General features: G+C 34.9%; 4 protein-coding genes across 5 annotated transcripts; 3 read left to right on the top strand and 1 right to left on the bottom strand.

The window, feature by feature from the left end:
- Positions 1 to 7,666: 7,666 nt before the first annotated feature.
- Positions 7,667 to 26,281, top strand: LOC123566482 (sugar transporter SWEET1-like). 2 transcript variants are annotated; one of them, XM_045360622.2, is made up of 7 exons: positions 7,667 to 7,826; positions 11,624 to 11,812; positions 12,071 to 12,148; positions 16,439 to 16,562; positions 17,056 to 17,214; positions 17,999 to 18,118; positions 25,798 to 26,281. In XM_045360622.2, exons 2-7 carry the CDS (start codon positions 11,745 to 11,747, stop codon positions 25,891 to 25,893), a joined length of 645 nt encoding a protein of 214 aa, XP_045216557.2. In that variant the 5' UTR covers positions 7,667 to 7,826; positions 11,624 to 11,744; the 3' UTR covers positions 25,894 to 26,281. The 2 variants fall into 2 exon arrangements, with proteins under 2 accessions (XP_045216557.2, XP_045216558.2); XM_045360623.2 differs by lacking the exon at positions 7,667 to 7,826 and adding an exon at positions 8,087 to 8,226.
- A 25,960-nt stretch (positions 26,282 to 52,241) lies between these two features.
- Positions 52,242 to 53,432, bottom strand: LOC123565389 (uncharacterized). The gene has a single exon (XM_045359257.2). It carries the CDS (start codon positions 53,430 to 53,432, stop codon positions 52,242 to 52,244), a length of 1,191 nt encoding a protein of 396 aa, XP_045215192.2.
- A 7,392-nt stretch (positions 53,433 to 60,824) lies between these two features.
- Positions 60,825 to 64,900, top strand: LOC123536607 (uncharacterized). The gene is made up of 5 exons (XM_053550381.1): positions 60,825 to 61,368; positions 62,567 to 62,798; positions 63,176 to 63,288; positions 63,734 to 63,834; positions 64,179 to 64,900. Exons 1-5 carry the CDS (start codon positions 60,865 to 60,867, stop codon positions 64,384 to 64,386), a joined length of 1,158 nt encoding a protein of 385 aa, XP_053406356.1. The 5' UTR covers positions 60,825 to 60,864; the 3' UTR covers positions 64,387 to 64,900.
- A 31,889-nt stretch (positions 64,901 to 96,789) lies between these two features.
- Positions 96,790 to 109,469, top strand: LOC123566483 (filaggrin-2-like). The gene is made up of 2 exons (XM_045360624.2): positions 96,790 to 97,551; positions 103,798 to 109,469. Exons 1-2 carry the CDS (start codon positions 97,494 to 97,496, stop codon positions 107,427 to 107,429), a joined length of 3,690 nt encoding a protein of 1,229 aa, XP_045216559.2. The 5' UTR covers positions 96,790 to 97,493; the 3' UTR covers positions 107,430 to 109,469.
- The last annotated feature ends 12,427 nt before the right edge of the window (positions 109,470 to 121,896 follow it).

The following is a 121,896-nucleotide window of genomic DNA, read 5'->3' as shown; positions in this document are numbered from 1 at the left end:
GTCAAAAACTAGGTCATTAAATCAAATCAAAGAAAAACCTTGTGTATGCGATAGAGGCTGTATTTTTCAACTAATCTTCATGAATTTTGGTCAGAATGATTACCTTGATAAAATCTAGGCCAAGTTCGAAAATGGGTCATCTGGGGTCAAAAACTAGGTCAATAGGTCAAATCAAAGAAAAACCTTGTGTATGCGATAGAGGCTGTATTTTTCAATTAATCTTCATGAATTTTGGTCAGAATGATTACCTTGATAAAATCTAGGCAAAATTCGAAAATGGGTCATCTGGGGTCAAAAACTAGGTTACTAGGTCAAATCAAAGAAAAACCTTGTGTATGCGATAGAGGCTGTATTTTTCAATTGATCTTCCTGAAATTATGTCAAAATGATTACCGTAATGAAATCTAGGCCAAATTTGAAAATGGGTCATCTTGGGTCAAAAAGTAGGTCACTAGGTCAAATCAAAGAAAAACCTTGTGTATGCGATAGAGGCTGTATTTTTCAATTGATCTTCATGAAATTTTGTCAGAATGATAGCCTTGATGAAATCTAGGTCAAGTTCGAATATGGGTCATCTTGAATCAAAAACTAGGTCACTAGGTCAAATCGAAGAAAATATTTACTTATACTCAATATTTTTGCTCCAATTTTAATGATAATTGGTCAGAATATTTTTTTCCATGAAATCACTGGGTCAAACATGTTTACTCTGTTTAATATGCTGTGTTATGGTGTGTTTCTCAGGTGAGCGACCTAGGGCCATCTTGGCCCTCTTGTTTTTATTTGGCAGATTCCTTTTTAGCTCGCATGTCACAAAGTGACAAGGTGAGCTTTCGTGATCGCACAGCATCCGTCGTCCGTCCATCCGTAAACTTTCGCTTGTGACCACTATAGAGGTCACATTTTTCATGGGATCTTTATGAAAGTTGGTCAGAATGTTCATCTTGATGATATCTAGGTCAAGTTTGAAACTGGGTCACGTGCCTTGAAAAACTAGGTCAGTAGGTCAAATAATAAGAAAACATTGTGACCTCTCTAGAGGCCATATTTTTCATGGGATCTGTATGAAAGTTGGTCTGAATTTTCATCTTGATGATACCTAGGTCAGGTTTGAAACTAGGCCAACTGCGGTCCAAAGCTAGGTCAGTAGGTCTAAAAATGGAAAAAACCTTGCGACCTCTCTAGAGGCCATACTTAAGAATGGATCTTCATGAAAATTGGTGAGAATGTTCACCTTGATGATATCTAGGTCAGATTTGAAACTGGGTCACGTGCCTTCAATAACTAGGTCAATAATAGGTCAAATAATAAAAAAAACCTTGTGACCTCTCTAGAGGCCATATTTTTCATGGGATCTGTATGAAAGTTGGTCTGAATGTTCATCTTGATGATATTTAGGTCATGAACGAAACTGGGTCAACTGCGATCAAAAACTAGGTCGGTAGGTCTAAAAAAAGAAAAACCTTTTGACCTCTCTAGAGACCATATTTTTCAATGGATCTTCATGAAAATTGGTCTGAATGTTCATATTGATGATATCTAGGTCAAATTCGAAACTGGATCACGTGCGGTCAAAAACTAGGTCAGTAGGTATAAAAATAGAAAAACCTTGTGACCTCTCTAGAGGCCATATTCTATACGAGATCTTCATGAAAATTGGTGAGAATGTTCACCTTGATGAAATCTAGGTCAGGTTCAAAACTGGGTCACGTGCCTTCAAAAACTAGGTCAGGTCAAATATTAGAAAAACCTTGTGACCTCTCTAGAGGCCATATTTTTTGATGGATCGTCATGAAAATTGGTCAGAATTTTTATCTTGATTATATCTAGGTCAAGTTCACAACTGGGATATATGAGCTCAAAAACTAGGTCACTATGTCAAATAATAACAAGAGCTCGTTGAACACGAAATGCCCCCCTTGATGCATTCAGTAATTGCACAAGGAACAGAAATTATATGCTCACTGTAAACAAAAGTTCTACCATTCTGGTTTAATCTGACCTTGACCTTTAACCTAATAAGAGATTACAGAGTGATCTTGGCGCCATCCACTGAGCCATTTTTGAATGTTCCAAATTTCAAGACTAGCTCAAGGTCAAAATCAATGTCAAATTTCATTTCGGTACAAAACAATATGTTTGTGGTCCAAATTTGAAAGCTGTGGCTTGAGAAATGTAAAAGCAGGTACTAGATCAATTTCTAGGTCAAAGTTCATTTCGGTAGACAGAACTATGCATGTGCTTCAAATTTGAAGGCTGTAGCTTGAAAAATGTGAAAGTAGGTAATAGGTAAAAATCAATGTCAAATTTCAATTCAGAACACAAAAATATGCAAGCGGTCCAAATTTGAAGCCTGTAGCTTCAGAAATGTGAAATTAGGTCACTATGTCAATCTCAAGATCAAAGTTCATTTCGGTACACAAAACTATGCTTGTGGTTCAAATTTGAAGGCTGTAGCTTGAGAAATGTGAAAGTAGGTCACTAGGTCAAAAGCAAGGTCAAATTTTATTTTGGAACAAAAAATTATGCATGTGGTCCAAATTTAAAGCCTTACCTTAAAAAATGTGAAAGTAGGTCACTAGGTCAATAACGAGGTCAAAGTTTTTTTCAGAACACAAACCTATGTATGTGGTCCAAATTTGAAGGCTGTAGCTACAGAAATGTGAAAGTAGGTCACTAGGTCAAGATCAAGGTCAACTCATGTCAAGGTTCATCTTGGCACTCTAAAAACTATACATGTGGTCCAAATTTGAATGATGTAAGTTATGGACATGAAGGTTCCAAGTTTTTCCCTATATAAGTCTATATGAACCATATGACCGCTGGGGCAGTGCCGTGTTTGACCCTAGAGGGATAATTTGAACAAACTTTGTAGAGAACCACTAAATGATGCTACATTACAAAATATCAAAGCCATAGTCTTCGTGGTTTGGACAAGAAGATTTTCAAAGTTTTTCCCTATATAAGTCTATGTAAACCATGTGACCCCAGGGCGGAGCCGTATTTGATCCTAGGGGTATAATTTGAACAATCTTAGTAGAGGACCACTAGATGATGTCATATACAAAATATGAAAGCCCTAGGCCCTGTGGTTTTGGACAAGAGGTTTTTCAAAGTTTTTTCCTATATAAGTCTATATAAACCATGTGACCCCCGGGGTGGCGCCATATTTGACCCCAGGGAAATAATCAGAACAATCTTGGTAGAGGACCACTAGATTTTGCTACATACCAAATATCAAAGCCCTAGGCCCTATGGTTTTGGACAAGAAGATCAGAAACTGTTTTAACTGTTCCTGGCCAATGTTACCTTGACCTTTGACCTAATGATCAAAATCAATAGGGGTCATTTGCTGGTCATGGCCAACCTAACTATCAATTTTCCTGACACTAGGCCCAAGCGTTCTAGAGTTATTGCCTGGAAACCATTTTACTGTTCCTGGTCACTGTGACCTTGACCTTTGACATACTGACCTCAAAATCAATAGGGGTCATCTGCTGGTCATGACCAACCTCCCTATCAACTTTCGTGACCCTAGGCCTAAGCGTTCTTGAGTTATCATTCGGAAACCGTTTTACTGTTCAGGGTCACTGTGACCTTGATCTTTAACATACTGACCTGATCCTAGGCCTAAGCGTTCTTGAGTTATCATCCGGAAACGGATTGGTCTACATTCCGACCGACCGACATCTGCAAAACAATATACCCCTCCTTCGAAGGGGGCATAAAAAACGACATCATACTCAGTTCAAAACTGGGTCATGTTGGGACAGGTGAGCGATTCAGGACCATCATGGTCCTCTTGTTGTTCTCTTACAGTAATTTTTTATTGAATTACTTCCCTTTTTTGTTACTATAAATAGCTTATTTTGAAACTTTTTTATGCCCCCACTTTGAAGAAGGAGGGATATATTGTTTTGCAGATAACTCAAGAAAGCTTGGGCCTAGAATCATGAATGTTGATAGGGAGGTTGGTCATCACCAGCAGATGACCCCTATTGATTTTGAGATCTGTATGTCAAAGGTCAAGGTCACAGTGACCCTGATTAGTAAAACGGTTTCCGGATGATAACTGAAGAACGCTTCGGCCTAGGATCATGAATGTTGATAGGGAGGTTGGTCATGACCAGCAGATGACCCCTATTGTTTTTGACCTCAGTATGTCAAAGGTCAAGGTCACAGTGACCCTGAACAGTAAAACGGTTTCCGGATGATAACTGAAGAACGCTTCGGCCTAGGATCATGAATGTTGATAGGGAGGTTGGTCATGACCAGCAGATGACCCCTATTGATTTTGAGGTCAGTGTGTCAAAGTTCAAGGTCACAGTGACCAGGAACAATAAAATGGTTTCCAGGCAATAACTCAAGAACGCTCAGGCCTGTTGTCAAGAAAATTGATAGTGAGGTAGGTCATGACCAGTAGATGACCCCTATTGATTTTAAGGTCATTAGGTCAAAGGTCAAGGTCACATTTGCCAGAAACAGTTAAACGGTTTCTGATCTTCTGGTCTAAAACAACAGGGCCTAGGGCTTTGATATTTGGTATATAGCAAAATCTAGTGGTTCTCTACCAAGTTTGTTCAAATTATCCCGCCAGGATCAAATATGTCCCAACCTCGGGGGTCACATGGTTCATATAGACTTATATAGGGAAAAGCTTAGAATCCTCATGTCTACAACCTACATCATTAAAATTTGGATCACATGTATTGTTTTTAGTGGCAAGATGAACCTTGATGTGAGTTGACCTTGATCTTGACCTAGTGACCTACTTTCACATTTCTGTAGCTACAGCCTTCAAATTTGGACCACATGCATAGTTTTGTGTTCTGAAATAAAATTTGACCTTCATTTTGACCTAGTGACCTACTTTCACATTTCTCAAGCTACAGCCTTCAAATTTGGATCACATGCATAGCTTTGTATACTGAAACAAAGTTTGACCTTGTTATTGACCTAGTGACCTTCTTCCACATTTTTGAAGGTACAGGCTTCAAATTTGAACCACATGCATAGTTTTGTGTTTCGAAATAAAATTTGACCTTGATATTGACCTAGTGACCTACTTTCACATTTCTCAAGCTACAGCCTTCAAATTTGGACTGCATGCATAGATTTGTGTACCAAAATGAACTTTGATCTTGAGATTGACCTATTGACCTACTTTGACATTTCTGAAGCTACAGACTTCAAATTTGGGCTGCATACATATTTTTGTGTTCTGAACTGAAATTTGACATTGATTTTTACCTAGTATCTACTTCCACATTTCTCAAGCTACAGCCTCCAAATTTGAAGCACATGCATAGTTCTGTCTACCGAAATGAACTTTGACCTTGAAAATGATCTAGTCGCCTACTTTCACACTTATCAAGCCACAGTTTTCATATTTGGACCACATGCACAGTGTTTTGTACCGAAATGAAATTTAACCTTGATTTTGATCTTGAGCTAGTCTTAAAATTTGGAACATAAAATATGGCTCAATGGTCAGAAACCAAGGTCACTCTGTGATCTCTTGTTAGGTAAATAGGTTAAAGGTCAAGGTCAGATTGGACCAGAACAGTAGAACTTTTGTTTACAGTGAGCTTATAATTTCTGTTCCTTGTGCAATTACTGAATGCATCAAGGGGGGGCATTTCGTGTTCGACGAGCTCTTGTTATTATTGGCAGTAGGGAAAAACCGAGACCACTTTTCTGTGGTACAACATCCAATTTTTAGATGTATTCTGACAACTTTACCAGGTAAGGATTTTTTTGTGGACTTTGAATTTTTTTTTAAATTTCTTCTCTTTCTTCTTCCTGTCCTTTGGGCTTCAACAGGCAAGTTCTTTAAATTTTGCTCCATCCTCTAATGTAACCCTTCGGGCGTATATTGCCCCGCTTGGCGGCCCTCTTGATGTTCAAACTGGGTTATGTGGGGTCAAAAACTAGGTCACCCGCTCAAATCAATGGAAAAGGTTGTTAACACACTAGAGGCCATATTTGTGACCCTATCTTCATGAAACTTGGTAAAAATGTTTATCTTGATGATTGCTAGGCAATGTTCGAAACTTGGTCATGTGGGGTCAAAAACTAGGTCACCACTCAAATCTAAGGAAAAGCTTTTTCATGAAACTTGGTCAGAATGTTTATCTTGATGATTCCAAGGCAAGGTTTAACAGGTGCGTATAGGGTCATCATGATCATCTTGTTTTACAAAGTGACTAGTCATTATCAAAAAGGAAGTGCAGCATACAGGAACCCTTTCAGCGGTACATTTTCACTTTTTATTTGATGCAGAGTAGGTGGATATGTCCTATTTTTCAGGCAGTATCACATCATACGGCAGAGAATTGCGTAATGCTGAAAATGTACCTTTCCGTCAGGCTGTCCTGGTGTCGGGGAACCGGTAGTTACTGTATAAAAAGCAGTTTAACAAAATATTTGTCATAAACATATGCTGACTAGGAAAAAAAGTTACGTTTCGCGTGAGAAACTCGAAACATTTGCAATGAATGGGTAGACGCATTTATTAAATTTCTGTTAAAATGTTTTTGCAGAAGTCATGCATTAAGTTACACTAACGAAAATTACCCCCACCCCAACCCCCAAAATGACGTTCCATTCACGCCCTATGCAATCACATTTTAGAGAATCTTCAAATAAAGTGCTGGGTCCCTTTCTCGTTTCATGTGCAATTAAATGTATCCTAGAATGACCCAGTGTTATTTTGAACATAACTATATATCTACTGTTACTGTTGATGGCTACTGTACGAACACCTAACTGTGATTCTTCAACGTTCTGAGTCTCTGAAATACAAGTGGCATTCAGACTTGGCTTCGAGCACCAGCTCCTCCAAGAGTCCCGTTTATGGGAGCTTTACACCTAGCTGATACTAACTGTATCATTAAAAATTACTAACAGTCTTCTAGAGGAGTCGCTCATATGGGCTACCGTTGGCAGCTATATACAAATTAAATCTAATATTCACACACACACACTTATTCATGTGACAAAGAAAATATATCATCTCTAGCCGAATACTTTCCAACATTTTCCAGGGGCGTACCTGGACGATTTTGAACTTTAGGCCTACGCCAGATAGACGAGCAGCGTAACTATAAGCCAAACAGCGATGCTGCGAGTATGGGGCAGATAAGAGAGAGAGAGGGAGGGAGAGAGAGAGAGAGAGAAAGTCTCGATTGGATTGTGTAAGGGTATTGAAAGAGAGAGAGAGAGAGAGAGAGAGAGAGAGAGAGAGAGAGTCGATTGGATTGTGTAAGGGTATTCTAGTTTTGTAGTTATCGTTTTTGAAATCATCGTAATGTTTAAATATCATGCATGACTCCTACATCCGCATTTTGGCAAGTTTTTGATAAATGCGTCTACCCATACATGTAGTATACATTGCGGATGTATCGGGTTTTATCAAAAAATCACTGATATATATTTCCCATACGAAAGTAAATATTTTCTAGAAAACGTATATTTGAAATTTCAAGGGGAGGCGCCACAATCCTAACGCCGGGTGAAAGAGACCCCCTCTCGGCTATGCTGCTCATATTCAAATTCATCCAGGTAGGCCGTATATGATACGTCCTTGGGTTTCTATTCTATCATATACAATAACCTTCCATATAGATTATGCTTTATCATGCCGATTATACATTTTTTTCAAAATCGGTAGATATAGCAGGCCGGGGTTACGGGGTAAAAGCACACTGTCTTGTGCCGCTCATGTATATAGATCTATTTTTAGCCCAGCAAAAAGTACAAGTGTAGGTCATACATGTATATAAAACATCGGTTTACACGGATATATACAACTACTAAATTCTAAGGTATGGTTTTATTCTGTCAGCTTTGTAAATGATCTTTATCATTTGTTAAATTTCCAAATATAATAATTGTTTATACTAATTGGCACACAGAAGGGACGTAGCTGGTGTTTGGTTTTGAATCATTTTAGATCTAATATAATTGTGGCAAGTTGCAGCATAAACATAAACATTACTCAGTAGACAGTTCCCTTTTCTAGATCTACTCGTTAAAAGTTCTATACTCTGGGAAAAGTTTAATGCCAGTTCTTGTTTTCATTATGATTATGTAATGGTTTCGTGTTAGCCTTGAGAACGCAACGCATGTTTTGTAGTAGGAGCTACCTTAGTGTTTTATTTGTAACTAACAGACTTTTGGACCCGACTTTTGTACTTACGTAGGCCGTATACATGATGCTCACGTGTAAGTACTCCACATTTCTTCTACACGTTACTGCTCTTTTGTTCTACGCGGGTTAGTAACCCAGATTAATACCTACATACCATACCTGCGCACGTCAGGTATCATACCATACCTGAGCACGTGCATAAGTATCATACCATACCTTAGCACGTGAAAATATTTGTTATGTTTATTTAAGGCCATGTTAGACTTATTTATATATATTTTATATTTTGACCTATGAGTTACGATCGTCATGTTTTCATCTACAATAAGCTTGAGGTATTAACAAAACGCGATAACTGTGGCCTTTATTTACTAATACCGGATTAACCCATAACAATGAAATATCGAATCAGGTGGACACATTATATGACAAATATCTTATATCGCAAAACCAATGCAAGCTGCGGCGTGGTCTAGTGGTTAACACGTATGCTTTGTAAGCTTACGGTGCTGGTTCGAATACAGGACGAGCTCCTTTTGTTTTTTTTTTATTTTTCCAGCATGTTTTTATCTGGAGAAGGAATTCATCACGGTAAAACTATTTATATCATGATTTTCTCGTGCACTTATACTGAGTACTTATTGACATTTTTCAGAGGATCTCTTATTAGAATAGACATTGAATCTATATACATTGCAATAATAATTAAACAAATACATAAGTAAAAAGAATGAAAGAAAAAATACAAAATACGATATAAACAAAAACCTGCAAAATAGAATAAGTAAAAATCATTTAAAAAAAGAAGGGCTTAAAAAAAGAAGGGCTCGAGCCTACACCATACAAACATAAAAAGAATAGATGTCCGACACACTATCCACTAGACTATAAATCTGTTTTGGAATAAAGGATCGTATTTAGAGTTAAGAATACTACAATATACAAATTAACACCACTTATCGGATAACACACCTGCTTTACCTATTTTTGGATTTTACCGAGTACCGTTAAAATTAAATTATCGCGATCCATTAATACTACTCTCGCACGGTATTTGTAACAAAAACATGTTAAATGTTACGAATCGATTAGTGAAACCATTATCCGTGACAAAAAAGTTGTACTACTTTTGATAAAGAAAACCCTAGTTTACCAGTTTACCATAAAGTTAACCCTGAATTACCAATATAGACATAATCGACTTTTCCGATAATTTTGTTATCGTTTTCTATTTGTATACTGGAAATGAGACTAAACAGGAAGTACACATAGCATACATATACTTATTTATAAACATTTGTCATCGTGTGCAAAGCTTAACACATGTATCTAATATACAAAATACAATGTGGCATCAAATAATAATAATAAATAATAATTATTATTATTGTAATCAGGAGGAGAAGAAGATGAAAAATGTTTAATAAACACGCAACCAAAGTGTGAAGGTTTGCATTAAAAGATAAAAAAAAAAAAAAACAACTATGAAACAAATTTGCGGACTTTTCATTCAGGTAAACAGATAATTTCGGATGCATATTTGTTAAATCACTTCATTATGAATGTGAATTTTCCAGAATGTGAAATATTGAAGTTAGGGAGAGCGGGACAGAGGCCATACTGGTGCGTTGTTTGTTTTTCTGTAAAATCAAACAGAGAAAAACTCCCAACAAATAATCGGCTAACATAAATGCATTTACATTCAATTTGGCTTAATAAGCAGAACTTTCATAAACTATTTATTATCATTTTACGTATTACAGTTTACCTCCTGAAGTTAAAGAAATTCCCACAATCTTTTTTTTCCTGACTGGGGAAAGGAAGGAAAGACTTATTAATAAATAAATTGATTAAAACTACAAATAAATATGATGAACGTTGTCAGTTGCTAACCTCCTAGATCGATGGATTTAAAATACCCGCGGTCGTGCGGTAACAACTCGGACGCTACGCGCTCACGGTGTCACGATTCGCACGAGCGCGGGTATTTTCAACGGCAGGCAGTTAACCTAACCAGTGTTCCTGGATTCTGTACCAGTACAAACCTGTTCTCCGCAAGTAACTGCCAACTTCTCCACATGAATCAGAGGTGGAGGACGAATGATATCAGACACAATGTCGTTTATCAAATCGTCACGGAGAAAATACACCCCGCCCGGGGATCGAACTCGCGACCCCGCGATCCGTAGATCTGCGCTCTCAATGAGCTAAGCGGGCCGTGATTTATACACTTAGGGTAGTGAGTTGTAGTAACGGTAACTCTGATAAATGGTCACTTATTTTTATGCCCCCGAAGGTGGGCATATTAAAATCGCACTGTCCGTGCGTGCGTGCGTGAGCCTGTGCTTCCGGTGAATTATTGTCCGGGCTGTAACTCTTCCATCCATAAAGGGATTTTGAAATAACTTGGCATAAATGTTCACCATAATGAGACGACGTATCATGTACAAGACCAAGACCCCTAGCTCCAAGGTCAAGGTCTTACTTAGAGGTCAAAGGTTAACACGGTCTGTTTCGTCTCCGGTCCATAACTCTGCCATCCATGAAGGGATTTTGAAACAACTTGGCATAAATGTTTACCATAATGAGACGACCTGTCATGCGCAAGACCCAGACCCCTAGCTCCAAGGTCAAGGTCACACTTATAAGTCAAAGGTTAACAGGGTATGTTTCGTGTCCGGTCCATAACTCTGCCAATGATGAAGGGATTTTGAAATTACTTGGCCTAAATATTCCCTATAATGAGATGAAATGTCGTGTGCAAGATCCAGACCCCTAGCTCCAAGGTCAATGTCACACTTAGAAGTCAAAGGTGTTTCTTGTCTGGTCCATAACTCTGCCATTTATTAAGGGATTTGGAAATAATTTGATACAAATGTTAACCATATAGAGAAGATGTGTCACACTTGTGACCGAGGCCTCTTAGGTCAAGGTCACAAAACGATATGTGATTTTTGCGCATACAACTGTAGCATTCTTGGACCTACTTCGGGGGCATTTGTCACCAATAGTGACAGCTCTTGTTTCTTGCATGTTCTCGCTATAGTAGCGTGTACATTTGCACATAAATCACAGTCAGTTTGAAAACAACTTTGTAATCTCTACTAGTATTTGTTAGGTGTAAAATTTCAAAATATCCCGAGGAGGACACTCGACCACCCCTGCATGTACTCGAATAATCCAGACAGGTAGTGTGTACTTTTCATCTTTTCGACCAACGTCCCAAAGTGATCAGTAATATACCCTGTTTTGTCTTGAAGCATTTTAAAATTTCTCGTGCAGAACCTCCAACCATCACCTCTACCTTTGCTCGAATTATCCACGTTAGTATACTTAGTGAATACTGTTCAACTGTTTGGATCTAAATGCAGCATTTCGTCTTTCAGAATTTGAAAATGTCTCGGGGAGAGCCCACCACACCTACATGTCCTCCAGTTATACAGTTGAGTATTTTTTCTTCTTTTATTTCAGTGTACAGACATACAACACTACTGTGCTTGTCCATGGTGCCCTAGTTTCGATACCGACAAACAGCAATCCTAGTTCCCAAACAGGCATATTATTACCCTAGTTTCGAACAGCTATCACCATAATGGACCTGTTTACAGCAGTGGAGGCGTTCACTCAGATCATCACATATGTTATGATAGTAGCTGGCATGTAAGTACAATGTGTGCAAAGCTCAACCGGCCAGTCTTATGGTCGACAGTTCAAAACATTGTTCATTGTAAGTGCGTGTCTAACTTCTGTAGATATACTGAAGAGTGCCCAACACTCACAAACTGTACAGAATGTGATGTTTTCATCTTTACAAATACTATAGCAGCGATTTTTTACTCAGAATCATAATTATATTTCTAGAAAGGTGAATTGGTAATACATGTATTGGCTTTTAACGTAATGTTCTTGTCTTTTCAGTCCATCGTGTATAAGGATGCTACGGACCAAGGTTACCACGGGTGTTCCCTACCCATTCTTTCTCGCAGGTTGTGTCAAGTAAGCGGACACTTTTTTCATACACCGTCTTCTCAAGTAAGTTAATACCTATCTGTGTGTTCATGGCCTAGTAAGTATGATTATGTACTAAATTACAGAGACAGAATTGTAGAAAACTGTCGTATGTAAAAAAAGCCATCTAAAATAAAAGATGAAAATGTGTTTAACACGTAAAAACGGATAATTGTCTCTGCTCCCTCTCTTTCCCACTCGAACCGCCACCTCTGACATTTATCGATATCAGTTAATTTACTTGAAAACTGCAGTCTGCTGCTTGCCAAACAAACTCTAGCATCTTTAATATAAAGAGACGGGCTTGGAGGCCTTTACCTCCGATATCGCCGATGCCTTTTTGCGGCGGGGCGCTTGCGGCCTCTGCCGCTTAGTTAACATTCGCTGTTTCAAGGTGTGTTCTCACGCGGAAGATCGAAAATTGGAGACAATCCGAATAACACATCAAATTGAAGCGTAATAATACTTGTAAAACAAATAGTTTAATGAGAAGAAGGGTTAGTGTTAACTGCGTGATGATTTTTAAAGTATTTATATCTTGTAAGGTAAACCTGTTTTATACAGTAATAAAGCCGTCAAACCAGTTCAAGAACAGAACTATTTGACTTCGCGGAATGACATTGGACAAAACCAAACAACACACTGTGACAAAATAGTCCACATATTCATTGTTATTACACGTAAAAATGCATTTGATGAAGTTTGTATATTATCCCACCTTCTTGCATTTTACTAAGAATAAAAAGCAAAATCTAGGTGAATGATATTTTTTGTTTTAATAGGTAATACCGGAATTCTTTAATTATTGTTGTTTGTGACGCCATCTTGTGTTTGTGATAGACTATTCCAAGCGTTAAATACTACATATTAACGACTGTTACAACCCAAGAACTAGGACGATCCAGGTATGAAATTAGTGAAAGATAGCAATCGCTGATTGGCTGTGTGTATATATCGATGCAAACGTCACACAGAGCTTCCTTTTGTTTTGGATCCTTTTTTGTCGGCTGCCAGATGGAATTTACAAAAGCATTAGATATTTCTGTAAAAAAATCAAAGTAATACACAATTCAGTATCCTTAAACCCAAAAAGTTGAATGTGTTAGAAAAAATAAATGATGGAGATACATTAGTAATTTGACCCTCTGGATATGGAAAGTCATTAATTTATGATGCTTTGCAGAAGATTTCAATTACTATTATCAATACTAGATACCTTGTAGAAAGAGAATGATTTATAGTAAGTTACCAGTAGATCTAGATTTCTATAGCTATTCTACAACATGGACAATATTGTTGACTGGAAGCGCTTATCAGTTTTGTTATTGTTTAAACCTTTAACTTGTTATGTTAGGTGACTGAACGATCATTTCAGGATTAAGTAGACAATGCATTCAATAAGCCTGGGAAGCCATTGATAATATTTGTGCTTTATCAGAGGAAATCATACCTAAAGATGCCACTTAATCTTCGCTAATTAGTGTTAATTGGCATCCATTAAGTTTCTGATATTATCAACGGGAAATCTGAAGGAGTTTCCAAATTTCGTAGATTACTAGGTCTGAATTAATATAACATCTTGGCAGCTATGACGCAAATTTAGGTTTAAACTGACATAATTTAAAGAACAACTTGCTGGAAAAAACTATGGCAGGTACAAACTGAAATTTGTCTATGGCCCGGAAATGTCCGGAAACTTTCGGAAGTACACGATTCCGATCTGTCTTTTCCGTGAGAATTCCGTTTCTATTTGTAGCCATGGATTATTACTTTTCGAGGTTATCGTTCTTTATCAAACATCCGCATATTTCGAGTGTAATACAGGTGGCGCTGCAGTCTGAAAACAGGTTTCCTCAGGCTGTCAATTTGCAGGTAGAAAAATGTTAGAAATTGTCAGGCTGGATTCCCAGGCTAGTTTCCGTACCAAAAAGCAGTAAAAACAAATGTGTGTCCATGACATAAAGTTTGGCAGTAATTAAGTTTTTAAAGAATTCACTAGGAATCACTACAAAAATTAGAAAACACGATAAGCTGATAGCGTTATTCCATAAAGCTACTGATGCTTATTGATAAGTGGGTGCTAAGATGATGCCATCGCGTTATCACCATCGTACCACCGCCTCCCGACGGTCATGCGCATTGGTACAGTATATGTGCCAGTAAAATACAGCCATTTTTCATCAACTAAAAAGTTTTGTTTCTTTAATTCTCTTGTTAAATGATATTATCTTCGTATTCTGATCGGATGATTTTTCAAAGTTATTGTCCTGTGATTACATAACATAGTATACAAAAATTCCATTACCTAGAATTCATCAATATTTTATCAGATTTTCTCCCTAGAGGAAATGTACATATTTCTTCATGTTCCAGTCAGATGATTTTTCACCGACTTACTGCCCTTTGGTTATTCAGCTTAGTTTACTATAATACCATTTCTTGTCTAGGATAAACCTCAGCAACCACAGGCTGGAATTTATAGTAACTTCATACAGGAAGCTTCACTGCCAAGAGGAATTGTGCGTTCCAGTCAGATGATTTACTGAGTTATTGCCCTTTGATTATTCAACTTTAGTACACTATAGTACCTTTTTTTTGTCCTGAGTTGCTGGATACCATAGAAACTTCATCAGAAGTTGCATATTATCTTCATGTTCCGGTCTGATGATTATCACTGAGTTACTGCCCTTTGATAGTTCAACTTTAATGAACTATAGCGCCATTCTAGTCAGGATATTTCTTGGCAACAAGAAGTGGTGCGCATTTTATCTCCATGTTATGGGGTTTTAATATTTCATTATTCAACATGAGTATTTTTTAAAACTATATGTGCCCAGTCAGTGAATTCCACTTTTTAACTCACCAGAGCACGAAGTGCTCAAGGTAAGCTATTGTGACCAGTCATTGTCCGGCGGCGTCCGTCGTGCGACATGCGTCATCCGTCAACATTTGCCTTTTTAACACTCTAGAGGCCACATTTGTTACCCGATCTTTATGAAACTTTGTCAGAATGTTTGTCTTGAAGATTTCTTGGTCAAGTTCGAAACTGGATCATGTATGGTCAAAGACTAGGTCAGAAGGCCAGATCAAAGGAAAATCTTGTAAACACTCTAGAGTCCACAGTTTAAGTTGGAAATTCATGAGAATTGGTTAAAGTGTTTGTCTTGATGTCCTCTAGGTCAAGTTTGAATCTGGGTCATGTGGGATTAAAAACTAGGTCACACGGTCAAATCAAAGGAAAAGCTTGTTAACACTCTAGAGGCCACAGTTGTAACCCAATCTTTATGAATCTTTGTCAGAATGTATGTATAGATGGTCTCTAGGTCACGTTTGAAACTGGATCAGTTAGAATAAAAAACTAGGTCATTAGACACAATCAAAATAAAATCTTGTTAACCCCCACAGTTTAAGTTTGAAACTCATAAGAATTGGTCAGCATGTTTGTCTTGATGACTTATAGGTCAAGTTCTAATCTGGGTAATGTGGGGTCAAAAACTAGGTCAACCGGTCAAATCAAAAGAAAAGCTAGAGGCCACAGTTGTAACCCAATCCTTTTGAAACTTAGTCAGAATGTTTGTCTTGATAATCTCTAGGTCAAGTTTGAAAATGGGTCATGTGTGATCACGTGAGGTCAAAAACTAGGTCAGTAGGTCAGATTAACTCTGATGAGTGATATAGGGCCATCATGGCCCTCTTGTTTCTTTTAATATGCAATAATCTTATTTTGGTGAGCATCCATTGGCCATTATTTTCTTGTTATTCTATGCGTTTTATTCTCGGTAAAAAAGACAATCAAACGGTCATGAACCGATGTATGTAACATTGCATGAAGCTGATATTCATGCGGATACTTTCATCGGTCAATGGCTTTTATCGTTTTGCTAACATGTAGATTAGAATAAAATTTTTGTCTAGTCAAATACGGAATATATAATGGATATATTGAACAGGCACGTGGTACAAATGTGATTCGCTGAGAAAAATATGTATTGAATGATATGTGTATATTCTAGATGCAAATTATAATTAAAATTCAAAATCTCACTGTTTTGAGAAAGCGGAATTTTAAAATATAATCTTCCATTATATTTCAGTTCTCCACTAGCTTGTCTTCTATTTAAGCCCGCCGCATTCAGCACTTTTAGTGCTTTGATTTTTCACTGGGACACTTCTTCCGTCAAATCTACCCATTTAGAAATATGCATATCTGGTGGGTATTTGTTATACAGTAATCGAAAATTTTCAATCATGACTGTTAACTATTTTTTTCGGGTACAGCTCCGTAATGGCGATAGGGTATGGTATATTGGTGGATAACAAGACGGTGATAGAAATCAACCTGTTTGCCACATTCTGCAACGTTTTCTACATAGGTGCTTTCATATATTCTTCACAAAGCAAGGTTAGTGTGAAGTTTTCATGTTACTTTGTAAACTTACAGTCTTCCTGGACGTTTATGGACGTGTGGCAGCAGTATGAATCTTAAAATGGGAGTCATACCTCATGCATTTAAATTTTATACAATCTATTAAGATATATGATACACCTTTATTTACTGAGAAAAAAAAACCATGAAATTTGTTTATAAGATAAAACAAACAAAAAAAGACCAGTTTTAAGGCCGTTTCATTTGACAAATCATCTTGTAGGTACCTTACTGATCGACGGCAAAGAATCGTTTCAGATTTATATAGAATATAGCTTGATAGTAAAGAAATCTCGTTAAGTAGTAAGCGAGTCCGATCTGTATTTTTCAAGGTGGAATTGTTGTTGATCATGAGCGGCCGACGCCTTATCTGTTTCAACAGCGAATTTTTAATTATTTAGCTTTTCAGATCTCACGACTTTCAGGTTATGTATGAAGAAAAACTTAACATTATTTTTTGTATTTTCAGAGTCTTCCAGTGTCACAGTTGCTAGGATGTTCGTTTTTTGTATTTGGAACATATTTCTATGTTACCAGACTTGCGAATCAAGACTATGTAATGGATACTATAGGAATGATTTTGTTATTCTGTTCATCAGTACTGCTTCTTACACCATTATTACAAGTTGTAAGTACTTCTTACACCATTATTACAAGTTTTGTAAGTTCTTCTTACACCATTATTGCAAGTTGTAAGTTCTTCTTACATTATTACAAGTTGTAAGTTCTTCTTACATCATTATTACAAGTTGTAAGTTCTTCTTACATTATTACCTGTCGTAAGTTCTTCTTACACCATTATTACAAGTTGTAAGTTCTTCTTACACCATTATTACAATTTGTAAGTTCTTCTTACATTATTACAAGTGTAAGGTCTTTGATCTTACCATTTTTTGCTTTGAAGATAGGGAAAACTGCTATTCGTGTCAAGGTTTTCAGTCTTTCAACAATAAGCTTGATATGACCTGACACGAAACTGAGGTCGAGGACAGTTGGCTTAGAGTCTGCTGCCTGGAACTAAAACAGTGCTGGTACCACCTGACAGGGTACTGGCAGGGTACTTCAGTAATCCTAGAGGGGCTTGAACCCATGACGTACGGGAAGAGCGATCAAAATGTTAACCTCTATAGCACCAGTTCCCGGCACTGTAAAGAGAGGTGAACGGAATGCGACCATCGGGTTATAATTATATTCGAAATTTCGGTTCTTGAAGACTCCTCGAGTATAGTGTATGTTGATTAATTATAAATGTGATGATTATTCTCAAGTAAAACAAGGGACATTCTATGCATGTAATAAATCAGCGATTTATAATTCTTCACAACGTGTTGTTGATTTGTCATATTTTACATGATGACACACATTATATTTTCATAGAGTGTGTTAAAATTACGAATGCTTGTATTTTACAGAAGGAATGTATAGAGAAAAAGAACACCGATAGTCTTACCCTGACGATGATGATACCGGGTTCTTTGTGTTGTGGTGCGTGGGCAACGTATGGGGTCCTTCTCAAAGACTTCTATATATACGTAAGTTACGTGCACAGCAAGGGCTATTAACCCAATACGAAAACATGTATCCCGATAATGATTGCTTCCCCTGTATTTAATATTTAGCTTCAGTCAATAATATAGATATAGATTCTATGTGAATTGCATAAAATAGCATCAGTGTTGTGTTTGTGACTTTTACGTTCACAAAAAAGTGCAGAACATATCAAAATTTGATAATTTAAGACACTGGTATTGGTTGCTCTTACTGGGATTCAAGCAAGACGGGGCAGTTTTAGAAATTCGGAATAGTCTTGTTTTTAAAACGGAAATAATTATTTTCATTTAAAGTGTTTTTCATGCCTTGGTTTTGATTTGCAAGATCACATATTAAATGAATATGAGCCGTGCCATGAGAAAACCAACATAGTGGGTTTGCGACCAGCATGGATCCAGACCAGCCTGCGCATCCGCGCAGTCTGGTCAGGATCCATGCTGTTCGCTAACAGTTTCTCCAATTCCAATAGGATTTAAAAGCGAACAGCATGGAGCCTGACCAGACTGCGCGGATGCGCAGGCTGGTCTGGATCCATGCTGGTCGCAAACCCACTATGTTGGTTTTCTCATGGCACGGCTCATATACTCTTAACGTCAACCGCCTGATAGTTCTCTATTTCCATAAGGATGTTCGTATTTCCGGGTTATCCATTATTAAGCTGAGTTGCTGTCGAAACCACAGCAATAGAATTCGTCATTTTTCTTTTTGTGTACCTGTTCTGAGATACCACCTATCAGCTATACGTACTGAGTACAGGTTGGCTATGCACGTGCACCTTTTCATGAAATGACGCACACCGGTATATATAGATGAACGATCGATGTTTGTGGGGGCCACAATAATGTATTGAGACTATGATGAAAGAGATGTTGCTTTTTTAGGCTGACTTATAATTTTTATTGCGTCAAAGTCCTATAAATATGCGTATAATTACGCAACAAACATTGAGCACTTTGGATGAGCTAAAAGGTCTTACGTCAGAACGTAACTTTTATTCACCAGATATTACTATAATTGGATATGTGCACCCCCACAAATAACCTAAAATAACCTCATCTATCTCAATCAAAGACATTTCCTTATAAAACGTCTTGGAAGTCATGCAAAAACCTTTAGATTTCCGTCACAGATAAAATAGATGCATCATTTTATATGATTTTAACAACTGTTGTCGCTCAAACGAACGTATTAACACCTACAGTTATTATTATTTCAGTGTAATGACTATTTAAAAACCATTTACGGTGCATATTTCAAATGAGGAATGCAGTGAGCGTGGGTCTTTGTTTTTAATCAATCACAATTCTGGCAGTTCCTGCGAATCCGAAAAGGTTTGTGGTGAGATGAACAATAAGAAAAATGAGAGGGAAAATACTCTTTAAATGCCATGTCTTTACTTTTTCAGACGGTTGATAACTGAATTTATACTAAATGCTAACGAAGAAAAAATGGGAACTGAAGAGTAAAGTTAGTAGAATTCATCATGCGATTTTGATACTACTTGTATTTGACCTGGGCGATTTGTAAAGCTCTTTTCTGTTTCATTATCACACATGACCATGTTCACACCGTATATATTTTGGACTTGCTGACATGTGCGCCATTTAGCCGCTGGTTTTGTACTAAACGTCTTTGTAATTGATACATTGTCCGAAAACTGGTACCACGGGAACAAAAAACATCCTTGTAACTTACACACAGTCCGAAAACTGGTACCACGGAAACACAGACATCCTTGTAATTCACACAATGTCCGAAATGAACAGGAAACAGAAAGCTGTGTTATACTCATACTTGAACAGCGCCACAAGGTGCAATCATTCAAATACCCCATGTTGTAAACAAGTCATTTATAGCTTTTTATCTCATTCTTTTTGTGTAGATTTAGCTGTCAAACGGATGCACGTGTTCAATTTTACACATGCGATTGAAATATTCAATCATTTCCTTATAAGTTCAAAATAAAGTGATCTATCAATTGAAATAATTACAATTTTGACGGCTGTGATCTAGCGGAACTTACGAATAGCTCCCACTTTGGACAAAAAAGGCATGAAACATATTGATTATACAACTGTATGTTTATTTTTATAAGCTATAGATGGGTACATTGTAATTAAAGCTCTCAGTTCGGGGATTTGGAATTACAGCGCATGTGGTAGGCTAAAATAACTTGCATAATTCCAGCGCCGATTAGTTTTGACTTTTATATCACCGATGACTAAAAATCCACGCCATTTTTTCCCTCGCGAACGGAGGATGGATTTTGTGAAAATGCTCATGTCTGTAGATATGCTTGGTTCTAAATTTCGTTCTTTATATAGGGTACTGGGTTAAATGCTTTAGCAAAAATTCTTATCATCGTTAATATGATGGGTTTAAGTATCTTTATTTTCCTTATTTACATTCATTATGACATAAATATGATTGAAAATGACGTTTTGATGCAATGAAAAAGATTACAAAAGCGATATGTATGATTTATATAACCAAAGTGTCATTTGATATTAGATATTTTAATATGTAAATGATACGACAATTAAAGTATACATATATTTGACAAATGTCTAACGTTAAGGCGTCAACATAAGCTGACATGAAATATGTTGAATTATTTCATTGATATTCTATATAACATAACTTCGACAGATGCACTCACATACACACATATAATGTGACAATTTGTGAGTTTGATGCCAGTAACATTGTTCGAAGTGTATGTACTTTTCCTTGTATAAAGTATTTGCTTTAAGGAGGCTGAAACCCCAGAAATGACAGATTGACAATGTTAAAGTGTTCAGAAGTGGTCTTTACACTAGATTTCTCGGATTTGTGTTCTTATTAGGGAATAGCCGAGTGGATCTTTTTTCAGGCGTTTGTCGCCATCAAAATATATATATAAAATCGAATGTAAAAACAGGCAAAGAATACTAACACCACTTTTGAGTTGCCTGTACATGCTCGAATGTAAAAAACTGGCAAAGAATTCTAACGCCACTTTTAAATTGCCTGTACATGCTCGAATGTAAAAACAGGCAAAGAATACTAACGACATGCTCTTTTGAATTGCCTGTACATGCTCGAATGTAAAAACTGGCAAAGAATACTAACGCCACTTACAAATTGCCGTACATGCTCGAATGTAAAAACAGGCAAAGAATACTAACACCACTTTTGAATTGCCTTTACATGCTCTAATGTAAAAACTGGCAAATAATACTAACGCCACTTATAAATTGCCTGTACATGCTCGAATGTAAAAACTGGCAATGAATACTAACGACATGCTCTTTTGAATTGCCTGTACATGCTCGAATGTAAAAACTGGCAAATAATACTAACGCCACTTACAAATTGCCGTACATGCTCGAATGTAAAAACAGGCAAAGAATACTAACACCACTTTTCAATTGCCTGTACATGCTCGAATGTAAAAACAGGCAAAGAATACTAACGCCACTTTTCAATTGCCTGTACATGCTCGAATGTAAAAACTGGCAAAGAATACTAACGCCATGCTCTTTTGAATTGCCTGTTACATGCTCGAATGTAAAAACTGGCAAAAATACTAACGCCACTTATAAATTGCCGTACATGCTCGAATGTAAAAACAGGCAAAGAATACTAACACCACTTTTCAATTGCCTGTACATGCTCGAATGTAAAAACAGGCAAAGAATACTAACACCACTTACAAATTGCCGTACATGCTCGAATGTAAAAACAGGCAAAGAATACTAACACCACTTTTGAATTGCCTTTACATACTCTAATGTAAAAACTGGCAAATAATACTAACGCCACTTTAAATTGCCTGTACATGCTCGAATGTAAAAACAGGCAAAGAATACTAACACACTTTTAATTGCCTGTACATGCTCGAAGTAAAACTGCAAAGAATGTACTTAACAGACCACTTTTCAATTGCTGTACATGCTCGAATCTAAAATGCAATATACATAATGAACATGCTCTATTTGAATTCCTGTACATGCTCGAATTTTAAATGGCAAAGAATACTAACGCCACTTTTCAATTGCCTGTACATGCTCGAATGTAAAAACAGGCAAAGAATTCTAACGCCACTTTTGAATTGCCTGTACATGCTCGAATGTAAAAACTGGCAAAGAATTCTAACGCCACTTTTCAATTGCCTGTACATGCTCGAATGTAAAAACTGGCAAAGAATACTAACGACATGCTCTTTTGAATTGCCTGTACATGCTCGAATGTAAAAACTGGCAAAGAATACTAACGCCACTTTTCAATTGCCTGTACATGCTCGAATGTAAAAACAGGCAAAGAATACTAACACCACTTTTGAATTGCCTTTACATGCTCTAATGTGAAAACTGGCAAATAATACTAACGCCACTTGTAAATTGCCGTACATGCTCGAGTGTGAAAACTGGTAAAGAATACTAACACCATGCTCTTTTGAATTGCCTGTACATGCTCGAATGTAAAAACTTGCAAATAATACTAACGCCACTTTTAAATTGCCTGTGCATGCTTAAACGTAAAACTGACAGTTGTATATGCTTATATGTGATCTTTGTACTCAGTGAATACTGACACCAGTTTGAATGTTGTTGAAATGTCAAAATGTAATATTGACCATACATGCTAACATGACTCTCACATAAACTATTCGTATGTGCTAGAAAGATGTTAGGTGGCATCACGACTCTTACATAATATGGGCGTACAGGGTAAAATGTAATTTTGGCCATTCCATGCATTGTAGCATCTTAACTTCGACACAAAATAGCCGTACATGCTAACGAAATTATTGTAGTATTGGTTGTCACCTTGACTTTTAAAAGATAGCACTCTAATAATTATTTTTCCAGTTTAAGCAATTCATGTGTCGTTCCTTCTTTTTCTTCATAATTTATGAATGATTCATTTATATTTCTTAATTATAGCTTGTGCTAAAAGATATGGATTTCATATGGCATCGATTTTATTTTAACCTTTGGCCTGCTGGCGGCAATTGATTCTGCCTTTGCGACCAGTGCAGACCAAGATCATTCTGCATTTCCGTGCAGGCTGATCATGGTCAGCACTGTTCGCTATTCAGTCAGTAAAATTTCAGTGAACACCCCTTTGATAAACAAGCGGTACCGCCAGAATTGAATGATGGACCAATCCATTTTAGAAATTTAGTAGGGTGCAGATTATGTCATTATCTAGCTTTAAGACAAAAAGTTACCCTGTACCATTCATATTAACTTATATGCTTTCAGTAACATTGTTTTCACTAGCTTTCATACAGGTACATCGTTCACAGAAGCGTGCATGGTAACACTAACATCGTTCAGAGAAGCTTACACGCTTCCAGTTATACATCTTCTTTACTAGCTTACATCGTTTATACTAGCTTACATGCTTACAGTAACATCGTCCATATAAGCTTACATGGACAATGAACACGATCATGCTAGCGTACATGCTGACAATAACTTCAGTCATACTAGCTGATACGCTGACAGGTACATCTTTTAATCCTGAGCGTCAAGAAAGGGAGTTACTGGTACCATTTGTCACGTCCTTTGATATGACGCGGCCGGAGATCATACCCACGACCTCCCTTACTCGAAGTGGGTATTTATCTATTCTAACGTACGTGCTAACAGTAATCTGGCGCATTTTACTAGAATAATTTAGACAGTTAATCACATGCTAATTGAAACACGACTTAACTAACTTAGTTATTTCATTATTGACATGCATGCATTAACTTCAATAGAATGAAATACATGCATTGATAAAAACAACGATCAAATCGTTCGAATTAACACCACAATGGCAGTTTAATGCGAGTTCTGACAAATGTAGAAGACGAGTCATGAATCATCATGAAACTATTCCAATGGTTCATAAAAACGACGATATATCACGTCCACTTTCCAATTGGTATTCAGGATGCCGGTTGTACGAATTCGGGACTTCCTTTAACTTGATAGAATTAATTAACGCGTTCCCCTTTCACAACCTCCGGTTCTTAACGTTGCTTTATTTGGCTGCATTTTGACGTAAATGTTGATGTAACGTATTAATTGCGCACATTATTCGTAAACTAATGCAAATGAATGTAAAATAATGATAATTGTCAGCGATAAAATGCACAACTATAATACTTTCCTTGTTTTAGATTTGTAAAGTACTAATTACATTGAAGGTTAGTACTGTACACCGTGGTCATTTTGTTTGCAATAGAATTTTCGCGATTGATGCCAGCTGTCAAATTAAAGTTCAAAAATCGTTTTATTCGCATGAGGGACAACCCTGTTCACTGGCACCAGACCAGAAATATAACAAAATACACTGTACATGTTAAACCCCACCCCTAGGTAACTATGGTCATGAACGGGAAAATGTACTAACCCATTTCAACCTAAAACGTGCAGTTTGATTCAACCTCTGAGCTACAGTTTCTATGTAATTGAGATGAAACTTGCTATGCATCATTAGCATGAAGTGAAACATACATATTACCTTTTTTGACCTGAAGACCCGTTACATTTTCTATTCAATTCAGATGAAACATGGTTTACAACTGCAATATGTTAGCAGTTTCATGCTTGACGTTTTTTCTCATGCTTATTTTATTATTCAACCCCTGTCAGTTGGGGGTGGGGTGCAAACAATGTTGACACCTGTGGGGAGGTGGGTGAGGGGGGGGGGTAAACAATGTTGACACCGGGGAATGGGGGCAAACAGTGTTGACACCTTGGGGTGCAAACAACATTGACCCCTGGGGGAGGAGGGCAAACGGTGTTGACAGTTTGGGGCTGGAGAGGCAAACAATGGTGACACTGACACCTTTGGGGGAGGGGGGCAAACAGTGTTGACACCATTCTAGTTTCTTTGCATGTTAAGAAAGTTAAAGATTTTTGACGTCTATCTACCATTTAGTTTTGCTTGCATTTATCATTGTTCTTGTAGGTTTCCAAGGCACTGAATCCATTTAAACATACTTTCCCAGCGGAAGTACATGACACAAAATTTTACCGTGGTGTCTTGTGTAAAACTATAAGAATATGTATTTTCGTGGGTTATCCTGTTGGCATTATTGTGACATTAATTTACTGTTTCACAAGGAATTGCGCGAAATTACCATCAATATGCTATAATTATATAAACAAGAGTTAGTCGTTATCTGTCCGTGAGAGATAATGATATGTACATGTAAATTCTCACGTCACCAAAAATAGCTGTAACAGCATTTGTTTGGTAAATATAAATTTTTTGTATCCAAATAAAAATGAGCCGCACCATGAGAAAACCAACATAATGCATTTGCGACCAGCATGGATCCAGACCAGACTGCGCATCGCATTCGCGCAGTCTGGTCAGGGTCTATGCTGTTCGCTTTCAGAGCCTATTGCAATTAGAGAAACCGTTAGCGAACAGCATGGATCCTGACCAGACAGCGTGGATGCACAGGCTGGTCTGGATCCATGCTGGTCGCAGATGCATTATGTTGGTTTTCTCATCGTGCGGCTCAAATGTCATCTAGATAAATCCAATGGAGGAAATATTAACGTTTACAGAAAAATATGAACCTGTTATAAAACGCCGATTATTTAGTGTATTTTGACCACGTGACTGTTGATGTTTAGTTAATTACTGAGTATCTGTCTGTATATTTCAGGGTCCAAATATCCTTGGTCTGACGTCATACATTTGTCAAGCTATTGCCATGTTAGTGTATGGCGGCGGTCGACAGAAATCCGAACATACAGATTAAAGGGATAAATCATACATGGTTACTATGGTAACTAGTTGTCTTGTGAGCAACCTGTTCAAAAACATTTGTTAGTTACAAATACACCGATATACAACTATTGCTTTGTATTTTTCTGCTTATTCAAAAAGACTTTCAGCCCTTTAAAATTGATAACAATTGTGTAGAAAAGCTTTTGAAATCTTCTTTGCGTACATTACAAGATACGTGTTTGTAGCATTTTCTTGTGGTCCCCTATCAAGAATGTACTAGTCGGGTTTTTTTCCGTCTGCCACAATGCAGCATTTATGTACGGAAAACTTTTAAAGATCTGACATGGCATTAGTTTTCTTTAAAGAAATCTTACGTTGTCAATAATATATTAATACATTGTGGTTTTCTGCTCCTGTGAGTGACTTGTTATTATTTATTTACCTGAGGGGACTTACGGGTCGCCTCCGTCTGTCCACCCATCAGTTTGAAAAATGCTGCGATAATTCATAAGTTAAAAGGTTTATTTAGATCTACCTGACACAACGAAGGTCTTTTAATAGAAAAGACAGATTGTTACACAGTGCTTCTATCTTTGCTTCTAAGTAGATCTCGTACGCATAGTTAGCTAACACAACCAAAGTGTTTATTAAGTGCTGTATTGTGGCTTTAATAGTCGCCCTATGCTGGACTTTGTCATGTTGGGACCGTGAGGTCTGAGAGGGTATGCACGGTGGCAATATATTTCGAGCAAAGGCTTAATAACCGTTACATTATCTTATGTCCCCAACAAAAATAAGTCGTACGAAATAACTGATTCTATGTGGTTTTAGTTCAGGGGGTATATCACTAAAAATAAAATATTGTGTTGTCATTTAGCTATTTATAGCAACAAAAATATCAATATTCCGGCTCCACGGTATGTTACAGGATGATGAATGGATAGCTGCTAGTAGTAGTTCACAGCTTGAAATAGATTTTGTTATATTGCACTCAGTACATACATGTACATGTTTTGTAGGTGTAGTAATCAAAATGTATACACATAAAGGTAAGGGAATTGTGGAAAAGCATTTAATGGAGAATTTTAAATCACTAAAATGTAAGGCTAAAGGAGTCTTAAAAGGGAACCATGTATTCCCTTTACCAAGCTAGAATTTCAGGCCACCAGCTTCAGGCCGATTGGGCACCATCTTCAAGCCGCTAGGTCGCCAACTTCACTTCAACAAGATGATAGAGGAATGTGTTGTCACTGTCACGTTTTAACAATGACTTTACAATATTTTCTAACACAAATTGAATTCAAACCAATCAATCACCAAGAACGTAAATTGCTGAGTTGTCACTGGAATTAATATTATCATATTAATTGCTTCTCCGTATTATTAGTCGCCGCTAAACCTCATTCAACGTAGAATAATCTCTAAGCAAGGAATATATCACTTTGCAGGAAAACGCACTACTAAACATATTACAAAATTATATTTCGTAGTATAACTGAATAATCGCTAAAACAAGGAATATATCACTTTGCAGGAAAACGCATTACTAAACGCATTACAAAATTATATTTCGTAGTATAACTGAATAATCGCTAAAACAAGGAATATATCACTTTGCAGGAAAACGCATCCCTAAACGCATTACAAGATTATATTTCATAGTATAACTGAATAATCGCTAAAAACAAGGAATATATCACTTTGCAGGGAAACGCATTATTAAACGCATTACAAAATTATATTTCGTAGTATAACTGACAAGGAATATATCACTTTGCAGGAAAACGCATTACTAAACGCATTACAAGATTATATTTCATAGTATAACTGTTTGGACAAAACAAACTTCTTTTATATGGAAAGTAAATAAAATAAGGTAAACATGGCAGCCACATTCATACAGAGAACTGATTGCAAGACTTTATCAGATATACCACAGGTAAATATCGCAGAGCAATACTGATAATACTGATGAATTCTTGACGGCTTTGTCACGGTGGACTTAACATTGCATCATTGAAATTCTTAAATCGATGTTTATTTGAACATGCAATCAAAATAATACTAAGAAATTATGTCTTGGACAAAATTAAAAAAAGAAAGAAAAAAAAATAACGAAAAAAAAAAAACAACAACAAGTTTAGATAGAAAAAGTTCTTAAATGAAACATTCACTGAAAATATTGTCTTGAATAACATAAAATTTCTACAACTTATTTTTAATTTATGAAAATATTAAGTATAATCAGTTTTTACTAATTTATGCATAATACAGTTCTCTTAACTTGAATTACCTGACGAAAAAAATCAACTTAAGGTATTCGATCCACAGATAGATAATATTTCTATGCCTGGTGACCCCATGATTTTTTGTTTGTTTTTGGTATCACTTGAAAGGGTTGTGTCTGCTGAACAAGAATTAGTGAATAAGATGACCATAATAACGAATCACTACAGTCATGATTTTTGACTGCGAAATGATAAATCTTACATTGTAGTAACTGGATTTCTGTTGAAGTATCACTGAAAACTATAAAGTAACAAAAATATAATTCTGTAACATATTTTTGACATGTAATTTATATCTTCTTTTTCAGTAGGCAATACACTTTCAAATGATAGAATCTACCAATATTGTATGAGCTTACCAGGCATCAATATTTGATACATTTTAATAGCTCTTGTTATATAGAACTTGCTTATTTGTGGACCGGATACCTTAATATAATTCCATCAAAATAACTAGAAGAAAAGCATTACAACAGAATTTGCAGTACCGACGAATCACTACAGATAAATTCTGAATGAAATGTAGAAGATAATGATGTTTGTACTGCTACTTTAGAAGAAAGTACATAGCGTTTCTCAGCTTTTGGAGCTAATGGAAAAAACAACAACAACAAAAAAAAAACTGCGTATCATATAACTTTTACCAGACTATGAAATACTCGTCTTGGACTTGGCCGGTGATATTTTCTGGTCCTGGGATCATAGTCATTTCAAAGATTAAGCCGGTGCTTGGATGGGACAGGGTGACCTCACAGTTCATTAACCTAGTCTGTCGTTATTTTGCTTATTTGCATTGTATGCTTGCTTAGGATTCTTTTGTAGATTTTATTTATTATACACGTCTTCGTTGTAAATAGAAATACTTTCATTATTAGTAATGACCCTTTTATACCATGTCACTCGTGTCACTCGTGTTTTATTGTGCAATTTTGTTTCACTTAATTGAAAAACATGTCGCTGTTCTTCACTTTTGTTAACTTATACTGGCTACATATTATTATTAATAGCATTTTTCAGGATATTTATTAAGCTTTGAACATTTCTTTTATGTTCATCAAAAATGCACTCAAAGAATTAGAAGGAACGCTGACAGTTTTAAATATGAAATTGCCAAAATAGCGCCCAAAATAACTTTGACATTTTGCCGGTATGTACGGAAGTGAGGTTTTGTGAATTAATGCCTTTGTTGTCGGGTTTTAGGTGAAACGGCACTTTAAGATTATTAATATTGTCTTGTCTACAAAAAGGGGGCTATAAAGTACATTGACGCGTATATTTTATATTTTCCAAGCTATTATACTGTACATTTAGAAGGTATATAGTCCAAAGTCGTAGAAACGAGAATGTGAAGTAATAAAAAAAACGTTGCAGCAATGTCGGCATGTAATAAACAGACACTTTAAAAACAGCTGACACTTTATTATTATTATTATTATTATTATTATCATAAGTAAATTCATATTTAAAACTTATTATAATGATACTGTTTCGGTAGAAGAAAACTATGAATTGTTCAATTACAATTTTATACAATTGTGCAATTGATCAGTTTTGGCATCGAGTTTTATTGGTGATAGTAAATCGTTAGGATGGAACTAAATTTAAACATTTCTAAATTAATGAGTGTCTATTTTGAAGTTTTTCAGTAACGCTTAGTATTGGGCGATTTGGATGGAAGTGCAAGGTAAAGAATACGCGCCAATTTCAGATACAATCCTTTTTCGTTAGCAAGACAGCCATTGGACGGTGTAAAACACTTAGATACCGGACTCATTTATTAGACTTCCACGCGTTTATACTAAATATTAACTGTATTGCTAGACGGATCAGTGTAACAGACTAACTCATTTATCCGACTATTAGTAAGTTAAGTTGGAGGAGCCGTGGCTCGAATTTACGACATCGGCATATAACTTCAAGCACTTTATTTTCATGACTAAACTTCGAAAAGACATAAAACTGAAGACATGCCATATTAGGAACGAAGGGACGCCATATGATTTTAGCAGTCAGTTTGAATTTTAAAATTGAATAAAAAGGTCAACGGGAAAAGTAGCATTCAAGGAAGGCAGCTGTGCATACAACACTGCGTCATTGGTATGTGTAAATGTCTGTACATATAGCTGCTGAACACATGCACTGTAACACAAATTGTAATATACATCTCCATAATAATCAGGTTGTTAAAAAATGCAAAAGTGTCTTTAGGTTACTTTTGAATTTGATCATTCATTCCGGATTTTAGTATAGACCTTATGATTATTCGTGCCCTTTAGTAATAATCAAATTCTTCAACACAGCTACAGGCTCTGACAAGTCTTATTAGTTGTAAAATATAAACCCCATAAGGTGCGGCATGAGGTACATTTCCATCAAGGTGAGGGAAATTGACAAGTAATTTTTGTTATACAGTACCATTAAAAACAGTATTTTCAATAAATACACTAAAAAGTGGCAAGGACAAAATAATGCGATTAATAGCAATTTAACAAAATGTATTTACATGGCCATAGAATCGTTTCTTTTGAGAATTTATAAACTTATACTAGAAAGATTTACTTTTTTGACGTTAATACGTCTGTAGATAAAAAAGAGTCAGGCATTTTATACCAGGACGTTAAAAATATTTATTATGCATTTCCTGTGATCCTGGTCCCCAGTCTGGTATAAAGCCTGCATATCTGAGTTGATTTGCATAACTGAATGCTTTTTATGGTAAGTGAATCCAAAGAAGTATTTTTTATAACTGTTTGGTGAATCCATTTAAATAGTTTATACTAAAACATGCTTTGAACGATTACATTTTAATTGTGAAATGAACGTTATGATCGATTTGTTGTCGGTATTTATAAATAAGAATAAATTTTTTCGTCACTTGTCAACATAGGATACACATGTCTCATTATATAACATTGAATTTAGTCAATGATGACATTGTTATCTCCTTACTTTTATTGTTTGTATAAGTGGCTGATAAATATACATACACAGCCAATATTAATAAAACATCATGCATTTCTATTAGCATTGTACTATAGTGCTTTGTCACCAATGTCACACAAATTGTTATATCACGTATTGAATAGTTTGCCGTTGAATAGTCAAAACTACTTGCAAAAGTCCGAAGACCGTGCAATAAGTGATTTCGTGGAGTCCATTCAATAGATGTGTAATAGAGTTCCCCTTAAGCCGGTGCTAGGGGCAGTGAGAGGCGTTGCATATTTCACTGCCTCTCATGAACAGACTCAATCAAACCGAGTCTGCTATAATTCTGCTTGGTTGCAGTCTTTGCTTCCAAAGGATCTTGTAACAGATTTTATTATTACATTGTACAGTAATTTATTTTCGTAGTTTTATATTTTAATTATTAGCCTAGTAAATATGTACTGAATATATACCGGTCAGGTAGCACAAACTGTGGACCGACGATTTATAAAAGAATCATGTATATATAGTCATTCTTGTTAAACAATACTGAGAAGCAGCTGAGTGATTATGATGCTGAATTGAAAACAAACGTACAAGTGTACTAATCAAGAAATAATCATTAAATTATACACCTACAACGACCGGGCCGTGTGTATTATATATACTAAAAGAACATTACTGACCTCCCTTGCTGAATGGGAAAAATATTTACAGAATAAAGATGAGCATCAGATCAACTATGTACTGTAATTTACAATCAGTTGCACGTGAATTTCGCAAAAAAAAATGAATAATAATAATAATAATGAACAAACAGAATACTTTTTTATTTGATTTTTCTGAGAATTTTTAGCCCGACTATTCGAAGAATAGGGGAGCTATCCTACTCGTCCCGGCGTCGGCATGAGTGCGAGCGTCACACAAGTGTTAAAGTTTGCATACCACCCCAAATATTTTCAAAGTCCATTGAGATATTGCTTTCATATTTTGCATACTTGTTTACCATCATGACCCCAGTCTGTAAAAAGGAGGAGGCAACTCTATCAAGCATTTTGACAGAATTATGGCCCCTTTTCGACTTAGAATAAATGTTAAAGTTTGCGTACCACCCCAAATATTTTCAAAGTCCATTGAGATATTGCTTTCATATTTTGCATACTTGTTTACCATCATGACCCCAGTCTGTAATAAGGAAGAGGCAACTCTATCAAGCATTTTGACTGAATTATGGCCCCTTTTCGACTTGGAATAAATGTTAAAGTTTACGTACCACCCCAAATATTTTCAAAGTCCATTGAGATATTGCTTTCATATTTTGCATTCTTGTTTACCATCATGACCCCAATCTGTAAAAAGGAAGAGGCAACTCTATCAAGCATTTTGACTGAAGTATGGCCCCTTTTCGACTTAGAATAAATGTTAAAGTTTACGTACCACCCCAAATATTTTCAAAGTCCATTGAGATATTGCTTTCATATATTGCATACTTGTTTACCATCATGACTCCAGTCTGTAAAAAGGAAGAGGCAACTCTATCAAGCATTTTGATTGAATTATGGCCCCTTTTCGACTTAGAATAAATGTTAAAAGTTTGCATACCACCCCAAATATTTTCAAAGTCCCTTGAGATATTGCTTTCATATTTTGCATACTTGTTTACCATCATGACCCCTGTCTGTAATAAGGAAGAGGCAACTCTATCAAGCATTTTGACAGAATTATGGCCCCTTTTCGACTTAGAATAAATGTTAAAAGTTTGCGTACCACCCCAAATATTTTCAAAGTCCATTGAGATATTGCTTTCATATTTTGCATACTTGTTTACCATCATGACCCCAGTCTGTAAAAGGAGGAGGCAACTCTATCAAACATTTTGACTGAATTATGGCCCCTTTTCGACTTAGAATATGCTTATTGTAATGTTAAAGTTTTACTCATTGCTTATATTATACTATCAAGCACTGAGAATAGTCGAGCGCGCTGTCCACTGACAGCTCTTGTTATCAACAAGTTCAGGGTAAAATGTGATCAAGTGTAGAGTAATGCTTTCTAAAACCTGCTTGATTTTCCTTAATTACTTTATTATCTTCCAAAAAGATATTTAACCTATTGTTAAGAGTAGAAGTAAATAGTTCACTAACACAGTTAAGTAGGGTTATAGGCCTATGATTCTCCGGTAATGAAGAATCCCCTTCATTTTAAAAAATTGGTAGTATAATACCTCTAGACCATTGCGTAGGATATACACCAGTTTCAAGTACAAGATTAAACAATGTAATATACACAGGTAATAATTTATCGGCAGAAGATTTAATATATTCATTAATTATATCATCTATTCCAGCAGCTTTACCATTTCCGGGCTTTAACGCACTTTTTAATTTCTTCACTAATTATATTAGAGTTATAGAACTATCATTTGTTAAGTCTATGTTACGAATCGCATCTAGGTCATCATCATCGTGATTATCGTTTTCACTTGCTTGTTTAAAGTAGTCGTGCAAAGCATCTAATGATGGCGTTTCTACTTATTTATTAATTCGAACATTATTCAAATACTCCAATAATCTTTTGGAGACCTACTTTGTAATTTTCTTAGTTTTAATTCTTTATTTTTATTATATATATTTATGTATTTGTTCATTATTTTCTTATAATTTTTACATGCATTATTAAGTATTAAACTATTTTCCTCTGAAGGATTTTTGCTATACTTTTTACGAAGTTTATTGTAGTATTTTCTCGCTCCTTTGCACTCTGAACCATACCAAGGTTTCCCCTTTTCGTTAACAGGATTATTACTTTGTCTTGTTGATTTAAACGAAACTTTTGCACTCTTCAAGTAAATCTTATTTAACTGCTCTGTTATGCTATCTAATTGTCCTTGAATATTAGCTTGATCAGTACATGTATTTTCAATCTGCCCCAGTAATTCATTTATACTAGTATATGATATATTACATACAAAATCATCTGCTAGCCTACTGTCCCACTTTGGTACACAAACATTATTTTTGTCATTTTTAATCTTTACTTTATGCTTAATGTTTAATACACAATGCAATAATGAATGGCCATCAGAATGTAAAGTATCTAGGTCAACAATGCTGAATTCATTTAATAACTTGTATCCCTTTTAAAGTACATGTAATCAAAACATAATCTATAACCGATCTATTTCTGAATGTCATTTTGCCAACATTTCTGCCAGCGGCACATCTACCATTACATTAAACCCATGGTTATTTGTTCTCTTATCCCTTGATTTTCTGTAAATTGGGATTTTTTGAAAAAGCATTTGCGTCCTTTGGTGAATAAACTGGGCTGCATCATTACCAATTCCAAAAAGGTCAATCAAATAGTTATCAATTGCTGTAAAATCATGCATTTATGCAGTCTGTGCATTATAATCTCCGAGTACATAAACATATTCAAATCGGTTACACATCTCAAAAAATATCATTTTCAAATATCTCAAATTCTTCGTTACTGTATAGGTGGCACATAAACTGTACCAGATATCAAGTCGTTTATTTAGTGTTTAATCTTAACCAAAATAAGTAGTCGGACTGAGAGTTAATGAGTAATGACCTCTATAAATGGAAATATATCATTTTTTATAAATGCCCCGAGTCCACCAGATTTTCGTATTGCCTTTTGTTTACTTGGGATATTTACAAAAGAATAGCCATTTAAGTAAATATGGTCAAAAATATCAAGTTTTGTTTTTGTTATCAAAAGTAAGTCTGTTTAACAGTTTCAGATTCAAAGAACCGATTTTAATGTTTTTCACTTCATCGTTAACACGAAAACTGTTCAGGGTATCTCCCATAGAGCCCTAAGTATTGTTTTTTGACGTAAAATCAACTGCTGCACTATTAATTAAATCCGCACTTAAAACATCATGGGTTGGTGGTACTTGCATTGTCGAAACAAAGTTATATATTTCTTGCTGTGAGACATACTCGCGCATAGACTGGCTGTTCGGGTCATCAGTTTCCGATGATGAGTTAATATATTAGAATTTATGATCATCTTCAAGGAAGAAAGTGTCTGATAATGATGTATTTCCGGTCGCCCAGAGGGCATACTTTAGTGATGACAGTATCATCCGCTTTTATGTTCTTAATCTGAATATTTAACATTTAGAAAAATTATGATAAATGTTAAAGTTAAGGACATGATATACATTACATACTAATGAAATAATTATTTTGTTATTACTGATAATGATCATTTTATTGTATCGTTGACACAATGTGAGTGTTTTATATTGCAACTGCCATGGCTTTGACATTAATCTTGGTGTTTCCTTAAAAAGTTGTTAAATTCACACGTTTTCATATTTTGATATGCCCGCCATATGATATATAACAAAAATTAAAGGAAAAGATTTTACCCTTTGACTTTTCACGCTTTTCAGCTATAAAAATAGGAGACATAATCAACTTATGTGTTTAAATGTGTTTCTACACGAGTAATAAAAGTGATATTATTTATGAAAATGCATTGCCTCATGTGCGATGGATTTGGATTTAAAGAGAAACGAAGAAAAAATTTCACCTTTTAAAATATACAACCTTCAAATCTTGATTTATGTCATTTCTCAACTAAACATGGAATGGGGCTATGGTTCAATTATTTAAAAAAAAAGCACATGTAACATTTCGCCTGCTGCCGACAAGTGATTCTGCCTTTGCGACCAGCGCAGACCAAGATCAGCGTGCACTCCGTTGCAGGCTGATTTCACTAGTCAGTCAGTATATTTTTAGTGAACATCCTTCAATTAAATAGTAAATGGTACTGCCCAAATTAAATGATGGACCAATCTATTTTAGAAATTTAGCAGAGTAAAGGGTAAAGAGAAAGTGACGTTCATTTCTCTTTGCGCATTTCCCTTATGAAACCTTTGTTAATGGAATTGACAGATAAATGAACAAAAATCAATTCTAAGTTTAGCGGTTACACATCTCATGAATAATTTAACAAATCACTGAATGGAGGTTCGGTGTACCTCTCCCAAGAGAGAAAAGTCACAGTCAATTGAAATGTCGACGCCATACACATTTCTATTGTCTTTTTCGTGAAGCCGAAACAAAATTTGATTAAAAGTTAAATGTATTTCAGCAGTTTAGGCACAACTCGTGTACACATAATGTTGCTACTACCATCTGTTTTCTTTTCAGACTGTTTATGATTGTGGACCAATCTATGAACTATTTTGAAATAAGATAAGTATCTTACCAGTAATGTGTCCAAGTATCTTGTGTATTGCCTGGTTATCTCACGATTATACTCGTAGGTACCTTTAGAAGGCAATGTTAAGTGGTATTCCGACAGACTGCAAAATGGCCATAACATAGCAAAGTGCAGGTCAGAGACCACCAATTCAAAAAAGTACAGGGAAATTACTGGGAATGAGGTAAGTGTATACCTGGGAATAAGGTAGCATCTGTGCGTTCTGATTGGTCAGTCATGTAAACAAACCCGAGAAGTGATTATTTTTTTCAAAATGGAATATTTTTACTGCATTTACAGTATTTCATTATACATTTTGACAAAATTTGCTACATTTTATGTGTATTGAAAAAAAGTTTCATCAAATGAATTTCTCCAGCCATGACAACGATGTAAACAGGGGGTCATCTCATTCACACGAAAATTACTTAAATAAAGTATCACTATTCATATGTTTTTCGTCCGATATTTTGGTGGAACTAAGATAGTTCTTGAAAAAAATGTGATTGGTTATACACGTTTCGATATATGGAAGGCCGTACACGCCATAATGTTATAATGGAAGTCTATGGGAAAACAATTGGTGTTCTCTACCCTGCAGTGTAATTAGGACATCCTGCAAGCGTCATATTATCATGATCTAAATCATGATCTTCGCCTGCATTGCTCTACGCGATAATGTCTTAGCCTATATTGGGGAGAAGATATAAGTTTACAGCCTTCTAATTTAAATATACTAGTGTACTAAATACAAAACTTAGGTATTAATTAGAATGTTCATTTATTTACACTGTCCTGTGACTCTGAAACATGGCAGTGGTATGATGGAGATTAGGTGTACACCATAATCCTGTTTAAGCTTCTCAGTGTTGTAATTGATATCTACCGTTCCAAGGCTGTATCCCATTGTGTTTCTTTATTTGTTCATTTTGTCCTCTTGCGTTTGCTCTGTCTTTGTGCGTATATATTTGCCTGTGTTTGTCTATGTGTTGTCGTCATGGGTTATGCTTTGGGGAATGCTGCCTTTTTGGAACGTGGCTTTACATTTTGGATATTCGTCCTTGTTTCTTTTTTGCACAATTACTGTTTAACACATCGTATATAAATATTTACTTAGGTTAGCGGCATGGGCAATGTCTAGTGCTAAATATCATTTCCTAAATAAAACTTTAGAGTCTCTCTACAGACTTGAGCAGATTATTGCAACATTCTAGGAAATTTTTCCTTAGAAATGAAGAGTAAAATAGAATGAGTTCCATTGTTCAGACAGAATAGAGGGCGGAATAACTAGTTCAGCCAAGTCAAGTGTTATACTCACAATTTTCAAATGACTTAATAGCATGTGTGAAATCATTGTAATAAAAACCTTGACTGCTAAATTGTTTCTTCTCTTAGTTGCAAAGTACCATGGACTGTAAGTTGTACAAAGTCGAAGTATAATCGCTATGTTATTGAGAAACATTCTTGACAAGAGCATAAACATAAAAGTACTATGTAATTTATCGTACATTTTCATTCTCTTTCTACAGCTCTTGGTAAATCTATAAAATCACATAATCTTTCTTTAATGATCCTGATTCATTTGTGAAATATGATGATGTCTTGAAGCATTTCAGGTATTGCACTTAGTCATTCTGAAAGTTTGTAACGTCTCATTATTCATATTACTTTCTGCTACGTTTAGAAAGCTTTAAACAGTGCTATCCCAGTATTTTGGACAGCTAATGTATTTTTACCATACTTTTATAGAGTCAATAACAGCTATAAAAATTGAAATAAAACGCTTTGTGATAAATATCTCGAATAAAATTGCGTAAAATTATAGCGTCATTAACGGGGTTTGCACAGGCATTTAGTGTAAACAGAAAAACAATTATGGTATTAGGCATGACACGAGATCAAAGTAATATACTTCTATATTAATGGAGTTCGATTAAATTGCGAGCGCAAACTTTATAATTAATACGGTGGAAAATTTGATCTAGTAAATCTCATGTAGTTGTTTGAAACTATGGAGACTCTCTGTGTATATTAATTCAACGCAAACGAACATAAGACTGCTGTATGTAACCTCCCATCAACCTCCCATCGTTTTAACACATTTAATATCAACCCTCTAAACAGTTCTGAAAAAAACATTCTTTTTATAAACATTTCTACCTGCTTGAGGACCTAGTCAATACTTCAGGAAACATGTTAATGATTTGTTTTTTTTTATATTGAAGCTTATACCAAACTACTGCACTGGGTTCTAGTAGTTTACCTGCAAGACCATTATATCTACATACGTTATTGTTTTAAATGATTGTCGTATTACCATTTTTTGACAGGAATACGAACAGAATTATGTGCAAAAATTGGGGTTTTCCGACTGAAAGTCATAGTTGCCTCTGAGGAAATGTTCAGTCTCCAACTTTTAGATATTTTTATATTATTTCATTTATTGTTTATCAAATGCGTTAAATGCGGCACCGATACCTCCATTAACTTATAATCTTTAACCCTTACCATGCTAAATTTCTATAATGGACTGGTCCATCTTCCAATTTGGGCAGTACCATTTATCATTTGAAGGGGTGTTTACTAAAAATTTACTGACTGAACAGCGAACAGTGCAGACCATGATCAGACTGCACGGATGTGCAGGCTGATCTTGGTCTGCACTGGTCGCAAAGGCAGAATCACTTGCCGCCAGCAAGCTAAGGGTTAAAGGTTACAATGCAATAGTGGGATGACTGCACAGATAAAAAACAGACAGCTGCTTACTGCCACAGTTAATATTTTATTCTTGATAATGCCAACATAGCGTTATTTTGGTCATTTTTGGCTTTTGGATGATAGTGTGGTCTAATTCATGAAGTTTCTATTGTGTGTTTTGGGTGTCGTTTGTGGAAAAACCGTACTCGAACGTCAGCTTTGTGTCTCCTTTTGCCGGATGAAGTCTCAATAGTTTATAACCTAAGTATATTTCGTATACTTTGTGTCACATGTTAAAGCTGAAGCAATAATGTTAGATTTGGACAGGCAACTGAGGAGATTTTTTTACTGTTTTTACTTACACATTTCAAATTATTACGGAAACTTTGGTGACCTATACAAGGTGTTAAAAAGAATTGTTTCAGCATCCTTCCTTTAACGTAAAGAGTTCATAGCATCTTGTCTAGAATGACATCTGTACACATTTTCACATAAAACGTCCTTTACTCAGGTAAAACTAGTTTTAAAAGTAATCGTATAACATATTTTCATTTATGTTCAAGTGTGAGTTTCCGGACTGTTACTCTTCTAAACATACTGTTCTTTCGTATCTCTAACAAAACTTTTAAACAGTTTATAACACCAAAACACACCATGTTCATCTGCGTATGAGAGAATTCAAAGTGGGATGGTGCGGCTGGTTGAACCTAGAAATCTAGAAAAGCAATTGATGACTAAAACGAAAACCAAAATTAAAAAATATATACAAAGTAAAATATTTATATGAGAATAAAACTCTTATATTGATCTCGTTTTGATAAAGAAATCAGTACTACTACATCAAATGCTCTTTTTAATAAGTCTTTTCAGCTTTCATTTGGAAACACGGATTTTATTGGTTTTTGTTTTGTGGCCATTTTTTGCTAGAGAGGAGTATGTGTTGTGCGTGCGCACGCGTGCGTATATGTCTGCGTGCGTTTGTGTGTGTGTGTGTGTGGGGGGGGGGGGGATGTGGGGCTCAAGGAATTAGCTTCCCCCTGGTTCGAAGTTATAGACGTGAAGTTGGGCCGATCCCTAATTAAGCCCCCTTGCTTACGGCTATGATATAATAGCAATATATTGTTGTGTAGTTAATATCTATGATATATTTTAGAAATCTTTTGAATACTAGTAGATGATGAGTTTACTAAAAATTATCATTTGATTATTCACTTCACTCTCTCCATTGTACAAACCCTGGACATTGCGGCTTTCAACTGTCTTCTTTCCTATGGATTATTTCAAAAGATACTTCAACGCGCTCAGCCGTAATATTTAGTATGTCGGTCAAACTATGCGATCTTTTGATACTTCGTTTACGCAAACATTCGTACAAAATGCATAGTCGAAAGACAGACGTTTTCTTAAGATATTTTTCATTAATATACGTAGTGGCTTCATCGATATACTCCGTATTTTTTCGTGATAGTCGTGTCATTGATTCTGTGCCCTTAGAAAATCTGAAGTTCCGATTCTTGAAGAATAAAACACCTATTAGAAACGCTATATTTAAATGCAATAGAGTTGTTTCGGACCTGGATGTACAATAAAATATTTCTCTACTTGCTGTGAATGCAAAACTCAAATATTGATATTCAGATGTAGGTCATGTCATCACTGGTCGTTTTAATATAATTGAAGACGAGTGTATCGTAATTATTCTTTAAAGGAACAAAGCACAAATTTTCTTGAATTATTGGCATTGATGCTTGTCGTGATCAGATTGTGGAATCAGTCGAAAGAAACCTTCTGTGTTAAGTGATGCCGTCGTGAGAATGCTGAGCCCACTGCGTAAGCGTCCTGCGAACGTAATATTTCATTATTACCAGATCTCGTATAAAATCTTATCAAACAAATTAATACCTACTTCCTCCTAAATCCAAGCTTACTTTAAGACATATGAAATAGGAAATCAAAGAATTTCATTTTAGGTATGTTTTACTTCTAGCAGATAAGGCGACCAACTATATTATTATCATCTGACACCAACACCTGCATATTGATGTTTTACGAAACGAACTCATTAATACTAAAGCTGAAACACATGAGTCCTTCTGTTGAACAACATTTGGTCACTTATCACATCAGTGAACATTAATAATTAGGTTTCTTAAGAACATAACATTTTTTTACTTTGTATACCACTTAACCATAGAAATTAGATAAGTAACAAACTAACTGACCTAGTTAAAACACTTTTGCCAGAAAGAATGATATACATGTATTTCTCGCATCCAATTTCGGTAAAACTTTTCTACTAGTTGCATTTTTTTAAATTATGCTGTGTGGGTTTGTGAGAAAGTTTGTAAAACATTGACCTTTTTATTGAACAACACTTACATCAGGTTTAGAAATGCAATTTTTCGACAAGTCATTTGTATTCAAATGGGAACGAATTGCGCACCCCTTGTTGCAGATTAGTTTTTGTATTGCTATGGTACAAAGGCAGACATTATAACTGCATCTTACAATACATCATGATATCTATCTTGATATTTTTAACATAGATAATCCGCTATTTGCCCAATTGGTGGTTGTTTTTAGTATTATTATAGATCCAGTTAAATAAAATAAACAATTTGGATACTTCTGCTTCATTTTTCGATTTACATCACTCAATTATGTATATAATATTATATTTATACAAAATTTATGACAAGAGGGTTAAGTTATATTTTGTAATTTTAAATTTTCCCCATATATATGGTAATGTACCCCGGGCAACATATTATTGGATATATATTGCTCAGCCGATTCGGTTTGTCCGTGCGTGTGTTCATGTAGAGGTTTTCAACGAACGTAATCAATTTATTACAAATAAAATGCTTCAGGATTAGCTACATAAACAGTTTCCTAAATTTTACTTTTTATTCAAGTTCGGTTATAAAATTTAATAGTATTTTAAAAGACACTTATGCGAGAAGGAAGTTATTTATATACATGTACTTCGTCAGGTTTTGGGTGATGGTAATTTCCCAACTGTATTTGTTAAAGTAACAAAGAGGTAATGGCCCAATTGTTTTGAGACACGCCGAAAAAATACACTTTACTCCTCTTGAAGTCTTACGTTAGTTTAGTTTATATTAATTTACTTTTAGCTCGATAGTGACGAAAGCTTCAACCTCATTAAAACCACACTCGACTGCGCTTCTCGAAAAAAAAACAACAGTATTGGTGTCTAATGAGAAAGCGTGCTTGGGAACACACTAGGGCTCTAACCAACGACCATACAGCTGAACGGCCGACACCTTAACTACTAGACCACCGTTCAGATAACATCTCAATTTTAAAGTTAAGGGCGGTAAATGTACATACTATTGACAAACACACGGCAATTTGTTGTAAAACTTGATTGTTTTTAATTTTAAAAGAAAAGGAATGAGAGCGGCAAGTGTAATGAAACAAACAGAGCTGAACGAGTTCTTAATTTCTTCAAAATATTCACGTTTTATCCTATCCAAAACATTTATTTTGTGTCATGTCCAAAATGTTTACTTTGTATCATCTCGTCAATATTTACTTTGTATCAGCTCCAAGTTAATCTTTCGTGTATGTCTGATGCACTTGAAAATAGATTTGAACAAATGTTTGCAATCTTCTCGGAACTTTTCTCCTGAACTGAAGTATAAAATAAAATTCGTTCCATTGTTCAGACAAAAGAGTGATCTCGCAATTATTTTTAAAATGTCTACCTCAAGCACGTCCAATGCTCTTCGCACACGTTCCAAATGTCTTAGCACATATAATGCCATAGGTGAAGTTGACAAGGTGAAAACTATTCCAATAGCTAATACAAGTCTTGTTAAAACTGCTAAACTGCTTTTGTTAGTCCTAGTAGCAGAGTTCCGAGGCCTACGCTTATAGCAAAGTCTATATAGAATCGCTACGTTGCAAAGAATAATGATTGACAAGGGCATAACACATATCATTACTACATAATTAACAGTCTATGCGACCCGTTCTATTGTTCTGGGTAAATTCACAAAATCACATACTCTCTCTTCAACTAATTCTGTTTCATTTGTCAAATTTGCTGATGTCCTATTCTGAAAATCTGTAAAGGTTTCATTTTGTTGCCTTGTTCCTGCCAAGTTCTGAAATCCTACAATAGCCTTTTTATTTTTATAATTGCATGATTCGTTCAGAATATCCAAATCTACGCTCTCTTTTTCACTTTCTGAATCGTTGCTGAATGTGTAGAAATTCACAAGCTGCCGTTTCTGGTCAAATCTAATTTCCATTCCATAGAAAAATAATAAATTGAAGAAACAGGCGAAAGCAGGTATGATAAGGGCAACTATGTACGCCCGTTTCTTTGAACTGCCAAGGTTTTAATTCAATGGGAATAATATACCCGACATTCTCTCTATTGTGACGGCAACAACAAGCCATGTAGATATCTGTGTCGTGAAAAGTCTTCCAAATGTAACACTCTTGCAGAGAAAATCATTGAATTCAGTCAGTACGTACCTCACAGGATAAAGTCTGAGAAGTTCATATATGCCTGCGAAAAGAAGAACACATATGCCACTCACTGACATAAGCTTAAAGTATGTAGAACACACCAACAATTTACTGTTACTTCCCCGGCTCCAAACTACAAGAGAAACAATATTTCCAACAATTCCAAAAACAATAAGTAAAGTAAGAAAAACGAAGCAAATAACTTCTACGTATTCCTGTAAATCGGCCGTCATGCTAAGCGATTGATTAGACATTACTGCTGTATCGCTGAAATAATTTGAAAACACGTAAAGAATTGAAACTATTCAATAAACTGTTTTTGATTATTAGAAATTAAATAATTAAATTTTTACGATGATCAATATACTTAGGTATTATTGCAGTTTTACTTTATTTTTCATGCACAAGTAAATTTCATTTCAGTGTACATGTAGTTTCTTAAGATATGTCAGCGGTTCTGGAGTTCCGGTTTCAGTGGAAAGTACAAAGTTTAACCAGCATAATATAAGTATTATTCAATCGTTATGATTTTTCAAATTTAATAATATTGAAAATAAGTATATTGCACTTCCCACAGACTCATTTATTGTTTCATATCTCGTAAGATATACGAATAAACACCTATGTAAGATAATTTATGAAAAGAATACTAAAACAAGTGACGCGGTTGGACATTGAACTTACACCCACAAAATATAAATATTATATGCTTATATACTTACTTGTACTATCAAGGCAATTAATTCGATCCAATTTGTGTTGCTAAAATTATTCATTATCCGATATAAATTGTATTATCATTATTTTACCGATTATCTAATATACAGACCATTCCCTTATTTAAAGTACAAAAACCTGAACTATATTGAGACACAATGTGTCACAACGATTATTTTAAACAGGTAAAAGGTAAGAGAACTCATATAATTGACGTCTTATCATCTTATGGACAGCACGGTTCAACGCTGTTTCAATTACGAATATGACAAATTTCGATAAAGCAAGATGGAATATGATCAATAAACGTGACGTCATTGGCTCTCGGCCACTTGGAAGAAATCTTTTTACCAATTTAAGGGATTTTAGTCTCATAAGAATTTTGTCTGATAAGTATAATTAATTTCTTATCAGTGCTTCACTACGAAGTACAGTGTCGAACAACAACAACAACAACAACAACTAAACGGTGTTTAAGACAAAGTATTCACAGGTCCAACGGTATATAGACTTTAGTTTGACTTATACACGTTATACATTAGCTATAAAAGGGAAATCCGAAGCAATGACATAAGGACAAAGCAAACATATTCCGGAGATCATCGTATTGAAATGATGCGAAGAAAATCAGACTAGAGCGTAACAACGTAATAATTACTCCTTTACGTTTTGTTAGAATCGAAATAATGTATTTTCTCTTGAATAAAGTCATTGTTTGTCGTTTACTAGATAGATTTTCCTACTATAATTGTGTGTTATTATGCAAGAAAACCAGTATTTGTTCGTCACAATCATTTAGTCCTAGTGCCAAAGGTAACAGAGGCCCGCTGGGAAACTGGGAAAACCACACAAAAACGCAAACGGTCAAGTAATTTTCTCTTGAATTATATCATTCGGGCTGTGCCCACGTGATATACTTCCTTCGCATCTGAATCCCATACAATGTTGTTGTTTTTTTTCAACGACAAATAACAATGCTTGAGATTATTATAAGTAAATATTTCAAAACAGAAAACATACAAAAAAACCCCCCCCCCCCCCCAAAAAAAAAAAAAAAAACATAAAAAATCAAACAAATAAAAATATATAGTAGAACAAGATGAAAAGTTTCGTCTCAGCATTGTGAATCTGAACACATTTAATCTCAACCCTTTGAACAGTTCTGAAAAAAACAATCATTCTTTGACAATGAAATCAGTGTTAAAACATTTCTGCCTGCTTGAGGACATACATGTAGTCAGTTCTTATGGTAAAAAGTTTGTGATATTGAAGCTTTACCAAACTATTGCATTAGGTTCTAGTAGTTTAAATGCAAGACCATTAAATCTACATACATTATTGTTTTAAATGATTGTCGTATTAGCATTTTGACAGGAACACGAACAGAATTATGTGCCAGAAATTTTTTATCCGACTGACAGTCATAGTTGTCTCTGAGGAGTGGTTCAGTCTCCAACCTTTAGATTTTTGCATATGAGCCGCGCCATGAGAAAACCAACATAGTGGGTGTGCGACCAGCATGGATCCAGACCAGCCTGCGCATCCGCGCAGTCTGGTCAGGATCCATGCTGTTCGCTTTTAAAGCCTACTGCAATTAGAGAAACCATTAGCGAACAGCATGGATCCTGACCAGACTGCGCATGACCAGACTGCGCGGATGCGCAGGCTGGTCTGGATCCATGCTGGTCGCAAACCCACTATGTTGATTTTCTCATGGCACGGCTCATATTATTTCATTTATTATTTATCAAATATGTTAACAGAGGTTAACAAGCTGAGGCACCGATATATCCATTAACTGTTATAATCATTAAATGTTACAATGCAATAGTGGGATTACCACACAGACAAAAATGTACAGACGGATGCTTACTGCCACAGTTAATATTTTGTTCTTGACAATGCAAACATAACGTTATTTTGGTCATCTTTTTGGCTTTGGATGATATAGAAGGGGTCTAATTCATGAAGTTTCTATTGTGTGCTTTGGGTGTCGTTCGTAAAACAACCGTACTCGGACGTCGGCTTTGTGTCTCATCTCATTTAGCCGGGTGTTCGGAGAAAAGAAGTCTCATCAATGTATATACAATGTACTAAAAATATTTTGTACTTTATGTGACATGTTAAAGCTGAAGCAAGAATATTAGACTTGACAGGAAACTGAAAGGTTCCGTTAGGACCAGCGCCTGCTCCCTGCGAACGCAAAACACGAAGGCACGACGGTACGATGGCGAAGCGCGACCGTACGATGGTGATAACACGACAGTACGATGGCGAAGCGCGACAGTACGATGATGACATTCCATCGTACTGTCGCGCTTCGACATCGTGCTGTCGCGCTTCACCATCGTACTGTCGCGCTTCGCTATCGCACTGCCGAGCTTCACCATCGTACTGTCACGCTTCGCCACCGTACTGTCGCGCTTCACCATCTTTTCTCTGTTTACATAAGGACCGACTTTAATTAAACTCTGTATTGTATAGTATTGTCAACTAAAATGAAAATCTTCCGGAAGAGTGTTACTCAAATAAATATCATCTGGCATGATGGTATTAAAAAATATCATACCTAAATATTGTTTGACATGTACTATTAAAAATAGTCTCCGTTGGTCTATGGCTACTTTAGATTGTTTACTTGAGGGATAATAAAAATGAATATCAACCGATAGGGGGTTGTTTAAACGAATATCACCGAGTGTCATTTATGAACAAAATATCATTGTATTCAAAAGTAACCTCTCTGTGGAAAAATAATACTGTTTTTTCATTTAATTAATTGTTTTGTAAGAAAATGTTGTTTAATTAGCTCTTATATTTTGAGCCATAAAACGTTTAAAGTATCTATTGTCAGTTTGAAATAATAAAAAAAATACACTTTTGTTTAAATTTTGCTTTAAATTTTATACAAAAGTGTTAATTAGGTCTAGAATACAGTTGTTTGTTTCCGCTTACTCGACCGACCCAATCGTTTTACCACTGACCCAAGTTTTAATTGAAGAAAAATATTGGAAACAAGAAATATCTTTAAAAATGATGGTCGGCGAATTGTAATAAGGAAAGAAGTTTACGAATTTTTCATCTAACATTCATCTTTCATCTAACATTTTTCAAATTGCGAAACTAAACACCGCACTTTAACAATTTAAACGGTTCTCTTTTAATTTTTCGCAAAGGTTTCGTAAAGTTGCAATTTTGTTTCGTTTATCCTTAGACGAATAATTACAGCAGTAGTTTGATGAAGATTCATGAAGCGGTTCATGAGAAGAGGTCATTAAACGTGTTTATATTTTTAGCTGAATTGGTCCCTATCCCCATTTGTAACAAAATAGCAGGAGACCTTACGATATTGTTACACATCGAGTTTGATAAAAATCCATTACGTTTTAGTGGTTAATGCGAAGAAAGGCATATCTACTTTTAGCTATAGTGGTCCCTAATAGGGCCCAAGTTTCTATATAAATAAATTTGGAAGAGGACCTTATAATGATGCTCCAGACCAAGTATGACAAAGATCCACCAAGCTGTTCATGAGACGCTGTATAAAGGCAATTCTAGTTTTAGCTCTAGCAGCCCCTAAAAAGGGTCAAATGTCCCAGCTGAACAAAGTTGGCTGCGGGCCTATTAAGATGCTACAAATCAAGTTTGATTAGAATACATGAGAAAAAACCAATTGAAGGATTTTTTTATTTATTATTTTTATTTATTTCTAAAATAGGCCAACTGATCCCGCTATAACAAATAGCATATTCGCTATTCATGAATCTTTGGACAATGACGTCACACCTATAAAAAAGTGAAGGTCAAGCAAAACATACATTTGTAATTATTTCAATATTTCTGTTTTATAAGCAAAGTTTGACCATAGTCATATCACATAGATAAACTGTATGCAGCGTACCTTCATTTCAGTGTAACGAGATTCAGTCATTATATAGCATATATATAATAAAACAGATTTCAACCGAGTTCAATATTTGCATATCATACTAAAGAAAAATATTCATATATAATAAATCAGTTAAATAATTTATAACAAATATATCAAAGCAAACAAGTAGTCATTTTAATATGCAACCTGAATAAGTCACAAAAGCAAGAAACCTTTTCATATACAGACGACAATTGTAACTAGGAAAATCTTTTAAAAAGCACTCCTCTACATAAAAGACTCTTATCACACCCTTATTCATGTGATACGCAGACCGTATTCAGCTCTTTCTTTAATTTGATATATGTTGGTATTGAGGTTTTTATCAAATTTATTAAACTTACTTATCATTTTGAGATATATCAATATTCTTGCTAAATATACTGAGCCAAAGTTAGCTTTAAAACTGTGAACAGCGTCGTTTAGGATAAACGTTTTGTCTACATTTCACTCAGCGTAGCACAACCAACAGAGTAATAGAAATTGACACTCTCGTCCAATCAGGCAGAGTGTTGCATAAATCTTCCATTTTGATAAATTATCTATAATGCGTTATCAAGTAGTTTCATTTGCAAACTGAAGTCACGTGGCATAGGTAACGAAAACGAATTAAGACGGCGTCGCCGAAAAATATAAATCTATGTTAAACAAAATTATGGTAAGTAAAGCCAAAGCACAGCTTACGTCTGACATCATGCAGACTAAGTGAATTCTTTTGCGCATGCGACAGTACACGATGGCGAAGCGAGACAGTACGATGGTGAAGCGCGACAATTCGATGGCGAAGCGCGACATGACTATCACCGTCATACTGTCGTGCTTCGCCATCGTACTGTCGAGTTAACGCCATCCTACTGTGGTACCTACGCGCTTCCGTTCACAGGGAGCAGGCGCTGACCCTAACTGAACACCGTAGAAAAGAGTTTAATTGTGTTACTGTTTTTACTTACAAGTTTCAAATGATCACGGAAACTTCTGTGACCCATACAAGGTGTTAAAAAGATTTTTTCAGCATCCTTCATATAACGTAAAGAGTTCATAACATCTTGTCTAGAAGGGACATCTGCACACGTTTTAACATGAAACGTCCTTTACCCAGGTGAAACTAGTCTTAAAAGTAATTATTATAACACCAGAACACACCATGTGCATCTACAAAGGAGCGGGATGTTGCTGCTGGTCAAATCTAGAAATGGAATTGATGACTAAAATTAAAACAATCAAACAAAAAATACAATTAAATATTTATATGATAATAAAACTCTTATGATCTCGTTTTGATATACAATCATTACTACTACATCAGATGCTCTCTTTAAAAAGCATTTTCAGCTTTACGCTTCACATGTTTTCTTTTCCTGTAGAAACACATTTTTTATTGGAGTTTTTGTGGCCACTTTTGCTGGACGTGTATGTGTGTGAGTGTGCGTGCGAGCGTGCGTGCATGCGTGCATGCGTGTGTGTGGCGGGGAGCGGGTGGGTGGCGGGGGGGGGGGGGGGGGGGAGAGAGTTCAAGGCATTTGATTCCCCACGCTCGCAGTTAGAGAAGTGGAGTTAGGACGATCCCCAAGCCCCCTACGGCTATGGTATATTGTTGTGACATCTTCGCAGCCAGTAAATATTTATGATATATTTAGTAATCTTTTGAATACTAGTATACTAGTAGATGAAGAGCTTACTAAAAATTATGATTTGATTATTCACTTCTCTCTCTCCATTGTACAGACCCTAGACAAGGTTTTCAACTGTCTTCTTCCTATTGGTTAGAAGATACTCTAACGCGCTCAACTGTGATACTCAGTATGTCGGTCAAACTATGCGATCTTCTGAAAATTCGTTTACGCGAACATTCGTACAAAATTCGTAGTCGGAAGACAGACGTTTTCTTAAAATATGTTTCATTAATATACGTAGTGACTTCATCGATATACCCCATATTTTTTCAGGATAGTCGTGTCATTGATTCTGTGCCTTAACATTACAGAAAAGCCAAAGTTCCAGTTATCTAAGAATAAAATACCTGTATGAAATGTTATATTTAAATGTAATAAAGTTGTTTCAGACCTAGATGTACAATCAAATATCTCTAGTTGCTGTGAATGCAAAACTCAAATTTTAATATTCAGATGTAGGTCATGTCATCACTGGTAATTTTGATACAATTAAAAACAAATGCTTTCGTAGTTATTCTTTAAATGACCAACGGAATTCCTTCAAATATTGGCTTCGATGTTTGTCGTGATCGGATTGCGGAACCAGTCGAAACCTTTTGTGTTAAATGATGCCGTCGTGATAATGCTGAGCTTAGTGCGTAAGCGTCTTGAAAATGCAATATTTTTAACATTACCGATTCTCGTACAAAATTTTGTAAAACAAATTAACACCTACTTTCCCCTCCCTAGTCTGGATTACCTACCCCTTAACTGCTACGCAGTGGACTATTAGTACCCGCCGGGAACCAGGCTACCTAAACCCAAGCTTACTTTAAGACATATGAAATAGGAAATCCAAGGATTTCATTCTAGGTATGTTTTATTTCTAGCATATAAGGCGACCAACAATATTATCATCATTTGACGCCAACACCATATAGATGTTTTACGAAACGAACTAATTAATACTAAAACTAAAACAATGAATCCTTTTTTTAAGAACATTTGGTCACTAATCACACTAATCACATCAGTGAACATTATTAAACACAAGTTTTCTTTAGTACATAACATTTTTCTTCTTTGTATACCACTGTATCAAATAATTAAATAAATAACAAACTAACTAATTAAAAGAATTTTGCCAGAAAGAATGATACATTTCTCGCATCCAATTTCGGTAAAACTAGTTGCTGCATTTTTTAGAATTATACTGTGTGTGTTTATGAGAAGGTTTGTAAAACATTGACCTTTTTATTGAACAACATTTACATTAGGTTTGACAATGCAATCTTTCGACAAGTCATTTGTATTCCAATGGGAACGAATGGCGCAACCCTTGTTGCAGATTAGTTCTTGTATTGCTATGATACACAGGCAGACATTATTACTGCATCTAACAATACATCATGATATCTATCTTGATATTCTTAATATGGATAATCCGCGTTTTGCCAAAATGGTGGTTGTTTTTGTATCATTACAGATCCAGTTAAATAAAATTAACAATTTGGATACTTCTGCTTCATTTTCGATTTACATCTCTCAGTTATGTATATAATATTATACTTATACAAAATTTATGACAAGAGGGTTAATTTGTTATTGTAAATTTTCCCCATTTTGATGGTGTTGTACCCCAGGCAACATATTATTGGATATATTTTGCTCAGCTGATTCGGTTTGCCAGTGCGTGTAGTCATGTAGAGGTTTTCAACGAACGTAATCAATTTATTACAAATAAAATTCTTCAGCATAAGCTACACAAACAGTTTGCTAAATATAACTTTTATTCAAGTTCGGTTATAAAATTTAATAGTATTTTGAAAGACACTTATGCGAGAAGGATGTTATTTATATACTTCGTAAGATTTTGGGTGATGGTAATTTCCAAATTGTATTTGTTAAAGTAACAAAGAGGTAATGACCCGATTGTTTTGAGACACACCGAAACAATACATTTCCCTCCTCTTTAAGTCTTACGTTAGTTTAGTTTATACTAATTTATTTTAGCTCGATAGTGACGAAAGCTTCAAGCTGATTTAAACCACTCTCGACTGCGCTTCTCGAAAAAACAAACAAACAGTACTGGTATCATGAGAAAACGTGATTGGGAACCCAGAAGGACTCGAACCAACGACCCTACGGTTGAACATCTGACTACTTAACTTCTAGACCATCGTTGAGAGCACATCTCAATTTTAAAGGTAAGGGCGGTAAATGTACATACTATTGACAAACACACGGCATTTTGCTGTAAAACTTGATTGTTTTCAATTTTAAAGGAAAAGGAATAAGAGCGGCAAGTGAAATGAAACAAACAGAGCTGAACGAGTTCTTAATTTCCTCCAAAATATTCACGATTTATCCTATCCAAAACGTTTATTTTGTATGATCTCCAATACGTTTATTTTGTATCATCTCGTCAATATTTAATTTGTATCAGCTCCAAGTTAATCTTTCGTGTATGTCTGCAGCACTTGAAAACAGATTTAAACAAATGTTTGCAATCTTCTCGGAACTTTTCTCCTGAACTGAAGTATAAGATAAAATTCGTTCCATTGTTCAGACAAAAGAGTGATCTCGCAACTGTTGGTAAAATGTCTATCTCAAGCACGTCCAATGTTCTTCCCACACGTTCCAAATGTCTTAGCACATATAATGCCATAGGTAAAGTTGACAAGGTGAAAACTATTCCAATAGCTAATACAAGTCTTGTTAAAACTGCTAAACTGCTTTTGTTGCTCTTAGTAGCAGAGTTCAGAGGCCTATGCGTAAAGGAAAGTCTAAATAGAATCGCTATGTTGCAAAGAATAATGATTGACAAGGGCATAACACATATCATTACAACATAATTAACAGTCCATGCAACCCGTTCTACTGTTCTGGGTAAATTCACAAAATCACATACTCTCTCTTCAACTAAGTCTGTTTCATTTGTCGAACTTGCTGTTGTCCTATTCAGAAAATCTGTAAAGGTTTCACTTTGTTGCCTTGTTCCTGCCAAGTTCTGAAATCCTACAATAGCATTTTTATCTTCATAATTGCACGATCCGTTCAGAATATCCAAATCAATTCCATGCATCTGAGCAAATACGCTCTCTTTTTGTCTTTCTGAATAGAAAGACCCAAGCTGCCCTTTCTGGTCAAACTTAATGTCCATTCCAAAGAAAAATAATGAATTGACTAAACAGGAGAAAATAGATATGATCAGGCCGACCATGTATGCCCGTTTCCTTGCACCGGCAAGGTTGTATTTCAGTGGGAATAATATACTTGACACTCTCTCTATTGTGACGGCAACAACAAGCCATGTAGATATCTGTGTCATGAAAAGTCTTCCAAATGTAACACTCTTGCAGAGAAAATCATTGTATTCAGTCAGTACGTACCTCACAGGATAAAGTCTGAGAAGTTCATATATGCCTGGGAGAAGAAGAACACATATGTCACTCACTGACACAAGCTTAAAATATGTAGAACACACCAACAATTTACTGTTACTTCCCCGGCTCCAAATTACAAGAGAAACAATATTTCCAACAGTTCCAAAAACAATAAGTAAAGTAAGAAAAATGAAGCAAATAACTTCTACGTATTCCTGTAAATCGCCCATCATGCTTAGCGCTCGAATAGACACTAGTCTCTCTCGTTGTATCGCTGAAACAACAAATAGTCAGTCCAATAATTTGAAAACACGTAAAGAATTGAAACTATGAAATCAGCTGTTTTTAATTATTGGAAATTAACTAATTAAACTGTTACGATGGCCAATATGCTTAGGTATTATTGCAACTGAATAGACACTTGTCTCTCTCGTTGTATCGCTGAAACAACAAATAGTCAGTCCAATCATTTGAAAACACATGAAGAGCCTGAAACTATTAAATTAACTGCTTTTAATTATTGGAAATTAACTAATTAATTTGTTAGGATAATCAATAAGCTTAGGTATTATTGCAAGTATGCTGTTTTCATGTACAAGTAAATTTCATTTCTGTGTTCCAGCAGAAATATATGTAGTTTCGCAAGCTGTGCCAGTGGTTCTGGAGTCAGAGCCCAAGTTACAACGGCAAGTTCAAAGTTTTGAAGCCGAGCATAAGTATAACGTATTTTGTTTGCATATGTGTATACATTGTTTATGCATTCTTTTAAATATTTCATTATAATAAAAATAAAGATATATTGCACTACCTATCAGACTTTCATTTTATTTCGTTTTACCTATATCTCTCATAAGAATATATGAATAAACATATCGCTATGCTAAAGATGAAGATTTATAGAATAGAATACGAAAAATGCGACGCGGTTGGGCATCAAACCGAAACCCACAAAATGTACATATTTGTAAATATTATATTCTTATACTTACACGTCCAATCAAGACAATTAATTCAATACAATTTGTGTTGCTAAAATTAATCATTATCCCATATAAACTGTAGACCGGTTCATTATTCCTGAACTATATTGAGACACAATGTGTCACAACGATCATCTAAAACAGGTATATGTAAGAGGTCTCATATAATTTGCGTCTTATCTTATTGACTGCACGGTCCAATGGCAGTTTCCATTACGAAAATGATAAATTACGATAAAGCAAGGTGAAATATGAACCAAATCATTCCATCAATAAACGTGACGTTATTGGCTCTCGGCCTCTTGGAAGAAATCAATTTACCAATTTAACGGAAGGTAGTATTGTAAGATTTTTGTGATAAGCATAATTAATTTCTTATTGCGAAGTACAGTGTCGAAGAACACTTACATTAGTTATAAAAGGGAAACCTAATAATGACAAACGCCAAAATATTCTGGAGATTACTGTAGCGGAATGATGCAAAGAAAATCAGACTATGGCGCAACAACGTAATAACGTCAAAGCGGCGACCAAACAAAACCGTTAAATATAAGGCAACTATGGTAAAGGATGAAGACAATAATTCTTGACGTTTTGCTAGAACTGAAATAATATATCATAGCTAGTCGTTTTCTCTTGAATAAAGTCATCGTTTGTCGTTTATTTATTAAAGTATCCTGAAAGTAAAACATAATCACGAGGCATATAATTGTTGTTAGATTCTAACACTATTGAAACTTATTATGCAACAAAGCCAGTATGTTCGTCACAATTATTTTGTCGTAATGCCAATTGTAACAGAGGCTCGCTGGAAAAGGAAAACAACACAAAAAAAGCAAATGTTTGCTGGATGTTGTCAACAATGTACACAGCTATCCATGATACCGTGTTAGAATCGAAATGATATAATCTCAGACAGTAATTTCCTTTTGAACAAAGTCACTTTTGTAGTTCATGTACGTATTATATTATCAGTCGGGCTGTGCCTACGTGATACAATTCCTTCGCATCTGAACCCCATATAATGTTGTTGTTTTTTCAACGACAAATAACAATGTTTGAGATTATTATAGGTAAACATTTCAAACACAATACATACAAAAATAAAAGAAAGAGATAAAAACATGCAAAATGAAAATATAAAGGAGAACAAGATGAAAAGTTTCGTCTTAGCATTATTAATATGAAAAAAAAAATGTTCTTCAATGCTTACATTTACGATCGAAATAGAATCAAGAATCTTCTAGTATAAATGTTTAATGAAGCTGCTAAAGGTGAGAGAACATTTATTTTAGTTGCGTTCATCTAAATGTTAATTTGCTGAAATTAGATTACATAACACATTTACAAAGATATTATTAATTTTGATGCAGCGAAACAGTTTAAATAGATCGCATTTGTTTTGATCAGTTAGAAATCGAGTTTGTGAATGAATGTGTTTATTTTTAAATCATCATTGGAACCAAACGATTCTCAAGTTATGAAAGTAGACCATGATAATGCTCACTTCCTTTTATGTCAGATCCTTTTATGTCTGATCCTTTTATGTCTGATATTTATACCGAAAAGGTGTGAAGTATCAGAAAGTTAAATTGTCTTATACATATTAGTGACATGCAAAATTATGTAAACGTATGAATATATGCTTAATTTTTGGAGAAAACGCCCAGACGACTTGTCAGGACTATGGCATACGCGTTATAAAATCATTCAAAAATGTCCAATAAATCATTAACTAACGTGATATGTAAAAATTTGAAGTGCGTTATTATTAGATTCTATTTCGCCATTTCTTTTTTCAAAGTGATCAGTCTTGTCGATGTGAACTAGAACATCGAACTAGATAACTCTATCAAGTTGGTCATAATAAGGGAGGAAAATTAACTTTACAATTGATATTAGACCAACTTCAACACAGTATTCTTTTTCAATATATTGATATGTGACAAGCTTATAAACAGCATGTAAATTGTCTGATATGTATTGAGCAGAAAGCGAAAGAAGATTCTGTCACTAAAACTGTTGCTGATATTCATTTTAGCATTTAAGTTAGTAGAGAAAAGATGTTTCCTTTTGTGAAACGTTGTATATTACTATTTTGAAGTATGCTGAATCCAAAAAAAATATATAATTATATAATTATACTTGACATAATATTATTTAGTTACATTTATACACATTAAATATATAAGATACAGACAAATGACATAGATGAGGCCCTAAAAGGGGAAAATTGTTTAAAAATCTCATTTATAGGATGACTTTAGTTTTTAAGTATGTATATCATACATGTATCATTTAATATGTAAACAAAACTAATTTTAGTATTTAATGATATCAAAGCATTATTTAAACATCCTTTACATTTTGAGGTTCATTAAGGGCATTTCATAAAAAACAAGTTCACATATACAGTGAAACACCGCTCGCTCGAGCATCGATGACTCGAGCACCCGGGCTCGCTCGAGCAATTCATGTGGTCCCGGCCGATTTCCTTCTATTTTCTATGTGAAATTACCATGGCTGGGTCGAGCATCGATAACTCGATCGCTCGAGCATGACACCTGGTCCCTGTGTATTAATTTACTCTTTGTTGCTTATGGCAAACTCGAGCAGAGGTGTCAAAATTTTTCACACCTTCGGCGGTCAGAATGTATCGGTTAATTTAAAACTTTCCCACGTCGTGAGAATTGCATGGTCTATTCTCCGACTATCTTAAATGTTTGTTTGTCGGTATATTTGATCTGATAATGAATTTAATTATTGATGAAAGGTGGAAGAAAAATTTTATTGATCAAAATTGTTATTAATTATTACTTTTTTTCTGCGGGATCGAGAAGATAATTATGAGATCTTAATATTTTAATCAACAGTTGTTTGCATGCAAATACAGGAAATAAGATAGCCTTTTTATAAAATTGAGACGATAAAATGAGATCTTAATTTGGAGAAGAAAATTGCGAATTCGATTACAGTATTTCAAATAAAAAAATGTCTTAGCTGTTTCTTACGATCTATCATAAATAACGTTTGTAATACGTTTTTTTTAGATGTCACGAGTGTGTTATTATTACGCATCACCGTTTCCTCTGCAAATGGTCTCGATGACAATTCGTAAAACAAACTTCAACTTTCTTCGTATGTTGGTAAATGTTTGGGTCGCTCGAAACCATGGATAACTCGAGCATTTTGCTCATCCCCTTGCGACCTCGAGCGAGCGGTGTTTCACTGTAGTACGTACTGTAATTCATATAATTATTAGGTCTACCTGTGAATATGATTATTAGGCAAACATATTTACACTCAAACCAGAGGCAAAATCAAGTGGTTTCTTTTGTGTTTCTTGTATTGCAACATCTAATTTAAATCCCTGTAAAATATATTATATAAAACATAATGTATATGTTTTTGAAGACAATTAATGACTTCAAGCTAAAGCATACCATCATCCTAACGCTTTCTTTATTACAAAAGAAAATGGAATGTGTACTAAATATATTAATGTATTCATGTATTTGTTGTTGCTAGTTCATACCATATTTAATAATACAAAGTTATTTAAATTTGAGTCAGATTTCAAGTTTTAGAATAAGTCTAAATGCTGTTTTCTTGAAAGGAGCACTGGTATTGTATGATAGATTGACTTCTTTACGGTTTGAACCAACTACCCTCGTATTGATCCGGCAACAGCTTTACTAATACGCTGCCTCTCTACTGAACCCCTCCACTGAGCCCTAGGTTTATATTTATAATTATACATGTTCTAAAGTGCAGTGCTTTACTGCAGACACCCCAAGAACGCAAATAGTTACATATAAATAATTGCTACAATACAGACATAAAACGTCATTCCAAATAGATTTAGATGTAAATCTTCGAAAGTACAATGTAATGATTACGATAATCGATTAGTTTACAAAACAAATAACGAAACAAGAGTATTTTCATCTTACGTTCCAAATCGGCCTGTGTACTAATGTCATGTCTCTAATAAAGAAATACAAAGCATTGTACGTGTGGGTCAGAGTTGATTTAAATACTCTACATCTCTGTATAGCCGGTGGAGCTCACGGGTTAAATGACTATTGCAGGCGGCCCTAGTTATAACCATAGCTGATATGTGCTGTTTGTCGAATATAGTGTGAGGAATACCACCAAGAAGCGCAATTATAAGGCCTGGAATAATTACGTGTTATGGTCGCCCACAAATTAGTTGGGAAGGCTTTCTTCTATTTTTATAGAACAATCAGACAAAATCATCAGAAATTAATTTTTTGAAAATATAAGTTATGTATCGTGTATAAGCCATGTGACAGTGCTCTTGTCCATTTCCAGTCGACAGGATTAGCAATGTCAAGGTTTGCTATAAATGCCTGCTTCCAAAAGCAACCTGCTTGATACAATGCTCTATGCTGCATAAGTGGACATTTCTTAGGGGATTGCTTTCAATATGTCTAATTGCTTAACCTTTAGCCCGCTAAATTTCTAAAATAGACTGGTTCATTATTCAATTAATACCACCTATTATTCGAAGGGGTGTTCAATGTAAACGTACTGTCTGAATAACAAACAGTGCAGAGATGAGCTTGCATGGATGTGAAGGCTCATCTTGATCGTCACTGGTCGCAAAGGCAAAATCACTTGCTGCCAGAAGGCTAAAAGTTAAGAAAATTTATTCTCTGGCTTCTTTGTTATAGTTTGTTGCAAGATAGAACAATCTATCCTCCCAGCTGTCATGTACGCTTGTCAAACTTTTAAACGAGACATAGCCTTAAGTTACGATATATTATGCCTGTAAACGTGATGAGACAGAATCACAACCAGATAATGCATAAACTTTTTTAGCTTTAAGTGTTATATAGGTGCTTGCTTTCTTTGATGTGTCTTTTCCTGTTGGATTTTTGTCCTTGTTTTAAGCCAAGTATTAGTCAGCATGTACAGAACTGTCTGTAACGGCCAAATGAAGCTACAGCTAAGTACAGCAAACTATTTTACTATAGAAAACACCAGTGTGTCTTAGTGTTTGTTGCACCTAACATTATCCCTTTGTGGTTTTGTTTTAATGCATCTGCTGTAAGCAAATGCATGTCATGTACAGCTTTGTCATGGGTGCATATAAAGTGGGGCATTATGTTCTTTCATGTATTATTTGCGTTTGCGGGAATTAGCATGAGGACAGCTTTTTTTTTGCACTGCTTCATCGAATACCAGTTAAGGCACCACATGTTGTATAATACTTTCTCTTTGGAACAATGCACTGTCATGTTATAAACAAAGGCATCAAGCTGTACACGTTCACAGAACGATTTATTAATGAGGTCGTGTATGGGGTGAGGCATTAAGACATGAACTAAATATAGCCGGCCTTCTTTATTCTATATAAATTTGACAAATTTAAAATGGATGCAGCACACAGCACAACCCCTTTTACTTACATTTTCTTGAAGAATATTGTCAGTGCTGAAAAAATCAAAAGAAAAGATGGGGTCATGTTGTTTTGTTTTGTTTTTTCAGTCAAACGCACAAACTGCAAAATCTGCTAACTATGATACCCTAAATTGTAGTGGTGTATGATCTAACTTTCCATGATAAATTCTGTCATGCTATCATTTCATTATATTAGCTTCCTAAATGCCAAGGATAGATCTGTTATGGTTATGTGAGTGCAGCTAAAAGTGCATAGAAAGAAAGGAAAATAGCTCTACAGAGCAAAACAATTTAAATAAGCCATTCTGCCATTTTCTTCGCGCCAGTTTCCTATTTAGTGTCCTATTTAATTCTAACCCCTGTATTGCTTAATCCTGTTGACTCTGGGTGGACCAGTAATGACTCTTGAGTTCCATAATGGTGTACACTTCATAGGCCCGATTAGATACCAGTGCAATAACACAGTCATGTACAGGGAAAGTAATTGTCAAACAAATGAATTAGAGAAATACTGGAAAAGCTATTACAGTTCTTAGATATCTGTTTAATTAAAGGGTGCAAATATCAGTTTTATTGTTTTGTTGTATGGGTCTTTGGATGAGTCATTTGATTTGAAAACATGATTATGTCATATACTGTTATATAAAAGACAAAAGATTAAGGGAGTTAATTTTGATGTTCCCTACAAAACATACAAAAATGGTCCGTTGAGGGGCTTCACTTTTTAATATAAATCTATTGCCCTAGTAATTGCATGTATAACAGTTAATATTTACTTCAGATCAAACGAAATACAGCGTTACTACTTTTAAATGGATGTTAGAATGATCGGCGGGAAGTTAACAGTGGAGCAGTAACAGCAGCAGTATTACTTCTATTACTGCTATTACCTTGTAGCAGTAACAGCAGTAATACTGTTGTTACTGCTATAAATATACAACAGTAATAGCAGTAATACTGCTGCTCTACTGCTAACTTCATGTCGGTGTTTTCAGATATTTAATATTTTCTTTAGTTAAAGAACACAAAACGATTGCGAAAACTTCAGATTATGAAGAGATTTCCAAACTGAAATTAACCATGATTAAAAACAGAATTCGCCTCTGATTGACGTAAATGTAAACTTTCCCATAATGCATTTTGACGTTAATGACGTAACTATTGATGTCACAGTACGTTAACTTCACTTAGCGACAACAGTAACAGAGCGGAGGCGACGCAGCCATAACGGCACGGGTATTTTACACTAGCTGGAATGGCCGAAAAAGGTCCTCCTGGTGTACAATTGATAGAAGTCAAGCCTGTCGCAGATGACGGGAAAAAACTTCCTCCAATCAAAAGTAAAAACGACAACGCTGTGGAAAAGAAAACCGAAACAGACCGTATTAAATCCAGAATGTTTACCCTCAAGCCACTAGAAATACCAGAGCATGAGAGACAACTTGTGGAAATTGACAGTTCATTTCGGGAGGTTGAACTGACATATGCGCAGCATGATAAAGATCTGCCAATCGCGAAAGAGAAAAAAGTCCAAGACACTAAGGAAGAAACAGATGAAGATGAGAAAGTAAAACAGCCAAGAAATGAAATAACAAAGAAAAGGAAAAGAATAAAAAAGAACTCAGTTTTACCGGTAGATGTTACGTCATTGGATTACTTAGAAGGAAATAAAGATGAGCCCAAGGATATCGGAGAACCGGACAGCAGGCATGGCAAGAAGAAGAAAGCGACAAAGAAGGACAAGAAAAAGAAGGTACATGTAAGTTGTAATAACATGTAGGTAGAAATGTTGTTGTGTCTTCTGTGGTAGCAGAAGTACACTTTCAAATACTTAAATCATAATCTTGATTGACTGTTGGTAACCTTCATTTGTATCTTGATTCCAACATTACTTTTATTTAAAAAGACGCATTCAACAACAAAACAAATAAAAGTAATATTAATAATATGTTATATTTTATTGCATGACTATGTTACTTATATAATATATCTAAAAATATCTTAATGCATTTGACAGTAGAGGAAATTGCTTGGATCGCAAGAGCTTAAATCACCCCTTCCCAGTGCCATACAGTTTAAATAGATACACAAGTAGCATGTCTTTGAAAGAGAATGTTAGCGATAATGTTGTCTCGTGAAGTTGTGCTTCCAATATCAACCCCCGTTTTTTCTTCAATTTTCATCCAAGCTCATGAAACTACTAAACAGTTCCGAACTGTTTTATTTCAATTTGAATAGAACTTAAGAAAATGTTCATCCGTTAGTCATTACCTTTCTCTGGGCAATACTGACTAAATATTATGTTCACTTACTTGTGCTGTTTTTATTTTAAAATATAGGACATTAAAAAGAATACATAGTAAAACAGACAGGTAATACGGAACCATTTTCTGAAGAAAAAAAATCCCTAGGCATGAAACAGCATTGAATTAGGGAGAGACTGAAATGAGTTCTTCGAGAAAATTTTGAGCCGCGCCATGAGAAAACCAACATAGTGGGTTTGCGACCAGCATGGATCCAGACCAGCCTGCGCATCCGCGCATTCTGGTCAGGATCCATGCTGTTCGTTTTCAAAGCCTATTGTAATTAAAGAAACCGATTGCGAACAGCATGGATCCTGACCAGACTGCGCGGATGCGCAGGCTGGTCTGGATCCATGCTGGTCGCACACCCACTATGTTGGTTTTCTCATGGCACGGCTCATTAATAATGATCAAAATTAACTTTGACACATGATATGTTTGTGTTGTATTGTCTTTAGGTATGTTCTATTTTCAAAATGAAGAGCTGTTAAGAAAAACAAAACCTGCTGTTTTTTAAGGAAAGACGATTTAATAATTTACGTAGACACAAGATAACAGTTAAGTATAAACATATTTCGTTAAGAAATACTTATTCAAAGCGTCTCTCGAAAATCATTACCAAATTTCATTTTATTTCTCCTCATTTTTCATTAGAAGAAAGAAAAGAAGGAAACAGCTGCACAGGCCATTGAAACAACAAGGGAACCAGAGCAGGGAATAGTTGTAGCCCCACCTCAGAATGACGAACAAGCAGACAATAAAAAGAAAACGAGAAAGCTTCCGTGTTGTTTCGGTTTCGTTTCCACCTGGCTCGCCAAAAGGAAGCAGAAAAGACGAGACAAGAAGAAGAAAGCCATTGCCGACAGATACAGCCTGCCCAAACTTGGTAAATTATTGTTTACTGTCGTCTGCTGAGAAATTCAATTCAAATTTACCCATACTGTTTCCAGGCCTTTCATAAATTGTTCGCAGTCCTACATGTATTTTCTCGCTCACAACTGGTAACATTCAACTGAATTTTCATGCCCGGTTTTCAAATAACTGGACTGATATTTAAGTAAAAGTATTTCTTTAAAAATACCTAATGTTGTGAAAGTTGTATTGATTAAAATCTTGGCTGGAAAATAAGGTCTGCTGCACAGCGGTAAAACAGAAACCAGATCTTAAAATCTATTTTGAAAAATAAAATATCTGGACAAACGTTTTCCAGTTAAATACTGGCAAGACCTGGGAATATTTAAGATTGTGATAATTATATTGTAGTCCAATATGAACACAAGAAGGCAAAAGGAGGCGAAGCTTTCACCATTGAGGTTGATTGTAAACCGATAATACAGAAACCACTTCTGCCACCCATAAAACAGACTGCCGGACCGGTAAGTAAAATCACAGGGACCAGTATCAAACTGTTTTGGAGTGGAGTTGGGAGACTGGGTGGAAACGGCCTCTGTATACTATATTACAATACATGTAGACTAGGTCTATCCCCATAAAAAGAGTTTGATACTTGCCCTCTTTGGCTTGACTGACGAAGCATGATGTGACCAATGTTTTAATATACATGTTGAATTTGACAGGTTGAAAATAGTTCCGCGAAAATTGAACATACAATAACATGTTGAAAATGTCTGTTTATATGAAAGATCAAAGGGGCGTGTTTAATTAATTGTACTTCAGTTGATTTCAGATGATAATATTAAAAAGAAACAATAGTAATGTATGTCAAATTTGAAAAATAAAATATAGCTTTAAAAAGTAAATAAAATATTTCAAGTATAGAAGCATGTTACTTATGTAAAACAAATATTGCAATCCATTTAGATACGCCGAGGAATAGATTTGCGTCTTCAGACAGCCGAGGCAAGAAGAGAGAATGAATTAGCCAAGAGACGTGATGCTGTAAGAAAGTATGAAAAGAAAAAGTAAGTCAACTTCTCTTCTTTCGATGATTTCGGTATAGAATTGAGCCATCAATCATTAACTTTTATGAACATGATTTTTTTTTAAAAAGCAATATTTTCTTTATTTTTACTTTGTAAGGCTCTCACCTATTTTGACCTAATTGTGCACGAATATGGAACTTGTGACAATATTAAGCTGAATCCCTTTTAGTTTCAATGACCAAGACATTTTAGTGAATACTATATGTAAGCATAGGTGCATGCCAATGAACTTGTTTTGGAATCATAAATAATTCTACATAGAGAAAGTTGAAACTAACACTTTACCTGAAAGACTATTTTCCTAAAAACATTTTATTTTCTAGGATCGAGTGTAAAGAAAGAAAGTCAGACGCTGACTATCACTTCCGGAAAAAGGCAGGCCTTACCATAAGGTACAAGCAGGCCGACGCTGAAAGGAACCGCAATAATCTTAGCCGTTTCGCAACAACGACCAGAACTGCATCTATCCAATCATCATCCAGCGAATCTGTGATCATCGAAAGTGACCCAGACGCTTTCAAAGTCGAATAAAATGATCCAGACGCCTGGAAAGTCGACGATGTCGACTGTTTCTCCTACTGAATTTTTATGCCGACCGACTGCCTGCTATATATGGTAAACCTATACAATAAGCTGGTCACGTGGACAGGGAGTAATATAATTCTAGATGAATAAAACAAAATATATGCATATTTGCAATCTCTTTCGTGTTGAAAAAGCTAGTTAATTTGTAATTTACTTGTAGATTTTTTTTTTGAGATTTAATATCATGTTTTTATGTAAATCTGACTAAGAAAATAGCCATGCTTTGAACAATTAAACAAATATCTAAAATAATCATTGAAAATCGAAACAAATTAACCATTTCCGATCTACCTGTGTTGTCATGATTATCATGGTAAGGTATGATTAATCAACAAAATATTTGGGAAAAAATGAATAAAAAATAATAAGAAAACCCACAAAAAAACCCATAAAAAAACAAACACTTTCATCTACCTACATGTTACTTAGCAAAGGTATGATAAATACGAATTAATACCATTTACATAACGAAATAAGTCACCGGTCAATTAAGCTGCTTCAAACTAACACATTTTTATTATTACACATATAAACATGTTTTTGTGCGCTCAAAACAACAAAACGTTGATAATTACTTTTTTACCACTTATTCAAGTTCGGCCACTTGTACCAATATTTCTTATTTCATTATATCTTTTTACAGTTTTATTCGTTAAACAACTGATATATTTTGATTATCTTTTATATTAAATCTATCAATTTTATTTTTGAAGTTGCTCCTGTTCACGTGACACAGCTCAATAATTACAAGGCACTTTTCACGCCTTGGTCTACTGTTGTAGGGTGGTAGTCGGTTGTCTTTAGGTAATAGTACTGTTTTTGAAATCTGAATAAACTTTATTCTGTATATAACATCTTTTTACCGCAACAGATGTAAAGAACTTGTTAAACAATTAAATCAGGTGAAAGCTTAATAAAACTATTATTTGACATTTTAATTTTATTCAGTTATTACTTGGTTCAAACTCACAGCTACAACTAAGGCAAGACTTTGGTGAATGGACACCAAAATGTTTGGTGCCTCTTGGACCATTGTTAAAATACTGGCCTTTAGAAGGCAAGATGACTTCTTCTGAATCGATTGAAACATGTTCTACTAACGTTCATATTGTCCATGTAAAACTGAATTAATAGCTATTTTTCCAAAATAGACAATTTAAAAAGCAGCTCTTCCGTGCCTGCCTTACAACGGAAAACATCTGGAACGGGAAAATAATGGCTGCTTTTTCGTACACATTAATCTTACACCTGGAAACCTGGGAAAGGCATGCTAATAGCGAAAAAGCTATGTTAATGCAAGTGCTCCTGATTTTTGGGCTACGCACCTGTACTACAGAGTGCACGCTCATAGCATGTCAATCTCTCGTTTGAAATATACCGAATTTTCCCCGTTTACATTAAAATAAAAAACAATTAAATGTAAACGGGAGAAAATTTGATATTTTTGAAATGAGATGCAGGTGCGTAGCAAACCCGTCCAACGCCTACGTATTCGTATACTATCTGACTATAGAAACACAATAAATAAACAAAAAGGTATTCCATGCATATAAACTGAGAAAAATGGCCAGCGGGAAGTTAGCAGAGCAGTAACAGCAGTAACAGTAGACTGGCTCCCGTCCCTATGTTTGTCCTTATTTACATATATACAAGTCATTAAGAGGGAAGTAACTCTGTTGACAGTTTTAGCAACAACAGCAATATTACTGCTGCTACTGTTGGAAGTTATAGCAGTAAAAACAGTAGTAACAACAGACCAAATCGTGGCTCATGTGCATCGTTTCGGCGCAGAATACAGCAGTACTCAAGCACCAAACTTCTTTCAATTTCGTGATGAGGTCTTCTTTGGACGTATTCCGTCGGCATCCTGAAAATCCGCCGGCAATGTAGTTTGTACTTTTATTGGGACATACATACCAGTAATATATTCACATGGTTTGATTCATCCTCAAGTCCTCCTGGACGCTGTGAATAACAGCAGTAACAAGGATTCGAGCCCATTTCCGTACACCTAGAAAATGCTTAAAATTCCGATTTTCCGCACATTTCATCGTTCTTTGTCGGAACATTATGCATAAAGTGCTAAAACTAATTTCATTTCGCATGTTATAAAGACCCTAACGAAGACCTACGATGAACAAATATTGGCTTAAGGGTATCGTTTCGGCGCAGAATATAGCAGTAACTGAGTACGAAAACATGTTCTAATTCCACGATGAGACCTTCTTTGGACGTATGCCGTCGGCATCATGAATATCCGTCGGCTATGTTATATGTACTATTATTTTGACACACATACCAGCAATAGATCCACATGGTTTATTTCATCATAAATTCCCCCTTCCCGGACGCTGTGAATTACAGAAGTAACAAGGATTCGAGCCCATTTCGGACATGTAAAAAATCTATAAAAAAAATTGGATGTCATCGGTATCCTGAATATCCGCCGACAATGTAGCCTCTTTTGAACAAATATACCAACAATATATCGATATCGTGAAATACATCCTAAAGCCTACATGAAAGTTGTGAATAACAGCAGTAAGAGGGGCTGAAGCCCGTTTCCTGAGACATAAAAAGACAAAAAAAATTCTTAAAAAAACAGCTTGAAAATTTTTCGATGCCTAATAATGCATAAATTGATAAAATTGATAAAATTGATTTCATATTGTATTTCGCGCAGCTTCCAACTACTGTTGTTACTGCTATAACTTCCAACAGTAGCAGCAGTAATACTGCTGTTGTTGCTAAAACTGTCAACAGTAATAGCAGTATTACTGTTGTTACTGCTATAACTTTACAACAGTAATAGCAGTAATACTGCAGCTACCGCTATAACTTCCAGCAGTAGTAGCAGTAACACTGCTATTACTGCTATAACGTTCTAGCAGTAACAGAAGTATTACTTCTATTACTGCTACAACGTTATAGCAGTAATTAATACTCTAGTAATGCTCTACTGCTAACTTCCCGCTGGTGTTAGAATGAAACTAGTACAGAACAGGAATGATAATTGAATATTCAAGAATTGTGAGGCGGACGATCCATGTACATATGTAAGCATGCTATAAGATACCTCGTGGACCTAAAATGTGAATATGTTTTCCCTTTTGGTATCTTATACATGATACTTGTATTCAGGTTATTTATTTATATTAAGTTCATTAATATGATATTTAAAATATTAAAATAATTTAATTTGGTCTTTAAATGAGATTTTCAAACAATTTTCCCTTTAAGAACCTCATATCATTTTTCCTAAGCCATGTATATTAAATGTGTGTAAAATTCAATTGAATAAATTTTGTGTCAGTGGTTAAGGCCACGAATTAACCTTTTGGAAATTGTTTTAAATATATTTGATTTAAATAAATAAAAGGTACCTCCCTTTTTAAAATTGATTTAAAAGGAGGTTCCAGGGCAGATAGAGCGTGTCTCCTCCTCTTGTAGGATTTGGGATACCTTATAGAAATTTCATGCAAAATTTGGTGCTTTCTTCACAAACAGAAACATCTTTACCATTTTTTGTGCCATATCTTATTCGCTAATTTTGTTCTTGGAAAGTACAACAAATGTGGTCTCAAGGGGGCAATGAATTATGCAATATATGTGTTTGCAAGAAATTATTGCATAACACAAATACGTTCCCACCTGACAATTCTGATTTTTTGACATGCTGTTTCATGAACTAAACAAAGTCAAATATATCTTTATTATCTGTAAAACCACGACGTAATAGAAGAACAATAATTGTGGTTAAAAACAATGACTTAACTATCCTTTAAAATTTAATTTGTAGTTTGACTGATCAATCAAAAATAATTGAAAAGCCTTGTATTGCAACTGGACCAATAATGATAATTTATTACCGATGGTAAATCACATTAACTTGCACGAAAAGTTCGTAATTCATTACTGGTAAGTGCTTCAATCCATAATTGTTTGTATTTTAACTGGAGCATAACCATTTACAATCTACAAAATGCCAAGACTTTTTTACCGAGTTATGAGTTTGTTAATTAATGTGTAAAGTATGTAAATCAGTTTGCCATAATATGAGTCGGATTGAGAACCCTTAGAGATTAGGCTACCGGCGTCCCGTTACCGGACGGGTAGACACTTCCTTTGCTGATTAAACGAGGCTTCCCCGTCTCTCTCTCTCTCTCTCTCTCTCTCTCTCTCTCTCTCCCCTCTCTCTCTCTCTCTCTCTCTTTATGTTCTTGCATGTTATGGGTGAGAAACTTCTGGAACTTTGTGGAGCTTCATATAGAGGTCAAATGCCCACTGACACCTATACTATTCTAAAGCGACAACTGAAAAGCCAGGCATTCAGCCAGACACTTGACCATATTCCAAATTTCACAGAACACATTGTATTGCTTGATTCTGACACAAACTTTATTATTGTAAACTTTACCTTTTTGTCCAATCAGCTTATGCCTCATTTACTCTTACGGGTTTCCCTACACCTTTTTAACCAATCCAAAGCAGCGTTTCAATAAAAACATCTAACCCAATAAGAATGGAAAATTTCAATATACACGCATTACACCTATCATAACTTTGAAGTAAGCAACAAATGTGTTACTTTCACTCTCATTCAAAGTCCAAGCCTCTTGGTCTCATTTTATGCATAGTATGTCACAGCGTCTTAAGTGAACTGCACTGAAAATATGAATTAAAACTGCATTTTCTTATCTCAGTGACAACCATGAAGCCAATGTTGAAGCAACAAGCATAACACTCCTGAGTGGATACGGTCACCGTTAGACAAATACTACTTACATACACAATTGAGCATATTTGCTGCAACAAGGTGCTTATTTCATACCCCATCCATCAAAAATGTGTTTTTCCTCAATGTCAATATATTTTCTCATCCTAGGGACTACTGAAAGTGACTTAAGCTGCTTATAAGCAGTAAATAAGCACTAGCTGATATTTAGATAGAGAGTATACACTATCTATACCATACCTGGAATATTTGTAGAGCTTACAGGTCTTTCTAGCAGACCTCTATTGCATTTTTTAAATCAGTTTGTGACCACAGGGTCATAGATACAAGCTGCTGCTATCATTATAGACAGCAAAACATGCAAAAAATAACGCAGTTGTCAATAAGGGAAATCATAATCTTGCCAACAAAATTAAATTGTATCTTGAGAAAAGATTTACTCTCAAATAAATGCCTGGAAAGCATCTCCTGAGTGCCATTTTTAGCTTATTTTCACACAACTTTAGACCATGAAAGCTTAATACATATTTTAGAAAACATTTTTGCTATCAAAAATGCCTCTCAAACTACCCTTACAGAAAAAATATTACTGTCAAGTAAGGGTGTAACGATATATCGCAATTCACTATATCGCGATACCTTAGTCTGGCGATACGCACATCGTATCATAGACCTGTTTCACGATACAGTAATGATACAGTGAAAAGTAAAAACATTGAATGAAAACTTTCATAAAATCAAGGTTAAAGATAATAACTAAACAGATGTATCATTTATAACAGTTTCTTTAACTTTAAAACAAAATTTCAAGTACTTTCCAAGTGTAGGAACTTTGTTTTTTCTTCTTCATTTTGTCACATGAAATCTCAATGTGTATCGCGATACATACCGTATCGTTGCATCTGTATCACTGATCGCGGCCGATGAGGCCGCGATGAATAGGTAAAGTATATGCGCGCTGGGGAAAATATTTCATGATGGACCTGTGAATTCTTTACTTATGGGTGAAACAGGTCTCATAAGCGTTAATACGACTAGCTTCTTCTGATTATAAAACATACCGTACGATTTGTTGTGAAGTAACTGATGTTGTACTATTAGTAGTCCAACCCCACCCTTGTTTAAGAGCAACATTTAAAAACACGTTTTTTTTCATCCTCAAGTAATAAGTAAGTAGACTCGCCCAGTTTAATAAATCTAGACGCATAATCTAACTCTGTACATAGAGCGCCTACTTCACCCGATTTACATTCGGAACATTTTCACGCGTTTCAGGCTTTATCGTATGTTTAACATGGGATATTTGAACCGTCCAAAGATGTTGGAAATGTTTGTCTCATTGTTTATTTTTTTTTAATAAAACTGTTACTGCTTTCATTGTCTACCACTTTTTTCCACCCTTGCCTGAAAAAACAGTAATGAGTTTGTACACTGTTCAGACAATTGTGCTCTGTTGAAATTTAACCAAACACAAGTTTACCTGCACAAACTGAAAGCATGATATGTCACCATGCGCGGATCCAGAGGGGTGGGGGCCGGGGGTCCGGACCCCCGTCTGGAAAATCTTTAAAAAAAAAGGAAAGAAGACAAGAAGGAAACAAAATGTTTTTTGAAAAAGGCAACATTAGGACTGCATGTAAAGTATATGCGGCTGCTGCTACATAAGACCCCGACATAATTCATATATCTAAAAGAAACTAAGAATTTTACCTTCAAGAAAGCTTGATTTTATCATTTTCCCAAATTTAACAGGTTAGTCCATAAAACTGTCCCAGAATGCAAAAAATGAAGTGCTGAATTTCAAAATTTCCAGGTGTGGGGGGGGGGGGGGGGGGGGGGGGCAGGGGATCGGACCCCCTCTGAGAAAATTGGCTGTGCCCGTGCATGGTCACTATACCTGTCCAGTACTGGACATTATGGTAAACGCTTCTTTCCTGCACAAATGACAATTTCGCAACTTCTGTCCGGTTTGTACAAATTTCTGGCCGCGATAAACCATTTGACTTGTGATATGTATTGTATCGTGAGACTAGCGTATCGTTACACCCCTACTGTCAAGCCTTAAATATCTTACTGAAGCAGTTAAAAGCTGAAATATAAGAATTATAAACAATTAAAGGGAGATAATTCACTTCCAAAATGTGCCACTATTTCAATTCTGATAAATTCCTGGTTTAATTTTGTTATTTTTCTGACTAACTGAGTAACAACAGCTGTGAAAATAAGTTATAAAACTGTACAACATGCTGGAAAGCAATTACATATGAGTGAAACTATCCAGAATATAATGTTCAAATGACAAATACTTTTCCAGATGAATCCAACTAAACAGAACACATTAGACTACAATATGATCTTTATAATGCCTGAATAATGAAACTGGTGACTGAATACTAAAAAAGAAGTATACCTGAATAATGAAACTGGTGACTGAATACTAAAAAAGAAGTATCTTTTAAAAAAAATACACGATCTCATTAGTCAATGCACACTTTAAGCTGCACTCTGAACTTTTACATACGATCGATTACGGGAGATCAGAGTGGCAGGTTTATGGCGTTTTACAAGTTATTTCCACAGGGGGCCTTGCAAAGGATTATACTGTCTAACAATACAGCTCAGAGCACATGCACACCCCTTAAAATATTACCTATTCCATTCGGAAACCTGTGGAATTTCTTATCCACCAATAAAAATATACAATTTTAATCAGCGCTTAAATGACCTTCACCATATAAACAGGAAGTAAAGATGAAATCCATATCGACCTGCGGCCGAAAATATACAAGTGAAATAACCATATTCTGTAACAATTCTTCCAACTGAACCACAGAAACAACATCTTGTACTGAATAAGAGATTCTAGAGCAATGTTTTTCTTGTTGAGTCTTAAATAAGAATTTGTGTGTTCTTTCTCATGTACTTTTTAAATAATTGGTTTGTCTTTGATGGACATCGCTTTATTTATAGAACATACCATTATCGTAGTAAAACAGGTTTCACGCAAACGGATCTTAGTCAATGCAGGTTGTAGAGCCAATGTCCGCATATGTAGAGAGCCCACTGTCATGACTATGTTTTTCTAGACATGTGTAAACACCCACTTTCCTATAGACTGATCCTTGCTCCATTAAGTTACTACAAACATCCTTCTCCCTCTACCGGCCGAGCTAGCACAGGTTCATACCCTACAAAAACTTGTCCACAATGACTTACGTGAAAAAACGTTGTTTTTAACTCTTTTAGCTGTATATTTTCAAGTTTTAACATACACCGTCAATTTTGACTTCGAAACTATTGCAAGTTCACAATATTACTACTATTCTCATGTACATTTCTTCTTTTAACTTTCTTGCACATACACACACCTGTACATATTTGAAAGAGGCCGCCACAGTATACGTAGATTTTGCAAACATCATTTCAAAATGTCGGATGCACAAACACATTTATTGTACGTGATGTATTAAGTATTTCAGCAGTGATTAATTCCTCGTAAAATAAAGGAAATGTTTACATTTTAATTAGCAGTAGATCTATTATCTGTCTTTCACATATCAATAAAAATGATAAAGATTTACATGAAAGATACAATGTATATTAAATAGTATATGCATCTATCTCGTATTTGAAAGTTTTCCTTTGATAGGTATTTAAAGGTCCGTCTGGTTTCAAAGACATTCAAAAAAAAAGGACAAAACGGGTGCGCAATGATAGATTTAAAAAGATACTTCCTTGAAATCCTACGCTCTACCAAATGAATTCATGAAATAACGTAATTTATTCGATGGAAATGCTCCTATGTTCATATAAGTATATATAAGGATTCATTTATTTCTTTTTCCTGGTATTTTTTTTTTATTACATTCAAACCTCAACTTAACTAAAATGTCATAGATTTCAACATGAGGTAAAGCTACCCGAATGTCCAGACAGTAGTTTCACGAGTGTAGTATACATGCATAGAATTCCTGCACTTTACGCAGATATGGGATGAAAGGCTTATAAGTCAAAGTCGTAGGAGCAATGGGGGTCGCCCATTTTACTTTGAGAGAGGAGCTCCCAACATTTTACTCCGAGGAACACTAAAGTTCCATAAGGTTTGATTTTATGAAAACATCAGATAAAGTACATTAGTATTCTAATAGATGTTGTGCATAAATATATGACCTTCATAAACTTACACAGTTAGAGTCATAAAGGGCCGACAATTAAAACTGCATTTTTCATGTTATGCTTTGACTTTGGCATGCATATTCAAAACTGTTAAGCAACCGAGATCAGGTCATTCACGAAGCCCATGTTTAACCCAGAAAAGTCTTTGGCTGTGTTTGGGGTGCTCTGTGCTTCCCGAAAATCTACCCTTACCATTTATCTTTTGAACATTCCTCCATTGACGTCATTGAGGATGATATCCAATTAGTGAAACTATATAGACAAAGTTATAGTGTTGGACAACAAAGAAGGGAACTCTTAAAATGATCTGTTGCAAAACATCAGTAGGCAGTTTAATCGTTTATAGTGCTCTTAATATCCAATGTTTTAAAAGTTAAGAGTGCACCTGTAACATACGTGACGGTAGCAAAAGACACAAATGTAAATAAAAAGATCGCTCGTGTCAAAATGTAAGAAAAGCAAACCAGAAATACCGAATATGCATGAACTCGGTGACTTTGTAGAAGGCAAAATAACCCGAGAAACACATTTTAGGACCCGGCGAAACAGGCCAGAACACTACATTATGCGGGAGTAGTGTTGTGCAATAGTGACTTTACATTATTTTGAAACACGAACATGAGTACATCGTACTGAATATTGATTATGAACGGATTTAATTCAACTACTCAATCATTTAGTAAAATATTGACTTGTAAATGAATTAAGTTTTACCAAAAAAATGTTATTCCATACAAGATCGGTTGCTTTCAAGGGTGTTTTTGTTGATTATAAACGTATTGTTTGTGTTTTGAGTTCCGGGATAATTTTGATGCACTCGCTTTACGTGCGTACATGATTTGACTAAAAGTAGTTGTACAGTGCATATTGGGAACAGAACATAAACGTTGATTTGTACAGAAAGTAAATTAAAACGTTGGTAGAACAAGCTGTAAATTTCATATTCAGCCTAAGAAAATGCATATTTCTTGGCTTTTGATTCATTTTGCCTACCACAGATGGAATGTACAATCGCGAAATAGTAACATATCATTCATATAAGATATGAAAGTCATTTTTAATGCGAAAGGCAATGTACCAGATTCAATTAATGTCAGACACACTTATTAAAAGGTCTGTATTAATACCGTATATCATTTTCAAGATGCATATATTTGACAGCCGAGCTTCCGCTGTAAAAAAAGAAAAGAATTTTATACATGTAACTTTGCTTGTATAAGGACCAGAACAACAATAGTGTTTAATGGACTAAACCTCAATGTACCTGTCAATTAATACATGTAAAACAAGCTGCTAATTCAGGGTCATTATAAGCACTTAATGGCCAGCTGTCATGTAGTCCTAAACCTGTCGTTGCCCTTTCCGCGAGTCACATGCCATCCCACTTCGCTAACACTAATAGTTGGTTTTACATAATTAAAAGACTATTTAACTGGTAAACGAGGCTTAATAATTTAAATAAAAGCTGATCAAATAATAATTTTTATTTTTTTTATGTAAATCTGAATATTCTTTGTAAAAAAAAATATTATTTCATGAAAGGAAGCTCTAATTTAACTCCACCTGGAATCTATAAAAGGTAACAGCTGATTTCATGGAAGCTCAGAGCACAGCAAACACGGCCAGATCCGTGTATCGCAAAAGAGGTCCGCAACAAATATAAAGTTTAGTAGAAAGATATAGCAGGCAGGTTTTAAAAAATCCAACAGTAGGTACATTTTGATTATATTCAAGATGCAAAAAATGGGTATTGGGTAGAGACATGGGTCGGAGTGTTGAGGCAAGTGGAAAAATACAAGGATAAACACTCAACACGGAAAACCACGCGCCATAAACACCGTTTCTCTAGATTGTGAAAACATTGAACATGCACGCACGCACGCACGCACGACCACACATAAAGCAAAGCAAAGCAAAGCAAACAGCAAACTCTGGGACGACTGGAGACAAAAAAAAAAAAAAGAAAAAAAAACAATTGGAGGCTTCAGCCAGTATATGGCGGTGCCTAACTTCACTCTTAATAAAAGGAGAGTACTAGTTATGGTGCCTTAAAGAAGCTAGAAGAGCTTTATGTATTTTGTGACCTCACATCAATTGTATTTACAAAATACACACCAAATTGTTGAGAACAGTTTTAACATCATGTCTATAAGCTTGGTGTATTTGAATGAATTTATATATATAGCAATGATAAATATATTGGGTACGCGGAGAGAATTCGTAGAAGATAACAAATATTTTGTTGAGATCGTTCGTCAGTCGCATCACCTATGTTTTATCAGTTTTTGAACTGACTAAAAAACAAAAGTCGCATTAAATAATGTCGGACGTGGAGACATTTGCTGCGACACACATTTATCTGGCTTTTCAAAGGCTAGGCAAAGAACACAGAATAATAGTAGTTGAAACTATTGTTTTTGTACTGCTTGCTTCTTGATTTCAAGTAAGAAAGCAGAAAATGTATGTGACATTAATGTCACGTAGATGTCGTTGCAATTAATATAATAGATGTAATCAGTTGTAAATAAATTAATAAAGTCTTGAAATCTATTCGCATATATTTTCCGCATGGTCTTTTGCATTATCAGCATGAATAATATAGTAACAAATTGTTTTTGAACGAAGGACACGTTGATCCCGTTGACCGAAAAACCCTTAGCGAAGAAAACTTGACACAATTTGTTCATCGTGTCTTATTATAGGAAGGGTCATTTAAGGCTACCGTAAATAACGCTTAAGTGGTACTTAACGTGCAGTTATTACAGTGGTTTTGACGTTTATTGTTTATACCTTTAGACAAGTTGTGAACAGAAATGTTTCGCTCACAGAGTCATTATTTGTCAGCTTTCATATAAAATTAATTGTGGTAAGCATTTGTAGGGAAATAATTTCTTTTCTCACCGAAATACATGTATCATTGTCGATTGGTTTTGTTTTCCAGAATAATTATTATATTGTCATATAAAAACATCAACATTTGTGGTTTTTGATTATCTGTTGAGCTTTTGTTATCTATCAGGTACAGCGTTTGAAAAATAAAAGGAAGATAAACACAGCCGGAGATGTCAGCTCAGTTTACCACTGGCTTCGTGATTCCAAATGACCACTGGCTTCATGATTCCAAATGAACAGAAACAATACTGAGTCTAAGTATGGATAGATGTTTTACAGCCGGACGGCACTAAAAGACTACTGTAAGCTTTTGAAGTTTAGAATGAAACCAGGCAAAGACTTGGTCCGTCTTATTCTGATCCTAATGGTGCAACACCCCTCGCACCCTCTATCTCCGGCATTTTACAAGTACATAAAATGAATTCCTTGATCACAAAAGACTAGTAATAACAACACTGAGCCTAAGTACATGTACTATTTATAGCTGTTATTTTTTTTATGGAAATTGACAAGTAATTTATACAAGAAAAGACACTTAAGCTTTACCATAAAGGGGAGATAGGTATCTAGTAGAGCTGCAATTACTAAAGAGCTCGGTATGTTTTAAAATATTTCTTTACCTTAAAGTCGAATTATATGCATTTTTCAAGTAAAAATCTGGCTGAAATAGATGTGTGTGTGTAAAAAGGGTGGAGGAAATTATAGCTTTTAGCTCAATATACCAAACTCTTCCTGTTACCAGTACGAAATAATAACTTTCCAAATACGACTTTTCTTATTTTGACTGGGAAGTCTTTTTAAGAAAAGTCAAAATGCACGCAGGATTTGCTTCCCTTCAGAAACCTCGACCTATAGATGAGGGAGATCACTGTGTATAAGTCTGAAGAAAGAACTATTATTTTATTAGTCCGATTTCTTTATTTCGAAAGCATCACCTTCAAATACTTATGTGGCATTATCGTTAATTTAATACATTTAAATGCACAGCAACCGAAAATTGCTTTTATAAAACATTCATCAAAAACACTATGTGCAGTAAGATGCGCATATTGCCACTTTAAAATCAAGTGTGTAACTATTTAAGGATTGTTATTCTTAAAGATTTGAATGTTCGATTTGAGAGCCATTTTTGGATAAGCACTTTTATGGCAAAGTGTGAAATGAATGTTTTACTCGATGTATCTACGATTGTTTGGTTAGATGATATAAACGATATATGTAGATATTGCCGATAATGAATTGCAAATTTTTCAAGACCTTGCGCGTGTCACTGAAAGTGCTATGATTTTTGTTTTATATTCTGAAAGTATAAACCGAAATCAAGTTCTCTTGACAGTTTCAAAATCTGATAATCTTGCATTACGTTTAACAGTTTTTTTCAGGATAACATATTCAATTCAATGAATTTGAGTTAATCAAGTATGAGAGTTCCATTATCTGCATATTCGGCCTAGGTGAGGTATGACATAAGTAGATGCCCCATTATGGTTGCATAAATTATCTTCTGTATATTGCACTATCATAAAAAATGATAGATATCTAATAGGAAAGGTAACGCTCCCTTAACTGTTACCCATACAACCGTGTGTGTGTGCGACTGTGCGCCTGATTAATAACACCACAGACAATAAGAATATAGACAGAGAGGACAAAAGACATAATGGAATATAGTGGGGCGAAAATCAACAAAAATAATGTAGGCAGCCTGTGGCATTTGTGATATATGCACATATGTGGCCATTGTCAGAAATATAGTATACATGAGAGTCTGTCAGTTGTAGTTCAGCTCATTTCATATAGTCTATATGTATTTCTAATGTCATTTTTAACATTTAATGATTTTGAAAGTTAATTGATGAATCATTATATTTTACTTTCAAAAGTAGCTCCACAATCTCGATCTACATATCAGCTAAATGACAAACTAAATAATGTGCAAATACTAAAACGATGGACCTCCCAGTTATGATCAGAAATTGATTGTTGGAAGTATCCCATAGATGTAGATGTAGATGGAAAAATTTCCTACGGGCTGATTGAAAATCAAGTTTTAAACGGAGATATTTATTAAAAATCATAGGTATCCAAGCTTGATCTTTAAAATCATCTGCCATTGAAAGTCGGAATATACTGAAAAATCTACTTTCAAGGGCCGATAATTCAAGATCAAACCTGGGCACCTATGATTTTTAAAACATATTTCCGTTTTTAACTTATTCCCAGTCAGTACACAAAGTTTCAAGAAATTCTGCCGGAAGGAAATATTTGGCCCTATTTACATAGATGCAACTGTGGCATTAACTTTAATAAATGGGTTCATGGTCAAATATGAACTATACATCACACACGCTCATATCTCTCAATGTACGATAAACGGTGCCCATTAAAGGCAAAATAATTTGTGTTTGCAAATGCTTGAAAAGGATGGAGCTAACAACATCGCAAAGAGTACACACACACGCACGCACACATGCATGCACATGTTGGCAGCGTCGGGACTGAATGAGTTAAATTGTTTTAAATCCTAGTGAGTCTGCATTAAGAAACCAAACTTACCAACTCATACTGACCACGTAAACAATGTTATAATGATAACAAACAATTCCTGTAATATAATGTCAAGCGTCATCTCACAGTAAACAAGAAGTTTCGTTAAAAGAAGATACACGGCCGCATTAGTAATGCACGAAACGTGCATTCACTTTGCACTTTTACATACGATCGGGTATTCATAAAAGCAAAACAAAATGTAGTTTTTAGGCTGGCGATATTCGCCAGACTATTATAACCATATATCGAGTTTCTGTAAAGTTCAACAGGTGCTGAGACTGACAACACAAAATATAATTTCATGCGCAATTCAAATAGTCCGCCACGTTAATCAGTTTTACCATAGAGTTGTATAAAGATTGTTAAACTTACCTGTTTCAATAGATCTGCTTGCGCAAACATGTTATAATAATGTTTTATTTTTCTAACGGTAAATACTTGAAAGATAACATTAGAAAATATTACATAATGATGGTAAAACTCAATGTTGACCGCTTCGTTATAGATTATGACCTCGGTCTGTAAGGAGCTAAGTAAACAAACACTAGTTCCGAGAAACAATCGTCGATATGAATTATACTGCGCATTATTCGACGACCTGACATAACGTGGAAAATATGAAATATCAATTAAAATGAACTTATAGTGATATGAGTTATGTCAGGTCTTATATTTAGGGTTTAAGTTTTTAAGAAACTATTCTTTCAGATCATTTGCTATAGGTACTAGGGGCGTAATCGGTGCTTGATTGCCACAGTAACGTGATAAGAAACAAATGACCACATTATACCTGTTTTTAAGCTATTTTTATACTAAATTCGTTTTTAACATTCTGACGAATACTGAAAGATATAATGTAAAAAAGCGCTTTGTCACCAATTTGCTTTAAAGGGGGGGGGGGGGGGGGGTGTAGATGTAGCGAGTTTTGTTTAAACACACGTTTTCAACTTTTTTCAGGTTATATTAAGATAGTGAACCCGTATTGCACTAACTTGATACAGTTCTGAAATTAACATATTTCGCACTGTGATTCATCTTTAAATGACACTTACCGTGTCGTTGTTGTTTGTTTGTTTGTTTTTTATTTGTTAGTTTTGTATAAGTTATGTCTTTTTTTCCTCCAGCTGAAACAGAGACAAATTTCAAAGTGATAGCCATTGTGCAAAACGATCACAGAGAATTCATTATACCAAATATTTTTCTAAATGAAACCTTAAAATATTGTGTAACAATTATAAAACACAAAATAAAATTGGCGATAACAATTTTTCTGGGGAGCCTCGAGAAAAAGGATTTAATCTGAAAGAAATTAAGCTCCAACTTTTGAAAATTATGACCTTGCTCTATGCATTCATAAAGAACCATAGGGCTGAAGTAAAACCTACCTATATACATTTATTCAAAACTTTGTAAAAATAAATGCAAAATCAAGAACTTTTACAAATGTAATTAAGTATTTTTCAAAGATGTCTAAACATTCACCCTTCAGGTCAAATTCATTTGAAACAGCAAGAAATGACTAATCAAATAAAACAGTTCCGCTTTTGTACGACAGATCAATGAATATATGTGTCTTAAAAAACGACAGTTTATCTTACTCGAAAAAAGAAAAATAATGAACAAAGTTTGGTCCTAGAAGGGTTTGAACCTACGCCCTCCTGAAAAAAATACATTATTACGGGTACGTCAATTTTCCTAACCATCGTATTAAGGAAGCAATATGACTAGACAATAATCATTAACAGTCCGGTTTATAGCGGCGTTCGAGCCCAAAATTTCCCTCATACCAACAAGAAAATCGCCCCATTTGGTCAATGTTCATACATTCACACATAATATGTGTGTTGGATGGGGGATTGCATATCGAAATATAGATGTTGTGTTTGTTACCTTTATATTTTATCTGATATTATGTCCCTCAATGTTTATTATCACTTCGTAAGAAACATATATAAACGGTTATGGCACGCCAATTGTCCAAAAAAACGTTTACCCAGGTTTACGGTAAAAAAGTAGAATTAACAATTACAGGTAAACAAGGGTTTTCGAACGTAAAACCAGGTTTTTCTAATACTTACCCATATTTTCGGGCAAAAATACGCCCGTGAACCCAGGTTTCAACTAGGTTTTTCAATTGAACTTTAAATTTTTCGAACTTAAAGGCAAAGAAAATCTCCTATATAAGTGACCCCCCCCCCCAAATACCAGACTTTTTAATCCCCAATATACAAGATCCTGTCTGGTCCAGTCTGATAAGGGTCCATAAAACCCCTGTAGACTTGACATGTAGCCTAATTATTGTCAGAGAATCATAAATTTTATTGCCTACAGATAAATTGGTTATTTCCTGTGTTTTGCATTTTATTGTTGTTGTTTTATTTGCTGTTTTTTGTTGTTGTTTTTTTTTAGAATGTACACAAAATTATTTTAATTGATGTTGAGTAATGTCCCGACTAATTAAATAATAACTCTTATAGCGAAGCAATTCTTCTCACTCCTTAACAATTAAATAATTACTTAAAATTTAATAAAAGACATTAAAAGTTGTTTATTCAATGATTATGATCTTTTTATCAAAGTAACAAATAAAACAGAAAAGAAATGATAATTGCTGGATTTTATTAGAAATTAAGAAGCGTTCAGTTGCATTTTAATAGATAAAATGGAATATGGACAGAAGGATTTTAATATTAAAAATGCATAATTCCCTTGTGTTGTCTAAATAACGATTCTTTTATATAAAAAATCCAGCAATAAGAGATATCATTGTTCAAATATACATAATTTATATTTCTAAAAGCTATGTGCCTGAATGCTTTTTTGTATTTTTGATTAAAAAAACAAACAAACAAAAAACGCAATGAGAAATTAATTGTTAAAAAACTTGATTACTGAAAATATGAAAAAACACTGTTGTATCTTATCATTTGTTATTTAGCCCTAATTCAATCAAGCTTTCTAACTCATTATAAGTGAGACTGATTTGCTATGAAGGTGAAAATATCACCTGTAATTATGTACTGCACAGTACTATACAGTAGCTTATATGTAAACAGAAGCAAGTTATCAATGTCCAGTCCGTGTATTGGCCTTACCACCAATACGCAGCCTTTCATTCCCATAGGCCACATACCTGGCATACCAGAATCAGTGTCTTTAAACCTACGTTCACGTTCATAAACTATGGTTCACACTCGTAAACCCAAGTTCATGGTCGTAAACATAGGTTCACGTCCATATACAATGGTTCTGGGCAATCAAATTATCCAACAATTACATTCTTTGTCGAAAAACTATGATTATCGAATACTAACATAAATTTTCAAGCGAACACACAGTATAACGGGCTTAAACTATAGTTTACTCTCTTGGACCCATGTTTATGTCCGATAAACTAGGTTTCTTGATTGAACTTTAACTTGGATGCACAAGTTAATCAAGATCACAACAATACCCTATGATCGCCTTAGTTTAATAAGGAAAACCCATAATATCTAAGATTTTGCAAACATCTTTCCCGCACAGTTTTCATTCAGTGTGTTGTGGTAGCCAGCCTTTCTGTGCTTTCAGTACTTTGATTAAAGTAAAGAATTCATGTTTTTTGTGTAGAACATACTTGATAGAACACATAATTTATTAATCATAGTCTGAGAAAATTGTACAAAAAATAAGTCTGAAAGGGAGGGGCAGAAAAGTGGGGACGAAATGATCAATTTGAAATCGTCAAAGAATACGAAATGACCAAAATGTGGACGAGTTGACTGGGGTACGAGTTGACTAGGATGAAGAGTTGACTGTAAATTGTTTACGGGAGATAACTCCGTAAGTGGCACAGTTGGCAGGTTTGTGGTTGAACTCTGTCGCAGTTTCACTATCGAGGGGATTCAGGTTCGTGCTGTTAACTATTTCCACAGGAGTCTAACAATACAGCTAAGAGCACCTGTGTACCCCTTTAGAAAATATTATCTATTCTATTTGAAAACTGTGGAAATTTTCATCCATCAATCAAAATGTACAGTTCTAAATCAAAACCGGCCTGGGGCCGAAAAATCTCTTTTAAACGTAAATGTCAATATCAAATTCATTAATGATGCTGCTAATTGCATTCAATTTTCAGTTCAGGCAATTTTCATATAGATTATTTTCAGATAATTCTCATATAGCATTCAGTCTCAGTTATTGTAACTTTTCACTTGTTATCATTAAATTGAATCAAATATTTATTGCTCAACAATTCAGGAAATCAGACTTTATGTCAAGTGTGACATTTTTGTTTAAGTGTTGAATGTAACAACAACATGTTAACCATAAAGGAAAACGTTGAAGTTATTTGTTTCGTGTTTCTTACAGTAATTATTGTTTTTGGAGCTATTGGAAATATTGTTTCTCTTGTAGTTTGGAGTAAAGGAACTAATAGCAAATCGTTGGTGTGTTCTACATACTTTAAACTTGTTTCAGTCAGTGACATATGTGTTCTTCTTATTCCAGGCATATATGAAGTTCTCAGACTTTATCCTGTGAGGTACGTACTGACTGAATATAATGACTTTCTCTGCAAGAGTGTTACATTTGGAAGACTTTTCACGACACAGATATCTACATGGCTTGTTGTTGCCGTCACAGTAGAGAGGACGGCTAGTACATTATTCCCATTGAAATACCGCCTTGATAAGGCAAGAAAACGGGCTTACATCGCTGGTCTTGTCATAACTGTTTTAGCATTTTTATCCAACTCACTTTTTTTCTTTGGAATGGCAACAACAGATAATGATATATGGCAGGATGACATGTTCTACATTGATAAAACTTTGAACAGGACATCATCTAATATGACAAATGAACCAGGATCAGTTGATAGAAGAATATGTGATTTTGTGAATTTACCAGAAACAGTAGAAAGTATTGCATGGACAGTAAATTATGTAATTATGATATGTATTGTGCCCTTGTCAATTATTCTTCTATGTAATCTAGCTATTCTAGTTCGACTTTGCACTGCACATAAAGTGCGGAACTCGGCAACTGAGAGAAATGTAGGAGTTTTTACAAGACTTGTATTAGCAGTTGGTGTAGTTTTTACATTGTCAACTTTTCCTATGACATTATATGTACTTAGCCATTTTAAAATCATGACCGTTACATTGGACTTGCATGGACAAGATATTTTACCAAAAATTGCGAGATCTCTTTTCTGTTTAAACAATGGAACTAATTTTATTTTGTATTTCATATCTGGGAACAAATTCCGTCAAGATTTCAAAAATATGTTCATGTCGGGTTGTAAGAGCTGCAAACACATTTTTAAATGATATTAAACACTTACGCAAACATGTTTGTTTTATTTACTTTTCGCGCTTCTTCTTTTTCTCTTATTTAGAAAATAAAGTATCATAGAAAGAATGTCTGTTGTTGATATCTTGCAAACTTTGTTATGCTTAAGTAGCATTTCAGAGTAAGTCTGGTTAGACAGATATTGTAATTGTTTTGGATGATACTGTGGTTGCAAGTAGACATTTCTCCTGTTTAATTCCTGTTTTAGGAAAATGCTTGTATTTTTATGATACTGTGGTTGCAAGTAGACATTTCACCCCGTTTTAATTCCTGTTTTAGGATATTGCTTGTATTTTATTATGTAAAACACATGTGACCTACTCATATTTACAAATGCAATTTTGTGATGTGTCTACTTGAAGTCTTATTCAGAACTGATCTTAGAGCTTAGCTTCTTTCTAAATATTATATACAAGTTTCAAACAGTCAAACGTTGAAATTAATAATTCCTTTGGGAAATTTATTATTGTCACAATGTTGTGACAGACATTCAAATATGATTGAAACACTTATCTTTAGGAACCAAATTACAACAAAGTTTCTTTCTTAAAATCATATGCAACTTTCAAACATGTATGATTGTCGATTGGTTTTGGCTTCAAGAATAATTATTATACTATCATATCAAAACATCTTCTTCATCAACACTTGTGGTTTTTTGATTATCTGTTGAGCTTTTGCTATCTACTAGGTATAGACGTTTTACTATTTATCTTTGGAATGGCAACAACAGATTATGGAATATGGCAGGATGACTTTTTGTACAGCGGTAAAGCGAGCTTACATTCCAAAAATATGAGAGGATGAAATGGAAAGGATAACACTATTTCAAGGTTTCTAAACGTTACCGAAAGTCACACTATAAATGAAAACGAATCAGACTTTCAGAAAGAGGCTGAATTAGACCAAACGCCTGAAACTTATACGGGCATTGTTATCATAGGTATGAACTTGACACAACTGGTCCAACATAGTGAAATGTTTGGAGATACATTGAATAGGACATCATCTAATATGACAAATGAACCAGGATCAGTTGATAGAAGAATATGTGATTTTGTGAATTTACCCAGAACAGTAGAGAGTATTGCCTGGACAGTAAATTATGTAGTTATGATATGTATTGTGCCCTTGTCAATTATTCTTCCATGTAATCTAGCGATTCTAGTTCGACTTTGCACTTTACATGAAGTGCGGAACTCTGCAACTGCAAGAAATTTAGGAGTTTTTACAAGACTCATATTTGCATTTGGTGTTGTTTTTATATTGTCAACTTTTCCTATGACATTGTATGTACTTAGCCATTTGAAAATCATGAGCGCTACATTGGACTTGCATGGACAAAACATTTTACCAAAAATTGCGAGATATCTTTTCTGTTTAAACAATGGAACTGATTTTATTCTGTATTTCGTATCTGGAAAAAACTTCCGTCAAGATTTAAAAAATTTGTTCATGCCGGGTTGTAATAGCTGCAAGCACATTTTAAAATGATTTTTTTTATAAGTAAACACTTACACGAGCATGTTTATTTTATCTACCTTTTTCGCTTTTTCTTTTTCTCTTATTTGAAAAGAATATCTTTTGTTGATATCTTGCAAACTTTGTTACCATTAAGTATCATTTCAGAGTAATAAAATCTGTAAAAAGATCCTTTGGAAGCAAAGAATGCAACCAAGAAGAATAATAGCAGACTCGGTTTGATTGAGTCTGTTTATGAGAGGTAATCAAATGTGCAACACCTCTCACGCCCTCTAGCACCGGATCAAGCGGAACTCTTACACATAATTATGTTGGATGGACTCCATGGTCCCAAAGGAGCAGAAAATATAACAGCACTGAATCCAAGTACGGGGAGACTTTTTACAGCCGCCACATGGCACTTAAAGATTGCTGTTGTGATAGTTAATAAAATCTGTAAAAGATCCTTTGGTAATGCTGGACAGATGTTGTAATTACTTTTGGATGATATTGTGGTTGCAAGTAGACATTTCCCCCGTTTAATTCCTGTTTTAGGAAATTGCTTGTATTTTTATGAGACTGTGGTTGCAAGTAGACACACAGTTTAATTCCTGTTTTAGGAAATTGCTTGTGTTTTATTATGTAAAACACGTGTGACCTACTAATATTTACAAATGCAATTTTGTAATGTGTCTATTTGATGACTTGTTCAGAACTGATCTGATGTCTAAGATTCTTTCTAAATATTATATACAAGTTTCAAACACTCAAGCGTTGAAATTGATAATTTCTATGGAAACTTTATTATTAGCACAATGTTGTGACAGACAATAAAACACGATTGAAATACCTATCTTTATGAACCAAAATACATCAAAGTTTCTTTCTCAAAATCCGATATACAAGTCTCGAACAACCAAACGTTGCAACTGATACATGTAATTTCTAAGGAACCTAAACTATTTTCACAATATTTCGATGGACATTAAAACGCGATTTAAACACTAATAGGAACCAAAGTACACCATAGAAAATACACTTATCACAGATGATATCCAAAGTCGCGTAAATGTATTGCGTGGGAAAATCTTTAGCCAGTCAGATATAACTATTGTTTTCTCCAAATACTTTAACAGCATAAACTAATGTAATCAGTTATGAATGCCGATCATAGCTTCATTTTATTCTTGTCTGTTCTACTCAATGCTAGAAATTTATGTAATGAAAGAAAATATGCACAAACATGAAAATTACCAAGAAGTTTCACATCTAGCCGAGATGTCATGGTAAAAGAAATCAATTTTGGCATCTTCACATGAATGTTCACAGTGACTTTTCAAGGAGGAATTCCTTTCAAATTACTGCATCATCGGCATTTTATATCCCGACGATTTTCACACTTTCTTAATTTTCCATATTTGTTTTGACAAAAAGCTCTATATGCAACTGCAATTACTTGAAAGTTCAACACCTCTAATTAATAGTAATAAGACAGCTTCCGCTAAGTGTCGGGTGGACTTTTTGATGCATTTTTTCTGCTTTTTCTTTATATATTTGACAGCAAAATTATTGTTCTAGCGATCCGAGAGAAATTAATAGTCAAGTGAACTTGAAACTGAAGAAAACTCGGCCAATGCGTCATAGCAAAAATCTTCGAAAGAAGAGAAAACATTTTCAGTTCTCAATTAGCTACTTAACGTATAAACGTCAAAACCACTGTAAAAGCAGCACGTCAAACGCCACTTAAGCGTTATTTACTGTAGCCTGAAATGACCCTGTCTCACTATACATTCCTAAAATAAGGTATGATAAACTAGCTTGCATAGTCGTCTAAGTACGAATAATTAACTTATTTATTTTTTTACATCACCCGCTTCGGTTTCCTTTCCACTTTCGGTAAAAAAAGAATTATGAGTATTTTTATAAAAACTAGTTCGCATATTCTTCATTCATAAAACTTTGTTTCTAGGTTATGGGGAAAGCTGTTTTTATCTGACGTTGCGAAAAATTTATGCTAATAGATTTCGAGGATTCATTATTTAATTTTCAGTAAATACCTATATGCAAATTGAAACAAAAGAGCCCAGTATTTGAGTACAGATAGTATTTCGACACATCATCCATTAGCCTAGAATGCACAAGGAACCTTTATCACTTCCATTGGCTGTTTTGTAAACTGAAGGCATGATGAAGTGGAACGAAACTTAATGTTTTAGCAATTTGAAATAAAAGATCTACTGGTCTTTGGAAATTATTCAGGCTACATTTCTATCAGATTTCATTGTATTCTCAGACAGAACAGTGTTAAATCAGACATTGTAGGAAAATAACATGTCGTTGCATTCATATTTCATAGAGTTACATCTTGTCCTTCAAATAGATATTTCTTCAGCTTCGGAGGGCTGCAGTTAACATAATGTCTGTTATTACCAACACAATTGCGAGTTCGATAATCATCAATATTGCTCGATTAACACGAAAGTCCTCAATTTTTTTTTACAATTTAAACACCTGAGAAGCTACATGGAACTTATAGAGAGTGGATTCATCTACAAAAGTTCAAACAAATATGATAATGGGCAAAATCTATTCAATAGCGCTAGAGTTTTGACCCATTGACTTAGATAAAAGCGTAATACACTGGTCAGACCTGTTTTAGGCAATCTTTATAAAGCTTTCAGCATGCAAGCGGACACAGTATTTCGGAAATAACAGCGGATTTATGGCCCTTGAATTAGACACATTTCATATTTGTAAAAGTTATATACGAACCATCGCAGAGGATAAGTTACGAAACTATTTCTTTATTTGAGAATGCCATAACGGGACAAGTTAAAAGCAATATCAAGCAACTAAATTGTAGAAGTATTCAGTTGGGCAGTGACGAACCAATATAACCCTCTTGTTTCTATTGTTTTAGGCTCGCGGAAATGTACACTTTAATTTTCCTATCAATATAAATTCATGGTAGATTTGAATATTAAGTGAATTTTCATATTATATAGAGGATATTTGTTTGTTTAGTGAAATATCAATTTTATTTCACCCGTGAGCACCAAAAAAAAAAAGTCATTTTCACTCGTGGCGAGTGAAAATGACTTTTTTTTTTGGTGCTCACGGGTGAAATAAAATTGATATTTCACTGAAACAAACAAATTTTCTTTTTATTTCATGTGTAAAACTCTACTTTTGTTGCGTAATCTATAAAATGTTGAAAATCGCGGGAAAGGTCAGCAGAAAGCATAACACAAATGACGTCATTTTAACGACGTCATCGTTATTATGGTCCCCGATATTCACAACGCTCGGTATACAATTGGACTTCAATCGCGACGGAGGACCGGAACTAGTTCGGCAAAAACAGTGAAAAATAAAAATGATAATCTACTGTTTCAAAACTGTGGATTATCACTTTTATTTCACTGAGAAAACTCTACAATTCACTGGAAAACATAAAAATAAAACTACCTACTTGGACTTGGTGTTGTTATATCATATTTGTATTTCTGGTACTGAGAGAGTCCATTCTATGTTATTATACAATAATGTTTAACTTAAGATTTGGCTAGGGAATGTGACTGGTATTGCAGTTTTAAAAATCAAACTGAGGGAGTCCATTCTATGTTATTATACAATAATGTTCCGCTTAAGATTTGGCTAGGGAATGTGACTGGTATTGCAGTTTTAAAAATCAAACTGAGGGAGTCCATTCTATGTTATTATACAATAATGTTCCGCTTAAGATTTGGCTAGAGAATGTGACTGGTATTGCAGTTTTTTTAAATTAAACTGAGGAAGTCAATTCTATGTTATTATACAATAATGTTCCGCTTAAGATTTGGCTAGAGAATGTGACTGGTATTGCAGTTTTTTTTAAATTAAACTGAGGGAGTCCATTCTATGTTATTATACAATAATGTTCCGCTTAAGATTTGGCTAGGGAATGTGACTGGTATTGCAGTTTTAAAAATCAAACTGAGGGAGTCCATTCTATGTTATTATAGGCTACAATAATGTTCCGCTTAAGATTTGGCTAGGGAATGTGACTGGTATTGCAGTTTTTTTTAAATTAAACTGAGGAAGTCAATTCTATGTTATTATACAATAATGTTCCGCTTAAGATTTGGCTAGAGAATGTGACTGGTATTGCAGTTTTTTTTTAAATTAAACTGAGGGAGTCCATTCTATGTTATTATACAATAATGTTCCGCTTAAGATTTGGCTAGGGAATGTGATTGGTATTGCAGTATTTTAAATCAAACTGAGAGAGTTCATTATATGTTATTATACAATAATGTTCCGCTTAAGTTTGGCTAGGGAATGTGATTGGTATTGCAGTATTTTAAATCAAACTGAGAGAGTTCATTATATGTTATTATACAATAATGTTCCGCTTAAGTTTGGCTAGGGAATGTGATTGGTATTGCAGTATTTTAAATCAAACTGAGAGAGTTCATTATATGTTATTATACAATAATGTTCCGCTTAAGTTTGGCTAGGGAATGTGACTGGTATTGCAGGTTTTTATAATGAAACTGAAACTGCAGTTACAACTAAGTTATGTTGATTCATTGCTCTGATAAATAAATAAATAAATAAATAAATAAATAAATAAATAAATAAATAAATAAATAAATAAATTTATCTTGTTTAAATATTGGTTGGGTCAGTCATAATTTTGCTTGGTTGTGTTCCTCGACTCTTAAAATTTCAACTGTCCTGTAAGTGCTGTAAGGCGGCCGTGAAATTTCGCCCCATACTTGTACTATTAGTAACTATACATGTGTTCCTTTTCATATGATTATGTTAGAAAAAAAGGCTAAAATTTTTGTGTAATTTTATTCTTTTTCGCTAAATTTACATTTCACACATTCATTTTGACAATGCTTTTACCAAATTTTCTGTTTAATAACTGCAAACAAAAGAAAAATTGTGACACAGTTTCTTTTTAGATACAAACAGAGACAAAAAACAAAACAACAGTCCTGCATAATAAGAGACATTGATAAAATGATGTCGGGGGTTAAGAAGTTATGAGACAAATATATTATGTGCGCACTGTTTGTCATCTGTCATAATAACATTTGTAGCAAGTCTTATATAGCCGGCAATGCATGTTGCTGACAAGCTCATAACAGGGTCACATCTCATGATGTACTTGTCATAAAAATGCACAAATTCGTATAAAATAGCAAACATCTATAGGTCTTTGTGAACTCTGACCTAGTGGTCATCGCCCGCTTGTTATAACAGTACGATGTAGTTTTGCTTTTTTTTGTCTCGCCTACATTGAGAAAATGATTTCTCTAACTACTCTTTTCATAGCTTCAGAAAAACTGTTCCAAAAAACTTGATTAAGATGTTATGTCAGGCTGTAAGTTTACAAACATATCGAATATTTCGTTAGTATTGATTAGGCTGTTTCCGTTAAAACAGAAGACATACATAATGGAAAAGACAAAAAAGTACTTCTGTTCTATATAAAGTTTGCATGATGTTTTCTTTTTCGTTTGATAAAATGGATTTTAGTCTATCAAATCAATTATTGCTGTATATATATAAACGTTTACATTGAAGTTTTAAAAGTATTTCGTTTAAAGTGCAAAATGGAATTTCAAATAAAATAAAAGAAAAAAATCTTGAGTATAGTAACAAATCTAGTATGCATCACAGAATACTGCCAAGCCGAATGATTCGAAAATACGGACAAGTATAGGCTGCATAATAGCTAAAATGCAAAAATATCGACACCTGGATCCCAGGCTTTGTTCTGTTAGTTATATATATATGAACGGCAAAGTAATTGATGGACCTGTTTGTGTGACTTTGAACTTCGAGCTTTGGACAAACTGGGCGACGACTTACACACTTATAGTCAAAACATGAAGATCGAAAACTGATACTTCTCGAAAGAAAAACAAACATTCCAATCAATCAAAATGTGACTTGACCAAAATATGAACCATGCCGTAACAGTAACATGAAATAAACGTTACTATGCATTGTAGGCTACATATGAGCCGTGCCATGGGAAAACCAACATAGTGGGTGTGGGTGTGCATCCGCGCAGTCTGGTCAGGATCCATGCTGTTCGCTAACAGTTTCTCCAATTCCAATAGGCTTTAAAAGCGAACAGCATGGAGCCTGACCAGACTGCGCGGATGCGCAGGCTGGTCTGGATCCATGCTGGTCGCAAACCCACTATGTTGGTTTTCCCATGGCACGGCTCATATTAAAAACCAAATATTTTTGTGATATAATGTGAGTATTCTGACAACATTAACGACACATAACATGGTAACATAAACAAGCTTTTAAATGACACTGTGAGATTTAGGTTTAAAACCTTTTTATGTCATGAACGCTGTCGGAAACTGTCCTTTATGCAAAATATGAACGTGAAAAATAAAAAAAATCCAAAACGTCAGCTGCCATTCGAGTACTGCCGAGATTGCGCTAAGATTGAAAATCTCGTATTTTAAAATGGCAACCCTTCAGAATAATTTATTCAAACTGGAAGAAAAGTCTGTACAATACCGACTGTTATATTCTATAATGAGACTCTGAGTTTGACCATCTGTCTTTATATTTTTTATGATTATTTGATTTTAAATACCACTTCAAAATGCGCTAAATCATAGCATATTGCATTCATTGCAAATTGTAGACAGAAAGTTTCGCTAAAATGTTTCGGTTTTACAGAGGCCATTTGAAGCTTTTTACAATGGTTTAATTTATGCATACATTCCATTATGTAAATCTAAAAAAGAAAACAACAAATCCCTGTAACTTATGAATTAACCGATTTTTTTTCTGTCGAAGTTTCTTTTAAGCTAAGTAGGATGTACGTTTGAGAAATTAACGGATGCATTACTTTTTTTCTGTGTTTTGTATTTGACGTAGATTTACAAAACTATATCATCTTGATAAGAAATATTCATATGTTACGAAAATCGAATTTTTAGGAGACTGACCTGAACTTTACGACAACAAAGAAAGAAGAAAATCTTAAAATATCAGGAAATTATTGCTATATTTCTTAAGAGGGCATTGACACTTAATAACTGACAGTTTGTTTATTACGGAAACAAATGAGAATTACTTGTTTTTTAAAATTCAATTCAATTCAATAGTTTATTTATCCTCATAAAATAAACAAACGTGTTTGTAGACATGGATGGTTCCAAACAGAAGGCGATCCATGTTAAAAATAATGACAAAATACAATACATATCGCATATCCGTAGCCCTGACCAACCTATAAACCGGACCAGTCTATTTTGTAAGTACAACAACACTGCTGACCCATTTAAACGAGAAGTCACAATAAAACATAAACAATAAAATACATATGCCATTCTTATGGGTGAGCATAGCTTACTTTAATGAATGAATATAGCTGTGTAGATCTGTTACGAATGTGGTCCTACATAGCTGTTATTTAATTTCTCAGTGGTGTATTGGTCAAGATGGTAGGAAAGATTTTATTGCCGAGGCAACTCGGGTTCAATTCCTGACTCGGACATGTTTTTAGTTTGTTTTTTTTTATTAAGCATTTTTAAGATAGTTTAGTAACAAAAACTCATGTCCTAATGTTATAATTTGACCAACCTTCAGTTTTAAAGAATGGTCAATTTAGCCAAAATCTGGAGTTCAGTCGTAACGTTTGTCTATACCGTTTCTGGTAAGATTTCGTCCTTTCAGTAACTGTAGTCTTTAGGCCAACATTTTTTCATTTTCTGGTTTACGGGAGATTTTTCAAAAATTTTGGGTCGGTGGGGTGGGGGGGGGGGGGGGGGGGACAAATAAAAATAAAAGCCCCAATTTTGAGCAGTCGACCTAATATATAAAAATAAAACGTCCAAAAGGATACGTTTTTTTTTTATTTTTTGTAAACCACAGAAAACAAAAGCTTGCAAACTTCAGTTGCATACACACTCACAAATGAACTATTCTGAACTGGTTTATATCTCATCATCTCAGTATACTGTTGTTTTCTTTATGTGTAGCTTGTATGAAAAATGCCATTTTCAAAGTCACCAGGGATATGCAATATTTGTGTTTTTGTATGTATCTATTTTGTAGTAAAATTAGACTTGTGGAAACATTTTTCATAATAAAATATACATATACCACAGCTGACATTGTCATATCATAAGAACACTGCATAATGTTTATTTCACACAATTTTAATAAAGTAGGCTGATGGTCCATCGCTTGTAAATGGTTTATATATAAAGTAGAAAAAAAAACTTGAATTTACAAGGACATGTGAATTTGTTGATCTCAAACTGATATACATTGTATTGATTTTTATCTGCTTAGCACATTGATCAGGGACTCAAGCGGGAACTGTGCATGAAGTTTGTTTAGATCTAAGCTAGCCATGTGTACACAAATATTTTTGAATTACGATATAAGTTTAGAAAATAACAAAAGCCTTTTTGACACGTTCAGACAGATAAGTGATGGAAAGGACATAAAATTCAGCATAACTGAAATTTTCTTCAGTGTGTTGAACCACGTACCGTGTATATGATCAAAGTAAACAAAAGCTATGACATAAGCAAGTGTTTCTATAAATTCAAAGAGGAGATTATCAGTCAATATCAGGGATGATAAAAAGGAAAAATAAATACTTAAAAAGAAATTGTTAAATAAATGAATAATTGAACAAACGGGATGTCAACAATTAGAAAATGCATTTAGTTTATTTGCATTTAGCATTGTTTTATTACATATTTACAATGAGGAATAGTTTTAATTTAGGAGACTGACGTATGACATACAGCCTTCTGAGTTGCATCCTTCTGATTGTAACTGAAAATGGAAAATTTACACGCCTTTGTCATAAACTGGTCAGACCAGACATCAGAATCGACCTTCTTATATCAGAAGGTCACAGATGTAGACTATGTTCCTATACCATTATATTAAGTTCAAGGGGATTTTTGTTGATATACATAAATTAAAAATATTTATTTAAATAAAATTCTTTACACGTAGATAATGGAGTTAATTCAACATTCCTGCTTCAACAAACAAAGGCAGAATTTTTTTCTTTGATGACAAATATGTACATTTATTATATACCTATAAATATTCTATTAAATTACGGCTTTTATTTCACAAATAGATACGCACGAATAGAAATCCAAATGCTTTAATTAATATTTATGACCAGGAAAATAAACAATTCTTTGTTTCAGAGGTCTTTATAGACAGTATATGTTCAGGCAAGTGCAAGGACTAGGTGAAGGTGTAATAAAAGGGCTATTATCTTGAATACAATCGACTCTCGTGGATTTCAAAGCCAAATCAAATCACACTCGACACTTGTGCACCTGATGTCGTCTAGGCTTGGGAATGTTCACTACATTCCAGAGCGAGATACTGTTACAATTACTCTCTTCAAAATGGATCTACATCTTTATCTGAAACTTCCGAGTGAAATTACTGTTACCGTACCGTACCGTACCGTAATCAATCTAAATTAAAGCACATAAGAAAATAATAATCACTTTACAAAATGTATCTATAAATGTGATATTGTAACATCTGTGAGTAGATCATAAAGTGAGTGATGTATCAACGACAATGATAAATCTGACTTGAAATACAGTTGTTATAATTATTACCATATAAGGTATACAAACGATATAAGCTAAATTTAGGAAATGTTTCGAATACAAGTATGCTTTCTATGCGCTGCATTAATGTTTATGGCCGCCGTATATCAGAGGTGTTTCCTTGTACAATATACCACTTTTGAAAAAAAGTTTTAACTCAAGTGAAGTAACATGGGATTTATCAAGTAGACGATTTACTTTCAAGATTCCAAACACTATTTTTTATTGATTTTTAGCAAAATCACATCAACATAATGTGGAGAAAAAATTCAAAGATTCCCCTCCGATCATGGGCGTTTATTATGTAAACCCACCAATTCAGCCTCTTCGCATGAACATTGTGTCTACGATACTGTCTGGGGGAATGAATAATGTATCGGAGTTTAGCAACGAGTATCTACAAGCCTGGATAGCTTCCTCACATAAAAGAATTTAAAAACCCTGGGCGAACCTCAAACCACAGCGGCGAGAGGCAATTGTTTTGTCAGCGATTTTTAAAACGTCTCCGCATTGAAGTTCCCGCGATTCCATGCATTAAAGTGCAATATTTACAACTTTGTTCCGCTGTCCTTACATGGAGGTCTGGAGCTATTGGTGACCTTTCAACACAATGTTTAGATATAAACCTTTGTTTTTGAAGTTGTCAAAATACTTTAATGCTTTTTCCGGCATCTGAAGAATGCAAATTGATATGTTGTAATAATTGTTGGTATTAATTGAGATTAAAGCATCTTATGTAATTACTAATTAAGTGGAAAATGCAACAGATTCATATAACTTGTAATCAAAGCAAACATTGGAAACGACAAATGTTTATAATTTTTATAATTGCCCGTATATTTTTAGGGAGCAACGGGGTTGAGATAATATCAAAGAGCATACACCTCCGCTAAATTTTGTTTTCATGTTCCCGCCTGAGGGCATCTAGATGCTGCATTGTTCGTCTGTCTGTCTGTCTGTCCGTACGCTGTCCGTGAATACATCTACTCTAAGGATTCAAGGTTATAGTTAGTCTAAGAAGGAAACTCTCTCAATTTCCAATTAAAAACTGAGTCCAGATTATAAAGTTTTGAAATTTTACAAAATTTTGTTAACTGTGAGCTTTGCCCGGATAAAATTTCCCACAGTCCTAGGCATATAGTGATCTTGAATATTATTAAGACAAACATAATCTTATGTTCTGGCCCTTTTTATACTTATAAACTGCTGTATAAAAACTGCACTATATATTTAAAAGTTTTTTCCTAACAATTCTTAAGGATCTGCTTTTAGCCTAGACCTTTCGTTCATACCTGGCATATTTTCCGGGACCACGACTGAGGTTTTGCTTTATTAACGGCGTTTGTTTCTCTTTATATCTCTCTTTCCATAGACAGGAATTATATTCTAATTTACATAGCTGTACCTTTAATTCATAACATAAATTTTGAAATCTTAAGACGTTTCATCTTAACGTGACGGCCCACAAATAACTTACTGACGGAGAAAGAACATGTCGACATGCGCTGACCTATCCTATTTGCTGAAATATGCCAGACAAGCCATAATTAATTTTTACATTATCATTCGTCAATATGTTGTCAAAATGATAATGAGCGGCGGATTCGCGATTGATTTACTTCGAACAGCTTAGCTGTGAAATTACATTAAGAAACATAATGACATGTTTAACCATTGAAAATCCGGTCGGTTGTTAATTCAAAACGTCAGCGTAAATGTTTATAAATAAAATGAGATACAGACAACTGAGGACCGCAGAAACACCAGTGAACCGGCAAGTATAACATCTCAGGGATCCGCAGAAACACTAACGACGGCAACGGAGCAATTTCATTCGATCTTACTTCTTTAAAAAAAAAATGACAATTTTATTTATTGCGAAGTAATTTGTCTTTTTACTGTTTGAAGATCGAAAGATAGGCACGTTACCACAACAAGCCGTGTTCAAAGGAATGATTATTGTCATTACTCATATAAAGGATTTATTACATTACGGAGGAGGAAAGGAACATTAACAATTCATTTTATCCGAAAGATAAAATAGGAAAGGGACTTGAGTTGTGCAATTTTCAGAGTACAATTAAACGATCTGGTAGAGACATAAACAGAAGAACATATGCACTGTTTCTACTTTCGTGACAGGACGTAAATACAATAAAGCATGAAATGAAAATATTAAACATGCTGATCGTTGGGATTTTATTTCCATAAAAGAATCCACAAACTTATATATTGAAAAAAAAAGCTTTCGTGGAAATGGAATTGACTGTGTTTACGAAATGACATTTTGGACGGTATATATATTAACGATATTTGTAGCTGCACCTCTCATCTTAGGTATGCATAGATTTTTTACTTTTGATTGCTATTAATTAGATTCTATTTATTACATGATTTTTCAGTGAATTATCGAAATATATCTAGTATTTTCACAGCGAAAAAATATCAGATATATTTTTCACTGACAAGAAACTTTGAAATGGGTATTTTTAGTCAAAGCATGAAATAAAAAGAAAATAATGTTTGTTTTACTTGTAAGATCAAAATACCTTTCACTCATGAACACCATGTGTTACGTTTTCACTCGTGGCTATGCCACTCGTGAAAGATTTTTCAAATTACACTGAAACAAACAAATAACCTCTATTTATTTCTTGTTACATCATTGACAGTAGTTCAAGTCTTTTATTTTAACGCATTTACATTTTAGTTACATTTTATTATGGAATTTACGCTGATTTTATAGCTTCTTATTTCTTAAACAGTTATTGATTATTAAAATCAAATTTGAATTATAATTTGCCCTCTATTTTATTATTGTAATTACAATTTGCCCGTCTGTGATTGGAAGAAATTGCTTTCTCAGACTGCTTATCATTTAACAAAAATTAAATTGTAAGCATGAAGTGCTGAAATGAAGGGTTGCTATGAAACAGTCACATCACGTACCTTCTATTGCGGTAAAACGTTAGACACAAAAAATGATAAATATATATAGCTTAAACACTAGGACAAAGGAATCACATAATATTCCATCTTTATCACAAGGAGAACAAATTATTGTGTATAGTTTGCCCACGGCATGATCAGCTTTTCTATAAAAATCAAATGAATAGTGTTTATGATTGATCATTTATAGTCACGTTAACCAGTATCAAAAGAGTTTTCTTACTTTTTTCTGTTTTGTAACCAAGTACAACATTCATTGCACGTATCACACTCCCTCAAAAGAAATCCCTAGAAAGCTTATCAATGGCACGTTCTTTTTCGCATTGACAGTCAAAAATAAAACTGCGAAATTGGTCCTCAAAAAATAACAAACACCAAAGTGGTTTAGTCTTGTTTCTCGCATGCGAAAATAAAAAAGGTAAAGTAATTGGAGTGTGATATAATTTATGATAAGTATTATAAAATACGTAATAAAGTCTAAATTTCACGACCTGTTTTGGGACACACCAGGGAGGGATCACAGTAACATTATTTACATCATGACAAAAAAATGTATGTCAATCGGACTGTTAAATTTCGTACGTCTAAATTTGGCAAACCGTGACTCTAGTCCATCTTCCCATGTATGAGGTTAATTACGTTGTCGAAGTATGTCCATGAACTATGCACATTTTATGTCCATGAACTATGCACATTTTCGACATGCCTGTATTGACTAGGGTAATATACATCAACGTTGAATTTATACGTCACCGCAAGCATGCTAATGCAATGAGATTATACATTTTGACTCGTGTTTAATTTACAAACGAACCAGTAAGAGATCTGCAACCTGTCGTATTCGCTCGAGGCTGCCGACAGAATGCCAGTATACAACATACATTTAATCTACAAGATCATAATATACATACGTTTAATTTGCATTATAGTACAGTATTATATGTTGTTTTTAAACTTCTTTAGTGGTGATAACGTATGATGCGCTAACTTACCGATATTGCCAGAAAAGGCATTAAATGATAAGAAAACAAAATTATTGATGTAGTAGATACCGGTATAAAAGAAGTTTTTTTTATGTCTCATTACATGTCAGTGCTGTCTCATTTGTGGGCCATGCAGAACTACACAATAGCAAAGTGATAGTTCGGTCCACTTTTTCATGTGGCTGTAAATGAAGGCAAAAAAGGAGACAATATAACATCCCACATATCAATACGTTTTCTTGAGAGACAATATGTATTTCTGTTTCTTTTCCTTTTTGCTGACATATTTGCATTTTTCTCTAAATAAAGGTGATAAAATTTCCAATTTACTGTATATGTATTTAGATTTATTCCCATTTTGTATACTACTTTATGATTATAGCGACGGCGTTTCAAAATATTTCTAGTCTTAATTATGTATACATGATTACGTGAAAATTGACCAAATCTGGCGCATTAATTGACAATAACAAACCAAAGTTGTAGTTTCAAGATCAGTTCAGAATTAGTTTCAAAACTCATGATCTAAATGAATATAATTATGCATTTAAAATCAAACACTTTTTTCTAAAGTCTAGATGAAGGGTTCTTAAATAACCCAGACGCTTAAACATTCCGGTAATGCTTAAACATCTCTGAGAAAGATTGTAAATATGTCGGGCTTTAAGTTACACGGGTATCTTTTGAGTTATGCTGTTAACACTTTCCTATCACTGAACTTACCAGTCAACTTTTTCCCTGTAAAATGACAAATAATAATAAGAGATTTACATTTTATGACGGAATAAAATTCTAACATATTATTTCTGAAAGCAACACAACCACCACGGAACCAGTACGCAATGAGCAAGGGTTGTAAAAGATAATTATCCGTAGAAATCTGTCATTTGTTGCCAATAAACCATTCGTTGTAAAAGAGTCATTTTTGTCAGTAAACCTTTCGGGGTAGGAATAGTCGTTTGTTGTCAGTAAACCGTGCGGGGTAGGAATAGTCGTTTGTTGTCAGTAAATCGTGCGGGGTAGGAATAGTCGTTTGTTGTCAGTAAACCGTCCGGGGTAGAAAAAGTCATTTGTTCCCAGTAAACCGTTTATTGTAAGAGAGTCGTTTGTTGCCAATACATCGTTCGTTGTAAAACCAGTAAACCGTCCGAAATTTAACAGTCAGTTGTTGCCAGCAAACCGTTCGAGGTAATAGTTATTGGTTGCCAGTAAACCGTCCGGGTTAAAACAGTCATTTGTTGCTAGTAAACCTTTCGGCATAAAAATAGTCATTGGTTGCCAGTAAACCGTTCGGGGTAATAGTCCTTGATTGCCAGTAAACCATTCGGGGTAAAATAGTCATTGATTGCAAGTAAATCGCCCGGGGTAGAACAGTCATTTTTTTGCCAGTAAACCGTTCAGGGTAAAACAGTCATTGGTTGCCAGTAAATCTTTCGGCGTAAAAATAGTCATTGGTTGCCAGTAAACCGTTCGAGTAATAGTCGTTGGTTACCAGTAAACCATCCGAAGTTAAACAGTCAGTTGTTGCCAGTAAACCGTTTGGGGTAATAGTCATTTGTTGCCAGTAAACCGTTCGGCTTAAAATGGTCATTGATTGCTAGTTAACCGTTCGGGGTAATAGTCATTGAATGCCAGTAAAGCATCCAGGATAAAACAGTCAGTCAGTAAACCGTTCGGGGTTTCGAATTAAAATCAGTAATACCTGTATATCAGTATATTTTCTAGAGATGAATAAGTTGTTTTATTTTGCTGACATTAATGCACCTTTTGCAACAGGAAGGTGGCAATTATTTACATATTGCTGATTGAGAACAGCTGGTGCCCTAGTTAAACTGATATACGTTACTGCACAGACTGGTTTTATGAACAATTAGCTTTCAGTATTCGTGTAGCTTACAAAACAAAAAAGTGAAGGTCACATATTTTTTACGGTTACTGTAATCTTATTAATATATAATGTTATTTTTTTTTAAAGGTCACTTCACAGACATATTTATGATTAATAATGATGTAGTTAAAACAATAACAAGTTTGCCGTATACATTCTCGACTGTCATATGTGATAAATATATATCACTCTTTTCATAATTATGAATATTATGATGTATATTTTAGGCTGAAACAACTAAATAGCAGTTTCTACATAGCTTTTCCTCGTCATGCATTAATTTGTTTAGGCAAATATATATGACCCTTCAAACTGGCGTCTGAAAAAAAACGCTGTAAACGCGAGCAACGTATATTGGTTTGAAATATTTTTCTGGGAATGTGTTTGTGCGTGTGTGTTGGTGGGGGGGGGGGGGGGGGGTGATTGTGGAGAGGGTAGGGTAGGGGCGGGGTGGAGGCGGAGGCGGAGGAGGGCTTATTTTTCTTGAAATGAAAATCTGAAAAAAGGAAAGTAACTAAAATTTCTTGATTTAATTGAACGCCTATATTTTCTATACAAGTATATTTTTTCAATGCAGTTGAACAACAAGATTTAAAGATAAATAATCATTGCAATACATCTAGATATGTGCAGAATGCAACAATATGTTAACATTAGGTAAACTCAGTGTATTAGTCCAACTTAACACTAAAAGAACCGGAATGCCTATTCGCAAAGAGCTAGGCTAAGTTAACCGGATATATCTTATCTACAGAAATTCTCTCTTTCTGTTCCGGGGCTTTCTGTCCTGGTAGAGGATGAATTTGGCGCCCTGAGTGGCTGCCTTTATACGTAAAGCGCCTTTCAACGCGTTTGACATGAAAAGGGCGCTATATAAATCTTGTATAATATTATATAATAAATATCATTTTGTCCTGAACGGCTATCATGCAGAGACGTAGCGGTAAATACGGGATCATGGACACAATATCAAAACGTGACAAAATCAAAACATGGTCTCGCTAAATATATATTGATCTGTGTTGTATTTATTGCGGTGGTGACATGTTTTGGTATCATGTCCGATGTTAATTTTAGATATTTTATGTTTTGTCTGCCATTTTCAGCTACTTATTTTGTGATAATTTACTGCGTAAGAGTTCTCAAGTTGACATTGATTGAAAACGACATAGTATGAATTACGGGTTTTATCCACGCCGCTGGCCGTATTAAACATTTGTCAAGAAAACACACGCGCAATGATACCTGCAAAACCTTAATTGAAATTATTTCATTCAGCCGAAATGATGACAGGTTTAGAGGTGTCACTACAGACGAGAAAAAATCTAGTGTCATGCATTTCAATATTATCTCCTTTTTTGCTGAGATCCAAACACAAATGCTCGTTCTTCTCTTGAGTAAATACATTTGAGCCGTACCATGAGAAAACCAATATAATGCATATGCGGTTAGCATGGATCCAGACCAGCCTTTGCATCCGCGCAGTCTGGTCAGGATCCATGCTGTTCGCTTTCAAAGCCTATTGCAATTAGCGAAACCGTTAGCGAACAGCATGGATCCTGACCAGACTGCGCGGATGCAAAGGCTGGTCTGGATCCATGCTAGTCGCAAATGCACACTGTTGGTTTTCTCATGTTGCTGCTCATTTTACTGTACTGAGCATATATTTACAGTCAGTTTTATTTCCGTTTTAGAAAGATGATGTATTGTGACAGAATTTTAAATTATTTCAAGTCTCAATTACATTTATGATTAGGTGACATTTGACAAACCTGGACGAATACGGTACACTTCATTACAAAAATAAAAAAAAACGTATATAGCTTCAAGATAAGTGAAATCACAAGTGGATTCAAAACTCAAAAAAGACAATAAATGTAGCCATTCAAAATGGCGCATTTTTTGTAGATTTTTTTTCACAAGATGCACATAAAATACCACGGTTAAGTAGTCCAGTCATTAAGCCATTTAAACAAATTAATATTCATATTAAAACGACAAAAGAAAAATCTTCTTAAATGCACGCGGACATACGCTGTGTTCGGTGTTCCGTTACTTGTTACTTATCAGCAATAGTTTCGCCAGTCCGAGATGTTTCATTTGGCTATAACTGGTATTATATTTTGCCAACAACCTAGAATGGAAAATCTTACCGATGAGGCATATAACCTCATTCCATATTATTAATTAAAAAATGGCTGTTTGCTTTTTACCGACAGGAAACACTATCAAGTTTATTTCTGACCGTAACCAAAATCGCTGCATGTTTCTTGCAAACTAATTGTAGGCAATGCTGCATTGGTCACTTTTAGCAAAATAATCATTGGCTGCCAATAAACTTTGGAATTAATTATTAGTGCCATCATGTGTGACTGATATACCCTGTCATAATCTGGGCCTATTACGACATAAGAGCTTTTAATGCGGGTAGAAATCTCCTATAGTGTCATACAGAGTCACTTCCGGTATTGTTTTAGGCACTCTCTGACGTCTTAGTGAACGGCCGACTATCCGCAAATCAGCCGTTTGACTTCCTCTCATTACGCCCCGAACTAGGGATGACAGGGGTGAGGGGCAAGTTACTCGAAGTCATTTTCCTAAATCATTCGGGCATGACTTCTCCCATTTAAAAGAAAATTGTAATTTATTCAGTATACAAAATACAAAATTGACAGTGTTATAACAATGGCCGATTAAAAATTATCATATAAAAATGTATGTATTTGTATTCAAATGCGTGTAACCGTTTTAATATATTTGCAGGTATCCCATTAAGAACTTCTGATTTGGGCCAAAATGGACACCTTGTACACTACCACAGAGACGAGTTGTCCGGCGGACATAGGCGGCACATACACTACCGTCCAGCATCCAAGCGCACCAGTCGCTTCCACAAAACATCTAGAAATACATTTTTCAAAAACCAAGGCACGCCAGTTAATCCTGCCGCCGCCATATATGAAGTCCCTAGCAACAGACACTATAATGATGCAATGGCAGGCAGAGTGGCGATTGAGCTACGATCTTTGGTTGATAGAACTAATAGTGAAAGTAATAATACTACCGACATGAAAAGCGATAATAGTGATAGCGGAGATAATAATAATAATAATGGGAAACATGACAATAATAATGGAAAATATGAGACTAATAACGGAAAATATGACACTTATCACGAACATGCTGCACACAGACTTCAAAACAGAGATGCACCCACACCACCCTCCGAAGCGCTTCCAAATGGAAACGTTCATTTTCCCATTGAAGCACTTCCGCATGGACTGCAATTTTTAAATAGACAGTCGCAAGAACGGCAGCTACAAAATCAGGCCAGCACCGCACCTGAACAATCAAATGGAATGTCTTTGGATCTAAATACACTTCTTGGAGAAATTCTTGAGACAACAACCAGTCCGAGTGTCACTCCCTCAGATTCTTTTATGTCCAACAGCCCCTCTCTAGACATAGCATTCTTGCTCGGAGACTTAGGAAGTGCTGCAAACGACCCAGGACAAAACCTAGGTCATCAAGGCCACCACCATGGTCACCAAGGTCACAGCCATGGTCTTCAGAGTCACGATCATGGTCATCAAGGTCACGACCATGGTACTCAAGGTCAAGGTCATAGTCATCAAGGTCATGACATTGGCCATGGTCATCAAGTACACAGCCAAAATCATGATCATGGACACGGAGCGCATCCGCACGGGCACGATATGAACACAGGAAACAATAACGGTCCAAATAGAAATTCGATCCATGACAAAGTAATCAACTCGAAAGCATCCGGTCGGCTCGAAAATCTGTTCAATGGGAAGTTCAATCAACACTCTTCACATGCTCCTCACTCTTCACATGCTCACCACGGTCACGGCGATCATTTTCATCATGAAGTAAATACACTTCCAAGCACTAACACAGTCGCCGCGGGATCACATTACCAAAAATCTACCATGCATACTCGACCAATTACGAAACGTGGTGTGAATGACGGTGATTCTATCTCTAAATTTCCTAAAACATTTATTGATAACATACTTAATATAAAAATAGGGAGCACAACACCTCCCCCTGTGGCAGTGCAAACAACACGACCAACATGGTACAATGGATATATAACTACGCCGAGATCTGTAGAAACCCAGGTTGAACGCCTTTCTGGAACAGACCTGAACAGTGTTAGACAGGCAAATCGGGGATTGATTCGGAAAGATGCGTCTTCTAGTTACGTTCAGACTCCGCAAGAAACAACAACAACGCCATCAATTGTTTCTCCAACGCCAAAAGAACTGGTCCATTTGCAGGGCATTCATATCATGTTTTCTGATGGGAAACAAGATAATACTGGTACAATACCTACAGTACACCTTACTGCATCCTTATCTGACAATGTTAACCACCTTCTTAAGATGGCTTCAGGCGGTTCAAATGCAGCACCTGAGTTACCTAACGTCACCTCTATAACTGACAAAATCACAGGTACCGCTGTTATAAGAGACGGACATCTCTATCTGGTTGTATACCCCTTTGGGAATAACAAATCGTTAGAGCTTCATTATAACCAGTCGACAAAACGTATACCTATGCCGCGCAATAAACCTGTTTCGTTTTCCGGTGTAAACAAACCACAATTTCAAACGCCTACGCCTCACTTCACCGAACCCGTTAAACCAACTGTTTCTTTAAAGACTGCTTCTTCAAGTCGTCCAAGCGGTCATCCAAGTTCAGTTAAACCAACTTCACAAACGAAAGTATCAAGCACCGGCCATGCTGACCACCATCACGTTTCTACAGGTTCAGATATTCATTCTACTTCTCACACACATGGCCACGTGTCAAAACCGGATGTATCTACAAACGCTGGCAAGAAAACACATTCGCACGCGCACGGTCATCACCAACATCATCAGCATAATATGCATCATCCTGGGAGCCCCACACCATCTTTGACAGGTCTAAAACTTGCGGAAGTAAATGATACAACGCTACAAACACTTCTAGCTCCCATTGACAGATTTGTCTCACCATGGGATTCACTTAACTTTTCTAAAGTATTTCCTTATTCCGCAGGTAATTCTAGTAATAAAACATCATCAAAGAAAACACTCGAAGAAGACTCTGAAGTAGACGTTGTAACATTTGTTGCGAAGGCGACTGATCCATTTAATCGAATGAAAGTTATCATAGAATCCCTTGTAAACAAAACATTATCCTCTGACACAGGAAATATGACAAACGCTAAGCCAGAAGCTAGATTTAATTTCGAGTTAAAACTTCAGGCATCTAATTCACAGAATACTAAGGACAATTTACCATCTACTACAAATCCAAATAATTCAGAAGAAAGAGCATTTGACACAAATGTAAAAAGTACCACCACTGCATCAGTTCTTGTGACAGATTTCTCAACTACTGTGAAACCGTTTGGTGAAATTACGCAAGACAGTTTTGGGAGGTCCAGCGCTGAAATTACAACGCCGTCAAAATCCATACCGAATGTGCTAAATGGTGGAAATAGCTTGCAGACGACGACGGAAATAAATCTGCCAGATGTTGTGACAAAATCAACCACTAACATGCCAGATGTTAACAACAGAGATAACGCTGGTAATTCCCCAGCGGTTCCACCAACACCAAATATGCATTCAAAATTCGACAGTATTTTGCATGTGTCTGAAAATATTGCTCCGTCTACTACATCAAGGACAAACAAAAGACCAAGCGATTTCTATGGCACAACGGTGTCCTACGTTCCAAACTACACAAAGAGGACGTTTGTTAGACAACCCACATACCAAATAACAACACCATCGTCTCCAAAGGTATTCCCAGAAAATCGCAAAACTATCCCGCGTAATATGCAAGTCAGTCAGCGGCGTACTACAGTGTTGGGATCAAACTTACAACCGTTCGTGCAAAGGACCTCTCCAAATCGGTTCCGTCAGGGCTTGAATCGCGGACAGTCAGAACAAATCATTTCACTCGCTGATATCCTGAACGATATAAGACGTATTCAGTTGCATAATATGCAAAGGTTTAACATACAGAACAACAACTTTGACACAATGATACTAAATGAAGCCCAACAGAAACCCGTTATACGAACACCCATAGTCATGGAAGGTCCTGTGATTAGGGAAACATCCACAAGACGGTACTCTGACTTCCCAGCTTTTAGAAACAATAGACGACAAATTCATCATCAGAATTCTAATCACATAACCCCAACTCCAACCCCTGTTCAACGGCGATTTGGTCGCCAAGCACCGCGCGATTCCGCCATGGAGGCAATGCTTGTGTTATCAGTGGACGACATAATGGCTGATCAAACAGAATTACATGGTGCGATTGTCGTTTCTCATCGGAGAGATCCAGCTGCCAGTAACAGTATATGAGTTAATACAAATCTCTACGGACAGTGCGATTTGGGAAAATGTCAAACAAAAAAACACGTCCTGTTTATTTCTTATCGCTTTAGAAATGGCGGAATAAGAGTGAGGAGACATCGACAAATTGAGATTTGTTGATCATGTGTGACGTTTATGGATGTAAACAGTAGTGTTTTATGCATGTGCCAAAATTTATATTGATGCTGATAGTTGCAGATGATATAGGGAAGATAAAAAATGTCCAATTATGTAACTGAATTCGGTGTGCCGCAGCAATTTCAATCTCATATTGTAAATGCGTTGGAGTCAGTTTAGTTTCACGAGGTAATCGACCTCTGTGTGATGCTCAAACTTGCATTTCACGGATGTTTTTGAAAAACAAAAAAATGATGGATATTTTTCTTGAGCATTACTTAAAACGACAAAATACAATCGCTCAAATGACAGAAAAACTTCTAATTTGATTAATTTATCATGCAGTAATGATCAGTTAGCCAAAATATTAATTGATCTAAATTGACTGTGATTGTGTTACATAAACTATTGTTGACTTATTTTATTGCGACCTTTTCAATTCAAAAAGTAACATGTTCATTGTTTGTTGAAACCAGTGGGAACGTTTGTCCATTTGAAAAGTAAAGTCGTGTAAAACTGTGTTCAAGCTCTTGAATTATGTCTGATAGGCATACATTGGGACAGCCATGTTTGTACTGAACTCCGGTGTTATTCATGCATGAGCAAAGAGTAAGCCTTTTTCCGATGATGAAAAGAATGATCAAAGAGAAGACTAACTACATTTAGTCATTAACAATGGCATAAATCAGTGAATCATACGTTGAGTGCGGAGAAAAGTAGAATAACTGGTACCGGCAGAACACAGAATATTTATATTTATTCAGAATATAATGACACAAGAGCTAGTGGTATCAGATGTGAATTATATGTCCAGTATACTGGAAACTAAAGATATGCGCTTGCCATTGTCAAATCTCTCAACATGAAAGTGACATTGTCAAAGGGAATTTGTTTTGATACTAGACATTCAAGTTAGGTTGAACTTCTTTCCATGTGTTGTAATGGAAACCACACAATTAAATTTGGAGATACACTCAAGAAAGTTAAAACCGCAACATCTATTTGCGGCATATATTTTAGTCCTACATCTTGTATCAAAACATTGTTATATACAAAATATTATTCATTAAATCCGACCAAATTATAAAGTGGTTTCATTCGTGATACTTGAAACATGAAAATTGTCATCTCTCTATGCAAGTGTATCTCGTGTTGTAATTCATGCCATACCTGATCTACAACATGCATTTACAAAAATGGAATGTTACTTAATGCTGAAGTCGAGTATAAACTCACGAACCACGATTCCGTCAAAATCGCCCGACTGTTTTGAAAAATTATACAAGTCGTTATCGATTTTTTTTTATTCTTATAAAAAAATAGGCGTCTATCAAAAATCGTTTTTGGAAGTATTATTATGCCACAGGGCCAGTCACCATTCCTTTTTTTCGGTATGAGGGAGTCGGCGAAAGTATTCCGGGTAACCTGCGATATAGGAAACCTTTTTGCGACATCAATAAATAAACGTTTTTAATTATGTCAGCTATGAAATTTTAATAATTTTACAGAAAAAAGCACGATTGATACCCGGATTTTTATATATTTAGATATGATGAATATACAGGCTGCAAAAATCTTTCTGGAACATTTTTTTTCAATGGTCAGATGTAGCGTGTTTAAATTTCTTGAGTGTATTTTATTTGTTTTGTAAGCAGTATAGTATCAATGGGAACCATGGGTTTCGATGCAATGTTTTTTCACTAAAGAAATGCATGTATGTGTTTCCTAAAGATCTTCTTGCAGACTGCATTCTTAGTTGATGAATATGTTCAGTATAAATCAAGTCATGTTTGCAGCAGATGGTTTGCCCTTTTCTACTGCATACATTACTCCATGTCTGTCTTAAACAATATTAATGGTTTCCTGTTAACTTTTAGTGGTAACATTCCGTTGAATAAATTATGTAAATTAGTCATAAGTTTACAGCGAAATGTTGAATCTTTATTTTTTTTTTACATATGTACAAACAGTTTGGTATTTTTCTTTAAAAAAATACACGTCTCTAAAACTTAAGTTCCTGTCATGCGTATATTTTTTTTTCTTTTCTTCACTGAGCAATTACTGACACTTAACACGAAAATGCAAGATTTACTTGAGGCAACAGATTAAATCATTCTATGTATTTTAGATTTTTGGGAATTTAGCCAGAGCAACCAGAATAGCCAGAGTAGCCAGAACGGTTAGGGGTTAGGGTTAGTTCTGGCTACTCTGGCTAAATTATTTTAGGTTGTTATATTTTCATTTTTATTGCTTTATACTGATAGTTATAAGTATAAAATACAGTAACTACATGATACATTAAATCAAACAGAGGTTGTTTTTTTATCATCTATAGACATACAGTTCATAGTTTGTGTTGTGTATTTTTAAATGATATACATGACTATATAGGGCAAATTCTAGTATTTATTGTAAATTTAAAAATGTGCTGCAGATATAGGGAAAAGTTATTATTCAAATATTTGAATTGTTGTTTTTTTTCTGTGATAGTATGATTTTTATTTATATAGGGGTACAATGTTTTGATAAATAACACGAGTACTAAACCCCGGCTCCATCTCGAAAAAAATGGTGATAACGAGAAGACCTGTTCCTATTTCCGTGGTGCAGTTATCAGCTAGTGCCAAGAGTTTTTCTCCTGATTCAGACATTTGCACAATTGGATACTGAAAGCAGCGACTTATGACAGAAGTGACAGAAACTCATATTTCCTATTTTCATTTCAAATAGTGCCAAAGGCATTTCTTATTCAGTCATGAAATGGTTACTGAAGCAGTCTCTTTGTGAAGAAAGTATCGAAACCAATCTATTTTCATTTGAATTCCAACATTCTTATAGTTAATGTTTTTCTCAGTTCTTTTGTAGCAATGAAAAAGGTAGTCACAAACTTTTACTTACCTCTGTTCAAATTTTATGCAATAATGAAAATCACAATAAGTTAATTAAAATACAATTAAGAATAATAGAATATAGAGTTTAATAGGTAAGGCTTTGATCTTTGATAAAAAACTCAAGGTCAAATATTCGTATATGTCGTATATTTGTAAAGTTTTGTAGCTGAATATGATTCAAATTGGTATTTGAAGTCAGATTTTCTTCGCAGTTCTAAAGAAACTACCAGGAAAATTATAGTCGTCTGACACAACTTTTATGTTCCTCCCACCGACCAACCAACAGCGCAATATTACACAATATAATAGAGACAACCCTTTCTAAACTGGATTGAGTTGTTATAGTTATTTTTTGCATGCATTATATAGTCGTTCAAAATATAGTTTACATGTCGTCCTTGGGACCCATTGTTTGACCATGACTTTTGAAAAGTCTGCAACTAGTCTGATACTTGTCGTCTGCTCCATTTTTTGGACTTGTCTTGTATTTCCTAACAATACCTGAAAGTGTTTACATTAACCTTTGAAATAGGTCAGTGAGTAATACAAAGTAGTTAAATGTTTATTAAAAGTTGCTATGATGTTTACAATATCATAAACAAACTGTACTCGAGGACATTTTGTTTGAAATAAATTTAAAAATCTATCTGTGTTTTCTTCCTTGTACTCATTGTCAAATATGCAAAATTATTGAAGAAACATGTGATATGATAATAAAATCTGTAAGAAGAGCCTTTGAAAATATATAACGCCACTGAGCAAAATAATAGCGACTCGGTTTGATCAAGTCGGTCCTGGTTCTGAAATATGGAACGCCTATCAGGCCCAATTGATACATCTTAAGCGGAACTCTATTATGCAAAGACACTGAATGGGCACCATGATCCAAAAGAACCAGAAAATATAACACGGAAACTTATGGCAAGCAATGCGAGGGTCCTGCATGAAATTAGATTTAAATATGAACCAGCAATTTTACAAGTGTCTGAGATTTACTAATTTACCAGAATAATGAAAAAAAAACTGGCAGCCAAAAAACCCAAGATGGTGTCCATGGTCGATATTCCTCTTATCAGGTAATATGAAAAAAAAACCCTGATAAAATGTTTCTACTAAATGATATAATGTATTATACTGGTGAATACATATATTATAGCTAAACACGTAGGTCAACAAGTAGCTTGCAAGGTGTGGCTCTACTTGTGGTGATTGGCTAAGTCTGCGGTCGGTGGCTTTACTTGCGATGGATGGCTGTGCAACCCTTAGGGAACCAGGAAAAGAGAATTAAATTTTGAAATTACGGTGAAAATCTAAAATGTGTCGAGCACTCGGTGAACACATGTATGTGTAAGTGATCAGTAAGGAAAGTTTCGAATAAATACATATCTTTAACCTGACTAACCGCCTTTAAATGTAAAGAAATAAATTATAACAAGAAAAATACACTGAAGACTGAAAGAGTTATAGCCCTTTGAATTGTAGTGCGTTTTACTCTTTTTTTTAATAATGGTTTAATGCTATCGGTTACTGCTATTTGAACGAATCTGGTAGAAACTAGGATAAACATGCATTTTTAATAAATCATTTTTGTCAAGAGGCACCTTTATCTTTTTTACACTAAAATTATAATGACCTAATTTTAAAAGCTAAAATTTTGTCATTTTCCTTGGAGATATTTACGATAAATTGGAAAAAAAAACCTGGTATTTATTGAGTCACTAAATGCTGGTAAAGACTTTAAGGATGGCCATTTGAATAAACTAAGATTGCCATCCATTGTTAGTATATAGTGTCTTATTCAGATTCCAAAACTATATGGCCAACAAGTTCAATTCCAACGACAAAAAAAAATGTTGCAGACACGAGTCAGTGTTAGAATTAGATACAAATTCATCAAAATTGTTTAAATCTCACATAATAAACTTTTTGGACAATAAAAATCACACACGTGTTTTATGAATTTTATAAATGTAAATGTTATTTAGATATTCTTGTCCTGCACAAATCAAATACCATGGAGGGTATGGTATCGTTTAATTTAGGCAAAGATAAAAGAAAAAGATCTCATCATTGAAAAATCATTTGGCTTATTTCAAAATTACTGACTTAGGTCTTTGAAAAGACCGTATACGAAACATTGTTTGATAATGTGTGCGCATTAAATCAACATCAATTAAATGACAGAAAATATTTCATCCATTTTCTTTACGAACATTATTGCATGTCAATGAAGGTTTTAAAAAAAAGAATATAATTATGATTATGCATGTCTACAAATACCGACAAATTATCGTATGTCATTACATTTGCTGTCCTTTTTTATTAAACTTTTCGAGGCATCAGAAATAAGCATAAAACTGACTCAGAATTAGAAATTACAATGTTTTTGTTTTTGGTAATTATACATTATAATTGGCAGAACATGACAACGATTATGCCATATTTGAGAATTGCATGAACTGTATGTCACATTATTAAATGTCAGGAATGGAATGCAAAAATTAAGCTAATGTATAATTTGTATGCCATATTATTACAGGTTATTACTACCGTTGAATGTATTAACTGCCATATTACAGTAACTGCATTAATTCAAATGCCAGAATACGCTAATTGTGTAGTCAACATAGTTAAATGACAGGAAATGCTAATCTGTGACAATTACACAAAAAACAACGTGTTTATGATAATTGCTATTTAATCCTAAATGTCTTCTAAGATATATTCTCTCTTTTTTGTCTCCATGCAATTAACTATTTCAGTTAGTATGGGAGAAGTCGCGAGTAACTAAGACCTGCGCATTATTTTTCTCGAATCGACAGGTATGAGTGGATGCAATACCTTAACGACTCTCTATTTACATAATATTTCATTTATTAAATGAAATTAACATAAACAAAACAACCGATTTTAAAGTCTGATCCGTAAAAACCATTCATTTCATAAACGCGCCATAATTTGCTGATTACAGTAACCTAAACATAAACATAGCAGCAGTGAGGTTATCGGCACAATCTTTTGAAGAATTAATCATATTTGTTTCGTATTCATAAGACAAAACTGATATTTTTTAGACCTTCGTTCAAACCAAATCTAATTTCTTGCTTCTTTTAAGTTCCAGCCCCCCCCCCCCCCCCCCCCCCATACTCCTACTTTCGACACTCCCAACATATATTCAGTAGAAGCTTAGACGGTCGGCCCGAAGCGGGACCTTTGTCACAAGAAAAATATATCGCATAATTATCCGGTACAAAATACTGTGTGTATGGAGTTCTTAAAACTTTATAAAAAACTACGCCGACAAAAACAACCGTAGCAGTGTTTGAAAGGTAAATCATTCCCAGATAAATGCATCCTTAAAATATGATATTTTGTTGCAAACGTAAATCATGATTTTATGTTTTGCCGTTACAATTTTTCCCTCAGTTGTGACAATGCAAGGAACGCAAACCTATGGATATTTATCCTTGTGAGTACCTAACAAGTGATTAAAGCAAGAGATGTCCATGCCCACTATTTACTCTGAAAGGTAATTTATCACATTTAAAGAACATTTTATGGCACTTTCCGCTTTTCGAGTATGTTCTTGGAAATCTATATAGGGAACAAAAAGATCTAATGCATTGAGGTAAAGCCCTGTATTAGATTTATAAAAAAAAGGTAATTAAACTCACCCCCCCCCCCTCACCCTTCCACCCTTCCTTCAATCCCCCTTCCCCCCATCCCCTCAGTCAACACCTACCAACTTAAATATGAAAACATTTCAAACGCAAGATAATTCTTTTGATTTAAATTTATTTTCTAGGTTTATATTTGCATTTGATAGATTTTGGGAAATTTTAACTGAAAACTGAAATAATCTTTATATGTATGCAATGCTCATACCATAATTTAAAAAAAATATGTTGAGATAGGCAGCCGTCATCATTTAAAAAAAACATGCGGTATCTGTTATGTATCATCCTATTTGCATTTGATTTGCATTTATATCTTCAGTTATGTCGTGCAAAACATAAGAAAAATGTTGCAAAAATGATCAATGTACCCTATTAATAACCATATTTCCTCATTAGTTGTAAACCTTTTGAAGTCGGGTGGCACTTTTATTAACTTGTTCAATTATAATGAGTTTACGTACAAAAACGTATTACATAATGTTGTGAGATATCACCTTTCACATTTGCAAGTCAAATAAAGCAATACATATTAATTACTGAATCGAGTATTTAAACATTTACTATAGCAAGTACTTTAATCTTTTTAAAGGGTCTCCATTTGATGGGTGACAGCTGGATCAGCTGATACGTATTAGACATTCCTGGTGACAGTGACGTCATCACTATTGTTTAAATGTCGGTGGAAAATCTGAAGTGTCCTTTCGCTGTCACTGATGTTTGAAAAAATCTAGCTCATACAGTGTCTCCCAAAAGATTACAGCGTGTTTGATCACGGTACTTTCAAAACTTGAAACCTTAACGAGTAACCATACCATCACTATTCATGTGAGATTCAGATGTTACAGGCGAACCCCTCTATGAATCACTTTGTCAGTTCTTATATTCATGATATTCCTTTAGCAAAGTATATGTTTATCAAATTCATACTATTGACTAACATGACTATATCTTGGTTTGGCAACTAGGATAGGAAAACTCGATTTCAAACCTGGATATTCAAATTAACTCTGGTAAAGAGTATCATCACTTGTGCTGGCAGTAATATGTGCTTCAAAACGATACTATTACTTGAGACCTCTCGGATCACAACTAGACTTAATTGGCATTTTAATCTACCAAACCGCCTCTCAAGTAAATCTGGCCAGTTTTTCCTCATTTCAAACATTTGTCATAAACTAGTGTGCATGTTTTAATAAATTATTTGACCTTGTTTTCATATTATAAACGCCTTGCTAAGCAAAGTGTCTATCACAGAGTGGTTTTTAGGAGGGTAAAAAGCAGGTCAAAGACACTTACAGCAAAAAACACAAATCTTTCTCCAAAAATAAAGACACAATATTTATGGATCTAGCTACAGCCAAATATTCGCATCTGTTATTTATAGCTACATACATATAATACGCATTGATTTCTTTGAGAATTGTGTTTCTCTAATCAAATCATTTATATTCATACACATTAAACACCCAAATGATTAAAAAAAATCGGTCGGTGCCATAGTTCGAAACCATTCCCCTGCCACCCAAAACAGCAGTCGTTATTTATTTCTACATGGGCTGTGCAGTACCGAAAACACTGATAAAACACATAATCATATCACATTACAAGGAAATGGAATTACACTGACTGACAGATTAATGGTTAAATCTTACCTCTGCACATTTTCGACGTCATTAATATTTACACTGCTGTCATATGAGATTGTAATATTTCTCACTTGCAGCTTGTAAGCTATGAGTAGATAATTATTTAACATGCGATATAATCTAGGATAACCATGCGTTATGAATTACTTTTCATCCAAAATGAATCTTTGTACTTTTTGCAAAAGCATAATAATGACATAATGTAATCAAAGTACTTAAAGTACAGAAAGGCTGGCTACCACAAAACACTGGATGAAAACTGTGCGGGGAAGATGTTTGCAAAATCTTAGATATTATGGTTTTTCCGTATCAAAGTAAGGCGAGCATAGGGTACTGTTGTGATGAATCATCTTGATTAACTTGAGAAGGTAGTGTAAGGATATTACAGACTATAAATGGTGAAAAAATACATTGTGTTTGTTCCATTTAGGATAACATAATTAGTAAGAAAAACGGCACATTATTCTCACTTGGGAATCTGAAAGACGGAGGATTAATTTCTAACAAAAAAAAGTCAGGTTCCGAGAACGCAATCCAATCAAACCGCAACCCCGTAACAGTGTAAATATTGATTTGTACACATAAACATATCTTGAAAATATAAACGAAGTAAAATTATAGACAAACGAAAGCAAAATCAACAATGAAAGGAACAGGTGACCTGTTGCAAACACGTCACAGGTTAATTCAAAATTGTTAATGCTACGTTTGTAACCTTATCATTGGCCCCACCATGGTTTCAGAGTTAACACTAAAAAACCAAGTTGATTCATTGACTTTAATTAATATAGCATGGATTTGCATATGAATAAGTAAACTCTCGTATCAATATACCGTGTTTAGGAGACTATCCTAAGGACAATGAAATTGCTTACAATGTGTAAGTTTTAAGGGGTACAATCAAGAGCAATACCAGACTTTCTTCTGGTTAGGAACATTGCAAACAAAATTTAGGTATTATAAAGAACAATTACAAGAAATGGAGTAACTAAAAAGGAAGAAGAAGTAAAGAATGTGAAAAATACCCTACGTTGCCAAATTAAAACTTTATGAATAAACTATCGGCTTTTACTCTTAAACTTTTGGTAACGATTTCGCATAATTTGACAGTCAACATTAATAAATGATTATAAAGAAGCGATAATATTTTTGAAAAAAAAAAAAACATTGAGGGACATAATATCAGATAACATATAAAGGTAACAAAAACAACATCCATACTTCGATATGCAATCCCCCAAGTCATGTATGAACATTAATCAGGTTGAAAGGACTTGCATTTTTTGATAATGTTCTGGTAAATTACGGTGAATTTAATGCCAAAGGAAAAAATTCCTATAATATTATATGCATATACTTAGCACAATAAGATTGAGAAACGTACGTGCGGTACGTGCGGTATGGCTTTTGTCATGAGTCGCAAATAGCCTAAAATAGAACATAGAAAAACCTAAATAATCTTAAGAAATCTAAAAATAGATTCCTGAAGAAAACTCCATTACATGAAACAAGAAATATCTTTAAAAATGATGGTCGGCGAATTGTAATAAGGAAAGAAGTTTATGAATTTTTCATCTAACATTCATCTTTCATCTAACATTTTTCAAATTGCAAAACTAAACACGGCACTTTAACAATTTATATGGTTCTCTTTTAATTTTTCGCAAAGGTTTCGTAGGGTTGCAATTTTGTTTCGTTTATCCTTAGACGAATAATTACAGCAGTAGTTTGATGAAGATTCAAGAAGCGGTTCATGAGAAGAGGTCATTAAACGTGTTTATATTTTTAGCTAAATTGGTCCTTATCCCCATTTGTTACAAAATAGCAGGAGACCTTACGATATTGTTACACATCGAGTTTGATAAAAACCCATTACATTTTAGTGGTTAATGCGAAGAAAGGCATATCTACTTTTAGCTATAGTGAGCCCTAATAGGGCCCAAGTTCCTATATAAATAAATTTGGAAGAGGACCTTATAATGATGCTCCAGACCAAGTATGACAAAGATCCACCAAGCTGTTCATGAGACGCTGTATAAAGGCATTACTAGGTTTAGCTCTAGCAGCCCCTAAAAGGGGTCAAATGTCACAGCTGAACAAAGTTGGCTGCGGGCCTAATAAAGATGCTACAAATCAAGTTTAATTAGAATACATGAGAAAAAATCAATTAAAGGATTGTTTTATTATTTTTATATATTTCTAAAATAGGCCAACTGATCCCGCTTTAACTAATAGCATATTCGCTATTCATGAATCTTTGGACAATGACGTCACACCTATAAAAAAAGTGGAGGTCAAGCAAAATATACAATTGTAATTATTTCAATATTTCTGTTTCATAAGCAAAGTTTGACCGTAGTCAAATCACATAGATTAACTGTATGTAGGGTACCTTCATTTCAGTGTGATGAGATTCAGTCATTATATAGCATATATATAATAAAACAGATTTCAACTGAGTTCAATATTTGCATACCATACTAAAGAAAATTATTCATATATAATAAATCAGTTAAATAATTTATAACAAATATATCAAAGCAAACAAGTACTCATTTTAATATGCAATCTGAATAAGTCACAAAAGCAAGAAACATTTTCATATACAGACGACAATTGTAACAAGGAAAATCTTTTAAAAAGCACTTCTCTACATAAAAGACTCTTATCACACCCTTATTCATGTGATACGCAGACCGTATTCAGCTCTTTCTTTAATTTGATATATGTTGGTATTTGAACAGGTTTTTATCATTTTTATTAAATTTACTTATCATTTTGAGATATATCAATATCCTTGCTAAATATACTGAGCCAAAGTTAGCTTTAAAACTGTGAACAGCGTCGTTTGTCTACATTTCACTCAGCGTAGCACACTCAACAGAGTGAAAGAAATTGACACTCTCGTCCAATCAGGCAGAGTGTTTCATAAATCTTCCATTTTGATAAATTATCTATAATGCGTTATCAAGTAGTTTGATTTGCAAACTGAAGTCACGTGGCATAGGTAACGAAAACCAATTTAGACGGCGTCGCCGACAAAGGGATATAAAATGACATCGCTTTAATGTCTGTCAGAGTTTTAATGTATCTTCAAGATCAAAGCACTGAAAGACTGCAGGGGCGATTTCTTGTTGGTATGAATGAAATTTTGAGCTCGAACCCCGCTTCAAGCCGGACTGTTACTGATTATGGTCTAGTCCTGTTCCTTCCCTAATAGGCAGATCACTACCAAATCAAATGTAAGCATACGCAGATCTAGTAGTTCACAAGTAGTCCATATATAAATAGTGCTTATCTTTCTCCCTTTCTTCGCGCCCTTTCTCAGTAGCATCGTGTTTTCTTTTACTCCAACGTTTCAGTATGTATCATTTAGTATTCTGTCGAAATCGGCATGTTCCTATCGCATGCTATGTAAAAACGGCGTAAGAATCTTATGTTTTGAAAATAGAAATTGAAAGAAGCGAAAAGGAGTAAATTCAGCGGGTTGTATTTAACGAAGTGTAAATTTTCTTATATAAAAGTTAACACCCACCTTTTTTTCTAAAGTAGCGATATAGTTCTTTATGGGAATATAAGACTCTGAAAATCTTGCTAGAAAATGTCGAAAATCCGTTTTAAAGTGTGTGGATTTTATATAAATTAAAGAACAGCCGGATTTAGTGGTGTTCAGCCTAATACGATAGCTAGGAAAATTGACGGACCCGTAATAGCGTACCTCCTTTTTTGAAGAGTATTCATTTCCTACCATAAGACTACTTTAACTAATTTTTCAGGAGGGCGTAGGTTCAAGTCCCACTAGGACCAAACATTTTTTTTCATTATATTTCTTTTATCTAGTAAGATAAACTGGGTTTTTTCAAGACTTATTATCATTGATTTGTTGTACAAAAGCGGAAAATTTTCATTTGATTAGCCATTTCTTGCTATTTAATATGAATTTAACCTCTGATACAGAAGGGCGAAGGTTTAGACATCTTTGAAAATACTTAGTTATGTGTTGTAAAAGTTATTGATTTTGCATTTATTCTTTAGTTTACAAATTTTGGAAGAAATGTAGGTAGGTTTTACTTCTGCCCTTTGGTTCTTTTTGAATGCAGAGAGCAAGGCCATAATTGTTCAGTGTTGGAGCTTAATATCTGTCCGATTAAATCCTTTTACTTGAGGCTCCACAGAAAAAATTGTAATCGACAATTTTATTTTGTGTTTTATAATTGTAACGCAATACTTTGAGGTTTCTTTTAGCTTAACTGCATGACCAGTCTGTCCCTATTTCAAAATGAATTGTTGTAAGTGTGATTATGTTAAGGTTGCTGACTTTAAGTCACTTGCCTCTCATCAATGTGGGTTCGAGCCTCACTCGGGGTTTTGAATTCTTCATGTGAGGAAGCCATCCAGCTGGCTTACGGAAGGTCGGTGGTTCTACTCGGGTGCCCGCTCGTGATGAAATAATGCACGGAGGGGCACCTGGGGTCCTCCTTCATCTACAAAGCAGGAAAGTCGCCATATGACCTATAAGTGTGTCTATGCGACGTTAAACCCAACAAAATAAAATTAATGAAACACTGTCAGAATATGTAGTTGTAATACAACCAACATCGTCGGTTATATGACACCAAAGTAATAAAATCTGTGAAAATATCTTTTGGAAGCATAGAACGCAACCAGTCACCATTATAGCAGAGTCGACTCAAATGTGCAACACCCATCACACGCCCTAGCACCAGCTTAAATGGAATTCTATTATAGTACAAACGAATGTTCTCTATGATCCAAAAGGACCAGAAAACATAACAACACCGAGTCCAAGTACGGGGAGACGTTTTACAGCCGTCGATGCGTATTAGTGTGTGTGTACAAAGTCACAGAATATTTGAATGGAACAATACATAAATTAAATCTTAATACAAATCAATTCACTGAGATAACTTATTCATTTACACGCTGTCAAAATGTGACTGACTCCATTTTCTTATGAAAGGAAAGTGTGCCATTCTGATTGACTAAAATCATAAACTGTGTTTGCTAATTAGATGTGATTGATTCATTGTTAATAGTTTTGAAATTGTTGAAAGTCTCGAACTAAGGTAACCCGAAAAAGAAAGAAGACATACTAGATACTTTTACATACTGGTGAAAATTATTTTACACTGATATTGATCTTACCTCACCTGAACCAAAAGGTTTACCTGGACCAAAAGCCTCACCTGAACCAAAAGGTTCAGGGTGAGCTATAAGTGTTGGCGATGGTCTATCGTCCATCTTCAACTTTTCAATCTAAATATCATCTCTTATGTGACAGTCAAATATGTTTAATAATGAAAAGAAAAAATAACTGTAACTGTATTCATTCTTCACTACACAAAGCTACATATTCTCTTACTTATAAACATCTCTTTTGCGTTGCATCTGCTTTTCGTTTAGATAGAAACCAGCTTTTTACCGAATAAAACATGTTCACAAACAGTTTGTTTTCATCCACTGCGGCCAGTGCAGACCAAGATCAGCCTGCACGACTGATCATGGTCTGCACTGTTCGCTATTCAGTAGTCAGTAAATTTTCAGTGAACACCCCTTCGAATAATAAATGGTACTCCCCAAATTGAATGATAGGCCAGTCCATTTTAAAAAATTAGCAGAGTAAAGGTTAACGAAAAAGCAGAATCTATAAGTAACGGAAGAGCCGCTGAGCAATAGGATGCGCGGCAGCAACTGTAATAATGAGGATGTCTAAATTAAGGGATGTCTTTATGCGGGGTTGTGTAATAAAGCAAACCAAATAAAAAGATATAGAAATGTAACTTCATAAGCAGCCACATCAGCTGTTTGCTTCGTTTATGCCATATTTAAAATAACAAAAAGATTGTATATGGCACATGTTGTGAATGATTAACACCTGTTGCAATCCCTAATAAATATTCTATGATTAATTGACTTTGTAAAGGAAGCGAAACACCAGTACAAAGCAGAGTAGATGCAGTAGCTATGTTTAGTTAAAAGTAATCAGTGTTAAAGAAATGATTTAATGATCTAATTTGAGAGTATGCAGGCTAGCAGAAATTATATGAATCATTATGAAAAGAAGCCAATACTGCATAGGTCTAACAAAGACATTGAAATAAAA

The sequence above is a fragment of the Mercenaria mercenaria genome, chromosome 8, assembly GCF_021730395.1.
Source record: "Mercenaria mercenaria strain notata chromosome 8, MADL_Memer_1, whole genome shotgun sequence".
In the NCBI taxonomy this organism is placed as follows: Eukaryota; Metazoa; Mollusca; class Bivalvia; order Venerida; family Veneridae; genus Mercenaria; species Mercenaria mercenaria.
Note: the sequence above shows the minus strand (reverse complement) of the source record. Positions and strands in the feature narration are given on the sequence as shown.

Coding starts and splice junctions, on each gene's coding strand:
- LOC123566482 (XM_045360622.2), top strand. CDS start 11,745: ATGGACCTGTTTACAGCAGTGGAGGCGTTCACTCAGATCATCACATAT. Junction 11,813..12,070: donor GTTATGATAGTAGCTGGCAT/GTAAGTACAATG, acceptor TTGTCTTTTCAG/TCCATCGTGTATAAGGATGC. Junction 16,563..17,055: donor TATATTCTTCACAAAGCAAG/GTTAGTGTGAAG, acceptor TTGTATTTTCAG/AGTCTTCCAGTGTCACAGTT.
- LOC123565389 (XM_045359257.2), bottom strand. CDS start 53,432: ATGGGCGATTTACAGGAATACGTAGAAGTTATTTGCTTCATTTTTCTT.
- LOC123536607 (XM_053550381.1), top strand. CDS start 60,865: ATGGCCGAAAAAGGTCCTCCTGGTGTACAATTGATAGAAGTCAAGCCT. Junction 61,369..62,566: donor ACAAGAAAAAGAAGGTACAT/GTAAGTTGTAAT, acceptor ATTTTTCATTAG/AAGAAAGAAAAGAAGGAAAC. Junction 62,799..63,175: donor ATACAGCCTGCCCAAACTTG/GTAAATTATTGT, acceptor ATTATATTGTAG/TCCAATATGAACACAAGAAG.
- LOC123566483 (XM_045360624.2), top strand. CDS start 97,494: ATGACATTTTGGACGGTATATATATTAACGATATTTGTAGCTGCACCT. Junction 97,552..103,797: donor AGCTGCACCTCTCATCTTAG/GTATGCATAGAT, acceptor ATATATTTGCAG/GTATCCCATTAAGAACTTCT.